Source organism: Mytilus edulis, chromosome 13, assembly GCF_963676685.1.
Source record: "Mytilus edulis chromosome 13, xbMytEdul2.2, whole genome shotgun sequence".
Classification (NCBI taxonomy): Eukaryota; Metazoa; Mollusca; class Bivalvia; order Mytilida; family Mytilidae; genus Mytilus; species Mytilus edulis.
The window spans coordinates 66,652,504-66,760,568 of NC_092356.1; the positions used below are offsets into that span (position 1 = coordinate 66,652,504).

Genomic DNA, 108,065 nt, shown 5'->3' on the forward strand with positions numbered 1-108,065 from the left:
AGTACAAAGTTGAAGAGCATTGAGGATCCAAAATTCCAAAAAGTTGTGCCAAATACAGCTAAGGTTATCTATGCCTGGGATAAGAAAATCCTTACTTTTTTCGAAAAATTCAAAGTTTTGTAAACAGGAAAATTCATTAAAAAGACCACATTATTGATATTCATGTCAACACCGAAGTATTGACTACTGGGCTGGTGATACCCTCGGGGACGAAACGTCAACCAGCAGTGGCATCAACCCAGTGGTGTAAATAGTTATCAAAGGTACCAGTATTCTAATTTAGTACGCCAGACGTGCGTTTCGTATTCATAAGACTCATCATTGACGCTCATATCAAAATATTTATAAAACCAAAACTTAAATGAACTCAAATTTAAAAACAAACATACGAGACTAACAAAGCCCAGAGGCTCCTGGTTTGGGACGTGTGAAAATATGTGGCTGGGTAAAACATGTTTTGAGAGATCTAAACCCTCTTCCTATATCTCTAGCTAATGTAGAATAACAAACACACAACAATATGCACAGTAAAACTCAGGTTAAAAGAAGTCCGAGTCCAATGTCAGAATAGGTAACAAAAGGCACTACTAGATACTGACATGCAAGCTTCAGACCTCAATTAAACTGATTAAAAATTATGTATCCATCATATACACATCAAGCACAATACCACCAGTTAGGGGTTTAGTTTCATACATTCATGAAATATATGAGAACAACATATCCTGTATCATACCAACAACTGGATTTTGAATACTAGTATGTGTTTCCAATGCAAAGACCCTATTATTTAATCAATACCAATACCAAAATATACCAATCTTAATGACCTGACAACAGTATCGTAACTATATCCCTTCTTAATAATTATGTATGTATATAAGTATGTTTAAATGTTTGGTTAGCTTTTCAGGTGAGTGCAGACATATTTGTGGTTTGTTTGAAATATTACTATTAAAGATTTGATGTGAAATACCTGACCGTATGTTGATTGGTATTTACTAATGGTGCTCTTCTACCGATGAAAAAAAAAGTATTTTTTTTTTAACTTTTTATATCTTTAAGATCATCCTCTGTGTTTAAAAGCAAAATTATTTCAACTGGCAAGGAATAGGAAAGTAAAAAATGATAATTTGTCTATATATCTACTTTATTTTTTTTCATCAAATAATGGATCCTTGAATTATTCATAATCCCTGAAATTATATTAGGGAATATGTAGAATAACTATTAAAATTTTCAGTGACTATATAAAATCACTGGTCATTTTCAGGGATTATGTATAATTACTAATGATTTTAGTGATTCTACATAGTCCTTGAAAAATCAGGGATTCTACATAATCCCTGATTATACAAATTCACTCTAACATATATATACATATTATTACCATGAGATGATAACAAAGGAATGTCACCCTTTTATTACATATTTTGGTATTAAGCTTCCCGTTAAAGATATAGATATAAACGAACATTCAAGTATGTGTGGTGTTCATTTTTACAAGCATGTTTACAAACATTAGTATCACAAACATATTTAACCATCCGAAAAAAATGTTATTTGACTGTCCTAAGTAGTTTAATAGTTGTCGTTTGTTCAAGTCCGTTATTTATTTTTCGTACATTATTGTTTTATAGATTATGCCGTTAGCTTTCTCATTTGAATTGTTTCGCATTTCAAATGTTAGCACTTTTTACTTTACAGTCTAGGATTGCTCATTGTCTACAGTTTTAAAATGTGTGCAGCCCATGATGTGCATATATGATACAAAATCGAATTGTCAAACCTTCTACAAATATCCGAGTGTAACAGATTAAGATCTAACAATGTTACGAGATACATGATATAATTGAACAACACACTTCATCGGGAAAAAACAATTACTATATTAGCAGTTTGACAAACACTAATTGTGATCACAAAGAAACTTACTATTAATAGTATTTCTCATGTTTCACTGTTACATTACTGTCCGAGGTTACGGGAGGGTTGGGCTCCCGATAACATTTTGACCCCTTCACAATCTGTATGTGCCTGACTACAGTCAGAAACCTGTAATGCAGAAGTTGCCGTTTGTAAATGTGTTACATATTTGTTTTTCGTTCATTACTTTGTTCAAAAAATAGGCTGTAAGTTTTCTCGTTTAAATGGTTTTACATTTGACGTTCCGGGCCTTTTATAGCTAACTACGCGGTATTGCTTTGCTTATTTTCTATATTAACAGTAGAAATTGATTAAAACGTTCAACTGATTATTACATCTAGGTATTCAAAGTAGTATTATGTACATGTTCTATCTTAATGTGTGGTGTTCTCTACATTCAAATATAAAAAAAACAATAATCAGGAACTTTTACATTCAATGGACATTTAAGCAGCTAAAATTGTTTATTTGTAAAAAGGTCTGCATTGCTCAATAAAGAAACAACTGAATGTTTCAGTCGTCACCTTCTCAATATACTAGATTGGGCACAGATGACTACAAAATATTCCAAAAATTGTCCAATCAAGTCTTTTTTCACTAGACTGTAACATCGCCAAATCTGTATTTGAATGTGACACACGGTCGATGCCACATGTGGGATAGGATCTGCTCAACCATTCAGAAAATCTACGATAATTTTTGCGGTTCATGTTGTTCAGTCTTTTGTTTTGTAGACATTTTTATCGTGTTCCTTTTTACCCTAGGTGCTGTCAGTATGATTGTCTCCGATTTACGTTTGAAGAACCCTTTTCTTTAGAACCTCGGAACTATAAGTATTGCAAAACACAGATATCTAGCAATGCTTCTTTGAATATTTTATTTAGCTATAAAAAAAAAAATCGTTCACACACAAAGATACATTGTAAATTTTTTTCTTGTATCTGATTAGAGAAATTATATGAAAATTTAACACATAAAAGTTTTTTTTTTTTTTTAACGGATGTCGAACGGATAACTATTTTTCAATCCGTTAGATGTCCGTCCATTTCCGTTTCCTTCTGTTCAGTGTTCGTTTTATCCGTAGACATCCGTTCAGTTCGGGGGGTCCGGTAAACTAATTCACCAACGGACGACTACCGGACGTATAACGGATAAAACGGAGGATGAACGGATGTGAAACAGACATGAACGGAAGTTTAACGGACGAAACGGATACGTACCGAATATTAAAGGGATTTACTGGCCTTGGTGACTCCTGACGTATTATTTCTATCCTCGAGTGTACTTGATGACATGGACGTCCCTGTAGAGGGATACCTTCCCCTGAGTATTCAGTGACATCATATTCTGTATTTAGTTCGTCTTCTGAATCATGGGTAGAAGGAAGTTTCTGTCGCTCGATTAGGACCAGAGGGCCCCAAGAAATAGTTCAGGTGAATGTGTAGCAATAAACGAACTCTTCAACTTAAAGGTAAATATATTCTACTTTCACTTTGTTTATTACCATTGGGTTGCTCCTGGTCCCCTATATATATTATACTTATAGAAATAACGTAATGTTACCTGTGGTCCTTTATGGTAGATATAACATATGGTTACCGCTGTTCCCCTATGGATTCTACTTTTAGGGGAAAAAAATTGGGCTATCCCTTACAGTAGGTATAACTTTTAACTACCCGTGGTTCCTACATTAAATTACCTGTGGATCCCTATAGTGTTTTATTAAACTTTCGAATAACATTTGGTTACTCCCGGTCCCCTTTTTCATTTATTGATTGAAATAACTTTTGGTTACCCCTTGTCCCCTACAGATTATACATATCAAATAACTTTGGGTTAACTATAGTCCCCTAGAGTAGATATAATCTTGGGTTACCCCTGGTCCCCGATAGATTCTAATAACAGAAAGTTACCGTTGGTGCCCTATGGTAGATATAACTTAAGGGTAAGTAGTGGTCCCCTATGGAAGACATATTATTAAGTTACAAATGTACATGTCTTCCCCTATAGTGTTTAATTAAAGAAGAAGAAAAAAACATTTAGTTATCCCTGGTCCCCTTTGGTATTTACTGGTTTAAGTAATTTTTGGTTATCCCTGGTCGCCTACAGATTCGACTTATAAAAAAGTCAGTTGACTCTTTATTATATTTATTGCCCTTTGGTGACGTTTTTATCAAATTATTTGCGATTTTGCCTTAACTCTTTAAGACTATAAGGGAAAGAAACTCAAATAAGCAAACATTATCAGCAAGACAATGTAAAAATTAAAGACAGATAGGAGCAAATCGTCCAAAGACTCCTTATTGGAGTTAATGTTCTTTATTGTTGATTTTCCGTTGTTTGTTAACTTTTACAAAAATCTTCTCTGAACGTATTGGGCAAAATCAACCACAGTTGACATTAGAGTATCTAGTTTAAAAAAAATATATCCTCTTAACTCTATTGCCTACCAGTATGGCCGCAATGGCGAAAAAAAAAACAAATGGTAAAATTCTAATTTTGTCTATTATTTTGAAAACTGTTATAAAATTTAGATAGAGAAGCTTTAGCAGGAGCAATATTGATACTGAAGAGTATCATGTAATGAATATCCACATACATTTGTAGATCAAGGTGTGCGACACCGGCTCTTTATAGCCTCTAGTTATTGCCGCCTATAAGTTTCAGCTTATCGTGGTCATCCGTTTTATCCGGAAAGCTTACGTTAGTTGTCCGTTTTATGCGATACTCGTCTTTTGGATGTACGTTCGACATCTGTTGTATCCGGTACGTTCCGTTTCTCGTATGTTACATATCCTGTATATGTTCGTTAGACATTTGTTACGCGTCCGTTATATTTGATCAGTACACCAACGGACTCCCAACGGATACAAATTTGTCAACGGAAAACTTTTTTTCATCCGTTCGGCGTCCGCTTAACCTATCCGGTTAGGTGTGACCACAGCTTTACGTATACGGACTTGGTCAATTTTGTCTATACGTCTAGTGCACGTCGGTCTATATTTCAATGTGTGACGCCAGCATTCATGATATGTAGATGTTTCACGTCCGGCTATCGTATCTGGATATTGCGGACTGGAATAACCTATTTTACAGACCGGTGTCTGTTTGTCTTTTGGCCTTTATTTTACTCCGACTGCGTTGGTGCTGCTGGTACGGAATATCAGGTCGTGCTGCTAGCATGACGTCAGCATTTTTGTAATAATACTGTTTATACATGATCTTTTAATTTCCTATAGGAGCACAAAAATTCCAACTTTTACGTTTTTGTTTCCGTAGTTAAATTTAAGTCAATATTACCATTTTTTCCTATGGGAACTTTGTTTTTCCTTTATTTTTTTTTATTTATATTATCTGCGTCATCCTTAAATTCTGTATAATTTGCATATTAATGTTTTCCAATTAAAAGTTTTTATGTGTATTCCTTAATCACAACGCACTGAACTTCCTCGTACACGGGTCCATGGGTATATTAAAATGCGACGCTATACTAATGGAAAATTTGTTGTTTGTAAAGAATGAATCAATACTTTTACACTTGTTGGTATATGTGATAAGGTACATGTAGTTCTTCTTAACAGTTAGATTATACACATTTACCTCTACTTGTTTTTACTATTGTATGTGAGATCTCTATTCGTTATGCAATACATTATGCTAAATAAAGAGATTCGTATAACGTATCTAATTTAGTTGTCACCAGTTATGTCCACTGGGAAGTACAATGAATACAGTTTGGTTATATTTTATCAATATAATCAAAAACAAGTACACGAATGCCCCACTCGCACTATCATTTTCTATAGATATAGGAAGATTGGACTTCAACTTCATCAAAAACTACCTTGACCAAAAACTTCAATCTGAAACGGGACAGACGGACGGACGAATGGACGGAAGAACAGACGCACAGACCAGAAAACATTATCGTAGGTGGTATTGTAGGTGGGGTATGGAAATCTCAATGCATAAAGTGCCATTTGGCAGGGGGCGTGGTTATCATAAGAATAAGTTAAACTTAGTATACAACTGACGAATAAGTACACATAATTTATTGTAATTCAATAGTTTTCAGATCTTTTTTTATTTCATTATTTGTTAATTCTCTTTTCAATCATAATCATAGTTTATTAAAAATAGTATTGACTTAACATGTGAGCAGCTCTTACATTTTTTTGTGCTTCTTTTATAACAAACAAACCGTAAAATCTAGATCTTATTACAGATTCTAGATCTGTAAATATCGAATTCTTATTCAAATACATGATTTACATGGAAACAGTTAAATAAGGAAATATTTATGGTCTATCCCAAGGTTATGTCCGCGTAGGGACGCTACCGAAATTATATTATATCAATAACTAGGGTAACTTGTGTTTAAAGAACATACAGGTTTACAGGTAAGCACAACATGTTTAAACTTGATTTAGTTTTAAATTTTATTTGTGTTTATTTATATTATTTATTGATCATATCATTCGCTTTGCGCATCTGCACAATGCGATTTAATTAAGTAATGAAATAGATATAGTATTGTTTTATGTGTAAGAATTGTAACCTTCTTTCATTATCAACACAAGCAATTTATAAATTTCCGGCTTTCTTTTTACACAACTATTAAAATCGGGACATTAATTTCTAGCTAATGGCAATCCCCTAATGCCTACCAGTAACATTGTTTAAGTTCCTATCTTTTGACTATTCTTATGTCTCTTTGTAATGATTTTTAATAAAATCAGACTTTAACCTTTAATTGTTTACTATTTTAAACATTGTGACTTGGAGGGAGAGTTAGCTCATTGACACTTAAACCCAGCTTCCTATTTATATGTATAGTGTCAATGAGGGGTAGGCATCAATAAATGTTTGTAAATTTATCCTCGACTAGAGAAAAACAATAAAACAAAATTGTGTGTTTGCTTGTTCAGATACGCACCATTTAGGATAAAGAATTCGAAGGTAGTCTGATCGGCTCGGTGTCGTAATAATATATCTGGATAGGGTGACAAGTATTCTTGGGTATAGATATACATTGTTAACTTGCATGTAAATGATTCTTCTTCCTCTTCCTCCTTCCGTTCATCAGCACCAGCCGTCGCGGCAGCTTTTATTCTTATTTATTAATCGGATTATAAAGTGTTGAGGTTTTTTTTTTAAATAGGTCAGTTTTAAAAAGCTTAGAATATTTATATTAAATCTATAATTAAAAGAGTTGAGAATGATCTCAGGTGCTTTGAAAGGTTAAGCAGACCCTGTTCCACATGTGACACCCGTCATGTTGCTCGTGTAACATCTTTGGAAGTAAAAACTAATCCGTGTAAATTTCAAATGTAAATTATAGTGCTAAATGCACCTGTATGCTCCTGCAAGCATTGATAAGCCCAGAAATAGAAATGAACATGTAAAATAAAAAATAAAAATTTATTTGCAGCTAAATACTTCAGTTTATACAGCATGATTCGGTGTATAATTTTAGTTGCCAGTATTTACCATGTGAGTACTTACAAACACGTAAACATTTACATTTAGTTTATATCTAGTTTCAAATGAATGACACCAACGTCGTGAAATCGAAGAAAGACAGACAGTTATATGATCCTAGCAAATACAAATTCATGAATAACTGATGCGATATGAAGCCATTAACGAACAAAGCCGAAATGGTATATTGGTCAACTGAATGACTAGGACCTACGTAAAACTTAAAAAAAAACAGTCTAAAGAAGTTATTTGTTTTACCATTTAAAGCCGTTTATTCATTAGCTCATGTTAGATATCAATACTGTTTTAAGAAAATCATAATTATTACCAAGAATGTCGTGATAGTTGGTCATGTGTAATCGCATGATTTGAACTAGATATCGTTACTCTTAAGTGCAAACTTCCGCGTAGAAAATCTCGCTAAATTGAATTAGAAAAGGCTTAGTTGATATATTCCCATCCCCGTAACTGGCGTTATATTTAAATCTCAACAACTCAAGATATGATCTTTATGTAACTTAGTATTTAATATGTGTAAGTTCAATTAGTAGGATTTGATTCGCCGATAGTCAACAAATGGTCCGTATAACAAAACATAAACCACATTTGATACTTGTAGATTTGTTAATTTATTTGTCGATGATAAAGGGCAGGCAAAAGATACTTTTTTTTAAATTTGAAGGTTAATCTTTTATGTACGTTTTTCTTATATTATTTCTCGTATCTATAATCATGATAATGTCCATGCATATTATGTAAACACTAAGATAACACAAACTTTACCTGCACTACATACCTGAATTTCCGTGACTACAAATAATCTAATTTCGGTTTCTATTTCCTTATTTTGACACTTTGGGATCAACAGTAGTGTTTTGTGTTCATAAATGATATCTAAACTAAATATTTACATATTGTAATGCAAAGTAGTAAACCAAAGATAATTTCATTGGTTATCACGATGAAAAACATTTTATAACACCCAAGTTCATAACACCTACATGTTATTAAACGGATATTTGATATAAGTATGTAGAAATACAGTACTGTTTTTAATATCTAATTTCCTTTATATGAGTGTTTGAATTAGAGTTGACAAAATAGAAAATAATGGGCAAAAAATAAAAAATATCACGAAAAGAGAAAATAAACACCAGAAAATGTATAAAGAATAATTAAGTGATAGTAAATAAAGAACAAAGAATAATGGGCAAACAGTATACTGAATATTATGAGTACTTCAGATTTTAAGTCCATCGTTTAAAGTTTCAAGAATAGTACTGGAGATATAAAAGAGGGACGAAAGATACCAAAGGGACAGTCAAACTCATAAATCTAAAACAAACTGACAACGCCATGGCCAAAAATAAAAAAGACAAACAGAAAAACAATAGTACACACGACACAACATAGAAAACTAAAGAATAAACAACACGAACCCCACCAAAAACTAGGGGTGATCTCAGGTGCTCCGGAAGGGTAAGCAGATCCTGCTCCACATGTGGCACCCGTCGTGTTGCTTAAGTGATTACAAATCCGGTAAATAGTCTAATTCGGTAGGTCATATTCATGAAAGGGAAGGGGATTGTAGTTACGACGTAAGGAACATATCCGATATCATTTGTGAAACGGTTATTCCATAACGGTCAACCAACTCGTGATGGCGTCCGTAAAATTTACGAAGGGATGATTTCAACTTTACCATTTGGAACTCTTGGTTTAATAACTTCCTTGTGAGCAGCAAACCTCTATCAAGAAAATCATGATAGGAAATGCAAGCACGGGAATATCGTATCAATTGGGAGATATATACCCCGTATGCAGGTGCTGCTGGAATGTTGCTTCTTAGAAATGGAAAGTTCAAAATTGGAAAGCTGAAATCATCTCTTTTGTCGTAAAGTTTTGTTTTCAACCGACCCTCATTGTCAATTTCTAGATGTAAGTCAAGATATGAAGCCGACTTAACTGTATCTGTAGTATCCTTTATCTCTAGTTCGATTGTTGTACTAAAAGAAAGTTTAATTGCGCTAAAAATGAAAATAAACCCCCAACAAAACAGGATTGAAATTTTGTATTTGCGCCAGACGCGCGTACGTTAACAAAAGACTCGTGAATAACGCTCGATTAAAAAAAGGCAAATATAGTACGTAGTTGAAAAGCATTGAGGACCAAAATAAGGTCAAGCTCCGGAGATCGAAAGTCCAACAATTGGAACCCCAGCAAATATATCTAAATTCCAGCGCTTCAACCATAACTCAACAGCTGAACATAAAAAGACAGGTATTGGGGATTGAAGTCACAATGGTGTTAGTGCCAGCAGTTGTTGTCGTTGGTTCATGTCCGTCATATTTGTTGCGAATTAGATCAGCTGTCTCGTTTAAACTATTTTATATTCATTTATAGTAATATGAAAAGTAATTTTAAACAAAATTAGGTTCCAGCTGGATCAGTCAAAGTATGCCTTAAAGGAATTGATAATCTTAGTCTTAAATCTACAATTCAGTACATTTACGCAAGCTAGACCAGATAAGAGTGACGCTTATAACAATTAAAACAGTCTTTTCGGTATCTTCGTCTTTAACCGTTTTACTGATATTATATATTTTTTGTAATTGTCTTGTCAGCTTTCCCTCGACGTATTTCTATTTCATTCTTCCGAATATTTCTTTAATTTTTTCCCACTGTATTGTGTTCCGTTCTTTACTGTCAAATAATAGCATACATAATTGAAGGATATATTGTCATAGTGTCAAAAATCACAAAACATCATGAATATCATCTAAGACCGTTGTCCTAATAATCATACAACGGTGTATAATTGTTACGTGAGGTACTTTATACAATTTTGAGGCTAACCATGCTAACAGTCCTCTTTTTCTTCATTAATATTTATTTTCTTTTTCTTTCAAGGTTTCGATGACTTATATATATTACAAACAGCTGAACAGGAATTGCCTCCCTTACTATGATTGTGAACCAGGTTAGAACATGTGTTTAACTCAATTAAAGAGTAATTTATTTAGCTGTTACATAGATCCATCGATTAATGGTTAGTTGTTAACGTCCAGTGGCAAATATTTCATGTGTGTTCAGGTCAATAAATAATACATTTCAATACTGTATCGTATAATAAAGAGAGCAAAAGTCGTTTTAAAAGCAAAAGTGTAATATATAAAATAGCGTGTGGAATTATTAATTCACTAATTTTTTTATTAATTGAAAGTCAGGTTTAAAATAAATCTAAAATTTGAATTGTTTCAATTGACTTCTGTTCGAGAGTACCTTTATTTACCCAACGAGTTTGTTGGGTTTATCTACTCTGGCGATGGAGTTTTTAATTTAGTCTTTTCACGCGATTAAGTTGTTGAATTTATCTATTTACGCGATGGCTCTATTATCAGAATGTTTCGAAAAGTATTTCCAGGTCCAATATAATAACTGTGTTTACTTTCAGTTTTTTTTATTATATGCGCTAAATTTCGTTTACAGGAAATGAAATACAGCCATGTACTAAAAACTTTACTCGTGATTTATGTGCACCTTGTTCGGAGGGAATGAAACAACCAGATTTGATATCTTCATTTGGTGGAGATGCGAGTACAACAGCCTGCTTTAAACCAAAGGAAAAATGTCTGGCACAAGGTAACATTCAAATTAGATGTTTCATGGTGTAAACTATTTATAAATAAGTTCAACTTGATAAAACTATCGAAACATAAAAATAAGAAGTAGTTATATGACAACTAACGAGACAGTTATATACTAGAGACTGATGGTCGATAATGTTAATCATAATAAAGAGATGCAGTATGATTACCATAAATTCAACTTATATTCAAGAGACTACAAAAGTTTACACATGCAGACTCGATATATACTTTAATCTATAAAAAGAGCCGACACATCATATAAGATAAGATAAGATAGATGATAAGATAAGATGATAAGATAAGATAAGATCAGATAAGATAAGATAAGATAGATGATAAGATAAGATAAGATAAGATAAGATAGATGATAAGATAAGATAAGATAGATGATAAGATAAGATGAAAAAATAAGATGATAAGATAAGATGATGAGATAAGATGATAAGATAAGATAAGATAAGATAAGATAAGATAAGATAAGATAAGATAGATGATAAGATAAGATAAGATAAGATAAGATAAGATAAGATAGATGATAAGATAAGATAAGATAAGATAAGATAAAAATACGAAATAAAAATATGAAAAACATATGACCATCATTAAAAAACAGAGTTTAACAAGATGAATCTACTAGAATTCTTTGTTCTGATACAATAAAAAAAAAAAAAAGACACACACCACATAGTGACACCATGTGTTTTATTCCTGGTAGAATAACCGATAACAAATTTGAGGGTTTTAGATGTCATAGAATAATGGTTGCATTGATAAAAAAAGAATATTTTCTTGAAATGATAGACAAAGTGTGACAACCACTGATATTTAAAAATAAGACCAAACAGTCACAGTACTGAAAGCTTTGGCAAAATCAAACGGACTCACAAACATGTTTAACCCCGCCGCATTTTTGCGCCTGTCCCAAGTCAGGAGCCTCTTTGACACATTCCCCATTTCCATTCTCAATTTTATGTACTTAGATTTTTGATTATGGACCCACATTTCAAGTTGGTCCAAATCAGGATCTAAAATTATTATATTAAGTATTGTCTAATAGCAAGAAATTTTCAATTGCACAGTATTGTGCAATAGCAAGAAATTTTCAATTGCACAGTATTGCGGAATAGCAAAAAGTAAAATCACAAAAATACTGAACTTAGAGGAAGATCAATTGGGAAAGTCCATAATCACATGGCAAAATCAAATAACAAAACGCATCAAAAACGAATGGACAAGAACTGTCATATTCCTGACTTGGTACAGAAATCTTCAATTGCACAGTATTGTGCAATAGCAAGTTTTTTCAATTGCACAGTATTGCGCAATAGCAAGAAATATCTAATTGCACAATATTGCGCAATAGCAAGAAATTTTCAATTGGAGTTATCTTTCTTTGTCCAGAATAGTAGTTGAATCAAAACAATCTTTACCATTCAGTGATAACAAGTCTATTTTTACATTTTGATATTTGATGATGTATTTAAATTTGTAGTTATTGTTGCAAACTCCATTAGAAATTTGAATTGAGATCAGTTTTGGAATAAGGGAAAGGGGGAGGTGAAAAAAAATTGAGGGGAGGGGGGTTCAATTTTTTTCATTTCAGTCTGCTGTTGTTTTTTATTTGGGCGGGTTGTTGTCTCTTTGACACATTCCCCATTTCCATTCTCAATTTTATCCTATATATAGCAGATCACTGGAGGATAAGTTGTTCCTATTCTAATAGTGCCAAGCGTTGACCTTTTCATATTGAATTATTAGTTTAAACAAATGTTTTTTAAACAATCAATGGTTAAATGTAACAATATCGTTCGTGTAGTTCATCGGCACAGATCATTTAATGGTAGTGTTTATTAAACAGGAAAAAATAGCATTATTACCTAGATAACTATTTATATAAATGCCTTTTACTCTAGAAACTCAGGTCAAATCATTGTAGACTCTGAACCTAATACTTTATAGTGATGGTTCACATTTTTGATATACAAAAATGTATTAAGCATGTTTATTTAACTTTAACAATATACACTGAAGTAATGACAGTAATTTGAAAAAAGATTATCAGTAATTATGAAGATAATTTTCCACGTTTTGCGTTATCTTATTACTTGTTGTATTTTGCTGTCTGAATGTGAACAGCATACATGAATTTGCTAAAAGACCTCAATAAAAATTAGACAAGTTCTAATTGAGTAACCCTCTTTAGGTAAATAATTTATCATTAACATTAGGTCTTTTTACTATTCTGTGGAAAGGCCTATTGTATTTGTTCTGATTATTTTTTTTGTTCTTCTTCCGCCGACTTTGTAACGTGCCCTGTTTTGTGGTTTGGCAAGATGTCGCTTATACTTGTTGCCTACGATATCGAACAGATAATTGCGCAAACATTTTGAGACTGACCCTGTTTAGTTGAAGACTTGTTAGTGTACGAGTTATCTCCCCAAAAAATGTTTTCTTTGTGGTGAGATCTCCTCTATAACCGTAAGATAAAGCGACAAATTGATGGCTATATCCTCAGAATTTCTTGTTTAATTTTGACGGACGCTATACGAAGATTCCATGTGAGAGTTTTCTTTTCTAATGCATTCGAAATAATAGGTAAACCATAAGTGATAGAGACTTTGGGTTTGTCGATTTGAGGTCCTTGATCCAAAGAATAAAACAACTAGGTCATGGGGAATGGTCAAGGTCAAAACTTCTTTGTTCTTTGATCTCCTTGTCACTTTTAAAGGTTAATTGGTTATTACTCCAACTTGGTACTTGATAAAGTCATAAGATTTTTTGCAATCTGTTGGTTGACATGTGACCTTATATCTCCATCATTACAGGCAAAAGTATATAGAAACCATATATTTAAAAAACAGTGTAAATAAAGCTATCATATGAGACCGGAAGTTACATTTTGCAAACCGAAAGTTGATAATTATCCCCTCTTAATGCCTGCAAAACTACAATGTATATAGAAACCTTTATTCATTGAATCAGTACAAAGCAACATATACAAAGACGCCTAAAGTAACTATGAGTAAACCGAAAGTAGCTTCTCAACAATAATTTATAAAATTCAATTGTTCTCTGAATATTTTTATTTATTATTGTTATTTTTTTATTATTATTATTATTATTATTATTATTATTATTATTATTATTATTATTATTATTTTTTATTATTATTATTATTATTATTATTATTATTATTCAGATATCACTTATAGTCGTGTTAAATCTGAAGGAGGTTACTGTGACGATTTAAAAGAATGTAAATGCAATACAGCAGAGGGTTACTATGGAGATCCCTGTTTATGTTATCAGAAAGTCGAAGGCTGTCCACCTAACACAACACTAAGTCAAACAGGAGGTACGTTACTCATTGAATTTATAAACATAATAGTCATGCGGTATGATTTTTCTCATTGTTGAAGGCATTTCTATGTCATATTGGTCTCTTGTGAAATTTTGTAGTCATTGTTATTTTTATCATTTCAGTAGTCCAAATAATTATGACGTCTGGCAAGGCTATTTTATATTTTTTGTGGGACGCTGTCGTAGAAATGCGTCCCAGAAAAAATATAAAATAGCCTTGCCAGACGTCATAAGTATTTGGACTACCATCTCAGAAGCAATCAAAAATCTGTTCACTATTAACATACAACGGTTTCAATATAAAGCATTCATTTCTGTATTTCTAAATTTTACCATAACATAGTATACTGATAATCCCTTTCTCCTTAGAATGTATTCCATGTCCAGATGGTACTTACAAGAATGGAAGTGGATGTGGTCCATGTCGTCATATACAAACTACATCTCTAGAACCAATTGTGCCTCATAAGATACCTAGGTAAGTATGCGAGAATTATGAAATCAATATTCTAGTTATTTTGGATTATAAAAACCTATCAAAGAAACCATATAATCAAAATCATTGTTAAAATCTTACCAAAGATGACAGGCTTTTAAAACAAGGTCGGAGAGCATTGACAAGCCAAAATTTTAAACAAATTTAGCTAGAATAGTTTGTCTCTGTCTTAAAAACTAAATATTAATACTTATAGACAAGATTACAAAAACTTCATTGTAAAATATCTATTCTAAACAATGACAAGTATGTGTTTCATCTCATTATGTCTCCCAATCAATTAATTATTTTGTTCATAATCATTTATCTGTTTCCCTTTCCTCTATCGTCGCGTTTCTGAATTAATTATTCCGCATTCGTTTTTAAGAATTGTTAGTCAAAGTCTATCAAGGTGACACAATATGTTAGACTAGTATGTCTTGTGGTACAATCAGGGTTTTGTTTTCACATTGACAACTATTAAGAAGTAGTTTGAGGGACCAACATAATGGGGGAGGGGGCGTGGCGGGTTACTATGGAACCATATCGCGTTTTTTTTCTCCCTCAAATGAAAATGTCTTGAAAACAGTAGACACATGGGATCTGTAGTAATGACAATGGGAACATATTGCCCACTCTCAATTAAAGGGTCAGTGTTAACTTGTAACTTTGACCTTTGACATTGACCAATTTTTTTTTCAATTTTCACAAAATATTTGAAAAGTTGAAGAATCATTATAATCGAAATTGTTCTAAATGATAAAGCAAATTGATAACGAATTGGAAGAATGACCAGGTAGTCCTTATGTATTTATCCTTAAGGGGATTTTGTTTGGAAGGCTTCGTAACAGCATTCTGTCACACTCATTCTTTGTTATTTGTTATTGTTATACATTAGTGTAAAATTGAGAAAGGAAATGGTGAATATGTCAAAGCGACAACCACCCGACCATATAGCAAACAACAGCCGAAGGCAACCAATGGGTCTTCAATGTAGCGAGAATTCCCGCACCCGTAGGTGTCCTTCAGCTGGCCCCTAAAATATGCATAATAGTACAGTGATAATGGACGTCATACTAAACTCCGAATTGTCTTTCTATTCTCTTCGTTGTAATCATTGATTTAATTGTACTCAAATAATTGTAATCATTTTGTAATCCTTGTACCAAATTTAACTTGTGATTATTCGACCTGTAATGGGCGTCTTTAATTGACAATAAAAGAGGGACGAAAGATACCAAAGGGACAGTCAAACTCATAAATCTAAAACAAACTGACAACGCCATGGCTAAAAATAAAAAAGACAAACAGAAAAACAATAGTACACACGACACCACATAGAAAACTAAAGAATAAACAACACGAACCCCACCAAAAACTAGGGGTGATCTCAGGTGCTCCGGAAGGGTAAGCAGATCCTGCTCCACATGTGGCACCCGTCGTGTTGCTTAAGTGATTACAAATCCGGTAATAAAATATATTTGATTTGATTTGATTTGATTTATTGAAACTGATTTTACCAGTACAGATATTATTTGTTTTGTTCAATTTGTTCAACTACATTGAATGCAGTAAAACCTGCTGGTCTCAGAAATTTGTTCTCTGTCTGATTATTAAAAATATCATTAACAAAATAACGAGTCTATTTGGTTTTCAATGCTCCATAACTTTCTGCAGTTCAGTCATTCAGTTGTGTGCGTTGTCTGTAAAATGAATATGATCTATATGCATTTCCCACAAAGCTCTTAAAACGAAATACAATTGTATAATGGTAAGCGTTTTAAAACTTGTTCTTAAATAGGCAAACCTGTTGAAAAGTTCAAATAGTTTAAACAAATACATGTCTATTACAAGTTGTAATGTAATTCATTGGCAATTGTATAAGTTAACGTTTCAAAATATATTGCCACCAGGTTGACAAAAACCTTGTTTCCAAGAGTCAGTTTTTGCACTCCATTGTGTCTCATTTATTTCAGCGATACCATTCAGAAGCATATTATTCAGAGCACTCCTTTTATCATTTCACACATTTCTTCATCAACATTTTTACGTATGTATATTCATTCATATTATATTCACATTATCTTATTTCTGTAGTTTATTTGTAATATGAATCATGAATATTTTCTTCTTTGTCGATAAATTAAATCCAAGCGATTATAGAGTAATTTGTTTAAGCACAAGATTTTGTGGGCCAAACAACTTTTGTTTCTTTCAAACTGCAACGCATTATCGTCCGGTTCTCAATCCGATAAAACTTTAGGACCTATATGAAAATCTAGTAACAAAAAGACGGGAGATAACTCATAGAGAACTTCATTTTTTTACATAAATAAGGCCGTTAGTTTTCTCGTTTGAATTGTTTTACATTGCTTTATCGGGGCCTTTTATAGCTGACTATGCAGTATGGGCTTTGCTCATTGTTGAAGGCGGTACGGTGATCTATTGTTGTTAATGTCTGTGTCATTTTGGTCTTTTGTGGATAGTTGTCTCATTGGCAATCATACCACATCTTCTTTTTTATATATTTTACTATTACGTAAATAAGATACTGACAAAATCTGGCCTAAAAAAATAGCAGTCTGTAATTCACATACAAACTAGTTAGCAACACCACAAGCCCAAGCAACTTTTATAGTTGATATTATAGTTAATATAAAATGCTGAAGAAGATCCTGCTTGACTCGCGACATAAGACGTGTTACATATAAGCAATACCTAAAACGTTATATCAAAGGATTAGCAATTACATAAAATAGACTAGGCGATTATATTACCCGATTTATATATCTCGATTTTTGCTGAATAATTACATTTGATGTATGTTTCATTATAATACGTTATTCTGATTGGCTAACTGCACATCACATGTTATTCCGTAAGCAATTGCATTACACAATAAAACTTATCATTCATGATGACACGAGGTCCCATAATAAAGTGCAAATATTAATTAAGTAAAAACTTGATGTAAATCGTATTTTCATGATCATAGCTAAAAAAATGTAATTATAAGTATTGAATGCTTCTTTTTGTAACTTCATAGGGTTGTTAAAGCGTTGACCGTGCGCACATATTTAGAATGAAGCGCTTCCGCGCTTCATACAAAATGTATTTCGGTCAACGCTTTTACACCCCAATAAAGTTACAAAAAGAAGCATTCAATTCCTAAATGAAATTTAATATTTAAATTACTTTTATAAAGAAAAAACCTCATCATATATAACAGGATGAAATTTTGCATTTACGCCAGACGTGCGTTTCGTCTAAAATGACTCATCAGTGACGGTCGAATCCAATAGAGTTTAAAAAAAAAAGAAGCCAAATAATGTACAAAGTTGAAGAGTATTGAGGACCAACATTCCTTAAAGCTTTGCCAAATACAGCTAAGCTGATCTATTCCTGAGTTAGAAAAGCCTCAGTATTCCAATTATAACTTATACTCCCCAAGTCTAATGGTTAAAACGAATACCAATTTGCAACAAGTGTATAGCATATGGTTATCAAATCAAAAGGCAATAAATGTAACAGTTTGGTTATTCTCTAAACGGATAGCTTTATGCAATTGTTTGAGTATTTTAGTATATTGTGTACATACAAGCACTTCCTTCGTTTAATTTGATTGGTGATTTTAATTTTGTAGCGATGAATTAGTTTCGTTATTCAGCACTTAAATCTATGTCATATTTCTGCAAGTTCAATGACTGCAACAGTAACGGAGCACATTTTAAAGACATGCATTTCGACTTTTTAATCTCTCTTCATAGATCACGGCCGACACTCGGCTAACCGAGATATATTGAGTATGCGGCTATATGGGCGGTTGGTCTGTTAATCGAGTTGGTTATACGTCTGTTAAAAGTAAAACGCACAATTTAATGTTAAACTCTGTTAAATATACAGATTTTTGGCATATTATAAAAACCAAATAAAAAAAAAAAGAAAAGTGTCTGACAAAATGACATCTATTATAGAACATTTTCCACCTGTAAAAACATTTCATGGTCTGCGCAGTTTTCAGTTAGACTAAAAGGCGTCGCGCAAGTATGTAGTATTTATGCTTATACTCATATCATTTTTTTTTTAATAAAAGGCAAAACAAACAATTTTAGATATCATTTAACTGAAGAGACATGTATTGTCGAAATGCGTATTTGCAAGAAAATTGGTACCGTTTATTTTATTAAAGGACACAAAATAGTACTTTGGTTTTAAAAAATAAATTGACATTAGTAAATATTTCATTATTGTAATATAACGTGAATAATACCACGTTTTAGTGAAATTATGGGAATAAAGTCTGTTAATGGATCGGACAATTAAAATTGTGTCTGTTAAGAGTTATCAAGCCACGACGATAGTTTTGCTACCTTAATATTTTCAAATTGAAAAAGTTAAGAATGAGATGTTCTTAATTAAAAAAAAATAAAATACGGTGTAACAGTATCCTTCTAGTAAGAACATTTTTATTTTGACGTTATTTGCAATTTATTGAAGGGTGTGTCACTTCAATATAGCGTGATATGGATTGGCCGCTGGAATATGCATGAATTTATTATTAACGTTTTCAATCAGCCTTTATCTAAGTGTCTGTTTAAAGTAGCACGTTCTAATATCAGACTGAAAGTGTCTTTCTAATACAACTCAGGGTACATATAACGTGTTGTCTTTCTTATATGCACATGATATTTGTCACTAGACGTTAATGTAGCTACATTTGGTTATCTAAAGTTTTAATTCCTTTTATTCCGTTTAGTTCCTTTCTACATAAGTGCATGAGAGAACTGCAGTTGTCCGTATGTAAACTTCACACATTTGTCACCAATTTGAGGACATCGCGATCCGTTACTGTTTCAACACCCAGGGTAGTTTCATGCCTGTATTCTTAAACAATGATTATTTTTGCTCTCTTTTTTAGCAATGCATCACTTCCTACTGTCCTTACCTATTATTCTATATTCTGCGTCTCCATCCAGATTATCGGGTATACAATGAGGGTCCGGATTTTGGGTGTTGTTTATTGCGGTATTCTTTAAATTGTTATGTCACTTCTTCTACATTTTATTTATCTTACTCATTATTCTTTCAGATTCTCTATTCTTTATATTTTAGCATCCTAATATATTTTACTTACTGATGTTTAGTTACATGACGACGTTTATCTCTGATTAATATACTGGTTACCAATGTACAAATGTAGATGACAAATTGACGTCATTCATGACAATTAAACAGAATCCACATGTTATATGCGACCATTTTTGGATGAAATAAATATGACTTTAATATTACACTTTTTGAAACCATTTTTATCAGTTTTCAATTTCAATTTCCATTGTCTAAATTGTTCATTGTTCATGTGTTGTTTCCGTATATTTTATGTTTCATTGTCCATGTGCTGTTTCCGTATATTTTAGCCGCTCTTCTTGAGCCTAACCATTTGATCCGATAACACCCCATATAACAATAAAATTATACTTGTATTGCCCTGCAAAGCTCTTAACAGACCGGGTTTTAAATAAAAATTGATTAATGTCACCAAAATACAGATTTTCGTGAAGATTTTTTACACAATGGTATTAATATGGATATCAAACATAATGCCTGTCTTTCTTCGATGTTCAAAATATTGTTTGCAAGTAAATTCAACCAACGTGTCATTTTGTGTACATTTTGTGTGTGTAAAATGTGTATAAATTTATTGATGAGTAACTCGTCTATTCGTTTTATAGATCGTTTATCGTAGCAAGAAAAAAAAAAATACACCACTGGATTCAGTACATTAAATTGTTTTGTCAGACATGAATATTTTTTATGATAAACTTATATTTAAAAAGTTATACAATGAGATATACTGAACTTGCAATGATGTTCTCGATAACACCTGATTAACAGACTTTAGCCAACCCGATTAACGGACCAACCGCCGATATAGTCACATACTCAATATAGATTAACCGACCAATCTCTCGGTTAGCCGAGTGTCGGCCGTGATAGTTGCCTTGGACCGAAACAAGTAAGATCCCACTCAGTAAAAAAAACTCTGATTTATGTATGCCTGAAATACATTCCTTATTTTAGAATAATTTCTCATATCTTAACTGAAATATACCATATATTCAATGAATTTATTATCTTATATTTTGTTATTGACTTTTATCAAATATAATATTTCTTTATAGCTCTGCAAGTGAATCCACAAAAGTCCAAAGAAAAAGACAATGTATTGATCATTATGTAAGAATATTACTTAACAAGAATACATTTAAGGAATGACTGTAATATTTTCTGTCTATGAAGAAATAACATCATAAAATGGGGTGCACACTGTACGCAAGATATTTAACAGTGTGCACCACATTTTTGTCTGTCATATTTGAAAAGACAGAACAAATACTACAGTCATTCCTTATAATTTAATTCTAAATTCTATTTTGAACCGACGTAAACCATGAAAAACGTTGATGACATCACGGTCACATGACAAATTATGTCTATCAGCCGATAAACAAGACAACGTCAGCCAATCAGAAAACGCGTTACATCCAAAATTATTAATTCATAGTGATATTGTTCTAAAAAAACATTTTTAACAGTGTTACTTTAAGTAGACCACCAAACGCATCTTGTTCTAAAAAAAGAAATTCTGTGAATATAGACAATGAGATTTCCCATTGTTCACTAGTGTCAATATTTCATATTGTATATACTACTTGTATATTTTAACCTATTTTATAATCAGAGTAAAAAGTGTGGTGTTAATACGACCTTTTGTAACGAGATTTAATGTACAACGACTTATTCCAAACTGCTGTCGATGCATGTAATATATATATAATTTTTCTTTACTCGACAGCTTTAATAATACATTATAATAACACTAGAAATATTAAAGATTTAGGTATATGTGTGTTTTTTACCATCTCTCGTGTACTCAACCCGCTGTGACTAGACATACTTTGAATAAAACTAAACAAAAACTACTTAGGAATCGCAAGATCTTTATATATAATATTGGCAATTATTATTATTTGTCACAAAGCATGTTTCGTGCATACCAGTACCCCATTAAGTACCTTATCTGCGTATGTTAACCAACAATATCTTTCAACATTTTTGATTAAAAAAATATATATATTTCTGATTTTAAAAGTGTTTATCACATATAGTATATTGTAGCTTTTTTTGTACTGTAATACTTTAAAACAAAAATGTAGAAACAACAAGAACGAATTGTAGTCAAATTCAAAAAACGGAATTCGTAAAACAAAACCCGAATATCAGCCAATCTAACTCAGCCTATACTTACTTTTGTAGCATTGTTATTCTCGTAGCCTTGGTCATACTACTATCATTGGTAACTATAGCGATTTGTGTTAAAAGATCGGGATTTGTTCTTGCTGGAATTTGTTGGACAAATGGTATGTTTTCTAGAACTTTTCCATAAATGATTAATGTGGTATATATTTTACTTCGGAAACTTTTATATTAATTGTACAGCTATTATCTCCACACTATGTCTTGTTTTTAGTGATGTGATACTTTTTAGTTGGCAATTTCCACAGACCTTGTACTTGTTGTGATATATTTTAGTCATTGTTCATGCCTTCAGAATCTATAACTGATTTCTTATACTTGTATATATATATGATTGTTACTGAACTCGATTAAGACAACGTGAATTGTAGACAGAATGCAAATTATCAGAACACAATAATAAAACATGAAAGTTCACAAAGGTTACTGAAATACATTCATTGAATATGACATATTATGAGATAGCCGGAGATTTAAACCTTTAATGTTAAATAACAATATTTAAGATAAAAATATTAAATAAAATACTCTCGTGAAAGTTAATTATTATATAAAATTGAGGATGGAAATGGGGAATGTATCAAAGAGACAACAACCCGACTATAAAAAAAAAAAACAGCAGAAGGTCACCAACAGGTATTCAATGTAACGAGAAATTCCTAACTCGGAGGCGTCCTTCAGCTGGCCCAAAACAAATATATACTAGTTCAGTGATAATGAACGCCATACTAATTTCAAAATTGTACACAAGAAACTAAAATTAAAATAATACAAGACTAACGAAGACCAGAGGCTCCTGACTTGGGACAGGCGCAAAAATGCGGCGGGGTTAAACATGTTTATGAGATCTTAACCCTCCCCTATACCTCTAGCCAATGTAGAAAAGTAAACGCATAACAATACGTACATTTAAAATTCAATTCAAGAGAAGTCCGAGTCTGATGTCAGAAGATGTAACCAAAGAAAATAAACAAAATGACAATTATACATAAATAACAACAGACTACTAGCAGTTAACTGACATGCCTGTTGCAGACTTCAATTAAACTGATTGAAAGATTATGATTTCATCATATGAATATCAGGCACAATCCTTCCCGTTAGGGGTTTAGTATCATACCATCATATGTTCGTAATATTCTAATATCTTTACTATATTTAATAAAGGCAACGAACAACCAGAAATTGATGATGTACGTCAAAATGACGTTGAACTTGGAGAGGCTTTGATTAAGCATGAAAATGCAAATGCAAATATCGAACTGATGAAAGATACGGGAAATAATATGGCTGATTATCAAACAAAGGAGACCTCTCATCAATGTCCAACGTTCTCGCCAAAGCTCGTAGAACCGCGGGAGTCTGTTGATTCAGGCTGCCATGAAGAAAATATATCCGATATAGTAATGAATAACATGTATGCAGACCATAAAAGCTCAACTGATTCAGTATTCTGTAAAGCAGATACAGATATGTATGATTCAAAACAGCATGATAAAAACACTAAAGATTCACTGACATCCTCTGTATCATCTTTTAACGATGAAACTAAATCAGAAAATAATAATGGAAGGAACATTCCAAAACTTTCCATAGACTTTACTGTAATAAATAACAACACAAATAACAATTTGAATTTATCTGCAACTTGCAGTCCAGTGACTGTAAACTCGGAACCTCATACTCTTCAGCTTATTACAGCGAATGTTCGAGGTAGTTGTTCAATATTTTGTTTAAGATTTGTTACTTTGGGTGATACTTTTTATTTACATCAACACGTTTGAGTTGATTCAAATGGTGTCTTTTATTTATTTAAGTGTTCAGTGTTTTTGATGTTATGTCTTTTGGCATTTATAATGCAAAAGTTGTCTGTTTTTGTTCATAACTCAAAACAATTCCAACAACATCTTTTCATACTTTATAACTGACAAATCATGTGTTATATAGATAGGAAAATGAGATACGATAAAAAATGACACAAGTTTTTACCTATGACCAATTGGTGAGCGATGATAAGAGAATACTATCCCGTCATAACAATAAGAAAAATACAAACTGTATAATCAGCTATACAGGAATCGACATACAAAAAATTATACAATTCAAAATATTAATGAACATGTTACAACTTCTTCTCAACCAAACGATGTCATCTTTATGCCTGTTTTCCTGTACTTTCAACTACTATTGAGATATAAAAGAACGTTCTTCTTGTTAATATATCTACAAATATTTTGAACAAAACAAAATATAAAGTCACATGTAAAAGGTGTTCTTATTTGTATAAAATTATCTAAATTACTGAACATGTGGCAGTTTTCAAGTTAACAAAACATTGATTGTCCTTTGTTTATTTTCCAGAGCACCAAGGTGATACTAGTGACTATCACACTCAATCTGAACAAGGTGAGAATAATAAACATAACTAGTCAAGTTGTAAATAACCTGAAAGCAATAGCAAGTGCTCTAATTCAATTAATCACTTGCTGATATAATAAGAAAATTTTACTTCGAAGGTTTTGTATCAATCGGGAATGCAGTATATGTGATGTTCTCTTTTGACAAAAAAATCTTTTAGCACACTTAGAAAGAAAGACTATAATTAACAACTGTAAACTGCTAATAGTTTATGATGTGCAACGTTACTTTTCTATCCCAAATTCATGTATTTAGTTTTGATGTTATATTTGTTATTTTCATCGGATTTTGTCTAACGCTAAGTTCGTTTCTGTGTGTGTAACATTTTAATATTGTGTTGTTGTTCTCCTCTTATATTCAATGCGTTTCCCTTAGTTTTAGTTTGTAACCCAGATTTGATATTTTATATCCATTTATGAGTTTCGAACAGCGGTATACTCTGTTGCCCATATACATAATGCAAAAACCATTTTTCTTCTTTTGAGTATCGTTTTATGTTTTGTAGATGCAGTGCCTTCGACTAGTTCACAATCTGGGGAGTACATGTCTATGAATGTTTCAAGTAAGTATTAAGTAAGTATACCAGATTCCGGTGTGGCCTCACAATACATTTGTTAACATACTGAACGGTCTATTTCTATCTGTTTCCGGTACATGTTGAATAGTGTTACACTATATGTTTGAGCTTGAATATTGATGGGTGTTTTATAGAGTTTTTATCCATTCGTTTGATGTGTTGGAGCTCTTGATTTTGCCATTTAATTATAGACCTTCCGTTTTGAATTTTCCTTGGAACTTTTTTGATTTTACTTTGATCCGATATTGTTTTGAGAAACAAGAAAATAAGAAAAAAACATCAATGATTCCAAACGGTAATGAAGACAAAAGAAAACAGTCAAAGAAACATAACAATTAAATCGAAATATGATTAAAAAAAAACATGATTTAAACATTTGTTACAATTCTTAATGACTTTTTAACAGCGATATGCTACTGTTGCTTTTATTTAGAACTATAGGTAATTGGCTGAACTCCAGCATTAGGATGATACAACATAAATTTGTGTATTTACTAAAGGATTAATATGAACAATGGTGAGATATGTATGTTATTATTGTATTTTTTATCGTTCCAGCTCTTCACAGTAGGAGTGACACAAATGAGACAATACCCAGTAATCTTGAGAACTTTAATTTTGAAATCGAAGGTCTTCAAAGAAATAATTCAAATAGTATGAGCGGCCAATCAGAAACAGATATGAAACATGCTGGTCCAAAGAGTGTTGACAGTGGGGTTTATAATATATAACATCATGCTGTTGTAGAAGACAACTAACACGCTAACGCCAGTTTATATTAGTGACAGATTCGTATCAATTTGATATTTCCATAGGTCAGATTTTACTGTTTGATACGTTTTGGATCTAAGAACATCTGATGCGTGTTTGTATTGACAAATCGGGTTGACATGCGTTGTGAATTATAAGATCAAATTCTAAAATAAATAATGTACATTAAATCAATGCGAAAACCTTGATAAAAATACAATTCAGAGTGCGACAACTACGAAGGACGGAATGTTGGTCGCGTTATCCACCGATGTGTCCATTGCTTTAAAAGCTATAAACAATGCCGTTTATTATTTTGTGGACACTTGTACCGTAAAATGACGCGTCGAGTTCGATGTATAACTTTTTAATCATATTGTTATCATAATAATGAACACTGAATATCGATATGCATTTTTACATGTTCTAACCCTAAATGAATACAACATTCATCTTATAAAATACCTTACTTGCAAGACCCTGTATTTTATGTTAATATATGAGAATATGGTGAGGGACTGTCGAAAGGTTTTAATAAAGATGATGTGGAAAAGTGAAGAGAAAGACACATATGAAAAACAATTATTTTGATATTTAATGATGTAATAATATATATGTAAATACATTTATAATGACTGAAACTAAAATCATTTGTCATATCTGGTCTACTGTGTTCCATTTATTATTTAAAATATTATCTTTACATGTTTATATCATTTGCATAGTCCGCTTCTGTAGTGAAGTAATTGTATGCATATTAACGTTCAATGAAAATGTATTGCGTATACAAAATAATAGATAGTTTTGTTTCAATATAAGATATGTTATTATTTTAAAAGAACCTGAGTTCGTCTACTAATATAAAACAATACAACTACTCACATTACTACCTTAAAATAAATCCATTCAAATATTTTAATTTTAAGTGTATTAATAATGATGAGTAAAATCTCAAAGTAATGCTGTTGAGTTTATCTCTATTCTTCTTATTGAACATATACATTGAAATGCATTAACGATTATTTGGAGTGTCTATTTCTATTTTATTGTTGATAAACACGTGAACTGAGACGTGTCCTTCGTTGACTTATATGTATGCTTAAGAGCATTAGTTTATGAATTTGATTATGGAAATGTAAGACCGATAGAACGTTAACCCCATGTAAATGGACAAAGGAAAACAATAAATGTAAATATGTTTGGCTATGTTTAATTGCATAACTAGCATCAATGCTTTATCAAGGGAATCCTTTTACTTGAATCCATCTCAACAGTCACATATATATTTATCTTACATCCTATACATTACTAAGAATATGATTGGTTAAAAGCAACCGCGTGGAGACTGTGTATATTCCATATTAGTTTAGTAAATAAAGGCAACAGTAGTATACCGCTATTCAAAACTCATAAATCCATGGACAAAAAACAAAATCGGGATAACAAACTAAAACCGAGGGAAACGCATTATATATAAGAGGAGAACAACGACACAACACTAAAATGTAACACACACAGAAACGGACCAAGCATCAGACAAAATCCCTCGAGAATAACAAATATTACATCAAAACCAAATACATGAATTTGGGATAGACAAGTACCGTGACACGTCTTATCGCAATTTGAATTTACACTCAAAAATAAGAGAAAACAAACGACACAACGTTAAAATGTAACACACACAGAAACGAACTATAATATAACAATGGCCATATTCCTGACTTGGTACAGGACATTTTTAAAGGAAAAAATGGTGGGTTGAACCTGGTTTTGTGGCATGCCACACCTCCCTCTTTTATGACCATGTGAAATATAACATCAAAATGACAACACAACACCACAGGACTACAAAACAAACAAACCGGAGAACACAATTGACAAAGAAACACACGAACAACAGCCAACAAAAGGCAACAAGCTCAAAATTCCAATACGCCAGAAGTGCATTTTGTCCACACAAGACCCACTAGTGACGCCCAGATACAAAAGTTTGAAAGCCGAAACAAGTACAAAGTTGAACAGCATCGAGGACAGAAAGATAAAAATAGTTGTGCCAAAAACGGCCAGTAAGCACGGCTGTCTGAAATACACGGTTAGTTGTTAGGTGACGTTCCCTTATAAAAACAAAACAAGACTGAGAAAAAATCTTAAAGGTTTCAACAGACAAACAAATTGATGATTAAATATTGAAATAAATTCATAAAACACATCTTATACGGTATTTCCGGGCTTGTATTTCCTATCATGATTTCCTTAAAAGAGGGACGAAAGATACCAGAGGGACAGTCAAACTCATAAATGAATAGAGGACTATTGCTTACAAGGTGGCTCTTAAACCAAGAGTTCAAAATGGTGAAGTTGAAATCATCCCTTCGTAAATTTTATGGACGCCATCACGAGTTGGTTGACCCAAGAAGACTTACTATACAAATCCTTGGTTGACCGTTACGGTTTAACCGTTTCACAGATGATATATAATATGTTCCTAATGTCGTAACTACAATACCCTTCCCTCTTCATAATGTGACCTACTAAATTTGACTATTTATCACATTTTAATAACATAAGCAACACGACGGGTGCCACATGTGGAACAGGATCTGCTTACACTTGCGGAGCACCTGAGATCACCCGCAGTTTTTGGTGAGGTTCGTGTTGCTTAGTCTTTAGTTTTTCTATGTTGTGTCTTCTGTACTATTATTTGTCTGTTTGTCTTTTTATATTTAGCCATGGCGTTGTCAGTTAATTTTCAATCTATGAGTTTGACTATCCCTCTGGTATCATTCGTCTCTCTTTAAAGCTAACAAGTTGTTATTGTTGGCGTTCGTTTTTGTATGACCAATAGAAGTAAGATTTCTAAGTGCTAACGATAAGTAATATTTTACGCCGGATGCAGGGGCTGTAAGAACATTTGTGATGTGAATTCATCTTTTTTTTCCAGAGAATTAGTTTCCTGTTTATTTTTTAATCGATTGTAATGATTTAACGATAAACTATTGGAAGAGATATTCCCTGGAAAACTATACCAGTTATGTAAAACATTAATGTTTGTCTTCTTGTCGTTTTTCTGCTTTTTTTGACAATGCTATTTTTATTTTGTTTTTAAATTATGAGTTTGAATATCTCTTTGGTATCCTTTGTATCCCTTTAATGGCAACAACATCTCAGTTGATGCTCTTTTGTCGGGAGCTTTAATTAAATCTCCAATGTTTTATTACGGGTGGTTCAAATCACCTAGTCGTTATATTTATAGGCGTCTGAAAGATATTGAATATGTGCATTTAGATTACCATAAACTTGATCGATTTAACAGCAGCTTTTCCTCTTCACGTATATCCATTATTTTTTCAGTTAGCATAATGAATCATAAGGGTGCCACTACTTGATCATGTAAATTATTTATCGTGTTCAGATCATATGATATGATTCCATTTTGATTAAGCTCCTGTGTCTGTATTTACTTTTGCAAACTATTTATTGTATTTTTTTAACAATATGATTTTAATATCAAATGCGGTACATGTATCTTTGATTAGTTCTTCGTATTGGCTTTATTTGAAACTTTTTTTTTATTCTTATAGACAACAACTAAACATGTCCATGATATATTTTATTTAAGACAACAAAAATTCAAAACCACAAGATTTTATAATCATCTTAACACAACTTCAACAAAGCGAGGGTTTAAAGTTATGTTTTAGATATGAATTGTCTTTGGATCTTTTTCAAACATATCAAGATAGCTTTTTCTTTCATGGACCTCCTTGCATTGCTAGGGACATTTTTTGAATTAGTACAACACGAGCCTTTCTCGGTTTCTTTTTTTTCAGGTTTTGAAAGTAATGGTTAGATTTCAACACATTTGCATTGCAAACCGACATACATTGGGAAACATATCATCAATTGATTCAACTTTCAATGTGTACTATTCAAAATTGAACATTCATTGTTCATTTGTTAAAGTTTTTAAGTATGACAAAATTCTAAGAATTTGATAAAAGAATTTTTTTTTTTACACTAAGTTGCACTAACCTACACGTTATTAAATAAGGATAACAAAATCAATTAAAAACCAATTGATCAGAGAACCATTGATTGTCTTTCCACCAGTAATGATCTTTTTTATATGAAAATATTAAAATTTGGTTTTAAATGTCAATTCCAGCGTCAAATGACAACTTATTGTACGCTGATTCCAAAAATATAAGGTTTCTATACAATAAAATATAAATAAGGGAGATCATTTTTTACTTCCGGTTCAAAATATGTTTCTTCCTGTACTGTCTTATAGTTTACTTGACGTAGATTCCAAAAATATATGGTTTAACATACTTTTACAATAATTTATTACAAAAGTTAGCTACTTCCGGTTTACAAAAGGTCACTTCCAGTTAGCTTTATCAACGTCATACTGCTTGCAACCTAATGCAAATAGTTATCAAAAGTACCAGGATTATAATTTTATACGCCAGACGCGCGTTTCGTCTACATAAGACTCATCAGTGACGCTCAGATCAAAATAGTTAAAAAGCCAAAGTCTAATAGCTTTAACATGAATACATATGAGGTAAAAGCAAAGGTCAAAATCTAGATAGTTAAATTAACATATGACCTTGAGCTCAATTTCAAGGTCATGAACCAAGGACCTCAAATCAAAAGACTCTAGGTCTTTACACTATATTGTTAATGAGTTATATTACCATACGACTGATATTAGATATAAAAGGGGGAAAACTCGCAGCAAATGTTTACGTACCATTTCGACTAAAATTTATGTGTAACTACATGTCGCGACTAACAAGTATGTGAAAATATTTTGTCGATTCTTATAAGATTTCTGAAAATAAGAGATAACAAGTCAAAATCAAAAATGTAATCATGACCTTGACCTTTGACCTTGACCTCATTTTCATTTTTTTTGGACCAAGGACCTCAAATCAAAAGACCCTAGGCCTCTAACACTTATGGTTTTCCAGTTAAAAATGCATATCACTTATATCAAATATAAAAGGGGAAATAACTCTCATATAGAGTTTCCGGATAGCTTCGGTCAACATAAATCAAATCATCCTGAGTATACATGTATAACGAACATTTGGTAAAAGAAATTTGTCGGTTTCTTATACGTTTGCGAATATTAAGCGATAACAAGAAAAACAGTGTTCGGGGAGATAACTCTTACACTGAAAAGATTTTGGTTACGCGGTGTCAGTTACAAAAGCGTAATAACTGTTCGATATTATATACCATATGTCTAATTGACATCTTGCGAAACAAAAAAACAGCGAAGGAACAAAAAGTTAACGGAAGAAAAGAAATAATAATCAGAAGAAAACCAATAGGTCTTTCCACGGTAAAAGTGGAAAGACCTAATAAACCTTTATTGCATCGAGGTTATCTGACTTAACATTACACTATTTCGTGCTAACTTTGGATATGAATAAAAGAACGTGCAGGGCGTATGTAAATGAAACAGTAACTCAAATATTAACAATGTTTGGTGAAAATCTTATTATTCCTTTTGAACTATTAATATTAAACAAAGTTATACTTTTAAACAGTATTGTACACGAACAAGGACATATCATTACTCTGTTCACTTTCTGCACTTAGATATAAGTTAGTCGGATTGACCGAGGACTAAATGAAATTTCTTTTAAATAGCTGATTGGAAGGATTTATAACTCTTTTCCCTTTATAAACAATCATAACCTACTGGTATTAGACAATTTTGATATGCCTTGTAAAATCACGGCCATGACAATCATATTTTATTTCGAGTTATTGCAGTCACGGGTACTAGAGTTCTTGGTACAGTATATTTACCAGTAGTATGGAAAATTAATTGAGGTTATTGACAAAAATCAACAGGTAAATTTGGAAAATACATCGGTTAATCTGATTTTTATTTCCGAATAAAGACGCCGGATGATTTAAATGATATTCATTGTGCGTTCAAAATACCGTACTGGTATTAAGGAAAAAATAAAGGGATTTTAGGCGTTATATTTGTTTTCTTTAGAATCAATAAAATATTCAGTGAACTTGAACCAAGCCGTTTTATTAAAGTATAAATATAAATTTAAAATTGATGATGTTGCAAAAAAATATAAAACATAAAACATTTATCGGAGAAGTACGAGATCTATATTCACGACGTGCAATTTTAAAATATAAAATAATCAACAAGTACCTCCTTGTAAAAAAAAGACGAAAGATACCAGATTGACATTCAAACATACCAGAATCAACGATAAACGAGACTATTTTTTTAAAATCTGAAATTATAAATTCCAATCACCTTAGTATCAGAAGTGTCTTAGCCATAAGGTTGATATACCAGAGTTATGTCGAAGAACGTCTCGCCCTCTTTGTAAACAGTTAATCAGAAGATACCACGACCTTGTAGATAATTATTCCGCATCAACTTCACAAACAATGGACGACTTTTAAGAAGTTTAGATTGTAGGTACTGACTTGTTTATCATCTTAATTGCGTTTTATAGTGGTCTCCATTTGTCTTTAAATTATTAACTTTTAATGTTTAGTTCATTTTTGAAAATATACCTTTGTTTCCCCCGACTGACTACAAGTGAGAAGTAAGCTAGCGAAACAAACATAACACTAGGTTAAAGCCATCATCTTCCACATGAAGAGATGTATGTACAAAGTCAGAAATATAACAGAGGTCTTCTAACCGATTATTGTGTTTTGGATTTATTTTTTTTTTGGCTATTTGATAATGGATATTCCTTTTGTTATTCTACATTTACCTCGTCGTCTACTGGTACAAAATACATAACTGTTAAAATCAATTGTACATTTTTCTTTCGTGTATATAGTGTACATTTCACGCACAGGTGTAATTTGATCACTGTGGGTATATACTTATTTCTTTTGAAGTTGATGTAAGTTCAGGAATAAAATTGGCATTAAATTCGATGTATTATCGTAATCGATAAGTGGGCATCGGGTGATCACATTTGTTATGTATTTCGAAAGATGTAAACATATGAACATTTGTACATACATGTATGTTTGCATCAGTTGTGACCAACGGCAACGACTCAGGGATATATGACCTATAATGATGGCTGTATCTATTCTTTAAGTTTTTAAATATACAAAATATGATTGAGATATTTTCCATGCACCGAAATACATTTCTTTCCTTGTATAATAAACGTTGTATAGGGAAAGCGACAAACGATAAAAAAAAAAGAAAATTCAAAAAACAAATCGCACATTGTTGTCAATATAATGTAGTCTTATTCAACTTTCATGCAAGTAAACGGTTTGGCTAGCTATACAACCAGGTTTAATCCACCATTTCCTGAATACGGAGATGCCTGTTCCAAGTCAAGAATATAACCTCTTATGTAATCGAGCTTTTGAAATTGCTATTTGATAAAGGACTTTCCGTTTTGAATTTTGAGTTGGGTATTTTTAACATTTTACTTTTGCATTTGAATATTAAGTTACATTTCAATTATAGCTATCATGTTTGTCTTTTAGACAAGAGATAGAAAGGACAAGATACTAAAAGACCCGTTTTCGGCCCCCCTATTTCCTCATCTTTTTAAAGTATGTTTTGGAAGCTACTTATCCCATTAAAATAACCCCTTAGGTTTGAAGTTTGTTTGGATGAACTTCAAAATTATCAATTTCAGAAAACGGGTGAGGTGAGGAGATAAAAGAGCAGCAAAAACGCCAAAAGAAGGAAAAATTGCGATTTTTGGCCATTGTCTCTTTAAGTTTAATAGCGTGAGCTATACGTGACCCGGAGAAAATTACGTCGATTTAGATAGCAAAAACATTTCTAGTGACATTAGAAGAAACAAAATCCTGGGTCACCATGGCGCAGGCACTGAAAAACTAAAAAATGTTTTACGGAACACCCGCAAAGTGAATAATAATTACAATATTTGAATAATAACAGAAAGTGTACCCCCTCACCTCAAGCAGTTGCTAACATAAGTGGTTTTGAAGTTCATCCAAAGAAACCTCAAACCTCAGGGAATATTTTAACATAAGAAATAGCTTTCCAAAACAGAATTTGATAAAATGAGAAAATAGGGGGGGGGGCAAACACAGGACTTATCGTACCTTGCCCTTCGACTCATAATATTTATTCAAAACGGTTGTCACGTAATTGCAGTTATAGAAAAATATAAAAACAACTTTAACCAAACAATAATAATGATGTGTAAATACAGAAGTGACTCAATTAGGTGATTTTTTTTAAATAGTTCCTCGAAGTAAATACAAATTTTCCCATTTATGGTATCAATATCCGTATTACATGTAGGCGAAGTTGCGGAAATAATTGTCCAAATGCATCTGTAATAAGAGGTAGGTGTAGTTTTATAGCTGCGAAATCTGTAAATATACCAATTTAATGGCGATTAGTTTTATATGCTTAATATCTCAATGTCTAACATTTTTTTCTCTGATATGAATAAATACCATGGGTTTCATTTTCGTCAATCACAATTACTAAGAACTGCATAAATATTAATAATGAAGTATTTTAAAGTTGGACCAACGGATTTATGAAACAAGTGCACAATTTTGTATATGCATGTAAAGGCAATAACAAAACCAAGGAGTAAACAAAGACTCACAAAACCAAAGGACATTTACATCAACAGTTATAAATAATAATTAAGAAACAACTTGAACTCCACTAAAAATTATAAAATTATACTGTAAATCTGTTCCAGGCATAACATAATTGGGTGAAGTAATCACCGAGATGTTATTCATCATATGAGTCTAAATGGAAAGTTTTTATTAATGGAACCGATCTTCTATTATTATAGGTGATAGGACAATATTTTCTGCTCTACCTGTTTTTCTCAAACATTATTTTCTCTATAATGGAAATATATGAGTGTCAAACGTGTTAGAGGTTTAGATCTCTATAAAACCAGTTTTAATCCAACATTTTCTACATTTAGAAATGTAAATACAAGTCGATTCAAAACTGCATCTTTGTTGTAACTTACACTTTCAGTCATTAAGATACATTTGCTAAATTCTTAAATTCGACCTACAAAATCTGTACCAATTCTGGATTTTGACAGTAGTTATCAATTCATATCAGCTGCCGATTTTACCATTCGATTAAAAACATGCCATTTTGAAATGTGCTCGGAGTTTGGTATTTTTTTTATTTTACTTTTGTCGTATACAGTTGTAAATTAATATTGACTATTTTTTTTAACCTATAACATGAAGTGAAACAAACCTACAAAAATCCAATTGTACGTGACTGCAACCTATCTATATTTATGTTTAATTTTATGTTATCTGTTTGTGTGACCATTGACAGTATTTAGTGGTCTTGTCGATAATTAATTCGATAGCGTCTATAAATGTAAATAATACATGTGTACTAATTTGAATTATCAATGGAAAAGGAATGACAAATGTGTATACTGACATTACGGAAATAGAACATTTCCAAAGTTTTTACTAATTAATGAATTTGATTTTATTTAGGGAATATTTTTAACACAATGTACTCTTAACAATATTTACCTGATACAGCATATGTTCACTTCTTAAATATATTTCTCGTCAGTAGCTAGTACTCATGTTTCCATATATATGTATATCTAAAATAAACACAACTTAAGATGAAAACAGTTAAGGTTCGGTTTTAAAACAATTATTTTGTATATTTATTAAATGCGTTTCCCCAGTTTAAGTTTGTAACCCAGATTTGTTTGTTTTTTTCTATCGATTAATGAGTTTCAAACAGCGGTATACTACTGTTGCCTTTATTTTTATTTGATCATAAAAGAGTCTAATGCAACAATATAATATATTTCTTTGGTGTGTGAGTCTGTATGTAATTAGAGTGTTTTGGTGGGGTTTTTCTTTGTTACTGTATCTATTGCGTCTACAGACGTCTGCATTATCTCGTTATTTTGTAGGCCGTTCTAATCATGATTGGTGTTCTTGTTGTTGTCCTGGCCACATACCACGTGAGTATTAATAAAACATATATCTTGAACAAACGGTTGATTATTTAAATAACATATGTTTTAATTAATGCTGAGCATCATCGGAAAACAACGTAAATATATATATATATGAATATATTAAACCGTTTGATATGGTAGTTGTGTCAAAAAGCCTGTTTCTATGTACAATATATGTTGGCGTTTGTTATTTTTTCAGTTCAGTTTTTGTGCTGTTCAGTTGATTTAATCTTATAGTTGGTGTGTTTCTATCGTTTTTAGTTAAGATCCCTGATTTGGTTCGCTAAATCGGTTTATGACTCGTGAACAGCGGCATACTACTGCTGTGATGCTTTTATTTAATGATGGTCCGTATGTGAAATATTTTATCTTGGCATAATTTTCTGTACATAATATTGAAATCCTGTGTAATCAATGTATTTTTTATTGAATAATATGCGAACATGTTTTTTTTAGTAACAAACTTGCAGTCTACAAATTTCTTTATCATGTTTATGTTGATCTGTTTTCTATATAATTATATAATCATCATAATAGCCAGGCTTAATAGTATATGCACAAGACGTGTGCATTATTGACAAGTGTCTCGATAGCGAGCCTCGAATAACAAACGGTGAAAAGGCCAAATTACGAAGATGAAGAGCATTAATTACGTTGAAAAATAATGTCCATACGTAACCCTCTATAAACCTCTAAAACTTATGACTTGACAACTTGTTGATAGATAAAAAAACGATTACGAATAAAAGAAAAATATTTGAAAGGAAGAATTAACTTTTGGTGTAGTTTACATTTCCTCGTTGTTATCGAAAGTTTTTTCAACGTGTATATGCCCAAAACTAATAAAACTCTGTATAACCCTTAACTCTGTTTTGGGTCTTTCTGAAAACTCCATTATCACTGCTTCAATGTTTTTATATTGGTTACATTCCCAGGTTACTTCTCTATGAGATGAAACATAGAGATCCGATCTGGAAACCGTACGCAATATATCAAATTTAAAATAACTATAAATATTACATATCTCCCAAACAGAGGTGTTGCTTGTGAAACAGTTTTACTTTCAAAGTGCAACCTATGCAGGTCCATTAAAAGTAAAGAAAATGTTTTGACAAGCTTTTCATATCAAAACGATGATGCTATAATTTTTTCAGCAAATCAAAGAATTCCTTCTTTAATGTCAAATATCTTGTTACATACACGAGTAAATCGAACAAGTTAAGATATAAAAACACCACACGCAATTTGATGAAATAGATTATGATGTTCCCAGACAAGAATTTGTCCGAACCGATTTTGAGATTATCTGTGGAAAATTGAACCAAATTTGCTGCTAAAGTCAATTGCTTGGGTTTGCAACTAACAATTATTTCATGTGTGTCTTGTCTTTATAAATACAATGGAAAATGGAAATAGGAATATGTCAAAGAGACAACAACCCGACCAAAGAGCAAATAACAATCCAATTATGATATCATAAATGTCGTGTGATCTAAAACAAAAATCTACTGACAGTAAACTATAGCTACCGAAGTAGTTTTATGGTGTACGAGGAACTAGCTTACCCTTCCTGAGCACCTGTAATTCCACAGTTGTTGGTTTGGTTCTGTTGCTCAGTTTTGGTTATTTTCGTTGTGTTTTGTGTACCGTGTTTGTCGTTGGGTCTCTATCTTTTTTAGCCATGACGTATTCAGTTGTTCTTTAGACTATTGAATTTGAATAACTCTTTCATATCTTTCGCCCGTCTTTTGTAAAATAGATTGTAAATAAGAGTACTGACTGACTTTACAACAACAAAATCACATCAAACAAATGGACAACAACTGTAATATATACTTGGTACATGCATATTCCTATGTAGACACTAGTGGATTATACCTTGTTTTAGAGTAAGCTAGACCTCTCACTAGTATGACAGTCGAATAAGGTTCTCAACTTTCTGCAAAATTCATTACTGTGCACGTGGTGTAGTTCTTTTAACTTATGATTATTTAGAACGACGTGACAGATACTATAGAAACTAAAAACGATGCTGTAACTTGGACTCAGATATAATAGCAGGATCTCCCTTTTAAAATTCGTTTATTCAATGATTTTTTATATAACATATTCACATCGAAGCCTAAACTCATGCGTAATGCTCAGAGAGCTCGTTGTTTGACATTGAAAAACCAAAAACAATCATAATATTAAAGCGTTGATGGACTTGTATAAACGGTTTAAGTCATTTTGAAGAAAGATTCCATATTTTACATTATCAGGTTAACATAACTTGTCTAAGCGTACATATTATACATAATGAAGTTCAGTTTTGGCCTATGTTATATCATAGTTCGGTTCTGTATATGTTACATAATAATGTTGTGTTTTTTTTTGTGTCCTCTTATATTCCATACGTTTTCCTCAGTTTTAGTGTGTAATCCGGATTTATTTTGTTTTCTCTTAATACATTTATGAATTTAACTATATAATAGGTTAAAATGACCAACATACAGCAGGCAACATAGTGTTATAATCTTAATCACTAAAACACAAACAAATATGTAACAAGGAAGCACAAAATGTCAGATATGATAAACATATTAACAAAAATTAAAGACAATAATACACAAAGGAGTAGGTCCGGTAAGGACCGATTTTGGCCTCAAAATTCAGGTTCATCTGACGAAAGATTTTGACCACTTTTTAAACACTCAAGTCGCTATTTCATTTTAATCAAGTAGTTTATGTGAAAGATTTTAAATGATTTCGTCATTAACAACGATCCGATTCAAGCTCAAATATGAAAAATCTACCGAATACGCCGACAAATGTCACTTTTCAGATGGTTTTTGTCAAAAATGAAAGTGGCCGCATCCGTGTTCATCATGTTCATATTTAACCTTTATATATGTTATGTATTATCATAAAATATAACTTACATTTCAATATTAAGGATAAACACGGATGCGGCCACTTCCGTTTTACACGAAAACCGTCTAAAATTTAACTAAAATAATAGAATTGTGAAGATTTTAGTAATTTAGCATGACTTTATGGTGCTAGTACCCGATATATGTGCATTGTATTGTCAAAAACAGCCCATATTTATGTAGAAGAAGCATTCTACTGTCCAATAAATAACTAAAAGTTTACAATTTAATAAATTAAATTTGTAAAACTGCTATATTTTGGGGCCAAAAAGGGGTCTTACTGGACCATCTCCTTTATCATAGTAAAATAACACAATTACAGGATGTATAAGTTCAAAGCCACGTCTTTAAGTATAAAAGTAACATATAAAGACATATACAAAGCACATAGCAAAAATGAAAAACAAGTTTTACAATAGTACACTAACGGGATATATAATTACAGAGCCACGCTATATGTATTGAAGTTAACTCAAAAGACATATAGACAAAGCTCATTAGCAAACGAAAAGACAAAAATACGAGAATGGCGTAAACAATAATGACAGGATGAACACGTACCACAAGTATCTTAATCTCAAATGATAACAAACACATATCTAACAAAGAATCACAAAAAGGCATATATCAAATTTGACTACGTCATTCATTGCTCCCTTATCTTTGAATTTAATTATGTATAATTATCCCAACCCAAAGGATTGAAAGATTTAAAGTACTGGGACTGAATGGCAAGGTTAACATTGACTGTTACGTAGAATCGCGCATTAACATCAGAGTGTAAACGTCACACATGTAGAGATATGTTTGAAGCATGAAAATAATAAAGTATATAGATCTTCATGCATATTCTCTGCAGAATGTAAATTAGAAATTTTCCTTTCAGTCTTACGGCTTATCTATGCTTTTTATGTATGTCTTTACGAAAACAAGGAACCACGTCATTATGTATAAAATAAATACAAAAGGACATCTAGGCATTAACAATTATGAAAGACCATTTTACAAAAATTATAATAGAACAATAAAACAATAGCGGGATGTTTAAGTTGTGAAATACCCTAAACATAATCTTTAATCAAAATTGTAAGTATGTAAAACAATTGTAGCAATCACTTTTTTGTCAAACGATCTGAGATTCTTAATCCAAAAGTAAACTCACAAATTGTTTTTCTAGACAAATAGACATACAGATGTTATATACTTTTATTGTAGCAATTTTACGTTCATTTGATTTATTCAAGGAAAACCAATGAATTAACTGGAACAATTACGATATAAACGTTAAAACAAGACAATATTGTTAATTCACAATTTTACAAATCAATCATATACAACGCATGTTTTCATATTTCTACTTGCCTTAATATGGAATGGGATGACTTGAATTTGATAACAGCCAGTAATGTTTAAACGTCTTTTTTTCTTTTCTTTAAAGGTTTATTCAATGCAGCATATATATTACAAAACGATTAACAGATATTGTTATCCTTATTATGATTGTGAGCCAAGTAAGTAGCATGTGTAACGAATGAAAACAACATGTTCTAATTAGTATGCGTTCCAGCAGTTTTCTGAATTTACCTTTACAAGGAACGCTCAAAGCCGACTATTCTAAAGAGTTATTACTAAAAAGAATCTAAATAATAGTCTTATCCACCAAAGTTCAGCTTGGCTGATAAAATTATAACCTGAGTTTTGTATTTATTTCAAAAATTGTTAACGAACAATTTAGAAGGGTTTGTAAAAGAGGGACGAAAGATACCAAAGGGACAGTCAAACTCATAAATCTAAAACAAACTGACAACGCCATGGCTAAAAATGAAAAAGACAAACAAACAACAGCACACCGACACAACATAGAAAACTAAAGAATAAAAAACACGAACCCCAGCAAAAAACTAGGGGTGATATCAGGTGCTCCGGAAGGGTAAGCAGATCCTGCTCCACATTCGGCACCCGTCGTGTTGCTTATGTGATAACAAATCCGGTAAATAGTCTAATTCGGTAGGTCACATTCATGAAAAGGAAGGGGATTGTAGTTACGACGTAAGGAACTCTCTTTTTTTCCGACCTTGGGTAAATAAGAACAGAAAAGGTAACAAATGAAGACAGTTTAAATTAAACGATATATATTAAGATGATCCATTTATGTTTTTCCTTATTTTATAGACCATGAAATACAGCCATGTACAATGAACTCTACTCGTGATATATGTAGTCCTTGTGTAGAACCAATGGTCCAACCAGATCTTATATCATCCCCAGTGAACGGTGATACGAGTGCGACTGCATGTTTCAAACCAAAAACTGATTGTCTAGCGCAAGGTATAATCAAAAGTAAAGTTGTATTATTTTGTCAGCATTACACTTTTTAAGAATACCTTGTAGTAGTTGTGTATTTTGATATGAATTGCATGGTATCAGACTTCATGAACTAACTTACGTATCTGTTTTCATTGCTATATGAGCTGTTATGGTAAAGAAACTCCTAATCAACCTTGACATGAAAATTATCAACTGCTTCCGGTTATTATCGTATGTCTTTTCGTAACGTTATTGCATGGCATTCTGGTGTTACTCGGCAATGTCCGGTAAACACACCTAAATAGTACTTAGTCAGTGAAAAGCGTAACAAAATCAGATACAAAACCAATATTTTGAAACAAGAGGATATAGTGTACAAAATGCTAAACAAATGATACGATAAATGCATAATTCACAGTTATTAACATATTTTCTTGTTTGCTTTTTTCCGCCCAATTATATGTTATGTTGGTTTTTTCGTCAATGTATAAAATATTATACTGTTTTTTTCTCCTCTGTTCAGTCTTATGATAGAAATATTTCATATCGGATGTGTTACTTTTGGCGTCCGTTTACCGTAAACTTTTTACTTCTTTTTGAATTTTTACTTCAGAACCACTTGAAGGATTGCTATATTAAACGGTAATGTCTTCCTGAGTTGGTACATATGATAAAAAGATCATAAAATGTCGTTTGTCATATTTATTATCAGCCTTCGGTCAATACCAATCCTCAAGCCTTTGGCTTTTAGACCGATAATACATCTGGTATGACAAATATCATGTACTAACCTGATAATATGGCGCAACATGTATATCATATCAGATGGGAAAACACATTAACCAGCATGTTTGTCTCTGGTAGCATAGAGGACGTTATAGTTATACATGAAAGAAACTGCGTATTGTGAAGTGTTGCGTTTAATCTACCAGCATTTTATTTGAGCAACGATTGGTCTTCAGTGTATATCAGGAAGTTTATTTTTATCTAATTTTTTACTTTAAAGCCTTGTGAGAGAAAAATCTTCTTATTTCTAATTGATCTTAATATCTTCGTTTCCGTTGTATTTTATCTGTGGCTATTTCTCGTCCATTTCTTAAACTTCCTATTATCAACCCTTTCACAAAGTATAGCACCAATTGATTGAGTGTAGTATCGAACTTAATAAATGTCGGCATGACCGCCAAACAAGCATTTTCTGTAAAAAGTGTACATTTATAATATAAATTAGATTTTAAAAGTCAGTTAGAAAGCTCCTATGACCAGAACGTGGTGGAAAGGTAAATTGTAGATCTTACATGTTCTTAGTCTGGGATATAGATAATTCTGCTGACTAAATACATTTCAATGCACGAAAACAATACATGAGGAACAGAATCACATATTTAAGTTTTATTTCTTTACAGATATAACATACAAACGAATTGTTAACGATGATGTTAAAGGTTTTTGTGACAGTCTTCACGGCTGCAAGTGCAATACAACATCATGCTTCTTCGGAGATCCCTGCTTATGTAACGAGAAAATAGATGGCTGCCCACCTGGAACAACGTTAAACGTAGCCGGAGGTATTTAATGAGTTGAATACTAAACGTTAAACTTGGTTTGTCTGGTAAATTTTAAGCAGTACGACTGCTTATCATAGTTACATTTAAGAATTGACTTTGTTTTAATTATGAGGTGTGTTAAATTGATTTAGGATGTACAAATATCTAGATAATTTGATATCCAAAGAAATGCGTCAAAATGTAAGAACATGACACAAAGTAGCTTTGTATAAATCTAAACCTTTGTTGAATGTAGTCATATTAGTATATCATCATTTGAACTATCTAATTTGCTATACTTTATGAAATTTCAGTTAAAGATGTTCGCCTAATCTGCTATTCGGACGCCTCTTATTTTAGCCATGTAGGGCCATAAATTTTTTGCCGTTAAGCTTTTCTTTTCCTTTTATAATTCGAAAAACATTTAGTTAAATTTTTTTTTCTTAAATCCAATAACATCCTTATTATTGTTTGAAAGAACATTGTGTCATTGTTTAATGTATGAAAAGTCTAAAAATATTCATTTATCGCCAATCTTCAATAACTCATATCTCCAAAACAATGACACTGATAATTCTTTTTTGTTTTGTTATTTTCAGTTGCAATATTTTTATACAACAAATTTATAGAAAAAAAACACTTGGTTTGCTTTAAACAGAGCAGCGAACATCATTATTACATACCTCCTAATCATGTAAAATCAATGTTGTATTTGGTTTTTTTTTATATGTGTAAGTCAATTTTGATAATATAGATGTCTAAGTGTATTCATTGTACACATCTCTTGCTTAGATGAAGATAAATATAGAAAAGGGCTTCAGACGCACGAAATTAATAAAGTATTATTTTCATTATATATATGTAGAGTAATTTGTCCGTGTTTGGCTATATTTATGAGTTAATTCTGATTATTTCTGCTCTTCAAAGTTTGTATTTAGTTTGATATTTTCAAATTCCTAATTGTATCGAATGTTGAAAAGCTATGGTTTGTACCATTATTATTATGCTATGTTTCAAACTTGAAAAATACCTAACCATTTTCTGTTCTGTTCATAAAATTGTAACACATAATTTTAAAGCATAAAAAAACAACTGTGTCTAGGGAATATGCCAAAGCTTATTCGAGATATTTTGTCTTAATGAATTGTGGATTTAGTTGTAGTAAAATCCATTAAAATAAACACAAAAAACATTAAATATGTAAATGTTGTATACGTGTTTAAGCTTTTTGATGGATTTATAATAAAAAAATCTTCTTCAAATTTAGAATGCATTCCCTGTCCAAATGGTACATATAAGAATGACAACGGTTGTGGTCCTTGTCGACATTTACAAAGGTATGTTAACTAGAATTTTATAATTCAAACATTGTGGATTTTTCTTTATCAATGGGCATGCAATATCATCCTGTGATTTAAATAGGTTTCTACTTGACAGATATAAATTCAAGCAGGTTTTGCCTTTTATTGCTTACATATATTTCATTTGAACTTTGGTGAACCGTTGTTTCCTTTGCAACCATATCTCCTTAACTTTATAAAGCATGTTCTTGAGAGCATACAGTTGCAAAACTGTGTAGTCTTTCGTATGTGTTTTAACTATAACACTTGATTTACGAATGTCGAGTATGCATTAATTAGTGAGCATGCGAGCGACCAATCTTTTGTTGGTCGTCCACAAGCCTAAGTCGCAAAAATATTACTTTATTGGTAAACATTCTTCGAAAACGTTAACCAATATTGCTTTGTGGCAGAAATTTCTAGTTTTATCTTCACATTGTACCAGGTATATCCGGTTTGACTAAGTCAGGTTTGAAATATAATCTCGTTGCATTCATTTCAGTAATCACATTGCCAATCCTTCTACACAGAACACTAGTATAGTTAAAACTTACATATCTTTACCATCACCTGCACGTATGTACAGTTTAATCATTTTGAATTCAGGTATACATTCATATATGAATGTTTGTTTCTTCATGTATATACATGTGGCTGTTCTAATATATATGTCATGATTACTGACATGCTTTTAACGTATATACTTAACCATTTTCAATTATTTCAACAATACAACTTAGGATGATTATGCATTGTATTTTCTGTTTTTAGTTGCAACGAATTACAATTCGATTCATTACACTTTCATTAGAAAATATTAATGGTAAATTATCATTCATAATTATAACTGCTTTAAAACATTTTATTTATAATGAAACTGTTTTTATTTCACTAAACTTGTATCATTTGTGTCATTCACATACATATATATTCATCATTACAGCCGTTCATAATCCAAATAGACCCGAGGAAAATGACAATCTTTTGGTAATTTTGTAAGTATACAATTTTACAATTTACTTTACACATAGTCTATGACAATTAAAGCAAGGATTTCAACAATAACAAAAAGATGTCTTTTATAACATGTATAAATATGTATCGAAATATGTAGTCTATAAATGATTTGTTCTGTCTGTCCGTCTATTTTGATATCTAATTGTGACGATTTCATTTTTAAATCAAAAGTTTTAAATGGTGAAGTTGAAGTCATCAATTTGTAAATTTTACTGACGCCATGGCTCTATAAAACCAGGTAAAATACACAATTTTCTTCATTTGAAAATGCCTGTACCAAGTCCGGAATATGACAGTTGTTTTCCGTTCGTTTGATTTGTTTTATTATTTGATTTTGCCATTTGATTAAGGGCTTTCCTTTCATAACTATTAATTATATTGACCTTGTTTGCAGTATGATTGCTCTTGGCGTATTGACTATACTATTGTCTATGGTAACTATAGCGATTTGCTTCAAAAGATCAGGATTTATTCTAACGGGGATCTGTTGGACACATGGTAAGTCAAATAGAAGTTTCATGGCACTAGTATATCTCTCTACATTGAATAGTTACAGAACAGTAATTATATTTTGTAAACAAACAAGAAGTTTACGTTGAATAAATGAGTTCTTTGACAACTATTAGAAGAAAAGTTCCAAAATCATTAACTCATAAATCATTCAAAAAACATTTCCTTACCCAATGTCATGAACTGAATTTTGTTTTAGACTATTTTTATCACAGAGTTAACGAAGACGGGGTGTTTTATATTTCTATTTTTTTTAATTCGATTTAAATAGATTGATAGAATCAATAAGATATTGATAAAAAAATTATTCACAGTATTAACATATAAGATTAAAGAGATAAAATGTACAAGCAATACACTATAACAGTCTCACAGAAGTAAAAACAATAAGTTGGTCTAGACTTTTTCTTAATGTTAAAGTATTTTTTTAATATAGTAGGAAGAGGGCAACCTGACAACACAGATCGTATACAAATTGAACCTTTGGTTAAAGTGACAAATCAAGATGACAATGTAATAATAAGAAAGAAAGAAGGTAGAATTTTAACCGATAATCCGGCAGGTGACGCTCGTCCTCAATATCTACTGTACTCATTTCAAAGCAGGCAACATGCCGATGTCATGTCAATTCCCAACGATTCAGGCTTTCATGCGCAAAATATAATAATTGCCGCAGGTAATAACAAATTGGACGAATATAACAAGTCAAGGGATTCAAATTCAAATTATAACAACACATATCGTCAAACTTCAGAGCAGCAATTGACTGACGTTGATGAATTACCAAAATATACGAAAACTAGTGCCACTAACGAAATTAAAATTGAAAAGAAATTGAAAAACAAAATGCGGAAACCACTAGCAATTGATATACCAGTTAGGAATCCTAACGACAGTTTTAATGTATCGGACACTTGTAGTCCAGTCACGACCGATTCTGAACCTCATACTCTTTGGACAGGTAGTTGTCAAGGTATATTATTCTTTTAATCATTACAAGTTCTTTAAAATTGATGTAAGAAAACTATGCTTTACATTTTTTCATAAATAACTATAAAAAATGTGAAATTAACTTATTTATGGTACCTATCGTGTGTGTTTTATTGCTTTTTAAATATGAGATGTACCTGAAATTGATTCATCAACGAAAGAAACAAACATCAATCCTAGTTATTATTTCTAGCAGTTCGGAGAAGAATTTTCTTTGCAAATTTGGAATTAGGAAGGAATCGCAATACAACTTTATCATCATCTCAGGAGATGACATATATTTTAAATCTATAGTAATAGTCATTTGCTGTGTCGAAAATACGAGCGACATAAGATCATCGTATTCGTATATATAATGTTTAATGACCACAAAATACACGAAAGAGGGCAAGATATGCTGTTAACAAATATTGGAATCATCTTAAGTGAAAAGCAAAAAAGTTAACATTTGAAGTAAAATTGAGAATTGAAATGGGGAATGTGTCAAAGCGACAACAACCCGACCACCAACAAAGGCCACCAATATATATATATATATATTAAGTCTTATATATGACATATCTAAACAACCGAGTGGTGAACTGCTGGTACAGATAATCTAACAAGATCTTTTTCTAGCAATTCATTTCATTTAATTAATGACTATTTTTATAAATTTACAGTGCATCAAAGTGATACCAGTGGGTATGAAACTCAATTGAATGATGGTGAGTATATCAGTACGTTATATAATCAGCAAACCTTTGTAATTTAGATAAAAAGAAAAAAGAAAATCAATGTTGACTACTGTTCCCGTATTATTAACATTTTATACCTATTATGTCTGTTTGTTTTGTTCACATATCGGTGTCAATAAGAAGGCATTTTACGCGACTGTCATACTAGTAAGAGGTTAAGCTAGCCATAAAACAGGTGTAATTAACTATTTTTACGTAAGAAAATATCTGAACCAAGTCAGGAATATGACAGTTGGTATCCATTCGTTTGATGAGTTTGGGCTTTTGATTTTGCCATTCGAATAGGATATATCCTTTTTGAATTTTCTCCGGAGTTCACGTTTTTGTGATTTTACTTTTTACATTAAACTTTGGCATTCTTTGTTGTGCTAATATAGTGATATGATTAAGAGCAATGTAATGTTTCTAATGTATATCTTATAACAAAGAACGGTATGTCAACCAATCAATTATTTAACAAAACAAATCAAGTTAAAAATTAAAAACCGCGGTAATCGCAAACACCAAAAGGAACAAGAGGAGGTGCGTTGTCATAAATTTGTAGCAGGAACAACTCTGCTGGAGATGCGGACCACAGTTAATTCTAGTTTGTAAACGACGGGTGCCAAATTTGAAGCGCTATAATTTATCTAAGTACATGAAAACCAAAAACTGAAAGCAATATATAATTTATTCAACAAAGTACAACTTTCATCATGATATGCCAAAAGTTAATAGCAATGGAGCATTTAACGACTTCAAATTACCTGTACATAGGAAAAATTGCGACATATGTTTTCATATGTTTAACATATGTTTTTCATATGTTTGAAAACATATGTAAACATATGTTTAGGCCCGACATGAAAACATATGTTTTTGATCATATGAAAAACATATGTTAAACATATGAAAAACATATGTTTATAAAATCATATGAAAAACATATGTTTTTCATACATGTAAACATATGAAAAACATATGTTTTTCATATGTTTTTTATAAACATATGTTTTTCATATGTTTTTATCCCAGACCTAAACATATGTTTTCATATGTTTGGCCTAAACATATGTTTTCATATGTTCGGCCCAAACATATGTTTTCATATGTTTTTATATTGGTCCTAAATATATGTTTTTTTATGTTTTTTTTTTTAATTTTTCAAATGCATTTATTTTTTCATGTATATGTATTTTTGTTTGGTTTGTTTTTTATGGTAATGTTTTTGATGTTTTTCTTCTTCATCATCTTTATTTTCTGTCAGGAACTCATTTTGAGTGTAAATACTTCAATATGACGATTTGTTGTTTTGAAAAGTAAATAACCCCAAATACTTGACCCCACAGAAAATACATGGCAAAATCAAAAGCTCTAACAAATATAAAAAACAACTGTATAAATTAGCATTCCTTTTTTGCAGAAAAATAATTATCACAGTCGGTGCTCCATAATTTGTTTTGTATATCTAGTAAAACTTTTTTTTATTAAGTTGTTGTCTCTTCTATTTTCACATTTTTGGCTCTTTGACATACCCCATTTCTTTTGTCTATGTTCTATTTTCATATGTTTGTCTCTTTGACATATCCCATTTCTATTGTCTATATTCTATTTTCATAGTTTTGTCTCTTTGACACATCCCATTCTATGTTTGCCTCTTTGACATACCCTAATTCTATTGTCTATATTCTATTTTCATCTCTATGACATACCAAATTTTTATTGTCTATATTCTATTTTCATATGTTTGTCTCTGTGACATACATCATTTCTATTGTTGATAATCTATTCTAATCTGATGTCTGTGATATTTCTATTGTCTATATTCTATTTTCCTCTGATGTCTGAGATATTTCTATTGTCTATATTCTATTTCCCTCTGATGTATGTGATATTTCTATTGTCTAAATTCTATTTCCCTCTGATGGATGTGATATTTCTATTGCTATATCACCATACACATTGATATGTAATTGTCTACACTGCTAGCTATTACAGGTGCTAGTGTATGGAGCCCCTTTTGTGGCCCTTAATGGCTTGCTGTTTCATGTGAGCTCTGTTTTGAAAACCATATTTTGACCTGTTATGGTTTACTTTTACAAATTATGACCTGGATGGAGAGTTGTTTCATTGGCACTAATACCACATTATATCTATAATTAAGAAAGACAACTAGATTGACTTTTGAGTTCAATATTGTATTAATTTAAAATGAATGTTCTTTGGTTCTTTGGTTCTGTTTCTTTACTTTTGAGTTCCTGCAAATAAAAATAACAGAACAGAGTTTCAATGTCCACTGAGTTGCACATATTTTATATATCAAGGGGCAATAATTTAAAAAAAGACACTTGAATAAAATTATAAATAAAAAAGTTCTTTTTCTTGTATACGAAATATTTCAAACAGACCTTCAAGGGCATTACTTACAGTATACTATGTGTTTTATAAAAAATTGAACTGATGAGAGCTCTTACAAGGCCATTTTCCTTTATTTAATATTTTCAAGGGGCATAACTCTTTCGAAAATAGTCAATCGGTCAAAAGTAGTGAACTTGACCAAGATATTGCTGATATTAAAGTATAGTATGAGTTTTATAAAAATCTGGCAAGAATTGCACCTGCAAGACAAATATAAACACCTTACAATCATTCTATAAACATATTAATTAATGGCTGCCATACAATATGTAGTTTTAATTTTTCAATGGTTCACATTTTGCATCCTTAAACAAGTTGAAGGTTTATACTTTATGGTATGGATTTTGATTATTGTTCATTGCTGAACACTTCAACAGTGACCAGTAAATGTTTTATCTTCGTTCTTTAGTTTTTTAATTGAGAGTTGTCTCATTGAGAATCATACCCCATCTCCTTATATCAATATTCTATACACTCTACAGTTAAAAGAAAATTATTAAATTAATTTTTCTTGTTTATTTTAATGTACAGTGGCAAATATTTAATGTATATTCAAGACCAGAACAACTTTTGATCATGTTAAATATACAATTCATAATATACAGTCTGTGATGCAAATGCTATAATTATTTGAGCTTCTCATTTCTCATGCGTGTGCAGCAGAAGCAGAGGAGACGGGTAAGGATTTCTGGATGCATACTTGACATCAGAAAGACAGAAAAATAAACAACTGTATACATGTACAATTACACAATTGAAAAAGTTTTGAATAGATAACATTAAATTATTTAAATCAAATGCAATTCTACATATGAACTTACTTTGATACCAGTTTTTTTTACAGGACATCTGCACCTACATGTACATGAACATCATAACATGTACACCAGTGATTCTTATACTGCACTTTCCTTTCATTTGGTAACAAGTTAAAATTATAAATTTTAAGTTAATCCAAAAGTCCAGACAAAAACTAGATTTATAAACAAACAACAAATATATGTATAGCATGAACTTTCTCATATATCATGTATATATATAATAAACTATTTTTCTGCCTAAGTTTAAAAAAATCCATTTAGGCATTAACTCCGGTTAATTAAATCTTGATTTGCTGTTTCATAGGCAAAATTGTTGAAATACAACGTTTATATATAAATATTAAACTCATGAACATACATGTAACATGTTGTCATTTGTGTTACCATCTGTATACTTTATGTATTTAATAAAAGAACATTGTTTCAATGTACCTCACCAATTGATGGATATATAAAATTTGCTGTCAAAAAGCAATAACCACAACAAATAAGTATGTTCTTTTTTTAACATTAAATTATAAAAATAATCTACGAGAAAAGTAGACATGTGTGGGATGCAATTCCTTACAAATTCAATATCTATTTCCAAGAGGCAAAACTCCTGTAAACATATTTTATTAATAGCCTGTTAAGTTTCTCTTTATCTTCTTTAGTTCTTGCTCAAAACACAAAAGAGGAAAAGATTGCAAAATTTACGAGAAAGTTGTTAAAAATTTACTATAAAGGGCAACAACTGCTTAAGGGGTCCATTGAAAATTTGGTTATGTTGACCATTGTAGATCTTACTTTGCTGAACATTTATATTGCATGAAACTTTTCAAAAATCAAAAATTTGAAAAATTTTGAAAAAAAAAAGGAATCCCTTAAAAAAGTTGTAAACAAACTATCCCCCCCTCAACTTATTAAAATCCCCCTTGGAGCAATAACCCTTAAACTCAATCCCATCCTTTCTTTTGTAGTATGGAACCTTGTAGTACAATTTCAGAGAGATCCATACACTCGATGGCGGATCCAGAAATTTTCATATGTGGGGGCCCAGTGACTGCCTAAGAGGGGGACTGATCCGGACATGCTTCAGTGTTTCCCTATATAATCAACCAAAATTTTCCCAGAAAAGAGGGGGGGGGGGGGGGTGGAGGGGGCAGGGCTGCCTGGGCCTCCCACCTTAATCTGCCTACATGTATGAGTCACTTAAACACAAGTTATTGTATGGAAACTAGAAACATGCTTCTTTTTGGCCCCTAATTCCTGCATATTTTGGGCAACTAACCCAAAACTCTATCCCAGCCTTTCCTTTGTTATATGGAACATTGTGGTACAATTTCAGAGAGATCTATACAATTACACACAAGTTATTGTCTGGAAACTAGAAAAATACTTGTTTTTGGCCCCTTATTCCTAAACTTTGGCCCCATGACCCCTAAACTGAATCAAAACCTTGTACTTGTGGTTTTAAACATTGTGGTACAATTTCAGAGCAATTGAAATACTTATAAACAAGCTATTATCCTGAAACTAGAAAAATGCTTGTTTTTGGCCCATTTTGGGCCCCTAATTCCTAAACGGTTGGGACTTCCGACCATCATCCCCAAAATCATCCCAACCTTTTTTTGTGGTATTGGACCTTCTAAACAAAATTCATAAAGATTTATGCACTTAAACCTAAGTTATTGTTCGGAAACCAATGTGTCTTCAGACGCTGCAGATAACGACAACACCTTACCATTATACAATCCCCAAAAATTGTTTGTGGTCGTATAAAAAGAACAAGCAATGGAGTGTATATAGAGCTTCCAATCCTATTTTCAATAAAATGGTCCAGTGGAAAAAATATTTTTTCACAGCTTACACGAAATCAAAATGTGTAACATGTAGATAGTCTGACAACAACAAAATATTCAAACAAAGTTATCCTTTTTATTACATGTACATACCTCTCGTCATAAAATAATTGCCGGCTGCTCTTTATATGCACATAAATCAATATGAAAATCTATGAATCCATCATATAATCTAGAAAGCAATGCCTCAGAGAATTCCATTCTGTTGCTTAGCTTCTTCTTCTTCTTGAAGTACATGTACATGTACTTCCATAGAAAATGCTAAAAGAAATAATGTAAAATGAAATTAAGTTAAAATATCTGACAAATTGCCTTAAATATTTTTATACATGTTATATGGCAAAATTGGCTTATTTTGATCTTTTAAAACAAGACCAACAGATCTAGACTTGCCCGGAAAAAAAATATACTAGTATATACATGTATAATATAAAAGTATTAAATTATTTAAATGTTCTAATCCATCTTATTAAATCCATATGCCTGTTGTATGAATTCAATGGTGTATCAAAGTGGTTAAATTTGATCTCTGACTAAATAAGTTCTTGTTATGATTTACAAATGTATAATGCCAATCTTTTTCATCAGTTAACAGTACAAATGTACATGGTCAAGGGGATAACTTAATTCAGGAGTCTGTAACTCAGTGGTTGTCGTTTGTTTATGTGTTACATATTTGTTTTGTGTTCATTTTTTGTACAAAAATAAAGCCCTAAGTTTTCTCGTTTGAATTGTTTTATATTGTCATTTAGGGACCTTTTATAGCTGACTATGCAGTATGGGCTTTTCTCATTGTTGAAGGCCGTACAGTGCCCTATAGTTGTTAATTTCTGTGTCATTTTGGTCTCTTATCATATGGACAGTTGTCTCATTGGCAATCATACCACATCTTTTTTTTTTATATTAAATAAGTTATTAGTGAAAATAACATGCATGTTGTTATGCCAGATAATTTCATGAGTTGTCAACTCTTCGTTTCTAAAATTTTCTTCGGTAGTAACATATATTTATTGTTTTTGGTGTGCACTAGGGAATTTTTGAAACTTTATATGTGCAGTAACTAAATACACAGCCTTTATAACTAATTTTCAAATTAAATGTATACATTTTTAATCAACCATGGTAACTTCTTTAGTCAATGAGACCAGGGATTTAAATTTTAACCTTGTCCATCCGTCAGTACATACATTTTGTTGTATGTCCCAAAAAATTGGGTGGTCACTGGTGTTACTTTTACCTTTCTTCAGTTATGCATTGCTGAATTTTTAGCTCACCTGGCCCGAAGGGCCAAGTGAGCTTTTCTCACCACTTGGCGTCCGTCGTCCGTCGTCGTCGTCCGTCGTCGTCGTCCGTCGTCGTTAACAATTTACATTTTGAACTTCTTCTAGAGAACCACTGAATGGAATGGAACCAAACATGGCATGAATGTTCCTTATGAGGTGCTGACCAAGTGTTGTTACTTTGTAGCCGATCCATCATCCAAGATGGCCGCCAGCGGGGGACTTAGTTTAACATAGGACGCTATGGGAAATGCATACAAAAGACTTCTTTTAGAGAACCACTGAATGGAATGAAACCAAACATGGCATGAATGTTCCTTATGAGGTGCTGACCAAGTGTTGTTACTTTGTAGCCGATCCATCATCCAAGATGGCCGCCAGCCGGGGACTTAGTTTAACATAGGACCCTATGGGAAATGCATACAAATGACTTCTTCTAGTGAACCACTGATTGGAATGAAACCAAACATGGCATGAATGTTCCTTATGTGGTGCTGACCAAGTGTTGTTACTTTGTAGCCGATCCATCATCAAAGATGGCCGCCAGCAGGGGACTTAGTTTAACATAGGACCCTATGGGAAATGCATACAAATGACTTCTTTTAGAGAACCACTGAATGGAATAAAACCAAACATAGCATGAATGTTCCTTATGGGGTGCTGACCAAGTGTTGTTACTTTGTAGCCGATCCATCATCCAAGATGGCCGCCAGCGGGGGACTTAGTTTAACATAGGACCCTATGGGAAATGCATACAAATGACTTTTTCTAGAGAACCACTAAATGGAATGAAACCAAACATAGCATGAATGTTCCTTATGGAGTGCTGACCAAGTGTTGTTACTTTGTAGCTGATCCATTATCCAAGATGGCCGCCAGCGGGAGACTTAGTTTAACATAGGACCCTATGGGAAATGCATACAAATGACTTCTTTTAGAGAACCACTGAATGGAATGAAATCAAACATGGCATGAATGTTCCTAATGTGGTGCTGACCAAGAGTTGTTACTTTGTAGCCGATCCATTATCCAAGATTGCCGCCAGCGGGGGACTTAGTTTAACATAGGACCCTATGGGAAATGCATACAAATGACTTCTTTTAGAGAACCACTGAATGGAATAAAAGCAAACATTGCATGAATGTTCCTTATGAGGTGCTGACCAAGTGTTGTTACTTTGTAGCCAATCCATCATCCAAGATGGCCGCCAGCAGGGGACTTAGTTTAACATAGGACCCTATGGGAAATGCATACAAATGACTTCTTTTAGAGAACCACTGAATGGAATGAAACCAAACATAGCATGAATGTTCCTTATGGAGTGCTGACCAAGTGTTGTTACTTTGTAGCCTATCCATTATCCAAGATGGCCGCCAGCGGGGACTTAGTTTAACATAGGACCCTATGGGAAATGCATACAAATGACTTCTTTTAGAGAACTACTGAATGGAATAAAACCAAACATAGCATGAATGTTTCTTATAGGGGGCTGACCAAGTGTTGTTACTTTGTAGCCGATCCATCATCCAAGATGGCCGCCAGCGGGGGACTTAGATTAACATAGGACCCTATGGGAAATGCATACAAATGACTTCTTTTAGAGAACCACTGAATGGAATAAAACCAAACATGGCATGAATGTTCCTAATGTGGTGCTGACCAAGTGTTGTTACTTTGTAGCCGATCCATCATCCAAGATGGCCGCCAGCAGGGGACTTAGTTTAACATAGGACCCTATGGGAAATGCATACAAATGACTTCTTTTAGAGAACCACTGAATGGAATAAAACCAAACATGGCATGAATGTTCCTTATGAGGTGCTGACCAAGTGTTGTTACTTTGTAGCCGATTCGTCATCCAAGATGGCCGCCAGTGGGGGACTTTTGAATGAAATTAAACATGTTCCTTTCCTTATAAATGAGGTTGTGTTGTCACTTTTAGCCAAATTTTATATTTTTTTATATGATTTCAAAAACCCAAGTAGAATCAGGTGAGCGATACAGGCTCTTGAGAGCCTCTAGTTATTGTTCTTTTCTCTCTAATTTTAGTTTGCCTCAACCAAATGTTATGAAACTTATACACACCGCTTATTTCCACATTTATAAATTCAGATCGAGTTCATATTTGGTGGCATCACTTTTACTGTTCTTGACTTATACCCTTTACAAATTGAAAAATGACTGATTTTTTTGTTTCCGTTTTCTTATTGTAGTTTCTGTTTGTTTTGACCAAATGCAACGAAAATTACACACAATGCTTATATTAAACCACATAAAATTTACACTTTGTAACACAGATCAAGTTTTGAATTCTAGAGGAATTACTTATACATTTCAAGAGTTATGCTCCTTTACAAATGAATTAATAAAATTGTTGATTTTTTGTTTCCACTCTTTTTTGAAATTTGAAGTTACATGTACATGTATACATAATGATGTTTAAATTTGGTCAGTGTACATGTAAATGAGATCAAGACAAGGTCAAATGAACCTTGATCATGTTGATAGACACAGACTTGCAGACTTATTCATGCCCTATTATAATTATTGCATACATTTTACACCAAAACCTGAACTATTTTGTATGCTGTAGTTACTACTAGTATCTGGAATAAACCTTAACCAGGCAAGGTTTGGTGGTACACTGTGTAAATAACTTGTTGTTATCTTTGAACTAGTTATCAGTAACTAAGAGGTAACTCTCAAATCTGGACTTAGAGGTTATTTTTGTTGTGCCTGTGGTGATGTATAAATACCCTGTCGGGTTTAGGTTTTTGTTAGATGTCTTTTTGCTTTGTACATATCTGATGACAAATGTGTTAAGCCCTTTTCACACCACTATCCAAGGTTAGGAGGGGGTTTAATTTGGCACCAACAAACTGGTTTGACTCCATCACATCCTGTACATGCTGTATGTTTCTGTCCCAAGTCAGAAGCCTGTTATTTAGAAGTTTATGTTGTAGTTTGTTGCTATACTAGCAGGGTTGGCAAAGTATTACCCACCCGGGTTTTACTGGGCGGGCTGGGCAATACTCCCAGAAACGGGTAATACTGGGCAATACGAATTTTTAAGCTTATTTCCATACAAAATAATAAAGACTTGTTGTAGTTTCATAGTATTATAGCTAAATATATACATTTTATACAGATAATCATAGAGAGTCATTTCTAGCAGATTAAAAGTTCAAGTTCATTCCTTCTCCACTTAAATTCTATGTACATTGTAGGCAAAATGCAAGATTTGCCCAATTCCTTGTTAATTTTTAAGGCTTTGTTTCAATAATCTAAACATTTTATTGCAGTGTTTATGAGGAATGTAAATTAAATTGCTATATATATGCAATTATGATTGCTAAACAAACACCCTAGAGGGTCTTGTCATTAATTCTTATGGAAATGAAAAGGCTGATTATTGTTATATTAACATATCTGTGTTCTAATCTGAATTATGACTTATTAATGAGTTTTGTACATTTATACTTTCTTACATGTAATTTTTAAATACTTTATACTAGCTATATTTAGTTGAAGAAAAAAATTTCAGAGCTGTTAGAATAATTCTTTCTCAAATTTATACATTTGTACATGCATGTATCATAAGACTCAAACAAGTAAACTTGTTTATAATTAAAAATAAGTTTATATATATGTTAAATGTATTGTATTTGTGTTTGATTACTGAATCCTTTTTAAAATTCAGTCCAGTATCTTATATTACCCAGTATTGCCCAGTATTATCCAGTAAAACCCAGTAAAACCCGGGTTTTCCCAGTATTTCCCACTGGGCTGGGCACTACTCATAAAACCTGGGTTTTTGCCAACCCTGTATACATTGTACTAGTATATCATATTTGTTTATTTGTTCCTTGTTTTGTTTAAAAATCATTATCAGTCTGTAAGTTCCTTCATTTGACTTATAAAGCTGACTTTGCATTTATATGCACTTTGCTCATTGTTGAAGTCACTTGTAAGATACAAATGAACATGTAGTCCAAATTATTATGACGTCTAGAAAGGCTATTTTTAATTTTTGCATTGACGCAGCCATTATGCGACATAGATGTAAACAAGAGTGCACACACTGAAATGTCTCGCCTTCTAAGTTCTTTACTAATCATTGATATTATGTTGATAGTCCTAAGTATAAAGCTTTATAACAACTGTCACATAAACTTAACATTAACCAAGATAGCTAAACAAAGACCAATGAACCATGAAAATGAGGTCAAGGTCAGATGAACCATGCCAGGCAGACATGTACAGCTAAAGCTTCCATACAACAAATATAGTTGACCTACTACTTATAGTTTAAGAAAAATAGACCAAAACACAAAAACTTAACACTGTGCAATGAACCGTGCAATTGAGGTCATGATCAAATAAAACCTGCGGGACTGACATATAGAGTATAATATATTTCCATACACCAAATATAGTTGACCGTTGGTATATAATATTAGATAAAAAGACCGAAACTTAAAAACTTAACTTTGACCACTGAACTGTGAAAATGAGGTCAAGGTCAGATGACATCTGCCCGCTAGACATGTACACCTTACAATCATCCCATAAAACAAATATAGTAGACCTATTGCATAAAGTATGAGAAAAACAGACCAAAACACAAAAACTTAACTAATGTATAACCACTGAACCATGAAAATGAGGTCAAGGTCAGATGACACCTGCCAGTTGGACATGTACACCTTCCAGTCCTTCCATACACCAAATATACTAGCCCTATTGCTTATAGTATCTGAGATATGGACTTGACCACCAAAACTTAACCTTGTTCACTGATCCATGAAAGAGGTCGAGGTCAAGTGAAAACTGTCTGATGGGCATGAGGACCTTGCAAGGTACGCACATACCAAATATAGTTATCCTATTACTTATAATAAGAGAGAAATAAACACTACAAAAATTCTGAACTTTTTTTTCAAGTGGTCACTGAACCATGAAAATGAGGTCAAGGACATTGGACATGTGACTGACGGAAACTTCGTAACATGAGGCATCTATATACAAAGTATGAAGCATCCAGGTCTTTCACCTTCTAAAATATAAACCTTTTAAGAAGTTAGCTAACGCCGCCCCCGTAGCCGCCGGATCACTATCCCTATGTCGAGCTTTCTGCAACAAAAGTTGCAGGCTCGACAATAAAATTAAGTATAATAGCTTTCAAGACTTCATTATTATTTAGACTACATTTGTACTTGTATTTTAACTTATAATTGTTGGCAGGCCTTGGAGGCTGAGTGTAAAGTGGTTGGTATGTTTATATCTTGTTCTACTGTCTGATTTAACAAGAAGATCTTTAGGGTAAATTGCTATGTGTTGGTGTATGATCTTATAGAATACCACTAGTTTTGTTTGTATTCGTCTCAATTCTAATGTAGGCCACTGTAGGTGATCAAGCATATTTAAGACAGAGCTGGTATTGTGATATACCGGTTCTCCAGTTTACAATCAACAGTCAAATAGTTTTTTTGTGAAAAATTTGCACACACATCTTCCTGTTTTTGGCCAATTATAATAATAAAAAAGGTGCATTATTATATTTACCATTCGTTGCCCTTTTAAGGTACACCAGAGCTCATGTTTTCTCTGTTATAATGTATATATATGCCGACTCTAAATAAAATTTACTTACTTACTTACTTACATAAATGTACGTAATCCATGAAAACAAAACACTTTCGACATTTCGAACTTTCGTTGCGTTGACTTTCTCTAGACTTTCATTTCTATGTTTCGTTCCCCGGTTTCTTCTAGTTAATCGACAAGTCACTCAATTCAATTTATCTGTTTATAAGTAGAAGAAGAAGTAGAATCTATCTCTGTCTATTCTTAAAACTTAAATAAACAGCTGTAGACTGCTGCAGATGATCGCGTGAGCGTCCATGGTTTGCGTCATAGTGTACAAAACGATAACGGTGAAAATATTTCCGAGTTTTCCCGGTTTTCGAATTCGACGTGCCAAGTACGTAATACGAGGGTCTGGAATCAAAATTAGGGATTTAAGAAAAGGGAATAAGAAAAAAAAAATGCAGAATAAATAATAAAAAATAAATAATAAAGAACAGAGAGAGAATAATGGGATAATCAATAAAAAATAATTTAGAATAAAGAACCAACTATAAAAAGTAAAGAATATTTATTCATTATTCATATTATTATCTATTAATCATAACTCATTCACTTATTTTACATTCTTATTAAATTAATTAGAAAGCTCTGCTGTTAGGATGATAGGCTTCAATACTAATTTAGACATTTTCTCCAATTTTCATTAATGTATTTTAAAACATATGAAAACATATGAAAATCATATGTTTTTCATATGTTTGTAAACATATGTTTACATATGTCATAAAACATATGTTAACATATGTTTGCTAACATATGTTTTCATATGTTTCAAATCATATGTAAACATATGATTGTAAACATATGTTTATCATATGTTTGTCCTAAACATATGAAAAACATATGATTTTCATATGTTTTTCATATGTTTTGAAAACATATGATAAACATATGTTGCAATTTTTCCTGTGTACTAAGAAGGCATGTAGCAAATGCACTAACCTAAAGGATGGTAGGAAAAGTTGGACTGAATGTCAGTCCTCGGAGGATTCATATTAAGGATCCAAAACTAAATAAAATATTTAAGTTTCTTGCAGAAGGTCATCAAAGGCTTTGCGACAATGCAAATATTAAACTTTAAAATATAAATCAATATAATTAACAAATGAATTCAAATAGCAAAGACTATGCGATTTAACAAATATATACTGAATAAACTTCATGTTAATTCTTAAATAAAGAAATATGAAATTTATGGTTTCAAACAAGGGAAATAATAATGCCATAATAATCATAATTGCCATTACTGTATTGTACTGTTCAAATTGGAAAATGCAATATTATAAGCTCTCAACAAAATATACATGCTACTAAAATAATTAATTTCCTATTGTTATTTTTATAGAATCTTTGCCTTCGACTTTTGCAGCATCCGGAGACTACATGTCTATGAATGTGTCTAGTAAGTATACGTAAGTATACTAGCTTCAAGCCTTAGCACATTTAGCATAAAACTATTTGCATTTCAAAATGAAGAATACTGGCACGTAATGTGTTCTGGCAACATATAGAATGTTTATTGAATTATTATTAAACTGGGTACCATTTTTCTTGCTGCATTGTTCATCTCAATAATTGCTAAATGTATTTTGACATTACTTTTACGGATACCAAACTTTTACAGACATATATCAATCTTTTGTATATCTTTATATAGTTTTCAGTCATTGGAAGTGTTAGCAGATCCTGTTGAACATATGACATTTGTTGAGCTACGTATACAACAATGACCAAAATTCAGGAAATTTAAACAACTACAACAACAAACGACAACTACTGAATAATAGATCCGCAGACTATAGACTCAAATATATGATTAGCATATAACACCAAACGGCAAAATGCTGCTTATAAAGTTCTCTCCCTGTCTCTTATGAAATAACTGCTTTATAGTGCATATTCGGCGATCATTGATAAAAAAAAAACAAGTGTACCAATGTTCGAATCTCAAAACAGCATTAAAGGAGACAAGCAAGAAAGTGGTCGAAATTGAAAACTCTAATAGATGGTAGCTCGGAGTGTTGACTATATAATCCTCATGACATTCAGTCAAAATGTAACGTTTAGGACACAATCAATCATTCAATCCATAGTGTTGACTGAAAAACTTTAGTAGTGTCAATTAAAGTCGTTCGTTCTCTTTACAATATAAAACATCACATTTCAACATATTATGAATCTGTAGATTTTAAATAGGTTTTTTTTTATGTCATTTCAGCACTTAACAGTAGTGACAATGACGAAACGATACTCAGTAATCTGGAAAACTTTAATTTTGGAATCAAAGGTCTTAATTTGAACACTTTGAATAGCATGAGTGGTCAATCAGAAACAGAAATGAAACATTGTGGTCCAAATAGCATTGACAGTGGTGTGTCTCTAACGTACAGACATTCAGATATATAATATAAACAGGAGACACAAATTTAGCCGTCAGTGTTCATTAGCGTTTTTCAGTATGATTAAAATAATTCTCTTGGCAATTAATATTAAATCTAATAACAGTATATGGTAAACAATTGTGCCCCTCTTCTTGTCGACTTGTTTCTTAATCTTTATGAGGCTGGCTTCTTATAGGAATTCTTGTGAAGAAAGATAAAAAGTTAGCAATATCATTTTAGTTTACTTTCCGCTATATAGATGGTATTCTCTCACTAGAGAATTCAAAATTTGGTGACTTATGTTGAACGCATCTATCCCATCAAACTAGAGATAAAGGATAAAACAGATCCAGTCAACATGGTCAAGTCGTCCTCATTTTTGACTTACATCTAGCAATTGACAATGAGGTTCGATTGAAAATAAAACTTTACGACAAAAAAGATGATTTCAGCTTCCAAATTGTGAAATTTCCATTTTTAAGTAACACCATTCCAGCAGCGCCTGAATACGATGTTTCCGGGCTTGTATTTCCTTGATAGAGTGTTGAGGAAAATGTTAAAGCAAGAGTTCACAATTGTGAAGATGAAATCATCCATTCGTAAATTTTATAGACGAGTTGGTTGATCTTTATGCAATTACCGTTTCACAGATGCTATCGGATATGCTCCTTACGTCGTAATTACATTCCCCTTCTCTTTTCATGAATGTGAACTACCGAATTAGACTATTTAGTGGGAATGTAATAACATGAGCAACACGACGGGTTTCGCATGTGGAGCAGGATCTGCTTACCCTTCCGGAGCACCTAAGATCAGCCCAAGTTTTTGTTAGGATTCGTATTGCTTAGTCTTTAGTTTTCGATGTTGTGTCATGTGTACTTTTTTGACTGTATGTCTTTTTGATCTTTAAAATGGCGATGTCAGTTAATTTTCGATCTTTGAGTTTGACTGTCCCTCCGGTATCTTTCGCCTCTCTTTTATATGATAATGGTCGGACATTCCATTTTAGTCTGTACTTGCTATACAAAAGTTGGGGTTATAAGTTAATGTTTTTAATTTATAAGTGAGAAAAACAAAATTGTATTTGATATGTAAACCGTGCAATATTTGTAATGATTTAAGTTTTGTATGTTGTTTTCGTATTCAACTGATATGTTCATAAACAATGTGTTCATATATCATGTGTTCATAACTAATTTATTCATTCACAATTTGTTTATATTTTTGTTGTTACTGTCTATAATTGTTCTCTGCTTATTTGTATTTAAATTTAAATACATTAAACTTATAATTAAAGACATACTGATAACGTGTCAATATTAAATATGTACAAATCTTTATTTTATACAAACATTAGTTTAATGCTTTTAGTCAAACATGCGGTATTATTATTTTATTTCTAAATCGCAATATGATTTATGTTTCAGAAAAATCCGATATTTTTATTATATTACAACGCTTGTGCGTCATACTAAAATTCACCTTCATATCCCAATGAGGTTTAACATTCATGATGTCACATGCTATCATAAAAAGTGCACAGATAATGTCGTAAAGAAATAAAAATCGATTTGTCATGATCATAGCGAAAATATGTAATTATATCAATGTATATGTATTGAACGTAAAAGCGTTGATCGCGCGAGCATTTTTCAAATGATGCGCTTCCGCGCTACATACAAAATGTACTTCGGTCAACGCTGTTACACCCCAATCTATTTACAAAAAAGAAACATTCAATTCTAAAATGCATGCTGTTGATATTTGTATTCTGATAAAACGATACTCTTGTTCTTCAAACTAGCATAAAGAATTTTATAACATATTTATTTTCAATCTACTTTACGCGATCCTCGACATCTTGGAATAAAAATATCAGATATATGAAAATCCATTTCTTGTTCTGAAAAATCCCACTTGACTTCCAAAAAAATAAAACAAAGTGGTAATTATAAATATTGTAAATAATTATTTAACAACATATGTTTCATTTTTGTTTGCTTTCTTTGATGTGAAGTCGTCAGTTCAATGGGTATTTAAAATCGTCCTTCATGCATAAGAAGTTCAATTGACAAATAAACTTATTAAAGGTACTAACAAGGTTATCAACAGTTTTGTTTCATTATCATAATTACCCTAAAAATAGATAAACAGGAATTTTCCAAACAAATAGGCCGCGTGTTTCACCCATCAAACTATTTCTCCAAACATGCAAGTACAAAAATACGAATATACAAAAAACAACGAATGGTTCAGATAACCTTCAGTTTAAAACAAGAAAATTATTATGTAGTTGGGTGAAATTGGATAATGTTGTGTCACTTAGTATGTTAGGTTGATATGGTTTTTTACCCATTGATATAGCAGAATATTAGCTGTATTTCACATTATTAGCGAGTGAGTGCAGCTAATAAGCACAGAAAATAAACAAAAACCCTATTTCGCGTTTCAAACATAAATTAAAAGAACTAACCAAGGAATTTGTTTTTGTCCCGGTTGATAAAGCTGCTAATAATATCATTATTGTTTGACGTAAATTTTATATTGAGGTTCTACAAAAGGAAATCACGAATTCACCAACATTCCAACTGACTTCATTTTCAGAAAACGACATCGTTAACAAACACAAACTTTTAGATACTTCTTTACAAGCAGAACCAAATACAATTAAAGTCCCAACTATGTATTGGCTTCCGAAACTACACAAAAAACTCACAATTATCGATTTATTTCATCTTCAAGCCATTGTTCCACTACTACATTGTCTATTCTACTTACTAGTACACTTGGTACAATAAAAAACTGATAATAAATTGTTCAAGTAAGGCCTTTAAAAATAGAATTAATTACTTTTGAAGTGTCAAAAAATCGTTTGAAGTACTTGATAAATTGCATGCGTATATTGGTGATTTTGAATCTGTTCAAAGCTTTGATTTTTTTACCCTATATACCACTTTGTCTCATATTCTTATTAAGAAAAAAATCACCTCCCTAATTACCTGAGCATTTAAAAAATCAGAATGCGAGTACACACGTTCAAACTCTTTTAGGTCATTTTCTAGTAGCAATAAACAAAAGAGGTATGTTAATTGGACATGCCTTGATACTATATATGCGCTTGATTTTTTACTTGATAACATTTGTGTTCGCTTTGGAAATTCCGTATATCGTCAAGTTCTTGGAATTCAAATGGGGACTAACTGTGCACCACTTATTGTTTTTGTATTGTTATGAGTTACAATTAATGACTTAAATTAGCAAAGACCCATCAAAACAGCATTTGATACAAAGATTTAACAATTCTTTTATATATTTGGATGATATATTGGTTCTCAATAATAATGACTTCAGTATGTATACTAAAGAAATGATTGTTCATTTCCTATTGGTAATTATCCATTTTTAGATAGTATCGTTCCCGTGTCACCATCTTATGGTGTTTATATATCTCAACTTATTCGTTCGTGTATGTAACAACGTATTAGATTTTAGCGAGAGAAATTTATGTATTACTGAAAAATTATTACACCAGGGTTTTCGGTATCACAAACTAGTCAAACCATTTACTAAATTTTATCATCGGTATAAGGAAGTAATTCATAAATATAACTCAACATGCAGACATCTTAAACGTTCGGGTATTTCATATCCAATCTTTTATGGTGATATTCTTCACAAAGCACAAAAATGTCAGTATTCACCTCAAAAGCTTACAAAACCTTTAAACAGACTTATTAAGAAGGAATATAGTTACAATACTGTGGTCAGGTTATTAAAGATTGCATATTTTGGCTTTAATATTGATTCACGTATAGGGTCTTTGCATTGGAACTAAACACATTTATTTAAAAAAAAAACAGTTGTCGGCATGACAATGGTTATGTTCTTCTCATATATCTATGATAGTATGATAATAAACCCCTAACGGGAGGATTTTGTGCCTGATATTCATATGAGGAAGACATAATCTTTCAATCAGTTTAATTGAGGTCTGAGGCTGTCATGTCAGTTAACTGCTAGAAGTCTGTTGTTATTTATGTATTATTGTCATTTTATTTATTTTCTTTTGTTACATCTTTTGACATCAGACTCGGACTTCTCTTGAACTGAATTTTAATGTGCTTATTGTTATGCGTTTACTTTTCTGCATTGGCTAGAGGTATAGGGGAGGGTTGAGATCTCACAAACATGTTTAACCCCGCCGCATTTTTCCGCCTTTCCCAAGTCAGGAGCCTCTTGCCTTTGTCAGTCTTGTATTATTTAACTTTTAGTTTCTTGTGTACAATTTGGAGTTTAGTATGGTGTTCATTATCACTGAACCAGTATATATTTGTTTAGGGGCCAGCTAAAGGACGCCTCCGGGTGCGAGAATTTCTCGTTGCATTGAAGACCTGTTGTTGACCTTCTGCTGTTGTCTGCTCTATGGTCGGGTTGTTGTCTCTTTGGCACATTCCCCATTTCTATTCTCAATTTTATCAATTTTGCCTGAGGGAGTTTAAACCTTACTATCTAAATAATATCAAACTTTTAAGAAGACAATTTTACATAGATTGGTTATAAATGCTGACTACTGAGCTGATGATACCCTCGGCAACTGATAGTTCACCTATCTATTGATTCAATGCTAAAATATGCGGATTTAGCTTAAATTCATTGTCACTTTACAATGCATTTCTACCAAATTATATCATGAATTATTAAACAAGTAAAATCACAAAAATACTAAACTCCGAGGTAAATTCAAGACCGAATGCATGTGTAATTATCTTAACAACTTTAGAAACAACAAAACGAATGCTATATAAACTAGAGGCTCTAAAGAGCCTGTGTCGCTCACCTTGGTCTATGTGAATATGAAACAAAGGACACAGATGGATTCATGACAAAATTGTGTTTTGGTGATGGTGATGTGTTTGTACATCTTATTTTACTGAACATTCTTGCTGCTTACAATTATTTCTATCTATAATGAACTTGGCCCAGTAGTTTCAGTGGAAAATGTTAGTAAAAATTAAATTTTATGAAAATTGTTAAAAATTGACTATAAAGGACAATAACTCCTTAGGGGGTCAATTGACCATTTTGGTCATGTTGACTTATTTTTTGGTCCTACTTTGCTGTACATTATTGCTGTTTACAGTTTATCTCTATCTATAATAATATTCAAGATAATAACAAAAAACAGCAAAAATTCCCTAAAATTACCAATTCAGAGGCAGCAACCTAACAACGGGTTGTCCGATCTATCTGAAAATTCCAGAGCAGATAGATCTTGACCTGATAAACAATTTTACATCATGTCAGATTTGCTCTTAATGCTTTCGTTTTTGAGTTATATGCCCAAAACTACATTTACCCCTATGTTCTATATTTAGCCATATCAGCCATTTTGGTTGGATGGCCGGGTCATCAGACATATTTTTTAAACTAAATACCCCAAAGATGATTGTGGCCAAGTTTGGATTATTTGGCCCAGTAGTTTCAGAGGAGAAGATTTTTGTAAAAGAATGCTAAGATTAACGAAAAATTGTTAAAAATTTACTATAAAGGGCAATAACTCCTAAAGGGGTCAACTGACCATTTTGGTCATGTGACTTTTTTGTAAACCTTACTTTTCTGAATATTATTGCTGTTTACAGTTTATCTCTATCTATAATAATATTCAAGATAATAACAAAAAACAGCAAAAATTCCCTAAAATTACCAATTCAGAGGCAGCAACCTAACAACGGGTTGTCCGATCTATCTGAAAATTCCAGAGCAGATAGATCTTGACCTGATAAACAATTTTACATCATGTCAGATTTGCTCTTAATGCTTTCGTTTTTGAGTTATATGCCCAAAACTACATTTACCCCTATGTTCTATATTTAGCCATATCAGCCATTTTGGTTGGATGGCCGGGTCATCAGACATGTTTTTTAAACTAAATACCCCAAAGATGATTGTGGCCAAGTTTGGATTATTTGGCCCAGTAGTTTCAGAGGAGAAGATTTTTGTAAAAGAATGCTAAGATTAACGAAAAATTGTTAAAAATTTACTATAAAGGGCAATAACTCCTAAAGGGGTCAACTGACCATTTTGGTCATGTGACTTTTTTGTAAACCTTACTTTTCTGAATATTATTGCTGTTTACAGTTTATCTCTATCTATAAGAATATTCAAGATAATAACCAAAAACAGCAAAATTTCCCTAAAATCACCTATTCAGGGACAGCAACCCAACAACGGGTTATCTGATTCATCTGAAAATTTCAGGTCAGATAGACCTTGACCTGATAAACAATTTTACACCTGTCAGATTTGCTCTAAATGCTTTTGTTTTTTTGAGTTATAAGCTAAAAACTTAATTTTACCCCTATGTTCTATTTTTAGCCATGGTGGCCATCTTTGTTGGTAAGCGGGGTCACCGGACATATTTTTTAAACTAGATACCCCAATGATGATTGTGGCCAAGTTTGGTGAAATTTGGCCCAGTAGTTTCAGAGGAGAAGATTTTTGTAAAAGTTAGCGACGGACGACGACTGACGACGACGACTGACGACGGACGCCAAGTGATGAGAAAAGCTCACTTGGCCTTTTGGGCCAGGTGAGCTAATAAAGGCAACAGTAGTATACCGCTGATCAAAACTCGTAAATCTGTGGACAAAAAACAAAATCGGGGTAACAAACCTGAGGGAAACTCATTAAATATAAGAGGGGAACGACGGCACAACAGTAAAATGTAACACACACAGAAACGGACTGAGCATTAGATATTCATGCATAATTATCATTAGTAACTGTGACGTTTCGTAACCTCATAATAATATATATTTTGACTGATATTAAAACATATCTTGTTGTGGTTTCATTTGTAATGTTTTCACCACATCCTGATTCTTTTACAACAAAAAGTAAAATCACAAAAATTATGAACTCATAAGAAAATCTATTCGGAAAGTCCATAATCACATGGCAGAATTAATTGAAAAACACATCGAAAACGAATGGAAAAGAACTGTCATATTCCTGACTTGGTACAGGCATTTTCAAATGTAGAAAATGGTGGATTAAACCTGGTTATATAGCGCTAAACCTCTCCCTTTTGATGCAAGCCTCATAAAATCCTGTTATATTTACAATGATGCGTCAACTGAACAGACATAATAAATAAAATAGTCAAAATATGGGTACAGCAGTCAGCATCGTGTAAGAATTTTAAAAAGAACAATTTAAGAGAACACAAAAAACATCTATCTACAAACGCATTAATGTAATCTATTTTTCCCTAATCAAAATGCTGTATAGAATATCTGCCAATTTGGTTCCTTTGATTGCAAAAAAGTGTATAATTACTCGAAAGAATTATTTGAATAATTAACAGATAAATATAATATAAACAACAATCAAAAGCTTTGTCAAACCTGTCACTTTATTTTGTTTTGTTCAACTTGAAAAAAAAATGTCAATTTCTGAAATCATTTTCTATTATGCATGCTCTTGAAAATAAAAACAACAACAACTGGTATTCAAATTTGATGATAATAAAATAAATTCACACGCTCTAAAATACTAAAATATATAAGATGATTACATTTTCGAATACGTTACAAACCATTATGTTTTTTTATAGATAATGTCATTGTTTCAGTATAAACAATGAATTCGTCGTTTCTTTATTTTTTTAAACTTCCGGTAACAAGGACGTATTACTTTTTTTTTAATTAATTGGCATACTGATCAAATGTAATAAATTTTTAAAAAATCGCCTATGTCACGCCTCAATTATATTCCTTTCTGTATATTTAATGTTGTATAAGTGCGCATGTACACAAGACAGTTATTGCGACGACACAATGTCGGAAGGTTTGAAATCTAAGGTAAAGGATTAATACAACTTTAATTTATAGTGACTTGCTTAAGAGATACATTTTTTTAATTGGTGGGGTCTTAATAAAAACTTCTGATGTCTTGCATGATAACAACTTCTGATGTCTTGCATTATAACAACCTATGATGTATAATTCTGAAGTTTACATTAAGGTACAGTATTTAACAATCGTGAGATACAAAACCATTTACTGTACAAGCGACATCTTGGGAAACAACATTGTACCGCAAGAAATGGGTTTCGCGGAAGAAGAACAAACAAATATGTTAATAATCAAAACAAAATTATGAGGTCTCACCTCGAAAAAGTGGAATGACCCTTTTATTAAAGTTTATTATATTTGTTTAATAAATTTGTAATTAACCCATTAATAGAATTAAGTCATTATTGCATTTTTACTTGAAAATTGTGCGGATCTAAAAATGTGGTCGATTCGTACTCTTCTCAATTGTATATTTATATACAAATTTTGTGTAAAATGATACTTTTAATTTCAAATCCAACAAACTTGATAAAAGAAATTAAAAAATCAATACAATAATAATTTACAGGAACACGAAACTTGTGGGATTTTGGTATTTTGTTTCACATGAATGATATTTAATGTTTGACATGGATATTAGCAAATTGTTATGAATAGATTAAATGTAAAGGACATTCGCCTTTGAATTATACAGATAGTCATACCTGACGCCATTACAACCATTTAATAACTATTTTTTTCTTTCTTTCTCACCTGGCCCAATTGTTCAAGTGAACTTTTCTCGTGATTTAGCGTCCCTCGTCGTCTGTCGTCGTCCGTTAACTTTTTTAAAATCTTTCCCTCTGAAACTAATGGGCCACTAAAATGGCCGCCATGGTTAGAAATAAAACATAAGGATAAAATGCGAGTTTTGTCCTCTATTTTGAAAATCGTTATGATAAAGAAAATCTGACAAGGTCAGAATTGTCGTTTTTGCCTATTATCTTGAATACATTTTTTTACCTTAATAGATAGAGAGAAACTTTATATACAAAACTGATCAGCACGAAAGTTTCTACAAAAAATACGTTAGAATTGTCGAATCGTCAGTCGACGCTTTATAAGAGTATTTGCTCTATATGAGTAAAGCTTAGAATAGATAGATATACACTTCAAATCACAAATATGAGCAACAGGTCAAGATCTTACAGCCAGTTTACTGAATTAGTTAGTATACTGTCATTCTTTTTAAGAGTAGTTGTCCTTACGTTGTAACCCTCTTTTGTGTTTTGAGCAAAAATTAAAGAAGATGGAGAAACATTTAACAGACTAAAATATCTGCATTACGAAATAAACAGAACAGAGATTTGTACTGTGAATTTTTCTTTTCTTGATTATGCATATAGACTAAGGTGAGCGACATAGGCTCTTTAGAGCCTTCATTTTCCCCCTTTAAAAATACATATCTCAAAATAAAAATAAAGGAAAAGATGAAATAGGATATACACCTTTTTGATGGAATCATTGTATACCCCTAACTCACCGGATTGATTATAAACTCAAACCTTATATTTTATTCTAAAAAAAAACTACTTATTGTAAGTACACTTTTTTCATACAGATGTTTTCATTCTAATTTCTTTTGAATTTATTGATATTTTTCTATTATATAATATGTTTTGGAATTTATTTTTGTGGGATTTCAACGAGACTGAAACACCGCTTCCCTTTTTAGTTTGATTTAAGAAATCTATTTACCTTGTGTCAAATAAAGTTTCAGCTGAAAAAATAAGATGTTTATCGAAGAGGGTCATTTAAATTATATGTTTGACTGGCTGAACCGTAAACCATTGCAAAGGCATATCTGTGTATACTTTCAAATAAGGAGAGACTCCCCCAACCACCACCACCACCACCACCACCACCATATCATGGTAGTTACTGAAACGATATGTATGTGTTTTAACTCAATCGTGGTTTTAGCTTCTTCGATACAAAAGTGTCGTCTGATGCCTCACTCCTTAGTTTGTAAATTTATATGTTTTTTGTCCTTCACCGAATAACAGTCAAACGATAGAGGAATTCCGTTTTTAAAAGAATTTAGAATTCCATCTGTAATGTATACATTTTCTTTGAAAACCAAGTACTTGTTTTTAAAGAGCTTTATAAGAAAAAAATATTATCGAACTGAAAAAAAAATACAAAAATTTGAGTTTAAATTAGATGTAAGGAAATCATGACTATTGTTAAAAACAGGGTTGGTTCTTAACAATTGTACAGAATAAAAACCAGTTAGAAGATTCGGTCTAAAATTGATCGACTTGTGAAAAATGGGTAAAGCGATTTTATCGCATATATTTTCACTCAAAATAACTTAGTCTATACCAGCAGCAAAATACGACCAAATAGGCTAACTAAAAAAGGGAATAAACGTATATGTCATTTAATCTTGGGTGGAGAGTTGTCTTGTTAGCAGACCATTTCTTTCTTTTATAAAGCTGCGTCACCTTTCATAGACCTGTTGTGAACAAAATTTTAGGCATTTCGGCTATCATTTTTATATGATGCAGGCAATTGTTTAAAATGTTATCCTTACATAAAACTTGGTCTCTAATGTGACTGATATAAATCATCCACAAAACAAGCGATAGTTGTACCAAGAAAGGTAAGCATTCTCGGTGTTAAGCATTTTCCTAGAAAAAGTCGTAGATATAGTGGTTTTTTTTCGTGTTTTTTTGCAAAAATAGTATTTGACCTATAATGTAGCGTCCACAGGTAATTATATATAATGGGTTATTTCTATTACCTTTTTATATTATTTCCGGCTTGATAAAACTTTTTTCAAGAAAGAAAGACGGTAAGCATTAGATAACCTTTGCTATTTTTATTTTTATATATATATATATATATATATATATATATATATATATATATATATTAATTTGTTGCCTAATCTATAAAATATATGATTCTATTTTTAGAATATTATTTATATATACAAACAGGATGTTTATATATGTATATTATATATTTCACCATATAAAATGGAATGCAACATAAACATTAATCCAAGCGTTACAGATTTACAACAAATGTAGATTGTCAGGATATGTATATATTAATTAGACAATATATGTATAGTGTCTTGAAATATGAAATTTATTTGTATGAGGCTTAGAAACGAGGGAAATGCGAGGTTCTACCGAGCATTTTCCCGTTTCGTGCCGAATACAAATAATTTTTATATTTCAAGACACTATACGTATATTGTTTTTATACTGAAATCGATAAAAAAAAAATTTAAAAAATAAAAATATGAAACAAATATTGTTAAAAAAAGTGTTTGGAATTTCCCTCTTGGGGTACCATTTTGGGGTATTTCCCTTTGAGCGTAGTCCAGGCGGTACAAAATTGACATTTTAAGGAATAAGACAGGGAAAATGAACTTCAATTAATATCATTCGATAAATCATGGTATATAAATTACCAATTTGAAGACATAACAAGTTAAAATTCATAAAAGTTTGACCATTGTTACTACACGTTGTCATGGTTGTGACGTGACGTTGTAAGTAGGCGGGGCTTATAGGTGAGTTGAGGTCATTGACGTATAAAGCTAACGTTTATACGTATAGCTTTATCTGTATAGTAAAATAGCTGATTGCAGTATAAAAAGAGGCAAATACTTTAAACAGATCACAAGAGAAAGCTGCACCAGTGTTATGACTATTGCATTTTTCTTTAATTATACAACACGAGAGTGAAATATTTATAGCACCTTAAATGATGTTAATAACTAATTTGTGTTTTTTTACATTTTCTTTGAAATCCTTTATTAGGAATACCTTCGATAATTTAAGACAATGAATGACAGTGAAATTTTCAATTTGACATAGCCATGATGGTTTTATTTGCTTTTAGTCTTGCTATGTCAAATTGAAAATTGTGTAACGCAAATGTTCCATTGCTCTCAGGTGTTTTTGTTCTCCTTCAAAATGAAGAGGTGTTTTATTCAACCTGACCATCACTTATAGTTAGTTTCCTTGTAGAAAGATTCTCCCAAAACAAAATTTCCTCAATGAAGGCGTTTAACCTATTCATTTTATAAATAATCAATGTACACATAGATTTTATTCAAATTTTCTTGAGAGTTGTTGAACATCCATGACATATGTAAACATCAGTTAATGGAACATTTGCTTGATAAAATAATGTGACGGAATTTTGACCTAGAACTGGTACAGATTATTATGTAGGTAGTTTTGGAGTACATCTATTTTCGTATTATGAAATAGCATTTGATTTCGTTTTTTTTTTGTGTTGATTTATTTTTAATTTGTTTTGTTTTGGTTTTCCGGGTTTTTTTTAGTGGGTCAATTTTAGCTAATAATAATAATAATAATAATAATAATAATAATAATAATAATAATAATAATAATAATAATAATAATAATAATAATAATAATAATAATAATAATAATAATAATAATAATAATAGTTAATCTGTATTTTATGTTTCCTATTTTTCTTTTTTTCACGTGTCTTTTCTTTGTTTTGTTTGCTTTGTTTTGTTTTCTTGTCTATATTTTTTTTCTCTTTTCAATTCTCTTTATTCTTTTTCTTGTATTTATTTCTTTTTTCTTTCACTATTCTTTTCTCTCGTCATGCTTTTTTTCATCTGTTGTATTTTCTTGCTCATTTAAAAAAATTACTTCCCTAACAAATTATACATTAAAAAAAATGTTCAATGATTTTTAGATAGATGACAGAGAATACATGTACAAAAACGTTTGGAATGATAATTAGTTATTGTTTGCTACTCATTGTTTGGTGGCCATGTGGATGGTGACAACACTGGGGTTGTGAGTTCGAAGATTAATGTTACTATTCTTTTGGTCACAAATCTCTCTCCGTGTTCTGGTATTTTGTCCTTTCAATAGTTGATTTTAATATTCCTTATAAAGGTTCATGTAAAAAAAACGCTTTATAAGCAGCACATATGGAGCAGGATCTGCTTACCCTTCCGGAGCACATGAGATCCCCCCTAGTTTTTTGGTGGGGTTCGTGTTGTTTATTCTTTAGTTTTCTATGTTGTGCCATGTGTGCTGTTGTTTGTTTGTCTTTTTCATTTTTACCCATGGCGTTGTCAGTTTATTTTAGATTTATGAGTTTGACTGTCCCCCTGTTATCTTTCGGTCCTCTTTTAGTATCATTTAATTTTCATAATAGTTATTCACCTTAAGTTTGGTGTAGATAACACAAAACATTCATTCCCTAATTTTTGAATTGTGGTTTGTAACATTTAGCGGCAAATATTATACATAAATCAAGCCCAACATTGCCATATATGCAAATTTGCTTTAACGAATTTTAGTTCTTCCCTCAGCAGGACTCGAACCCTATCATTTGACACATCGTGGCAACTAGGTTATCACTATGTTTAGCATGAATATTGGGGAATAATGTCCCGAGTAAAATTTTATATTGCACGAGCTTGCGAGTGCAATATATGTTCTACGAGGGACAATATTTCCCAATATTCATGTAATTACCCTTTTATTGTATAGATTGTAAGATTTTGTTCTTGGTGCCGTCATGAATTTTGAAGATTTATGGCACTAGTGCAATATTAGAATTTATTGCACGCTAATTTTTGGTTAATTTCTGTGGAAAATATTATATAGCTATGCAATAGTATGTTATTATGACTAATTGACAAGCCTTACACACACCAGGCAAGTTGAATCATTTTAAATAAATGTTATCAATTTTATTTGGCACAGCTTATCATATCATTCCCCTTTATTTATTTTTGTAGGAGTGGATACAATGCTGATAATATATTTAACGGTGATCTATAGTTGTATTGGTTCTGTAAGTAATCATGTATTACTAATAAAAAAAATATAAATAATCATAACCAAATTTGTCAAAAAACTCTATAAGGGAACATATTGTAAGTTATCTAATTGACTAAAGTGTTTCTATTCGTGTACAGATATACCATTTATGGCTTGTAATATATATAACGTGGACGTGAGCATTGATTGTGTTCAGTGACAAATACTTCATCTATATTCATGACGAGATCAAATTTACAAGTTTGTATGAGGCTTATTAAAAGTAACTTATAGGTAGTTGAAATATAAAAACAAATTTACTGATCATTATGTAACAGTGGAAAGTTTAGCGGCCAATAAAAAAAAATCTCCTGAAACTATAATAAATTGAAACTCTTTAATGTCTGTCACCTTCCTCTCTAGAACGTTATTCATGCTGAATTAATATGAAAACTTATTGTTGTATACCATAAAAACTGAGAAAACATAGGTGAAAACAGAATTGCGATATACTATAATAAGTACCTTATGTTATAAGTATCTGTACAAAGTCAGGATATTTATCAAATGTACCAGGATTATAATTTAGTACAACAGACGAGCGTTTCGTCTACATAAGACTCATTAGTGACGCTCATTTATAAAGCCAAACAAGTACAAAGTTAAAGAGCATTTAGGACTAAAAATTCCAAAAAGTTGTGCCAAATACGGCTAAGGTAATCTATGTCTGGGATAAGAAAATCCTTAGTTTTTAGAAAAAATCAAAGTTTTGTAAGCAGGAAATTTGTAAAAATGACCACATTATTGATATTTATGTCAACACCGAAGCGTTGACTACTGGGCTGGTGATACCATCGGGGACGAAACGTCCACCAGCAGTGGCATCGACCCGATGGTGTAAATAGTTATCAAAGGAGCCTGTATTTCAGTGTCTGTAGTTTGTTGATATGCAATGCATGTCAAATTTTTTTTTTCGTTTATTGTCTTTTACATAAAACAGGCCGTTCGGTTTTTTTTATCATTTGAATTGTTTCTCATTTGTAATTGTTGGGCCTGACTACGGTTTGGGTTTTTCTCTTTGTTGTACGGTGACTTATTGTTGTTCACTTCTATGTCATTTGATCTATTGTGGAGATTTGTCTAATTGTCAATCATACCACATCTTCTTATTCTTGTATTCGTTTTACAAAAAGTGACTTCGATGCAGAGTTGTTATTTTGGTACTCATACCGCATCTTCTTTTATATATGTATATATAGAGATTAATACATGGCCTTTTCCATATCGGCCCGGGTATCATCCCGAGACGATATAGAAAAGGCCATGTATTAATCTCTTTATCATATACTTCCGACAATTGTATTATGTATGGCAAATAAACAAATAAAACAACTTAATCAGTCAAAAACTTAGTTAAATTATGAAATACACTATATTTGTCCAACAATAGAATCACTACCTCCATATTTATAGCATTTCCTATAGCGGCATTTTAAAACATTAAACATTTGGAAGAGTTTCATGATCATTATTACTATACTCCCTGTTTATTGTACTATAAAATAATTACTAAATGTCAATGGTATTTATTAGCAAGTACTAAACTAACATCAGTTTAAAAATCTAACTCATTGGATTTAGCCATGTTAATTCTGTTTTCAATAACAGCTGGTTCTGTACAAACAGATTTATCAATGGATCAAACATGCAAATACACTTTATCGCTATCTGTACGTCATTACTGAACATCACAAATGTTCCGTCAATTTTGACGTCATCATAAAAAATATCTGACGTCACAATGGTAAAGCAAACAAACGATATCGTAGGTAACTTGCACGAGAGGCACTATTTTGGGTTTTGTGCACGAGATGCCCCAAATATGGGTTATCAGCTCGGGTGGGCAATTATGCCTTGTGTACTTCCGTTCATTACACATATGCAAAAGCTATCATATCAATGCTATTAAAACGTCGCGTACGGTGTTGGTGTTAGTTTTGGTAACGTTAGTTTAATGTTATTTTACATTCCTTGTATAAATAACGTCGTACTTTTTTCATTTCGTGCAGCTCAATCATACAGCATAATTTATATAAGCGGTTTGCTTGACTTGCTACGTATAGAACTGAAATGCAAAAGCGGCACATATCTTTTAAGTACAGTTAAATTAAAACAGAAAAATAATATTTATTTAAATTAGTATCCCCTTGGAGCAAAGGTATTTTCTCATTCTTTTGATTAAAACAGCATATTTAAAAAAGAAGTTTAAACCACTGTCTTTTCTGTTGCTTTTTATTTTAGTTTAAACATATTTATTTATAGTGGATTGGGAAACAAGTTATTATTACTTATATTAATCCGTTTCCACTTTGAGGGTGCGAGTGCTTCCTTGTAGCCTTAGCCTTTGCTCTTTTCGAAATCTATAAGGCTGACTTTTACGTGCAAGAGATATTGCTCTCTTTTAACACGGTTCAGTCATTTATCGCCCCCTTCCGACGGACTATCATTGTTTCACAAGACCATCATACTCGCAAATGGTTTCAAGGGCTTATTCTTTTATCCGCTTTTGATAATTTCCGAATAAAGATTTATTTAGTTGAATCGGTTTTTTTTCATCGCATGTATTAAATGTTAAAAGAATCAACAGTTGAAAGCAAATCCAAAATTAACAACAATAAAAATAATTTAATCAAATTTGCCAATTTCATCAACAAAAACTACTAGGGGACATTTTAGCGCAGGATCAATCCGTTCAGCTGTATTTTCGATAGCCCATTTTAGCGACAACTTTCCTAGTTGAATAATACTAAAACCACGAGCATTAATTTATGCTGGCTTAATATTAAAGTTGTATGTATATATATATATGTGTTTACTTTGGTTCATCATGAAAATAAAAGTAATTCTATAGTTGTCCCTCAGCTATTTTTATATACGTTTGTCTTGATACTATCATCAAATTGCAAACAACAACGTATATAAAAATACAATGTATAGACGAATGTGCACCACAATCTAGACAAGATAAAGAGAAAAAGCAGTTCCTACTGAAACTTTATGAACAGTATTGTACAGGGGGTTCCAGGCTATAAAGGACTTTTAAAAGAGGGACGAAAAATAAAGATTTCTCTAAAATGTCCTACCAATGCGCTAAAATGTCCGCCGCCGAAACAGATATAGATATTTATTTTAATTTGATTCGATAACAATCTGTTAAGATATTGTATCAAAAAAACAAATTATAAAAAAAGTTATGGTTTTCAAGATATTTGCTACAGAAGTCTTTGAGGGCCATGCAAATTTACTAGATATAACAAATTATGATAATTTGAAATAAAAATTTATAACTTTGATATATCAGATCCCTTTTGCACTGATTGTGCATGTTTTTTCTCTTCTAGATCTCGTGCATGGGTCTTTGTTTTTAATAAAAAGTGTTCAAACAAAATAAATGTTGAAAAAAATATATTAAGAAAATTGCAAGGATGAACTTAAGGATGTTTCATAAATCCTTGTATGTGCCCATCGAAATTGATAATGAAGCATATGCCAGGATTTTGAGGAAGGCGAAGCATTTGTTTTATCCTTGCATGTTCCTATGTCCCTAGAAACACATTATCCATTCTTTTTGATTTGAAAATGTGCAATATAAATTAATCCTTTTTCTATTATAATCGTTCGTTCTAAGACACCAGGTCCCATGTACTGAATAGAGAACGTTCAAACTAGTCCCCCAAACTGCCTCAAATAATAGATAAAAGGGGAGGGAGAGGGTTTCAGAAACATTAAACCTGTTAAGAAAGTTTTGAATAAGCATTCAATGACATATTTGTCGCTGGACGTCAGATAAACAATGAATCAATACACACATAAATGCGCCAATTTGGGTTACGCAATGTTCCAATCAATCTCGTTATTATAATTAAATCATACTATTGGTAGAGAAATTCACAATTTGTTATTTCTAATTGATAAGTACCGATTATCAGGTTATCTGCATGTTGATATCGTAAAATATCAGCTGCGAGACATAATATGAAGCTTTTTGTCGAGTGAGCGTAGCGAACGAGATCAAAAAGCCTTCATATAATGTCAAGCAGCTGATATTTTACAATATCAATATGCAGATAATCTGATAATCGATTTATCGGGCTATATTTGCGTATTTCAGAAGTGTTTTCTTTGTTTCACCAGCACACAAAAGATGACTTGATAAGTTCGGGTCAAAGTTATTAACGTCGGTTCAAACATTATGACGTCGCTGATATGTCCGGGTCAAAGTTATTAAGGCCGGGTCAACGTATTTGACGTCACAAAGACATGATACGGAATAATATTAAGAGCTGAACAGAGTGATATAGACAGTGGGACGACCGATAATTTGTTATATCAAATTGATAATCTGTTATATCAAATTGATGATTTGTTATATCAAATTGATAATTTGTTATATCAAATTGATAATTTGTTATATCAAATTCATAATCTGTAATATCAAATTCATTATTCAAATTGGAAAAAGTTAATTAGCATAGTACGTAAAGGCTTCCGTAATTTGCGACGTTAGGCACTACATGTCAAGGTTTACAGAACGTAACGTCAAAACAAGTAAAAAAGCATGGTGTGACATTATGACTATACAAAAGTAGTCGCTGAGTGTGTCGATAATACTTCCGACATGTGATCGAAAATGGGTTCAAAAAAATTCCTGAGCAGTAGATTTTAATGTTATATAGTATTTTTTGAGCTCTTATAATTTCAAATCTTCCCCCTCCAAAACTGTATAATATAACTTATCATACTTGTAACAAAAATGTAAAAAACGGCGTTTTGTGACATTTTGACTAGACAAAAACAAAAAGATCGCGTTTATTTTTTTTTCAATAATTTCTCTTAAAACTTCGACACATTTTTTTTCATACACTTAACAAAAATGTTTTCACGTTTGAATAAAATTTCATATCGTAGAAAAGACTGCAACTGCCTCTTACTTTTCATAAGACACTTAACAAATACGCCAAAACGTCAGAAAACGGCGAGTGTGACATTTCAACGGATTTAATAAAATGAACAATTTAGGACATAATTTAAACAATACCTACTAATTAAATACATAGAAAGTTGTATATTTATTGTATAATTTTGACACAGGAAGGATGGATATGTAAATTCTGGTTTGGATCTGCAGCATTCGTTCGAATTTTGAAGAGCTCCAAAAAAAAAATCGAGATTTGGGTTTTGTGACAGAAACACAAATTTCAAAAAATCATCAGTAATTCTGCCACGATCTTTTGAAATGTTGTAACAAAACTTTTTATTTTTTTTCCTTATTATATACGGAATAAAAAGATGTATCAATTTCGGAATAATCTATTTGAATTACCTTTTAAAATCACTTTTAACTTCACCCCTATCCATATTTTTTTGCTATTTTCGGCTTGACAACAAAACAAAGTGAACTTTATGTCCTGGTCAGACGCGTCCAGTTAACGATGACGTCATCAATAAAACATACACCATTAACACCAAAGACTACTCTTGCTAGGAGTACAATTTGTTTTTAATAAGTTTTAAAAATGACAAGAATAACTTTAAAGCAACGCTGATCATATGTCGCGGTGTTACTTGTCTACACGCTCAAAATCAGTATTATTAGGGATCATTCGAGTAACAAAGTGAATAAAAGTATTGATTTTAAGGCATATTTCATTTCTAATTTTAATTACGCACATTTTGATATATACATTTATATACTTATCAATTCCGAAACTTATAACAAATGCAATAAAGGCGAACTGGAAAGCAAAACCCTCATTATCACCAACACCGTACGCGACGTCTAAGTATATGATAAATATATATATATATCTGCTTTTATTGTGTGCTGTTAAATCAATGTCACAGGATAGGGGAGGTTGAGCGCTCACAAACATGTCTAACCCAGCAACAGTATGTACGTGCCTGTCCCAAGTCAGGAGCCTGTAGTTCAGTGATACTCGTTGGTTTATATCTGTCATATTTGATTTTTGTAAATGGATTTGTTATAGATTAAGCCGTTATTTTCCTCAATGGAACTGTTTCATATTTTTCATGTTGGGGCCTTTTATAGCCGACCATATGGTATGGATTTTTTTTTTTCATTATTGAAGACAGTACGGTATTCTATAATTGCTTACATTCCATAAATTTGAACTTTGGTTGAAAGTTGGCAATCATACCACAAATTCTTATTTTTATATTGATATGATCATGATATACATTTACTTGTTGAACTTCTCTAATGCGTGGTTAAAACGGTAAGAAAAACCAGGCGTTTCCATATAAACAGGAAAGTTTCGTTTTCTTTCATGCTTTCGTGTCCGTATTATTTAGTCATAGTTTCAGTCTTCTTTACATGCTAATAACAGTGACACGAGTGAGTGATACGATAATAATATTATGATAATGCATATTGCTTAATCTTGATAAAATAGATTAATATGGAATATAATTCACAATCTTCCGCGTTCTTTACATAAAACCAATATACCATTATAATTGAAAGCTTTTTCGGTCATTTCGTGGATCAGTGAACAAGGTTATGGTTTCATGGTCAAGTCCAATATGTCTACTATATTTGTTGTAAAGTATTATTGTAAGGTGATTATGTCCAACTGGCAGGTGTCATCTGTTCGTGACCTCATTTTCATGGTTCAGTGGTTAATGTTAAGTAAACAATAGGTCAACTACATTTAATGCATATATTGATTGTGAAGTGTACATGTCTGTCTGGTATATTTCATCTGATCTTGACCTCATATTTATGATTCATTGATAAATGTTAGGTTTTCCTGATAAGGTTTGTATCTTAGAAAATATAAGCAAAAGGTCAACTGTTTTTGGTGTATGGAATGATTGTAAGGTATGCACGTATTTCCGGTTTAGTTTTTCTGACTATGACGTCATTACCTTGGATCATGCTAGATTTATGAGATATATGTAGTAAAGCTTTATATTTCGGACTTCAACATAAAATTAATGATCAATTAAGCAGGCGGGACATTTCAACGTATGCACTTTTAATTGTTTGTTGAGGGTTGATATTTTGAATGGTATTCATCAAGATCTCATGTTTCACTGATCATTCAACGCTGTTCTCATATAAGAGGGTCTAATGGGGGATCTTACTTCTTTAATTTTGTAAATCATGTTATCTCTATTCTTTATAGCTTTTACCCATGGCTCTTTATTTTTACTATTTTAGCACATCACTATATACCTTTATCTTATTTTTTATTGCCTCCTTTTCTCTTTTCTTTATGTTATGGATATTTTTCTGTGTTGCTTATTTCGGATTAAGAATTAAAAAATTAAAGTAAAGAAAAATATTGCATACAAAATATGCGTAAATTTCTAGACGAAGCAGCAGTTATGCTTAAGAAACAACTTTTACGCGGTAATCTTTAGCTACAATGACTGGTTTCAATTTTTGTATGAAAGTCAGGATTTTTTTTTTAAAGCAATTTCATTTTATTATATATGACAGTTCTTTTGTCTTCGTTTGATGTTTGTGATTTTGTCATTTGATAATAATTTAATTTTGGATGTAACGCATCTTCTGATTAGCTGACGTTATTTTGTTATGAGCCCATAGACATAATTTAGTCATGTGACCGTGACGTAATCAACGTTTTTTCATGGTTTTCTACGGTTCAAAATTTCACTAGAAAAAGGCGAACTATATACTACTTTAAACATACTTGATTGTCAGAAAAAAACCAATAATGCACACACTATTAACTGATGAGGTTTTATCCAACGATCTACTGACCAAATGGTATTTTTCGCTAAGCTATAATGGTGACATACAGTTAGATCTTTGTTTATTTTTCACTAAGCTATAATGGTGACATACAGTTAGATCTTTGTTTATTTTTCACTAAGCTATAATGGTGACATACAGTTAGATCTTTGTTTATTTTTCACTAAGCTATAATGGTGACATACAGTTAGATCTTTGTTTATTTTTCACTAAGCTATAATGGTGACATACAGTTAGATCTTTGTTTATTTTTCACTAAGCTATAATGGTGACATACAGTTAAATCTTTGTTTATTTTCAGGTTTATTTGGATTATATATATTACAAGAATTTAGATCGTAAATGTTTGCCGTACTATGACTGCCCTCCTGGTAAGTTTCTATCAATTTCCAAATGGTCTTAATCCTGTTTCATATTTTATGACGCCTGCAATGTAGACAGTTATAAATATAGGAAAATTTCAGGACAACCAAACATCAGTACAAAAAAAATGTATTGAAATAAACATGCATGATCGTTTAGGCATTTATTATCAATAAATTATTTCAAACGTTGACTCTTCTTTGGTATCGTCTTATGAACACAATATAATATGTTCCTAAGACCATCTTTTTAAACATCCTTAAGGTTCGTGTGTTCGGCTTTTAATGTTACTTATGAAGGTGGATCAAGAGGGCCGTTTCGTACACAAACAATTTATAGAGTAGTGTTTTCATTTTGCAAAGATTAACCTCATGATGTATTAGTATATATACCATGTTTATTCATAACAGATGTTGGACTAATGTGTCTGAGCATAAAGCTGATCTAGTGGAAACCGAAGACATATACCTACAATATTATTATTTACATTTTAACATGTGTGAAGGAAACACTTATTTACTTTACATTATAACATGCACTATAAGGAAAATGATTATTTTATGTTTAGATTTTTTTCATTATCGTTTTGAACTGTTCAGTACTATAACCAGGTTATACTAAATTCTTTCTAGTCATGAAATACAAAATGCATCTCCTTCATTGATTTCAAATATTCGACACTAAGCATTCCTTATAAAGTTAAACACAGAAAAGTGATTAAGACGCGTGAATTTGTAAGTTATTGTTTTTATTTGTTACAGGTCATGAAATTCTGCCATGTTCGGAGAACTTTCAAAGGGATATATGTCATAAATGCAATAAAGGATATAAGCAGCCTGATCTTATTTCCTCTTCCGAGAGAAATAAAACTTCATGTTTTAAACCTACCTCTACATGTTTAGCTCACGGTACGTACACAGTGTTACTATACGTAAACATGTCACTATGAAGAGCTCACGGTACGTAAGCATTGTTACTATGTAGAGCTCATTGTACGTAAGCAGTGTTACTATGTAGAGCTCATTGTACGTAAACAGTATTACTATGTAGAGCTCACGGTACGTAAGCAGTATTACTATGTAGAGCTGACGGTACGTAAACAGTGTTACTTTATAGAGTCCACGGTAAGTAAACAGTGTAACTATGTAGAACTCACAGTACGCAAACAGTGTTACTATGTACAGCTCACGGTACGTAAACAGTGTTACTACGTAGAGCTGACGGTACGTAAACAGTGTTACTTTGCAAAGCTCACGGAAGGTAAACAGTGTTACTATGTAGAGCTGACGGTACGTAATCAGTTATACTATGTACAGCTCGCGGTACGTAAACAGTGTTACTATTTCGAGCTCACTGTACGTAAGCAGTGTTACCTTGTAGAGCTCACGATACGTAAACAGTGTTGCTATGTAGAGCTCACACTACGTAAACAACGTTACTTTGTAGAGTTCACGGTACGTAAACAGTGTTACTTTGTAGAACTCATGGTACGAAAACAGTACTACGATGTAGAGCTCACAGTATGTAAACACTGTTACCTTGTAGAGCTCACGGTACGGTACGTACACAGTAGTACTATGTAGAGTTCACGTTACGTAAACAGTGGTACTATGTAGAACTGACGGTACGTAAACAGTGTTACTATGTAGAGCTCACGGTACGTAAACAGTGTTAATTTGTAGAGCTCATGGTACGTAAACAGTGTTACAACGAGAGCTCACGGTAAGTAAACAGTGTTACCTTGTAGAGCCCATGTTACGAAAACAGTGTTACCTTGTAGAGCATATGGTACGTAAACAGTGTTACTATGGAGAGCTCATGGTACGTAAACTAGGTTACTATGAAGAGCTGACCGTACGTAAACAGTGTTACTTTTTAGAGCTCACTGTACGTAGACAATGTAACTATATAGAGCTAACGGTACGTAAACAGTGTTAATATGTACAGTTCACGTTACGTAAACTGTGTTACTATGTAGAACTCACGGTACGTAAACAGTATTACTTTGTAGAGTTCACAGTACGTAAACAGTGTTACTATGTAGAGCTGACGGTACGTAAACATTTTTAATATGTAGAGTTCACGGTACGTAAACAGTGTTACTATGTAGAGCTGACGTTACGTAAATAGTTTTGCTATGTAGAGCTAAATAACGTTACTTTGTAGAGCTCACGGTACGTAAACAGTGTTACTTTGTAGAACTCATGGTACGAAAACAGTACTACGATGTAGAGCTCACAGTATGTAAACACTGTTACCGTGTAGAACTCACGGTACGGTACGTACACAGTAGTACTATGTAGAGCTCACGTTACGTAAACAGTTGTACTATGTAGAATTGACGGTACGTAAACAGTGTTACTATGTAGAGCTCACGGTACGTAAACAGTGTTAATTTGTAGAGCTCATGGTACGTAAACAGTGTTACTACGAGAGCTCACGGTAAGTAAACAGTGTTACCTTGTAGAGCTCATGGTACGAAAACAGTGTTACCTTGTAGAGCATATGGTTCGTAAACAGTGTTACTATGGAGAGCTCCTGGTACGTAAACTAGGTTACTATGAAGAGCTGACCGTACGTAAACAGAGTTACTTTTTAGAGCTCACGGTACGTAGACAATGTAACTATATAGAGCTGACGGTACGTAAACAGTGCTAATATGTACAGTTCACGTTACGTAAACCGTGTTACTATGTAGAACTCACGGTACGTAAACAGTGTTACTTTGTAGAGTTCACGGTACGTAAACAGTGTTACTATGTAGAGCTGACGGTACGTAAACATTTTTAATATGTAGAGTTCAAGGTACATAAACAGTGTTACTATGTAGAGCTGACGTTACGTAAACAGTGTTACTATGTAGAACTCACGGTACGTAAACAGTGTAACTTTGTAGAGCTCACGGTATGTAAACAGTGTTACTTTGTAGAACTCACGGTACGTAAACAGGGTTACTATGTAGAGCTGACGTTACGTAAACCGTGTTACTATGTAGAACTCACGGAACATAAACAGTGTTACATTTTAGAACTCACTGTACGTAAACAGTGTTACTTTGTAGAACTCACGGTACGTAAACAGTGTTACTATGTAGAGCTGACGGTACGTAAACATTGTTTATATTTAGAGCTCATCGTACGTAAACAGTGTTACTTTGTAAAACTCACGGAACGTAAACAGTGTTACTATGTAGAGCTAACGGAACGTAAACAGTGTTAATATGTAGAGCACATGGTACGTTAACAGTGTTAATATGTAAAGCTCATGGTACGTAAACAGTGTTAATATGTAGAGATCATGGCACGTAAACAGTGTTGATATGTAGAGCTCATGGTAAGTAAACAGTGTTACTATGTAGAGCTCATAGTAAGTAAACAGTTTTACTGTGTAGAGCTCATGGTACGTAAACAGTGTTACTATTTAGTTACTATGTAGAGCTCACGGTACGTTAACAGTGTTACTTTATACCGCTCACGGTACGTAAACAGTGTTACCTTGTAGAGCTCTGGTTACGTAAACAGTATTACTATGTAGAGTTAACGGTACGTAAACAGTGTTACCTTGTGGAACTCACGGTACGTAAACAGTTCTACTATGTAGAGCTCACGGTACGTAAACACTGTTACCTTGTAGAGCTCACGGTACGGTACGTACACAGTAGTACAATGTAGAGCTCACGTTACGTAAACAGTTGTACTATGTAGAATTGACGGTACGTAAACAGTGTTACTATGTAGAGCTCACGGTACGTAAACAGTGTTAATTTGTAGAGCTCATGGTACGTAAACAGTGTTACTACGAGAGCTCACGGTAAGTAAACAGTGTTACCTTGTAGAGCTCATGGTACGAAAACAGTGTTACCTTGTAGAGCATATGGTTCGTAAACAGTGTTACTATGGAGAGCTCATGGTACGTAAACTAGGTTACTATGAAGAGCTGACCGTACGTAAACAGTGCTACTTTTTAGAGCTCACGGTACGTAGAAAATGTAACTATATAGAGCTGACGGTACGTAAACAGTGTTAATATGTACAGTTCACGTTACGTAAACCGTGTTACTATGTAGAACTCATGGTACGTAAACAGTGTTACTTTGTAGAGTTCACGGTACGTAAACAGTGTTACTTTGTAGAGCTGACGGTACGTAAACATTTTTAATATGTAGAGTTCACGGTACGTAAACAGTGTTACTATGTAGAGCTGACGTTACGTAAACCGTGTTACTATGTAGAACCCAAGGATACGTAAACAGTGTAACTTTGTAGAGCTCACGGTACGTAAACAGTGTTTCTTTGTAGAACTGTCGGTACGTAAACAGTGTTACTATGTAGAGCTGACGTTACGTAAACCGTGTTACTATGTAGAACTCACGGAACGTAAACAGTGTTACTTTTTATAACTCACGGCACGTAAACAGTGTTACTTTGTAGAACTCACGGTACGTAAACAGTGTTACTATGTAGAGCTGACGGTACGGAAACATTGTTAATATGTAGAGCTCATTGTACGTAAACAGTGTTACTTTGTAGAACTCACGGAACGTAAACAGTGTTACTATATAGATCTAACGGAACGTAAACAGTGTTAATATGTAAAGCTCATGGTACGTGAACAGTGTTAATATGTAGAGATCATGGCACGTAAACAGTGTTAATATGTAGAGCTCATGGTAAGTAAACAGTGTTACTATGTAGAGCTCATGGTAAGTAAACAGTGTTACTGTGTAGAGCTCATGGTACGTTAACAGTGTTACTTTATACCGCTCACGGTACGTAAACAGTGTTACCTTGTAGAGCTTTGGTTACGTAAACAGTATTACTATGTAGAGCTAACGGCACGTAAACAGTGTTACCTTGTGGAACTCATGGGACGTAAACAGTGTTACTATGTAGAACTCACGGTACGTAATCAGTGTTACAACGTAGAGATCACGGTAAGAAAACAGTGTTACTTTGGAGAGCTTGCGGTACGTAAACAGTGTTACTTTGTAGAGCTCATTGGACGTTAGCAGTGTTACTATGTAGAACTCACAGTCCGTAAACAGTGATACTATATAGAGTTCATGGAACGTAAGCAGTGTTTCTATGTAGAGCTCACGGTACGTAACCAGTGTTAATTTAAAGAGCCAATGGAACGTAAGCAGTGTAACTATGTAAAACTCACGGTACGTAGACAGTGTAACTATGTAGAACTTATGGTACGTAAACAGTGTAACTATGTAGAGCTCACGATACGCAATGAGTGATATTATGTAGAGCTCATGGTACGTAAGCAGTGTTACTATGTAGAGCTCATGGGACGTAAACAGTGTTACTATGTAGAGCTTACGGTAAGTAGTCAGTGGAACTATGTAAAACTCACGGTACGTAGACAGTGTAACTATGTAGAACTTACGGTACGTAAACAGTGTAACTATGTAGAGCTCACGATACGCAATGAGTGATATTATGTAGAGCTCACGGTATGTAAACAGTTTAAATATGTACAGCTCACGGTATGTAAACAGTGTTAATTTGTATAGCTCACGTTAAGTAATCAGTGTTTTATGTAGAGCTCATTAAACGTAGCCAGTTTACTATGTAGAGCTCACGGTACGTGAGCAGTGTTACTATGTAGAGCTCACGGTACGTTAACATTGTACTATGTAGAGCTCACGGTAAATAATCATTGTTACTATTTAGAGCTCGCGGAACGTAATCACTGTTACTACGTTGAGTTCACGGTACATAAACAGTGTTACTATGTAGAGCTCACGATACGCAATGAGTGATATTATGTAGAGCTCATGGTACGTAAGCAGTGTTACTATGTAGAGCTCATGGTACGTAAACAGTGTTACTATGTAGAGCGTACGGTAAGTAGTCAGTGGTACTATGTAGAGCTCATAGAACCTAAGCAGTGTTACTATGTAGAGCTCACGGTACGTCAACAGTGTAACTATGTAGAGCTCATGGTACGTAAACAGTGTAACTATGTATAGCTCATGGAACGTAAGCAGTGTTACTATGTTTATCTCATGGTGCATAAAGAGTGCTACTTTGTAGAGCTCATGGTACGTAAACAGTGTTACTATGTAGAGCTCATGGAACGTAAGCAGTGTTACTATGTTTAGCTCACGGTGCATAAACAGTGTTACTTTGTAGAGCTCATGGTACGTAAACAATGTTACTATGTAGAGCTCACCATATGTAAACAGTGTAACTATGTAGAGCACACGGTACGTAATCAGTGTTACTATGTAGAGCTCACGGTACGTTAACAGTTTAACTATGTAGAGCACACGATACGTAATCAGTGTTACAATGTAGCCAAAAAAGGTCAAAGAATTATAACTTCCTTAACAGACATATATTACCGCCTATACATTACGGTTTTTTTTTTCATTATTAAAGGTCATAATGTTGCTTATAGTTGCTTACAACTACTCCATTTCAACTTTGGTTGATAGTTGTCTCGGCGGTTATCATACATCTCCTAATTTCTAATTGAAATTTAACGAAAAGTAACGATAACTATACTCGGAAAAAATCAACACTTTATGTTACGTTGAAAAAATCCTGTGAGTAGAACAAATGTACAAACATACGGAAATTTTGGTTGATATTTGTCTCATCGGCAATCATACATCTCCTTATTTTTAAATGAAATTTAATGAAAAAATAACCAAACTATGCTCTGATAAAAAGCACTTTATGGTTCGTGGGCAAACCAATCGGACATAGCAACCCTGTGAGTTAACCAAATGTACAAACATACGCAAATTAGTATCTATATGAGCTTTTTAAACCTTACACAATAATAGAAGATCGATAGAAGAGATCAAAACCAACGCGAAAACTATCGTTTGAAGACAAATTTACTCATCAAGGGTTCATACAATTAACGTTACTAAAACCGGACCTAATCAGGTGCAATATGTGAATAAATGTCCTGTTTGACATATAATTAAAGTAACTCTTTTTAATCAGTCCAAAAATAATGTATAGTCCGTGACAAGTTGTATGGTGTAGGTTTCGGAAGCAACAACAATGTCAAAACTGTAATATCATTGTATCACATGTATAGAAGGAACATACAATAACAGTAATTAGAGACAAATAAAGGCAACAGTCGTATACCGATGTTCAAAACTCATAAATCGATAGAAAAAAAACAATCCGGGTCACAAACCATTACAAAACATTAACCATAAAAAAAACCATCAAATTAAACTAAATTACCTATTTCAGATCACACATTTTTCCAAAATTCAAAATCAAACACTGTATATTAGTTAGCTAAGAGATTTATAATATTCAAATTTTCTTTACAAGTAATTATAACAATAAGCGATATCGGCAGACAAAATCACCATGTACTTAATGGATGTCCCCCTTATTTACAGCCAATGATAGTTTTATAATAATGTTGGCATAAGTTAAAGTATATGTATAAATACGCAATGACATACAATTCAAAACACATGACTGTGCAGAATATATAAACGACATCCAACTACAGAAATAACCCTAACATATGCACCTGCAGACAAACTAAACAATATTTTAACCTATGTCACACATCGTCATTGTAGAGACTATCATCAACGTTAACTTCTTCAAACAACTAATAGATAAAGATTTTTAATGAGATTACTTTTAAGACGAAAAAATATTTTCTCTGATGAACATTTAAAAGTTTTAATAGAAATTAAGAAAAAACGATAACATAAATCTTTTACATTACAGTCAACACTCAAAAATGGTGTATAGACTCTATTTTGTATGCAACCATTTGTTTTTCGCTTATCTCATAATAGAAGCATCCGTCCACGATGGTTTACAGCTTGTTTAATTTTAATGTAATGTCTGGTGTTTATTTACAACAGATATAACGTACAGCCGACATAAACATGAAAATCCTTTCTGTGACAATTTAAGTGGATGTAAATGTCGTACCGATTTGTGTTACTATGGTGACCCATGTCTGTGTACCATGAAAAATGGGTGTGGAATAGATAAAACTTTGACAGATTCAGGAGGTATGTATAAACTTAAAATTACTAGAATGTCATGACTAACAAAGAAAAAGACAAACAGACAAATATTAGATGCAAGAAATAACACAAGACTAAGCAACACGAACCCAACCAAAAAAATGGGGGTGATCCCAGGTGCTCCGGAAGGGTAAGCAGATCCTGCTCAACATGTGGCACCCGTCGTGTGTTTAATGTTATTACACACACAGTTGCCTTAGCTGTACTTAGCAAAACCGTTCGGAATTGTGGGTCCTCAATGCTCTTCATTATCGTACTTTATTTGACCTTTTTAACATTTTCAATTCCTCTTTTGTAGACGAAACGCGTTTGACGTACACACCTTTTGTTATTGTGGCAGCTCGTGTTTATCTGAGCCATACAATTACTGTTATGACACTACAAAGTTAGCTCACCCTTGGTTTAGATGTAATTCGTGTTGTTAAAAGTATAGTTTTCTTAGTAAGTGTTTAGCATGATTGCTAGCAATTTCATTTGTTGATTCTTTTAGTCATGTTTGGTCTTTAAAGGCGAAATTGTCTGCGGAAAACGACTGTACAAGTCAGATTTATTTTGTTGATCTCTGTTGTAATATTTTTTCTTATCTTACTAATCATCTTCACTACCACTATGCAGCAACCATTTTCTTTATCGACTACAGAGTAAAGTGTGGATTTATTTTCACAATGCAATTAACATATAAGTTAGATAATACTTCATCAATCTAATTGTCAATCAAGGATTTACAAGACGATTCTGTACAATATAGACGAATGTTTAGTATGATAATAAATAAAAGTAAAGCTTTCTAAGAATGAATTATCAAAACCATAGGAATGAAAAATAGAAATAGACTCAAATAATTGTTGACGTTTCAGAATGTGTTCCATGTCCTGCAAACACCTATAAAAATGACACTGGTTGTGGCCCTTGTCGAAGGATCAGCAAAAGGTGAATTTTAAGTTAATGTTAATGTACCTATTATCCATCGATACTCAGTTTTATTTCTTACATACCAATAGAGCAGAAATTATTTTAAAGAAGTCAAATTGAGAAGGTTATGTAACAATTGATTGTCATTAAGCTTTTTATTAATGATGGCATTATTAAAAAGATAGAAAAACTACTAAAAGAATTGTTGTTAACAAAGAAATATTAGTTTGAACTACAGACATAAACAATGGATAGAAAGATCAACGATGATTAATAAAGGCAACAGTAGTATACCGCTATCCGTAACTCATAAATCGATTGAGGAATAAAATCCAGGTTACAAACTAAAACGAAAGGAAACACATCGAATATAACAGGAGAACAACGACACAACAGAAACACAACACTAAAATGCAACACACACAGAAACGAACTATAATATAGCAATGGCCATTTCCCTAACTTGGTACAGGATATTTTAAGAAAAAAATGTGGGTTGAACCTAGTTTTGTGGGTAGGCAACCCCCCGCTTTTATGGCAATGTTAAAGATAACACTAAAATGACAACATTACATGACATGATAAATTTGTGTTCAATTTTTCAAAACCGAACACTGTACATTGTTTTGCAACTTGTTTTATAATATTCAGCTTTTCTTTACAAGTAATAATAAGCAATATATAAGACAAAACTACCATGTACTTTATCAATGTCCCCATTTTTGATAGTTTTATAATAATGTTTGCATTTGTCCGTAAGTTAAATTGAGTTTATAAGGAAACAACGACATACAATTCATACATGATACGATCAATTTTTAATGAGTTTAGGAGCTCCAAAAGGTTTACCAATCTTGCTCCAACATAAACATTAAGATGTAAATATAATGGAATTGTTTTGTATTGTTGTCAAACTGAATCTGATACCATAAGTGAAACAGTATATGTTTAGGTTAAAATATACCAAGCATTGCTAAGCCTCATTTAGTTACCAGTTGCCGAATAGAAGAAAACAGGAAATGTGTATGTCGTAGAAAACCTTACAGAATCATGGTTACAAAATGACAACACAATTTTGAAATTGGAAATCCGACAGTGCCTTAAAAAAATTAATCCACGTGAAAACGATAAAATAATAAGTATACATATGTACTACAAATAAAACTTAAATCTACAGATCTGAAACCAGCAAAATGTTATCCATTTAATCTAAAAGAGGGACGAAAGATACCAAAGGGACAGTCAAACTCATAAATCTAAAACAAACTGACAACGCCATGGCTAAAAACGAAAAAGACAAACAGAAAAACAGTAGTACACCTGACACAGCATAGAAAACTAAAGAATAAACAACACGAACCCCACCAAAAACTTGGGGTAAGCAGATCCTGCTCCACACGTGGCATCCGTCGTGTTGCTTATGTGATTACAAATCCGGTAAATAGTCTAATTCGGTAGGTCACATTCATGAAAGGGAAGGGGATTGTAGTTACGACGTAAAGAACATGTCCGATATCATTTGTGAAACGGTTATTCCATAACGGTCAACCAACTCGTGATGGCGTCCGTAAAATTTACGAAGATCACAAACCAGCAAAAAGTTATCCTTTAAATCTATAGATCACAAACCAGCAAAAAGTTATCCATTTATGGACTGAAGAGTTTCATTATCTTTGTATCTTAACATCATGCCTCTACAAAAACAACGGGATTCTTTATCTCCTATTTTTTTTCTCGGATTAAGTGCTGTGTTTTCAGTATGAATAGAATTCGGTCTATTGTGTATTATATATTTTGGAATTAAGACCTTATTTTTAGTTAAAGCTTCTCTCCTGAGAAAAGGAAATATAACTTTAAGAAATTCCATTTATCAACAGCATTTAATTCTTTTATGTATCTTGTTTTAGAAATCAGTCTGTAGTTATTTCTCAACAAGTAAAGACAAATAGGTATTGTAACCATTTATATGTCCTTATCTTTATTGATTTATCATTCAAATATTTGGTTACAATAAATATTGAAGAATTATTTCACACATTTAAATGTGATAGCTACGTGGTCCATTGTACTGTACCGATCAACACGCAGAACGCTTTAATTATAATCATTTTTTTAGGGAAATTAATTTGTTTGTTAATACTATCGTCAATTTGTGTACAGAACATCAAAAACAAATAAAACAGCAAACTAACGAACGAATATGTACATAGTACATATTTATAAATAGACACATCAACAAAACATGTACATAATACATCTGCAAATCATTTTACCATGTATAATTGCAAGTTCTTTTTTTTCCTCTGAAAACAAAACAGCAACTGAATAAGTGTTTAAACGTGACATAAATGTTTACTTACGTACAAATCTGTGATTTTTTTCTTACTTGATTTCAAAAACATTATCGTTAATTTCTGAATTCTATCTTTTTTATGATATATTTTGTAGAACCTCTGTAGTAATTCACAGTACACAGCAACCTCTGATATCAGAAAGATCAACACTTGTTTATGCATCAATCTCCCCACAATGTACGTATACTTGTTTTTCTGAATCAAATGAAAATGTAGAATGATGCTTTGTCCTGAAAGGTTATATTTCTTTTTTAAATTATTAATCTAAGCTTATATAGCAGCGTAACAGAAAGGAAAAAAATGAAATGGAAGGATAGTAGGAAATGTAAAAGTGCAAGACCAGATTCAACAATGTTGTCTCTGCATGCATACATACATTGAAGTACTAGATGCCTTGTGGATAATTCCTTTGTCAGTTTTTCCTAACAAAATAAATACATATAACGGTCTAACTTTGAAAATGCATTGTATCAAATTGATTGCAATCTGATATTTACAAAGTCAGTTTAAAAATATTATATGAGGAGAAACATACGTTTCATGAGAATATTTATTCTTTGTTCATTTCGTCGGAAGATATGTATGATTTATAATAACATAAACAATACCAACTAAACACATCAAAGACAACAAGCTTATTATTTTGTACACCAGACGCTCCTTTCGTCTACAAAGGACACATCGATAAAAAAGAAGCTAAATCGGCCAAATACAAATGTATTGTACGAAGTCGAAGATTATTGAATTATTGCGAAAAGTAATGTTATTACTGGTGAGGAAAATCCTTAGTACTTCGAACAATTCGAAGTTTTGAAACATAGATGTGCTTTTGACACACGAATGCTTATTTGTATTGAATTATATACGTTTATTTAGGCTAAAGATGTATGTGATTTTTTACGGTGCCAATGTACCTGAACCACTTTCTTTGTGTGATCGTACATTATAGTATTTACAAACCAACTTATTTTCAGATTTAATGAAAAGTAAAAACAATGACGACCACATTCTTATACCTGTGTGAGTAAATAATAAATATAGTAGATGATAAAAGACTTATAATCCACATCTAAGGATATATAAAAATAAAAATAAAGGTTTAAACTGTCCTACAAAATATACTTTTAAACGGCAATCAGTCATAAGAGTTTTACAACACTCTCCTGGTTGCATAACGGTGGACGATGTAGTGATGCATCAATCTGATAGTTGATGTGTTTAAGCTTTTGATTTTGTTAGAGGCAATTTCCTTTTGAATCTTTGTCAGAGTTCGGTATATTTGTTGTTTTAATTTCTGCTATTATAACAAAGACATAGTTTTTCCACCGAAACATACGATACTGTTGCAAAGCATAAATGGAAACAAAACGTTGAGCAACACTAACTCTCTGAAATAAGGCCAACGTCGGTGCACAAGAATGTCATGCATGATTGCGCTTCTAGTCGTGGTGATACATTTGGTTACATAAATATGATTTTGATACTTAAAATTTGCTTTTCACCTGTTTGGTATTATCCTATACGTAGTTCGTAAATGGTGTAATCTGAACATAGATATCACACACGCTATACAAATTCGAGGCTTACACATTGTGATAAAACAAATATTACAAAACACATTAACTTGTTTTCATTCGTTTTACTGTTTATGTTTATTGAAATGTACTTTTCTTATACAGCATAGTAGTCCTATGTGTTATATTTGTGTTCCTCTTGGTGGCCATATCTTTTTATTGTATAAGAAAGCCTGGGATTGGTTTTGCTGGAATTTGCTGGAGTCATGGTAAGTATTACATTATAATGCGATCTATGAAATAAAGGTTGATTTATAGAAATAAGATAGAAAATTGATAGTTACAAGTTTCCCCTAGTCACTTGCTTGATATTGTTCCGACAAATGGAAAGGATGGTTGAATAATTCTGGTGACAATTTAAGCCATTTACATCCTTTTGGCAATCATGTAACATCTCCTTATTATTGTTATACATGTATGGACATAACTTTTAACAGGTTTATAGACTCACAAGTATATAACACAAATATAACACATAGGACTACTATGCTGTATAAGAAAAGTACATTTCAATAAATTGGTACTTGTCTATCCCAAATTCATGTATTTGGTTTTGATGTTATATATATATGTTATATTTGTTATTCTCGTGGGATTTTGTCTATGTGTGTTACATTTTAGTGTATTGTCGTTGTTCTCCTCTTATATTTAATGCGTTTCCCTCGGTTTTAGTTTGTTATCCCGATTTTGTTTTTTGTCCATGGATTTATGAGTTTTGAACAGCGGTATACTACTGTTGCCTTTATTTATTATATATATCCTACATTATACTATTGTAACTTGTTCCCAACTTCATCTTATTGATAAATTGCACCAAATTGCATTTGTTTGATCTTTCTGCCATATCTGCGTACATAACGACGTATACTCAGACCTTGTAAATTTCCTATATCTAAGTCAAAATATGTACAGAAAAACAGGTGACAAAAATATTTTGAATTTATAACTTATCAATGGATTTTATTATTTGATCAAATCTTGTAAATCTGTTCATATAATATAAGTATTTTAGCCTGAAATAGGAATATAGTTCATTTAGTTGATTTGTCAATGCTCTTCAACCTCGACCATAATTTGGTCTTTTAAACTTTATTTATTCGAGCGATACTTGTGAGTCTATTGTAGACGAAAAGAGCGTCTGACGCTATTAATAAATTACAATACTAATATCTATAATGAGTTTATTTCTAAACATTTTCTATCTTTTTGCGATCGTTTTTGGTTATTGACCGCCCTTTCAAAAGATTTTGTGAACAAATAAAAAAAACTGTATGAAGTTCGAGACTTTATCGAGTTTCAAATTGGTTACAGATAATACGGAACAACAGAATAGACAGAATAGAAATAATACCCAGACAGCAGCACTAATAAGAACTCCAACCGACGAAGATAATGTAACAGTCATTATCCAAACAGCTTTACCACCAGATAAACAAACCAGATTATATCCTAATCTACAGGCTATAAATGGAGACACACAGAATGCCGCTCTCACTGATGCAGGTTCAACGGAATCGGGATTTCACGAAGAAAGTGATGAAAATATATCTACCAGTGACCCATTGATACATGAATTGTGTTCGCATACCGAAATAGCTTCTAAATGTGAAGGATGTCAGAACAAACGGAATACTTTAAACATAGACCAACATCACAATGATGACTGCTCATACAAAACAAAGAAAGAGCAGCCGTTCCAAGATTTTGCGACGGGAAATCATTTTAAAGATGATTTTTGTTTTTCATCCTCCCTAAGTCCGGTTGTAACAGAAACAGAACCTCATACTTGTAGTTCATTTCCCAAAACCAGGAAGAGTTTTGCTGTTAACATTCCAGGTATGTTTCTGATTCCTGAATTTAGTCACTATATACTGATCAAAGATCTAAATAACTTGTATATCCCTGGTTATCTATTATGTCACACTGAAAGACTATCTATCAGGGTCGCCATATTTTGCATGTTTTTTTTATATATATTTGTCAATTTGATTTGCAATCAATTATAAAGAAGACTGACTCGATAATTTCCGATAATTATTATGTTTTATTTATATAGAAATGGTGTATATCGACATGAATAAGATTCAGGATATTTCCCTTTGATGAACTGATTGAAGTCAAAGTTAATAGTTATCAAAAATACCAGGATTATAATTTCGAACGCCAGACGCGCGTTTCGTCTACACAAGACTCATCAGTGACGCTCATATCAAAATAGTTATAAAGCCAAACAAGTACAAAGTTGAAGAGTATTGAGGATCCTAAATTCCAAAAAATTGTGCCAAATACGGCTAAGGTAATCTATTCCTGGGACAAGAAAATCCTTAGTTTTTCGAAAAATTCAAAGTTTTGTAAACAGGAAATTCATAAAAATGACCACATAATTGATATTCATGTCAACACCGAAGTGCGGACTACTGGGCTGGTGATACTCTCGGGACGAAACGTTCACCAGCAGTGGCATCGACCCAGTGGTGTAAATAGTTATCAAAAGAACCAGGATTATAATTTAGTACTCCAGACGCGCGTTTCGTCTACACAAGACTCATCAGTGAGTTTCGTTCTTAATGTAGATTCATGTTATACAGCCATCTTGGTTTGTACTATTGCAGTTAATTATCAGTATAATTATTTGCCCAAATCTGTAAATTTGTAGACTGATGTGCAATTTTATTTAATGCACTATTCAAAATATTTAAACAAATACCAAACATTTGTTTAAGAATCGATTTTATCAACTAAGTCATTTAAGGGGAGATAACTCTTTTGGTAACAAATTTATAAAGAACTGATATTTTTTTTTTTTTTTTTTTTACTTGTAGCAAGAAACAAGTTCGGTTACACCAGTTTTTCTTTTTATTTTCTTAAATCATATTATATAACCTATTTTCTTACAATTAATTTCAAAATTCTATCACATAGATATTTTTTATGCACAAAAATGTGTTTTTCATGACCATTCTAAGTAAATTTAGGCAATTTTCAACTACTTATAGCTTGAAAAATAACACGGTCACCCATCCTTTTAATATATTTTGAAAAAGAGCACAGTTATATCTTCTTTTTGGCTAAGAATAAGAAACTCTATCTCGGGGAAATATATACCCATGATCTACCTTAAATCAACCATATTCGACTTGGTATCCCAATCGCTACACTTTTCAGTAAACTGATATGTACAATTAAGATGTGTTAAAACCGTGCATATGGAAATTAATCAGCTCTATGTGAGTAGGGATCTTATGTTTATGATTGGCAATCTCACAAAGTAATTGCGTGCACCGTAGAACATATCCAATAAGACACAATATATGCGTAGTAAGAATGATAACTCTCAATATCAGTAACATAAATTCAAGTAAAATCTATATTTGTAGATACGACTAAGTCCTATCCATTGGCGTCTGGGGAGAACATCCCAATGAATAAATCTGGTATGTATGTCAGTACATAAGTGTCTATCTTAAATTGCTCTTTTATCAACATTTAAGTATGTGTTTATCCTCAGTAATGATTTAAACACGCATAATACCAAGTGCAATTCTTTTATCAGGTATATAATGATTACTCGGTATCACTCATAATCCACACAAATTCAATATTAAAAAGTAACACAAGAACAAAATATGGATTCCAGGGAAATAATTACGATAAGTCCTTTTACAAATTGCAAAATCAAATGCTCAAACACATTAAAATTTAAAACTAAGCACATCTAAGAGATTAATATGGTCAGGGAAGGGCATCATTTGTGTCTTACAAACAGTGTTACAAGTTGTATATCAGCATCATTGTTTGTCAAATCTAAAATATGTGGAACTATATATATGACAGAGCAGAGAAAGAGGGGGCATTATCAATATGTACGTTTTTTATATGTGCAAGATGTCAGATAGGTTTACTTACTGACATTTTAGTAGACGAAATAAAAGTCCATTGTGGTATACTGTGTCATTCACATTAAGGTAGCAAAGTAACAAAGATTTATTTACTTCCAATCACCAACCTTTAAAATGCTGTAACTTTCTTATGAATGCATAAAAATAATAAAAGAGGTATATAAAGATATATAAAAGATTAATCTTTCATATGAGTGCAATATTTTTATTATGCAATCATTATGTAATCAATTATTATGTAATTAGTGGCAAAATCTTGGTCAGTTCACTTGAATGAATTTAGCTCTATCATTTCTTTAACTATACAGAAAATTTTAACGAAATCTTAATCAACACATCATGGGCTTCAAAAGGGTGTCTCAAGTTGTCCCAATGGGATTCCATTCTCTCATAAATCTGTAATTAGTGTAAACATCCTAACCACATAAAAGAAGAAATGTTTAATTAGGTGTAAAATTTGTCCTATACATTCTACCTGAAATCTGAGACACCCATTTGAAGATACTGGCCAAAGGAACAACATTTAATAAAATCAACCTTCTTGGAATACCTATGCAGAAGCTAATTTCAATTAAAAACGGAAATTTTGTGAAAAATATTTTCGACACAGTTAACATTATAATTGGTTACATAATTGTTGCATAATACTAACATTGCATTAATTTGAAAGAGTAATCTGTTAGCTATCCAAAACTACCACTTTTAAATTTTCAAGCATTATTAAGAAAGTTACAGCATTTTAAAACTTGGGAGTTGGAGTTATGAAACCTTTGTATTGTGCTACCTAGGAGACATAACGTTTAAGCAGAGACTTGCATGCCTATTGACTAGCACATGAGTACTATAACATGTGTTTTGCCAGATGAAAATAAATTGTTTAGCTTTTATCCCATAACAACTTAAATAATGTAAATTTTGTGGACTGAGATGGCTTAATCAAATTCAAGAATAATAATTGTCTACTAGCTAATAATTCTGTTTCAGATTTTTCGCATATGCACATTTGACAGAAATATTACGACTGATATTATTTCTTTCCATCTTATACAATATAAATAAAACCAAACATTTTACAATGGATATAGTTTCTTTACAGTAAAACATGCTCATATATTCCCTAAATATTACAATACATCTCCTTTCCTTACAGCTAAAGACAGTCGTAATACTTATACTCACAGAAATTTTACAATAGATATACTCTCCCTCCTACAGCTTAAGATATTTGTAATTCATATATAACATACATATTACAATAGATCTACTTTCCTTACAGCTTAAACAATGGTATATATAACAGACATAATACAATAGGTTTAATTTTGTTTCAGCTTTAGGCAACAGTAATAATTATAAACACATATAACAGAAATTTTACAATAGATATACTCTCCCTACTGCTTAATATATTTGTAATACATACATAACAGAAATACTACAATATATCTACTTACTTTACAGTTTAAGACAGCAGTAATAATTGAACATATACAATAGAAATATTACAATAGATCTACTTTAATTACAGCTTTAGACAGTAGCAATACAAGTAATAACAGCATTGTCAGCGATTTAGAGTATTTTAATCACGAAATTAGAGGAACTTATAACAGTTGCCAAAGCTATGGTGGAAAATCAGAGACAAAACCGAAACTTAGTGGACCAAATAGTTTAGACAGTGGTGTGTTTGGATCAGAGAAAAACGAATGTCAATAGTTCAAAGTGTTCATACTTGTCAGATATTCGATTCAATCGTTTATCAATCTAACTAATAGTTATCAAAGGTACCAGGATTATAATTTAGTGTGTTCATTCCAAATTGATCTCAACAAATTTAACATGCCTCAATGTGTTCAATATCATATTGGTTGTCTGCTTTTGGGTATTTTCATTTAATGCATATCAGTAGACAACTCATTTGTGCAGGAAATATATATATAGTATATTTTTTTTTATTCGACACAAAATTAAAACACCAATGCTGTAATTCATGTTTGTCACATTGATCTCATTCACGTGATGTTCACAAATTCAACGCACTGCAGTTATAGAGTGGAATTTCCCTAGGCAAAATCGTGAATTATATTTTAATTGAAATCTAACAAATCTGTCATTAATTGCTCGACAAATCATACAACAACGTACAGAAACAATAGAAACTTAACGAACATCACGATATGTGTCAAAGATGGTGGTAAAATATGATCAATGAGTTGGGCAAATAATATTGATTAATATTAGAAACCGTAGTTTACTGATGTTTAAATGTGAGACAAGCAAGCTTATGAACAATGGATAATTTTTCATAACATGTAACTCGCTTGAGATGCAAATTTATTGCTAGAAACTAAGGAAACACGTGGTGTTGCTAATGAAATTGACATAAAATTGACAATGTCGTCATAGGTAAAATAGCGATAAACAGATTATCTATAGTCATCTCAACTCGATTGCTTTTCTCGCTTTCGCCGTACAGGCTCAAACGATAAAAGCAATCTCGTTGAGATGATCAGCGATAATCTATAAGGATATACACGTAGACAACATCTCACAAGCGGAATTGGACACAATCAACAAAATATCGGCTTTTTGACTATTCCGTTATCTAAATATTGAAGTTTGTAAATATAGCATATCGGTCAGGTAATTTCTGAATAAAACGTATGAGGATAGAGTGTGGGTATATTACTGCTGAAGCATGTTCAGTAACTTGAACAAACACTGCTCGCTAGCGAAAAAATGAAATGCCTAAAAATGTATCCATTTCTGAATTTAAAATTCGACAACATGAATATTCACTTTTTTTTTGTATCTATTTTTTATATATATACACTAAAACTTTATGTCAACTTTTACATTAATCATGTTTTGCTTTTACTGTTTATGATCATGTTCAAATGTTGTGTATTACATGGTATTAACATTATTTGTCAGTTTTTTTATGTTGTTAATAATATATAAATATATATAAAATATTTGTTTTGATTTTTTTTTTTTTTTATTCATTAACCTCACTTTGTCCTTGACATTTGAAAAAATCATTTACTGTCGAATAAATGCTTTTCTTACAGACAAATGGGGAAAATGAAACGTAATAAGAAATGACGCTACTGATTACAAAACCACTACAATGGGATCCGGCAAATGTTAAATGAAACAAAAACACCTACATTGTATATGATATTTTTATTATTTCCGTCTTAATATCAAGCGATGCATCTAAAGTCATTTCAGTTATTAGCGTTCACATGTATGAGTAGAAGTTCCTCAAGTACTTATCTATTTTAATGCTGGTTGTAAATAAACATCACTAGAACTCAGACTTAGGCCGTGTTTATTAGCAATTTTACGTGATTTGAACATCAGTAAACTATGACGTTAAAATTTCAATCTAAAATATGTTTTGTAGTATATAAACTTTTTTATTAACCATAAACTTCAGTATTGTTAGTGATTCTAAAATATTTGTTTATCAATATTCTTACTGGTTCCGCTTGATCATTATTGTTTTGAAAGAGACAGACGATTTGTATTGGACTCTCAAGTCATTATCTTCTCGGAATTTTTTGAATGGCTTCAATTCCTTTTGTTCTGATAAGAAATCGACACTGTTCTCCTGACCACATCAAATGACAAGATTCGAGTTCGTATATGTCTTTATATCTATATTTAATATAATTGCATTCGGTACATGCAACTCCGACATCAGGTTCGGTCGGCGACACAATAGTGAAACTAATTTCTGCTAGCACTATCCCGTTGATGTTTAAGTTATGCCCCTTTACTGCATTGTCATTAGCTCTAGTTCTCTAGCTGCTTAAAGTCATTTTTGCATCACATGCATATAAACTGTATAAAGCTTTGACGTCCTATACTGACTGAGATTTACACTTTTGCTTCAACAAATCTAAAACTAAGCTATCAGTCTGAATATTAAGAAAAAGAACAATTACTACTCCACTGAGCATGTTGTCTCATTAGCCTATCTCGATTGTCTCTTGGTGCACTACCATATAGACTCTGATTTCACGCATAACATGTGCAGTGTATATAAACCCCGCTGCAGCAAATATCAAAATTTTATGCTTTTCATACGGCCAGTTTTTGAATGTTTCAATTCTTTTCTCTGTTGTATCTAACTGACAACAACGAACTTTAAAATTGTACAAATAAACATTTCGAACAATATTATTTACTGAATGTAATAACGCATAATTAGTATGTCCTTCAAACTGCATGTTATAGTTCATTCTCTCATCAATTCCTGTGTAGAAATCGTAATTAAGAGACTTTTCAATAAAGATTGTAAGATTCAATTGCCATATCGGACATCCTTTAATAGGCTTAGCATCTCCTTATTGGGTCTAATTGATGACCACTTCTCTGAGTGTACATGCTTGGTTAAAGTGTACTACTATGCTAACTATCGCTGTGTATCGCAGTTTGCTATCATAACATTTTCAAATCCATCCCACTTCAAATAGTTTTCGACTATTTTCCACGCCACATCCTTTTAGAAGACCGACATGCATTACAACTGATGGGGCAAATTAAGCCAAATCTCCAACGTTCATTACAAGGGTGTCTAGTTCAAGATTTTTTCCGATGATCCCGTCAACAAACATGACTGCCATGGCTAGATACAAAACATAGGGGTAAAATGTGAGTCAGTTTTGAAAATTGTTATGAATAAAGAAAATCTGACAAGGGCAGAAATATTCAGAATGTTGAGCTCAAACCAATTGTCCATGTACTTCAAAACTTTTAGACAATTATTTATATGAGTAATTGCCCTTAAACGACAAATTTTACTTTTTTTCGTAAATGCATATTATCTTGAAAATTTGAATAGATTGAGAGAAACTTCATATTTCAAAAATGATCAGGCTGAATGTTTCTACAAATAAGTTTGATTTGTGGAAATTATCAGTCGACGCCTTTTAAGATTTATTACCCTTTGATACGATTTTATAAATTTTTGGCGTTTTTGCTTATTATATCTTAAAAATTATAATCGATAGATAGAAACTTAGTTGACTAAAGATTTTGTAATCATATACAGAAATACCATATACCAAATAGTATGTTGCAAATAGTTCCGAACAAAACCAAATAAATAATTTGTACAATAGGTAGGTCCTGCAAGATAAATCCTCCTGAATAAAGGACAAAAAGGTACATCTTAACCGTATTTGGCACAACTTTTTGGAATTTTGGGTCATCAATGCTCTGTTACTTTGTACTTGTTTGGCTTTCTAACTATGTTGATCTGAGCGTCACTGCGGAGTCTTATGTAGACGAAACGCGCGTCTGATGTATAACATTATAAGCCTGGTACCTTGATATCTATTATAATGTTAGAAATTTTGTCTTACAGCAAGTAACTGACAGAACCTTCAGAAATGTTTAACGTTCAGATAAATTCAGCGTACACGTCTACGTTCGTTGTAAAAGTATTGATGCTCAAGGGTTGCGTTTTTATCCTAAAAAGACCTTACTCCGATAAACATTCGTCTAGCTAATCCCAGTTTGACCTTATTTCTAAGTGGTAAGAGGATTTTGAAAATGAATATCCTGGCATGGTGACTGCTAAAAATATATAACCTTGCAAAAGACAGGATGAATAGAATATCCCGCAACACAAAATACAGGATTCAATTGTGTGCTATAGTGAAAATAATTTTTCGATCAAAAAACCAATAAGCATGCATATACACAGATTGGAAAGAATTTGTAATCCTCAAACATTAATTTCAAATGGTCGTTCTGTATGTTAAAATGAACGCCATTTTTGGGACTTTTTTGTTGAAAGTTGACGATCCGCTTTCCCAAATATAGTCATTTCAGTTCTATACAGATCATGATGCTTGTTAATGGTGGCAATTGCGTATAAGTTCTAACGTAACAATTGTATTGTGGATGGGTTTGTTTTTCAGAATACAGACTAATGGACAAAATGCAGATTAAAGAACTAATATATGAATAATATAGAGGAAAAAACAATAAATAAAGAATACTTGGTTGCTACAATATAAAGAATATAAAGAATATAGACATTATAATGAATTGAGAATAATTGACATCCTAAACAATAGAGAAATAGGGCTCAGAAAATTTGAAGAATAGAGAATTGACCCTCATCCATACCCTCGAGCTCATAAATACAAGTATTTATGGTGGTATCGGAGTCTAAAATAAAAATGATAGAATTCTTCATACTTTGCCAAAACGTAGTATTCTTGACATAAGTTCAAAAATATAATAAAAATGATAGGTCACCGCGCATTTTCTCAAGTTACAGGTTTTGACAAAATGATACATTTTGTATGGATTATACAGGAAAAATCACACTTTTGTGATTAGAACCTAAACTAAATGATAGATAAAGGCAACAGTAGTATACCGCTGTTCAAAACTCATAAATCCATGGACAAAAAACAAAATCGGGATAACAAACTAAAACCGAGGGAAACGCATTAAATATAAGAGGAGAACAACGACATAACACTAAAATGTAACACATATAGACAAAATCCCACGAGAATAACAAATATAACAAATATATAGAATTGTATATAACAAATATATAGAATTGTATATTGTATGATAAATAAAGAAAAGAAAAGATAGCTTTTATACATCAAAAGAAAAGATAGGGTTAACGTTTGTGTTTTTCTGTCTAAAATACAAAATAAGAAAATTTCATGTAGATTCCTTTAGAAAATGCAAAGTTTTAGAGTTACTTCCCCTTAAAATGCCAATTAAAAACATTTGATAACAACCAAAAATAATCTACACTTGTAAAAATATTAATATTTATATAGTAATATTCTTATAAATTGGTTCTTTCAAATGAAAATGCACATTAAATATCTGCATTCCTGCATCAAAGTTTGCTAACTTGATAGAAAATGTGAACCTTAGGTTTTCTTTTTCTTTTTTGTTTTAGAATCTAAGATGGCGAAAGACATCCTTAGTTTCGCTATGGATTATATTCAAAGCTAAACAAAAATAATTAAATATATGTTTTAGAAAATCATTTATTTTCTTACTATACATTTATTATTTAAACTTTAAATTTTCTGTCACATTCTGCCCATTATCTCATCAACTCAAATTGCCAAATAGTTTGATAAATATATTATTTGGCAACTCTTTAAACGTTGATATGTGAGAAGTTTTTTTCCTTTCTCTTTTTGAAGATCATCGGATAAGAATGATAAATGTATACCCTACTTCATGAAATTATCTCTTGCGTGGTCATAACTGATTTATTAAAATAAAAAGGCGTTTTCCTCATAACAGAACAATTTTATTTTAATTATGTTTTCGTTTCCGTATTAGACATTTGTTTCGGTCATCTTTAGTGCTATGAACACTGACACGATAATAAAAGGGTATAGTACATATAGGAAAACGTTGATAAAACAAATTAATATAAGGAATATAAGTTACACCCATAGATTACAAGTATAATATTGTCTAAAACAATCAGTACCTATAAGGAAACATTGCCAATGTTCGTATTCTGCTAACAACTGCTGTTGTACAAATAACAGATAATTCTTTTGTCTTTCATCCTACAGCTATTCCAAACTTAATTTAACTTCAGAGTTCAATTGAGTATAAATATGATAATAATTCATACATTCATTGTTATTTATTATGAATTGGTGAGATACAGTTGGATCTTTGTTTGTTTCTAGGTTTCCATGAATTATACACATTACAAGAATTTAGATAGAAAATGTTTGCCGGTCTATGACTGCCCTCCTGG

The 108,065-nt window shown here is 32.0% G+C and overlaps 3 protein-coding genes across 9 annotated transcripts; all 3 read left to right on the forward strand.

Moving 5' to 3' along the window:
• Positions 1 to 6,196: 6,196 nt before the first annotated feature.
• LOC139500657 (uncharacterized) lies at positions 6,197 to 26,613 on the forward strand. 4 transcript variants are annotated; one of them, XM_071289421.1, is made up of 13 exons: positions 6,197 to 6,326; positions 7,358 to 7,419; positions 10,318 to 10,387; positions 10,897 to 11,049; positions 14,257 to 14,412; positions 14,787 to 14,895; positions 16,869 to 16,942; positions 21,075 to 21,129; positions 22,210 to 22,313; positions 23,377 to 23,922; positions 24,571 to 24,615; positions 25,133 to 25,200; positions 25,763 to 26,613. In XM_071289421.1, the coding sequence occupies exons 2-12, from the start codon at positions 7,381 to 7,383 to the stop codon at positions 25,198 to 25,200; spliced, it is 1,419 nt and encodes a 472-aa protein (XP_071145522.1). In that variant the 5' UTR covers positions 6,197 to 6,326; positions 7,358 to 7,380; the 3' UTR covers positions 25,763 to 26,613. The 4 variants fall into 4 exon arrangements, with proteins under 4 accessions (XP_071145522.1, XP_071145520.1, XP_071145521.1 ...); XM_071289419.1 differs by having other exon boundaries at positions 25,133 to 25,189; XM_071289420.1 differs by having other exon boundaries at positions 25,139 to 25,189.
• Positions 26,614 to 34,232: 7,619 nt separating this feature from the next.
• On the forward strand, positions 34,233 to 63,780 carry LOC139500658 (uncharacterized). Of its 4 annotated transcripts, none has more exons than XM_071289425.1 (13): positions 34,233 to 34,309; positions 35,899 to 35,949; positions 40,297 to 40,369; positions 41,031 to 41,186; positions 42,572 to 42,733; positions 43,980 to 44,049; positions 44,555 to 44,628; positions 44,996 to 45,047; positions 45,464 to 45,567; positions 46,016 to 46,552; positions 47,232 to 47,276; positions 60,640 to 60,706; positions 61,513 to 63,780. In XM_071289425.1, exons 2-13 carry the CDS (start codon positions 35,911 to 35,913, stop codon positions 61,517 to 61,519), a joined length of 1,386 nt encoding a protein of 461 aa, XP_071145526.1. In that variant the 5' UTR covers positions 34,233 to 34,309; positions 35,899 to 35,910; the 3' UTR covers positions 61,520 to 63,780. The 4 variants fall into 4 exon arrangements, with proteins under 4 accessions (XP_071145526.1, XP_071145524.1, XP_071145525.1 ...); XM_071289423.1 differs by having other exon boundaries at positions 60,640 to 60,696; XM_071289424.1 differs by having other exon boundaries at positions 60,664 to 60,696; positions 61,513 to 61,799.
• An 8,559-nt stretch (positions 63,781 to 72,339) lies between these two features.
• Positions 72,340 to 103,276, forward strand: LOC139500671 (uncharacterized). The gene is made up of 13 exons (XM_071289460.1): positions 72,340 to 72,367; positions 75,329 to 75,384; positions 83,453 to 83,522; positions 84,276 to 84,422; positions 91,382 to 91,534; positions 92,407 to 92,479; positions 94,369 to 94,410; positions 94,910 to 94,992; positions 95,790 to 95,835; positions 96,495 to 96,598; positions 97,701 to 98,225; positions 99,767 to 99,823; positions 101,817 to 103,276. Exons 2-13 carry the CDS (start codon positions 75,340 to 75,342, stop codon positions 102,002 to 102,004), a joined length of 1,533 nt encoding a protein of 510 aa, XP_071145561.1. The 5' UTR covers positions 72,340 to 72,367; positions 75,329 to 75,339; the 3' UTR covers positions 102,005 to 103,276.
• The last annotated feature ends 4,789 nt before the right edge of the window (positions 103,277 to 108,065 follow it).

Coding starts and splice junctions, on each gene's coding strand:
- LOC139500657 (XM_071289419.1), top strand. CDS start 7,381: ATGATTCGGTGTATAATTTTAGTTGCCAGTATTTACCAT. Junction 11,050..14,256: donor GGAAAAATGTCTGGCACAAG/GTAACATTCAAA, acceptor ATTATTATTCAG/ATATCACTTATAGTCGTGTT. Junction 14,413..14,786: donor AACACTAAGTCAAACAGGAG/GTACGTTACTCA, acceptor CTTTCTCCTTAG/AATGTATTCCATGTCCAGAT.
- LOC139500671 (XM_071289460.1), top strand. CDS start 75,340: ATGCTGATAATATATTTAACGGTGATCTATAGTTGTATTGGTTCT. Junction 94,411..94,909: donor CAACAAGTAAAGACAAATAG/GTATTGTAACCA, acceptor TATATTTTGTAG/AACCTCTGTAGTAATTCACA. Junction 95,836..96,494: donor GACCACATTCTTATACCTGT/GTGAGTAAATAA, acceptor TTTCTTATACAG/CATAGTAGTCCTATGTGTTA.
- LOC139500658 (XM_071289423.1), top strand. CDS start 35,911: ATGATTGGTGTTCTTGTTGTTGTCCTGGCCACATACCAC. Junction 40,370..41,030: donor TTATTATGATTGTGAGCCAA/GTAAGTAGCATG, acceptor CTTATTTTATAG/ACCATGAAATACAGCCATGT. Junction 41,187..42,571: donor AACTGATTGTCTAGCGCAAG/GTATAATCAAAA, acceptor ATTTCTTTACAG/ATATAACATACAAACGAATT.